Below are 107971 nucleotides of genomic sequence, written 5' to 3'. Positions count from 1 at the left end.
GAACATTCTCCAAGATAGACCATATAATAGAACCAAAAAAGAGTCCACATAGCCAAAGCAAAACTAAGTAAAACTAACAAATCTGAAGGCATCACATAAGGCCATAATCACCAAAACAGCATGGTACTGGTATAAAAATAGGCACATGGACCAAGGGAACAGAATAAAGAACCCAGAAATAAACCCAAATACTTATAGCCAACTGATCTTTGACATAGCAAATGAAAACATAAAATGGGGAAAGGACACTCTTTTCAACAAATGATGCTGGGATAATTGGCAAGTTATTGTCACTGTCTCAGCAAGAAAATAACATTTTATTTTTCATTGAGTCTAACAGGACTTTACCATGTATGAGAGTGGCTCAATCATTTGCCGAGTTAAAAAGCAGGCACACCACAATTCCTTAAAAGAAAAGTGTTCTCCAGGAAAGATAAAAAATGCTTGGATAATGCAAGTTATAGATAAATATAGCCTTGCCTGGAAATCTTTATCTCACCCTCCAGTCTTGAATGACTCCTGCCACAATTTTTATCTGAGCCTAATCTTTAATAAGTGAATTGGAGAAGTGGAAGACTTCAACCTCCACTGCTTCCTTCTTTCCTTCCTTCCTCTCTCCCTCTTTTCTTCTTCCTTCCTCTCTCTTTCTTTTCTTTCTTTTTCTTTCTTTTCTTTCGTCTTCTTTCTTTTTTGCCTTTTCCAAGATCTTTGCAAATACAAGCTCTCTATACTAGGGTAATAATTATTACCCTAGTATATAGGTTGTGATGGTGGAAGGACAGAAAAGGATGAGAAAACTGTTGTGTCACATATTTGATATGCAATATGGAATCATTGAAGGGTTTTAAACAGGGGAGTAAAAACTTTCTGATTTGTAGGTATTAAAACAAGATGATAGTTTGCAGATTACAGAATATTAATTTTTATATTATTGTGAGTTATTTCTAGATGTAAAGGTTAGCTTTCTTAAGGTGTCTTCTGAAGGCTGACCCCCAGAAAAGGAATTGAATTCTTTAAAAGTTCCATGTATACTACTATGGTCCAGTTTTTAAGGCAGTCAATTCTAGCCAACCACAAGCTTGAACTCCGGGCCTTAGGCATGCACAGGATGAGGCTGTGGCTTCCCAATTATGAACAATGATCAGGCAAATCCTGCAGCAAGCTTACTACATCACACAGCTGCAACTACCTAAGACCACAGCTTTCAGATTATGACAGAGGAAGAGCTGGCGTTACCCCCAAGTCAAAAAATTAAGCTGAAGTCAAGGTTTTGCAATGTCATATAGTCATTTTGTCCTGGTCCTTCATCAAGCCAGAACATGAGCAGCTGCTTCCCTAAACAGGCAGCTTAAGATATCCCCAACCCAAGGGGCAGGGTGTCTCTCCCAGCATATAACATCCAGCTCTGACAGGTGGCTGTGCCCTGCTCTAGGATGAATGGATAATGGGAAATTTTATGCTTGCTACTGATTCACTTTCTGTGCATTTTATTTAATGAGCACTGCTCTAGGAGGTCTCGTATAAATGACATTTGGCAATTTGCCTTTGCTTGCATGACTGTTTCATACAAACAACTACCTTAATGTACAAAAAGCTAATAAGGTGAATATATTTGCACCCACAACTTAGCTGAAGATTTAAACATTGCCAATACTATCAAAGTTCCCTGGCATTCCATTCCAGATGTATCCTCTCCTTATCTCTCAGGATTGTTCTCTGTACTGATCATTGTATTTACTCTTCTCCTAAAATCATGCTGCTTAGTTTAGTATGTGTTTGAACTTTATATGCCTAGAAATATACAGTAAATATATTTTTGCAATTTGCTTTTCACACAACATTGTGTTTCTGAGATTCATTCATATTTATGGAGAAGAGTAGTAGCAGATGTTTTCAAGAGCACAAGGTAAGGACAAGGCTAAAGTCTGATTCAGCCAGTTAAGATACAATGAGTTATTTTTAGGCTCAGGCAGTTTGTTATTTTCATAGAAAGTGAAATAAAGAGTAGCCAAAGATGCCAGGTAGATGCATCCCTGTCTTATGCATCCAAAATTATGATACTAAAACAAAAAGGGCTGAATGACTGCCCATAGGAGTTGCAAGATACTCCATTACTAAGATGCAATTCCAGACTGGAGCTAAGTGGTTTTGTAGCCTGATGCCATAACTTACAGAAAGCCTCATATCTCATCAGTATCTGGGAAGTGATAAGAAACTGTCCTATGCAAGACAAATGTACACTTATGTTTATTGCAGCACTGTTCACAATATCAAAGACTTGGAACCGACCCAAATGCCCATCAGTGATAGACTGGATAAAGAAAATGTGGCACATATACACCATGGAATACTATGCAGCCATAAAAAGGGGTGAGTTCATGTCCTTTGCAGGGACATGGATGAAGCTGGAAACCATCATTCTCAGCAAACTAACACAGGAACAGAAAACCAAACACCGCATGTTCTCACTCACAAGTGGGAGTTGAATCAATGAGAACACATGGACACAGGGAGAGGAACATCATATACTGAGGTCTGTCAGTGGGTAGGGGGCTAGGGGTGGGATAGCGCTAGGAGAAATACCTAATGTAGGTGACGGGTTGATGGGTGCAGCAAACCACAATGGCATGTGCATACCTATGTAACAAACCTGCACATTCTGCACATGTATCCCAGAACTTAAAGTAAAAAAAAAAAAAAAAAAAAAAAAGAGAGAGAGAGAGAGAAAACAAAAAGAAAAAGAAACTGTGCCATGCAAGTCTCTTAGGAAATACAGGAAAGTGAGTGGGAGATGGTTTCACAAACCACTCATCATCTTGTGTTTCAGGAGGATCACAAGGCATTCTGCCAAGACTCAGATTAGTTGTGGTTCAATCCTGTGTGGCACATGTGGATACCTGCAAGGATGCCAGTGCATAATAGCAGAACATTCCCCAATAGTCATTGCTGTGTTTGGTTTCTTACCGTATAAATATATGTTATTTGTCAATTTTGATGTTTTTGAACATCTGGGTTGCTATAGTGTTTTTGTTTGTTTATTTGGTATTGTAAAGAAAACTACTAAAAAAATTCTTAAACATATCTCCTGGTGCAGATGTGTAATAGTTACTTTAGAGTTTGTGCCTAAGAATGGAATTGTTTGATCAAGGATACGCACATCATTACCCCTACAAGATAATGTCAAATTGTTTTGCAAAATGTCTGTGTCCATTTTCACTAAAACATAGTTTATAATGATTTCTTCTGTTCCACATCCTCACCAAGCCTTAATTTTTGCAAATCTCACTCTGCATCTTGTTTTGATTAAAATTTGTATATTCTAGGTGATTAATGGGTTAACCTTTTTAAAAATGCTTCATTTGTATTTTTATTTACTTTTCTGTGAACTACCTGTTAATGTCTTTTCTAAAATTTTCTATAGAATTGTTTGTATTATTCTTACTGATTCATAGAAACTGTTCATATATTTGGTATACTAATTTCTGATTAATTATTGATGCTACAAGTATTTCTTACCATTTGTTCAATGGTTTCTTTTGATGAACAAAAATTCACCATTCTAATTTCAAAGTAGTCAAATTATTTATACTTTTTCTTAATGGTTTTTGCTTTTTACATCTTAAAAAAGTTATCCTTCTTTTACTCTGTTATCATAAAGATGTTTTCCCACAACATGTTCAAAGAATTTTAGAGGTTTGCTTTTCACATTTAAGTCCTCAATCTGCCTGGGTTAGGTTTATGCATGACGTGAAGTGGGGACCCAATTATGCCAACACCAGCGCCATTGTTGAAAATATCCTTTCTCTACTGCAATACTATCTCTGTCTTATGTCAACTTACCACATATGAATAGATTTGCTTTGGGGCTCTACGTGTATTCTGTTTTATTAATCTTTTTACTTATCCCTGTGCTAATAACACCCTGTATTAATTCCTTCTTCCTGAAGTAGATTTTTTTTTAAGTTGTGCTTCCAGTTAGCACCTATGAGTGGTAAATTCTCTCTTTGTCTGAAAATATCCTTATTTCATCCTCTATGCTGAATTTCCCTTTAAAGTATTATGATATTTTAATTTGATAGGCATTTTAATTTGAGTGATGTTCCCAAACATTTAGCTCATCGTACTACTGACTGAGTATCTTTTTACATGGCTTTTTTTCTTTCTTTGTTTTCCTTATATCTGACTCTCTCTTCATGATAATTTACTTTTTAACACTAGTTACCCCCTCCGTCCCCCACCAAGGGATCCCCTGTGAGAAGGAAAACCAAAATGGATGAATTCAGAGTTTCTACCTTCCCTTGCCGAAGTCATATTTCTTTCTTCTGCATTCATTGTTTTTCTTTCCCGCCTGGAAATTGATGACTGGTAGACTTGAGATCTATATCATAACCTTATTTACTCAGTATGAACATAGCCAAGAATGGTGTGAGGTGGTAGCAAACAGAGCATTGCAGCTGTGAGAGAAAAATTATTGGCATAAGGAAACAAACGCAGTGAGCCAGAAACTGGTTCAAGCTAAACCAGTATGAGAAACAGTCACAAAATCCAATGTGACCCACAGAGATAAACAAAATTTGACAAAGGCATTTTGTAGAAACCGATCAGTCTTTCACCCCACTGAAGAATTATGGGTATAAAATACAGAATCTTAGAACACTTAATAATCCTCATTCAAACATAAATAATTAATATTCATTTTATAGTGGAAGAAAATCAGTTCTGTAAAAACTGAGAAACTTGCTAATATCAATTGCCAAATAAGCAATGCTGAGTGCCTTGAGCCAGTGATTGCCAGTCTCTCTCCCAGCACCAAACATCCTGACCTTTTCAGCATAGGAGGGGTCATCAAAAGATCACTGAGATGGGGTTAAGAACCCACCTTCTGTTAAACATACTGACAATATAAGTAACAAAAGAGAATCCCTTCATGTTTTTCTTCTTTTACTTAATGTCTTTTACTACAGCAACAGAAAATTCCAAAGGACAGATGAATGAACTCTAACAGCACATTTCATTTGGATTTCTTTTCAATTCTTAAATGTATTAAGTACAAATAATCTGGACATGTGTTAGAAGTGCTTGAATATAACACAAGAAGAATCAGATAGACATCATGTATTTTGAGGACCTATAACTTACATTAGCTTACTCCAAAGGATTAAGATGATAATAGCTAACTGATGATAATAACTGAACATGTACTGTGTATTAGGCACTGTGGTATTTTACATGGATTATTTCATCTCATCCTCACAATAATCAAGTAAGGCATATACTATTATCATTTTTATATTAAAGAGGATGAAAGTGAGGCTCAGAGAGACTAAGAAATCAGTTAGTTGATGTAACCCCATATATAAGTGGTGGCAATGAATTCCTAACTCAGTCATATCTGCTTAATTCCAGGCAAGACCCTTCCTTCTTAATACCATGAAATAATTTCACTAGAAGTTTCTTTGGTCTGTTTGATGTCATCTACTCTATCTTCATGAAAATTCATTGAGTAAAAATGATTTAGGATGGTATTTGTATTAGACAAAACTCCGTGTTGCTAGTACAGAAAACCCAACTCAAGCTGGCATTAACAATAACAGACTTAGATAATGTGCCCACTCCCAAAGGAAAACTGGAACCAGGGTAACATTATGCACTGACTGGCTCAGGCATGGATGATGTACCCATCTGTGTACCACAAACTGTGACAGGGGCAAAATGGATAACTTGAACTGCAATCTGGGCAATTACTGAAGCCAGGGATGGAGACAATTCCACTAAAATTGAATGGCTGTCCCTTTACCTGGGGAGGGAGAAAATGGCAAAACAGAAGCACAAGAAGATGAGGGAAAATAATCAGAGTCAAATAAATGGAATCCTTACTTCCTCTCTCAGTAAAAGATTGACACACAAATAAGACTTAAAAAAAGATTATGACTACATTCTATATCTTCAAAAAATTCTGGCCAGGTTTAGTGGCTCATGCCTGTAATCCCAGCACTTTGGAAGACTGAGATGGGAAGATTGCTTGAGGCTAGGGGTTTGAGACAAGCCTGGACAACATGACAAGACCCTGTCTCTACAAAAAAAAAAAAAAAAAAAAAGAATAAAAGAAAAAAATCCAGATGTGCTAATGCATGCCCATTGTCCTAGCTACTCTGGAGAATGAGATGGGAGGATTGCTTGAGCCTTGGAGACCTGAGGCTGCAGTGAGCCATGATCACACCCCTGCACTCCAGCCTGGGTGACAGAGCGAGACCCTGTCTCAAAAAAAAAAAAAAAAAAAAATCATGGACAATGTATGAATTCATTATATCTCATGGCATTGTAACAAATAATCCCCAAATTTAGTTGCTTAACATAATAAACACATTTCTGTGGATTAGTAACCCGGGTATGACATAACTGACTTAGGGTCTCTCATCAAGTTGCAGCCAAACCGTTAACTGTGGAAGGATTTGCTTCCAAGCTCACTCACAGGGTTGTTAGTGGATTTCAGTGTCTTCTGGGTTGTTTGACCTAGGACTTCAGCTCCTTGACATGCGGGCCTCTCCACATGACCACTCACAACAGGCAGTAGTCTTCCCGCATGGCAAACAAGCAAGCGAGAGAAAGAAGACACCTAAGAAAATCTTTTAACAGCCTCTTCTTAGAATTGACATCTCATCACTTTCACCATATTTTATTCTTTAGCGGTGAGTCCTTAAGTCCAGCCTATACTCAAAGAAAGAGGATTACAGGAAGAGGTGAATACCAGGCAGAAAGAAGGTGGGTACTCTTATGGACTGCTGTGGACTAAAAATTGTTCCTTCACAATTTTTATGTTGAGATTCTGAGCCCTAATGTGTTGAGATTTGGAGATGGGGGCCTTTGGGAGATAATTAGGTCATAAGGGTGGAGTCCTTATGAAGGGGATTAGTGCCCTTATGAGAAAAGACATAAGAGCTTGATTTCACTCTCTGCCATGTGAGCACACAATGAGAAGAGGGCAATCTGCAAACCAGACAGAGGGCCCTTACTAGAGAGGGGATCTGCCAGCACCTTGATCTTTGAATTTACAGTTTCCAGAACTGTGAGAAATAAATGTTTGTTGTTTAAGCCACATAGTCTGTGGTAGTATGTTAGAGCAGTCTGAACTAAGACAGGGGTCACATTAGAAGCTGCCTACCATAATGTGTGCCTTTGTGTATATTAGCATGGGTATATGTATGGGCAGGGGGTCTGTGGGTGCACATGGCATAGGGCCAATAGTGTATTGAGATCTTACACATTTTCCTGTTAGGAACATAAGGGGAGGAAAACAGTAGTCATGGTCCCTGTAGGGAACAGATGGAATTCACAAATTGAGAATTTGAACTGGTTTAATAAAGGGACTATTTACAAATAGGTGGGCAAGGATAGGAAAATTACAAGGAATCGGGCTTGTCACCTGGTGCATCACTCCCCCTGGGCCTCAAGCAGTCAGGTGAAGGAGAAATAAACAGAACTAGGAGAGGATATTTGTATGAGAAGACCCCTGTCAGATGTATGACCTTTTGTTAAAGGATATGATCAGCTCATGGCATTTCCACAGAGAAGGTGCCAAGGAAATAAATACTTTGACCTCACTTTCCTCCAGTCTCCTCCTGGCACTATCCATTGGCTAAAGCCAACTAGAAGCCAGAAAGAAGTCAAAGGAGTTCACTGATATAGGTCAGCCTCCTAGGGAACACATAGTAATGTGTGAAGAGTGGAGAGTGGGTTTGGAGGGACAATCGAAAGATACCCAGGACAGAAAACAAATGTACTTAAGAGGAAAATCATATTCATAGTAGGCAGAGAGGAAGAAACAGGCTTACATGAATAGCTGTTGTTTACAGCAAGCTAGATGGAAGAATTTGCTGACAGAGAAAGATATTCAACATCAAAACAAGCTTTCAAATAATTGCATCTCTTGAAGATCCTTCAAAATAGGAAACACATACACATTTCTATGAACTTTTGTGGGAGAAATTGTACAGATGAAAGAAGCATGGGTGGCTAAGATGACTTTGAAGGGTCCTTGTAATTTGAGGATTCAATTTTCTAGGAGGAGTGATGCAAATCAGGTAACAAGATCTCCTGCAAAATATTCACAACTCTTTGAAATGGAAATTAGGCTATTCCAATTTAGAAATTAAATTAAGGCAAATATTCAGGGTGTTAGCAGGCTGTGCTCTTGCCTGTTTGAAGTAGTGGCTAAAGGAGAGAGGCGTACTTTTTCCTCGATGAAGCAGGATCTCTCTCAGCCAGTTTTCATCCTTACTTAGCACCTGCTGGTTTGGAGTGGTGTCACCCAAGCAATCAGACAGGGGGGATGTGCCAAGAGCCTGCCCTCCCCTCCCACTGTGTGCTGCCCCTCCTCCCTACACCCCATGACAGCCTGTCCTGATATAGATGGACAGGGGACTGGTTTAAAATGACAGTCTCAAGTTCGTTTAGAAAGAGAAGGCTAATTCAAAGAAACAACAAGGCAAGCTTCCTTTCTCTGTAGGAATCGTTATTATCCCCCTTCATCATGGCCCACCTGGGTGCCCATTTTGCCTTTAGATCCCGCTGGCAGAAGACCGACGATGAACTCTGTCGACATAGCATGTCTTTTATCCTTCACAAAGCCATTCGCAATGACTTCTTTCAGAGCTATCTCTACCTGCTGGAAAAAATTCCCCTGGGTAAGTGAGTCAGAGCTACTAGATAAGAAACAAGAAATGACTGAAGGGATTGCATGAGGTCATGGGGCTTCTAGAAGAGAATTTAAAACAAGGATACTTTTTAGATTAAAAAAAACCAACTCCACAACCAATGTCATTGGGCTGAAATGTTTCAATGGAATTCTTTTATGAAGAATACAAAGATTAAGTGCCTAAAATAGAGTCCGGACTTTATTTTGGGATTTCCATGCACCCTCAGGCATTGTGATTTGCTTCTCTGGGTGTCTGTTGCCTGAGTATCAGGCTTGTAGAAACTCAGACATGTTTAATATTTACAAAAAATTGTAATTGGGCAAATTTGATAATTCAAAGATGAGAGTATTAATGCATTAATACACTGAGTAAGAGTTAAAAAGAAAGACATAACAGATAAAAATGTGCTTGGGGTATGTATGTATGTTTATGTGTGTGTGCTTGTGTACACACTTATAATCCTCTCTGGTCTTCTTGAATCACAAGAATAGTCAGAGAGCCTTAAAGAAGCAGATTTTAGCTTGGTTTTTGAATATTAAGAAATCAGTAGTCTGTCTCCATTTTTGTTATTTCCTCTAGTTTTCAGAGACTTGGATAAGAGAGCAATAAAAAGCTTATGTGGTTTGCCTACTCTACTTTTTTCAGCCTCTGTGAAAGTAGTTACTTAAGGGTACCCTAAACAGCACTGAAGAGGAAATAACTTACCATTAAAGAGTAAAGTACCCTCCTCCCTTTGATTTATATTTTCCCCCAGTGAAAGCAAGAAGGCTGTGTATCAGCCTAGTCTGTTTTCTTAAGGTCGTCTGAAAGCCCCATTGTGCACTTGAGGTGGTCAGGGTTTCCAGCTGTGGAAGCAGCTACATAATTCTTTGTATTGCATTCAAGCAACTGAATGTTAGCAGCCTGCCAAAACCTATTTATGAGGGATCTTTAATTCTAAACATACAAATACCTTCATTTCATATTTATATAACTTCTTTCTAAAACTTTTTTTATCATCTATGACTTTATTTGATTCTCCTAGTCACACTATGGAATAGATGGGGTAGGTTATCATTATTTTTTTCTACCTACCTTCCCTCCTTCTTCCTTTCATTTTACTTTTTCAAAGGAGGGAAATAAAATTCAGAGATGGTGATATTTAATCTAGATAGAGTAATATCAAAGCAAAGACCAAAGTCCAGGGCTTTTTTTGGTAGATCGCACTGCCCATGAGTAATTCTTTTAGGACATATAATACATCTCATCTATATCCAAAAGGAAAAAATAATAGAGCAGTTTAAGTGGAAGGTGATGATGTTCTAGCCACTTCATATACTGCAGAGTATTGCTTTTCTGGAGACACTCTTCAGGCCATACCTCTATAAGAGTAGCTTTGTAGCTTTGGTTTTATTAGACTGGAGAAAGGTATCAATTACGACAGCTGAGAAGAGAGTCACTAACAGGCAGATGACCGCCAAACTTTACAAGTATTTACTAGAGAGAAAAAGAAGTCACCTTTGAAAGCAGCTGAAGATGAATGAAAAAGTAGAATACAATAGTCTCTTCTGAAAAGCAGATGAAAATTAATTTGGCACAAGTGGACAATAATTTATATTTGATCTCAATCCATTTTATTGTCCAATAAAATCATTGTGATTTTGTGTTTTTCTCCTTTGTAAATATGCTAATGGTTTACCAATTATTTTCAACCTTTTAAAAAAACATCATTATCAAAAGGCAAAGTTTTTGACAAAATATTCCATGGATGCCCAGTGTAAAATACAGGAAAAAGTGAAACTTTTCTGCAAAGGATTGGGGTCAAGACCCTTTCCTTGGTCTAGTCTCTTAGACTCAGACTTACCACTGTCTCCGGAGGCACTTTTTTTTTTTTTCTGGAGACGGAGTCTCGCTCTGTCGCCCAGGCTGGAATGCAGTGGTGCCATCTCAGCTCACTGAAAACTCCACCTCCTGGGTTCACGCCATTCTTCTGCCTCAGCCTCCCGAGTAGCTGGGACTACTGGCGACCGCTACCATGCCTGGCTAATTTTTCATATTTTTAGTAGAGACAGGGTGTCACCGTGTTAGCCAGGATTGTCTCAATCTCCTGACCTCGTGATCCGCCCATCCTGAGACTCTTCTATAATACCTGTGGGGTTCCATAAACACAGTTTGAAAACCATTAGTCTATTCCAAGCCAACATTGCCTTCATTTTACTTATTTGCAACTTTCCATAAATGGGCATTGCTTATTTTCTCTGACCTGATGATTTGACCTGGACATTAGTTTCAACTGAGAGTCACAGAACTAGCCTCATCCACAGTACCTCTTTGAAGATAGAAATCGAGGGCTACATTAGTCAATATGGACTGGGATATGCTGCAATAACAAATTAACTCTGGAATCTTGATAGCTGAACACATAAAAAATATTGTTTACTCTTGCTACATCATTTTCAATGTGCATTATTGGAGGTGGAGGGGAGGCTATATTCCACACAGGCAATCAGGGATCCAGGATGATAGAGGCTTTGCCAGCTGGAACATCACTAGTCACCAGGCAAGCAAATAGAGCAGCCAAAGTTTTGTCTACTAGCTCTTAAATACTTCAGCCCCAAAGGACATCGATTACATCTGTTTAGAATTCATTGTCCAGAACTTCAAGAATGCTGGGCAATATGAAGGGAGCACATGTATATTTGCTCACTAGCAAATGTTCCTGCCACAGGGAAAAATATTTTATTTTGGAGATTAAAATACCAGACAATTCTTATTTCTGATCAATTCAGTCATATTTAATGTAAGAGACATTTATGGAATTTCATTATTGTCAAAGTACTGTGCATTAGAAAGGATTCAAATATTAATAAGATAGTTTCCACTCTTCTTCAGGATTTTATAATGTGACAATGGATGCAAATCTACAAATAACTGTGTTAATCCCTTTAAACTAAGGGTACAGGGAAATCAGGCTACCAGTTCTGTGAATACTCAGATTTTTTGTGGCTTTGTCCTCTAATGGGAGAAGCCGAATGTTCAGAAAGGGATCTGCACGTAAGTCTTATCTGCCAGTGTGACTTTTATTCAATTAGAAGGTTTCCCTTAATCCTTGATTCACTCATTTAAACTTTGGTTTTTGTCCCAGGAGGTTATAACTTATATTTATGGAATGCAGTTGCGTGTATTAGTTCCCCTATTGGACTCTCATTCCCATGAGAGTGGAGACTTGCCTTTTTCTTCCTCTTCTGTATCTATTTAGCATTTACCATGGTTCCTGGCACATCAGAAAAACTCAAAAAATATTTGTTAAATGAATTAAATGGCCTCTAATAATTAATTGCGGATCAGCAAAGTTCTGAGTTCAAATGTTTGCACTGCTACTACTAGAAAACTAACCTCTGCGAGTTACTAAAGCCTCTGAGTATAATTTTTCTTAAAACTATAGCAGAGTTGATTGAAGGATGAAATGTTGGTATATATGTGAAATAGTCCTCCTCAGTAAATATTAGTTTCTTTATTTCCTTCCTCTGAGCCAGGCCTCTTTTAAAGTCACCATGTAGCTTTCTCTAGAACAGGCATTACCAAAGACAATACACTTAATTCAAATTATGAGAGTTTTCAGGCTGCAGTGAGTATTAATTATGTTTTTCAGTTTGGAAATAAAACTTAGCCAGAAGAGATGCTTCCTCTCCAGCTCCGCTGAGGTGTTTTACAGTCAGCTTCCTCTACTCTTGATAATTTCAAGACTTCATAGAAATGAAAATAAAGCCCTTCTTTCAAAAAGGCTAGGGAACTTCTCCTGTAGGGTCTGCACAGAGAGTTTGTTGTTTGGGGTAATTATATGGAAAGAACGGTGGCTAACCAGACTCTTTGATTCCTTCTTTCCTTCCTTTCTCCTTCCAACTGCCTAGATTAGAAAGCCAGTCTCACTCCAGCACACTATGTGGTGACATTCAGTCATGGGGAAATCTGCTGAAACATCCCTGGCAAGCTTCAGAGATTCATGGAATAGCAAAGACATACGTAGTAAAAATCTCCAATGGAAGGCTCAGCTATGCTGTTGAACATAATGGATCTTCAGGAAGAAGTGAGAACAAGCCTATCATTGTTCTCAATGTTTTGCATATAATTATCTCAGTTCATTTTCATAACATCTCTATTAGGTGTGCTGTTATTTTCGCCATATGATATTTGAGGAACTGATACCCAGATGAGTTAAGTAACTTGCCAAAGATCTTATGGTGGTGAGTGGAGTAGCAGGATTAGAACCCAGGTGATCTAACTCCATGATCTTTTTTAAAACAATGCATAATACAATGTAAATGAAAACTTAACTCACGGGGCAATATAAGTTTTACCATATTTAATGATTTAACAGGAATACAGAACAAACAGCCTATGAAGAACGTTGGCTTCCTGTTAAGATAATCAAGGTAGGCAGGTCAGTGAGTAGGTTTAAATAATCTAGGTACACCAACCAAAGTTCTGTTAGAAGCTTGGTGTGAACAAGTTTTCCAAAAGTGTCTATTCATGAACAAATAGGAAACAGAACAGGAAAACAAGTCAGTGGAAATCTCCAATGTGTATGCCAGTGCTCAAAGGGTTCCACTGGAGCTGCTGGGATAACATCTCCACGTTTAGTAACAATTATTGAGGAATAACTTCACACTCAATGATTCTTCTAGTGCTATCCACATTTTTGAACACATAGAAGTCAATGGACATTCATTAATTATATTATTGAGCAAAAGTCTATTACTCCTAGACATTGTTAAAGGCTTAGCCCAACTTCATGTGTAGAACAATGGTTCTGTGTGGTTTAACAGAAAGACCAGAAGCTTTGCATTTGAATAGGCACATGCCAGGACCTGGTTATGACATTTCTTTTCTATATGATATTAAGTTACCAAGTCTCTCAGATTCTGTTACTCATCTCTAAAATGATGATTATAATTCTAGTCTTATAGAATCATTGTGACAGTTAAAAGAGATAAAGTGAAGAGGTGACATGAAAGTACTCAGCATAATGCCTGGCATATAGGAGGTATCCTCTCTTGCATTGATCCCTTTTCAGAAGAATCAGTCTCTGAGGAGGAAATTAACTCTGGCTTTTAACTTTGATGGCAAAGACATAGATTGTTTAGCTACACCTTTGCCATCAAAATTAAAAGCTAGAGTTAATAACAACATCTCTTAAAAAGCACTTGGAACTTCCAGAATAAAACTCACCACACAGCTATTGGTATTTTAAAAATTTATTTCATTCCTGTGATAGGCATTGCTGCACAACTCAGCAATGTACAATGATACATTTTCAAATGTTTATCACTACCTGTGCAATACAAATGCTGTAACACCATTTTTCTCTTTCAAGCAATGAAGAAAATATAATTTTCCTTTTTATTTAGTGATATATTTTTAGGTACAGAGTATGAGAGGGATGATCTATAGGTTTTCTATTTAAATAGACATAGGTTCAAGTTCCAGATATACCACTCTCTAGCTACTTAATCTTGAGCAACTTAATCTCTTAATGCCTTGGTTTCTTCTTTTGTAAAATGGATATATAATGTTTATCTTACATATTCAGTTCGATATAAATGTTTTGCATATGTATTACATATAAACATGTTTGATCAATTATAGTTACTATTTTTTAATTATTTGAGTATGCCTAAGTGGAAGGACAGGTATTTCATAAATGATACCAAAGGTATGACTTATGTGTGCTTATGTCAGTTAATCCCTATCACCATTCAGCTCTTTGTTGAACCCATATATTATTCAAAGAACCAAAAGCTAGCTTTTATTCAACGAACATTCAAAGAAGGCTCATCAAGAAGCTAGCATAATGTTAAGTGCTAGGGTTATAAAAAAATAAGATATAGCCTTATCCTGAAGAGTTTAGTGTAGAAGAGAGACCTACACAAATAATTTTTTTAAATGTGCTCCTGAAATGCCTGACATGTGGAAGCTTCTGATACTTGAAAATGTGGAAGTGACTTTGGAACTGGGTAATGGGAAGAGGTTGGAAGAATTTGGAGGGCTCAGAAGACAAGATGATGAGGAAAATTTTGGAACTTCTTAGAGTTGTTAAATCACTATGACCAAAATGCTGATAGTGATATGGACAGTGAGACCAGGTTGCTGAGATCTCAGATGGAAATAAGAAACTTATTGGGAAGTGGAGCAAAGGTTACCCTTTTTATGCTTTAGCAAAGAGCTAAGTTGCATTGTATCCATGTCCTAGGGATCTCTGGAAGATTGAACTTAAGAGTGATGACTTAGCATATCTGGCGGAATAAATTTCTAAACAGCAAAACATACAAGATGTGGCCTTGCTTCTAACAGCCTAACCAAGATTTGGAAGCAAACAAATGACTTAAAGATGGAAGTTATATTTAAAGGGGAAGCACAGCATAAAAGCTGAAAATTTGCAGCCTAGCCATGTGGAAAGAAAACTTTTTCAGAGTAAGAATTCAAGCAGGTTGTGGAACAACCACTTGCTAGAGAGATTTGCATGACTAAAAGTGAGCCAGGTGCTAACAGCCAAGATGATGAGGAAGAGGTCTGGAAGGCATTTCAGAGATCTAAGAGACGGCCCCTCCCATCACAGACCCAGTAGTATAGGAAAACTGGTTTCAGGGGACCAGGCCCAGGGCCCTGCTACCCTGTGTAGCCTCAGGGCACTGTTCTCCATGTCCCACTCCAGCTCCAGCTGTGGCTCAAAGGGGCCCAGGGACAGCTCAGGCATCTGCTCTGAAGGGCAGAAGTTGTAAGCCTTGTTGGCTTCCACATGGTGTTAAGCCTGTGGGTGCACACAGTGCAAGAGTGGTGGAGGCTGCCAAGCCTCTAGATTTCAGAGGATGTATGGGCAGTCCTGGGCACCCAAGCAGAAGCCTGTTGCAAAGGTGGAGCCCCCACACCGAGATAACCTTTACTAGTGTGGAGAAGAAATGTGGGGTTAGAAGTCCCACACAGAGTCCCCACTGGGGGCACTGCCTACTGGAGCTATCAGAAGGGGGCCAAGTGCCTCTAGACCTGAGAATGGCAGACCCACCTGCAACTTACAACCTCAGTATGGTCCAGCCCAGGAGGGGAGCTGCCCAAGACCTTGGGAGCCCACACCTCACATCAGTGTGCCCAAAATGCGGGGCATGGACTCAAGGATTATTTTGGAGCTTTAAGATTTAATGACTGTCCTGCTGGCTGGGGTTCAAACTTGTGAGGGACCTGTAACCCCTTTCCTTTGGCCTATTTCTCCCTTTTGGAATGGGAATGTTTTCCTAATACCTGTATCTCCATTGTATCATGGAAGTAAATAACTTGTTTTGATTTTATGGGGTTGTAGGTGGAGGAACTCATCTCCAGATGAGATTTGTGACTTGAGACTTGGGACTTTTGAGTTAATGCTGGAATGAGTTAAGACTTTGGGGGACTATTGAGAAGGGAATTTGAAATGTGACAAGGACAAGAGATTTAGAGGTCCGGGGCAGAATAATATGGTTTAGATATTTGTCCCATCCAAATCTCATGTTAAAATCCCCAATGTTAGAAATGGGGCCTGGTGGGAGGTGTTTGGGTCATAGAGACAGGTCCCTCATGGCTTGGTGCTGTCCTCTTTGTGAGTTCTTATGAGATCTGGTTGTTTAAAAGTGTGTGACACCCCACCTCTCCCCTTGCTCCTGCTCTGCCATGTGACATGCCTGCTCTGGCTTCACTTTCTGCCATGAGTAGAAACTCCCTAAGACCTCCTCAGAAGCTTAGCAGATGCCAGCGCCATGCTTCTTGTACAGTCGGCAGAACTATAAGTCAAACACTTCTTTTCTTTATAAATTACTCAGTCTCAGGTGTTTCTTTAGAGCAACACAAGAACAGCCTAATGCAGGTATCATTACCTCTTTATAGAGGAAGAAGCTGAGGCTAACATGAGTTATGTAACCTATTCAAGGTCATAAAACTAATTTGCGTCAGAGCTGGCAAACAAATCCAGGGATGTCTTACTCCAACTTTTTCCTTCCTCTTTTTCCTTTTCTTTCTTCCTTCCCTCCCTTCCCTCCTCTCTTCCTTCCTTTTTTTCCTGTTTAATAATTACTTCTTTAATGGCTAAACTGAGAAGTACTCACCTGCAAATCTCTTTTATGGAAGGTCTTACCTTTCACAGGGGCATCTCCTAATTGGGCTTCTTTTTTTTTTCTTTCTGTTGCAAAGGTCTAACTTGATCAAATATTACCAGACTCAAATCATTTCAAAATTACTGTCTAAACCTAGCTTACAAATCTTCTGAAGAATTTTAGATCATGTTTAAATTGACAAACAGGTCTAATAGCTGGAATAGAGAGGTATTTTAAAATAGCTATATTCAACCACTTAAAAAAAGAAGAAAGAAAAGAGGATACTCAACACAGATAAGCACTTAGCTATCAACAAAATTTCTTGTTTCTCAGAAAGTCTTCATTTTATTGCCAACTTGGATAATATTGTCTTGACTTGTTGTCCCTATCTCTGATACTGGATCAATATTTCCTTTCATGTCTAGATTAAGATTTTGAGTGACTATTTTGTTTTTCTCCCAATTTTTATATTGAAAGACAGCAAAAGTCATCAAATGGCACATTGCCTCAAGGTAAACTTACTTCTTTGCATCTTAAGAGTCAGAAGATGAGACCATAAGACACAAAATTCTTTTGCTACCTGCAAAAGATTTTCTCAAGTAGGCATTTGAAAATTCTGAGTTTTATCCAGATAATTCATGCCATGTGACATTTCTTTCCTGCTCATTTTTTGATAACCCAAATAAAAAGTATCCTTCATGGTTAAAGTCTTATGGAGTCTTCTTGCTGCTACTTGCAGGCATCTGCTGCATGCCCAAGGCATTTTTTGGTACTATTCTTTGGGCATGCAGCCATGTGACTTAACTCCTCCATGCTAGGGTGTAATCTCCATGAGAGAGATTGAGCTTTATGTTTATATCCTGAATGTTGTATTGGGGCTTAATAACTGAATCATGAATGAATTGTCTTTCAATGTAAACTCTCCTGGATATTAACCTTTCCTAGAAATTTCATTTTTATTCTCCTTCAGAGTAAACCAACTCGTACTCTATTTTTCTTTTCACCACAAGTAAATAGTGGAAGCTCCTTGGGAATTCAACTCATAATGTAGGTCAAGAAATAAATAAATACTACATTAAATAAAAAACAAACAGTGTCTAGTTTTTGTCTTGAACTACCCCAGGTTTCACAGAGACATTGTAATTCTTTAATTAGCCAGTATATATATTTGTATAGTAAAAAGCCATGTGCTGGTGACTGATTGACTTATCTGAGTCAATATGCACAACTGCAGAAGCTTTCAGGAGGGGAGAACCTGGGGCCGAACATGACACCTCATTTATCTTTTTTTTAGTGAAATGCTGCTGTCAATTAGGTGAAAATGAGAACTCAAGTCCATAACCATAAAAGCCCACCTATTGAGTCTGACGCCTGCTGAGATTGGCATTCACTTGTGGTCTAAATGTTGCTGGCATAATGGACCATTCCTATTTCTAGATTAAGGATTTTAATAGACTGCACAAACCAGTTGACTTAAGCAGGTGATGATGAGTGTGGCCGCTTTGCTGCTTTGGTTGGATCAAGAGAGCCCTGGGCTATGGCTTGCCAATGATCCCAGAGCAGCATCCAACCCTGGGCAACCTCTGTGAGCTGTGAGTTCCTAGCCTGATTTTCTGAGACATCCAGAATAATTTGGAACAGTCATATTATTGGTGATGCCTGATTTTTGTCATCCCTGTTGAATTTATAAGCACTTATTAAGTCACTTGCTGTGTACACAACACTTTACCAAGTGCTAGGGAAGGGAGATTGGTGTAGGTCCATGGTTCTCAATGTTTTTGAACATAAGGACCATTCTTTTAATGTTGTAGTTTCTCAATCAGTAGCTAATTTGTGTATAAAATAGCAAAAAAAAAGCTTCTATGTATTTATTTAAACTTTTAAAACATTTGAATTTTAAAATAACAATCTATGTATAATAGTTAATACGTATGGAGGATATAAATAATATTGGTGGCCTCCAGAAAATGATGTATTACATGGAAACTGATTCTTGTTCTTGTTATCCCTTTCAGCAAATTCATGGTGATTCAGGGTACAAACATTGGCTCCAGTGTCTCCAAGTTGGAAAATGCTGATGCAACTCCATAGATGGAAACAGTCATAGTAATATAAGTGGTATTTTTTGGATTTTTAACTTTTAGAATCAAAATTTGGAACTATGTAATTGTTCAATTCTGAACACCATCCAACATCTCAGTCCTGGGATTATCTGAAGAAAAATGTTCTTAAAGTGAAATAGGTATTTTTCTCTTTGATTTCTTCTACCCAAATTTATGCCATATTTTGGCTTGCTTCATGCCCTGATCATAACATTTTTGAACCATTGTATATTTTTCTTGGAGCTTTCAATTATCTTTTATTTTTGGTGGTTTAGATTAAAAATATGTCTTCCTTAGAATATTTCTAATATCTCCTTGCTTCTTGCCTACTCTGTTGCCTTGGATCTAGCTTATTCTACTTAAAGATATTATTTTTGAAGTCTATGTTTTGTCTTGTAATATAAACTGATTTCTTTCCAGATCTGATACATATCTGTCATTTTGCAATTCCTTTTCATTGGATTCCTGGTTAATTACATCATCTTTCATCATGCATCTTCTCTTGATTGTAACCCTCATTGGGCTGGAATATAGCTTCAAGAAACTTCTGAAGAATGAATCTATAGGAGGTAAATATTCTTTGACAATTTGACTGGGTATTAAGTTTAGTTTCCAAAAATTTGATCTCAGAATATTGGTGGCACTGTGCCATTGTTTTCTAGTGTTTCTGATGAGATCTGTGATATAAGCCTGATTCTAGTCTTTTGAACATAGAGTTGCCAAATAAAATACATGATGCCAGCTAAGTTTAATTTTAACATAATCACCAAATAATTTTTAGTGTAAGTATTTACCCTGGAATGTGCAATATTTCAGGCATACTCAAACCAATAAATTATTCATTATTTGTCTGAAGTTCAAATCTGTGTGTTGTGTATTTTTTTTCCCCTAAATGTTGCAACCCTATTTGAAGGTCAGCCACTCTTCCTCCTCTAAATGACTTTTAGATCTTCTTACTACTCTTTCTGTTTTGAAATCTCTTAAAGATGTGCTTAAATGTGGCTTTAAAAAAAATCTATGCACCTCAGCACTTTGTTGGATCTTACAATCTCTTTCAGCACCAGGGAATTTTCTTCTATTACTTTCTTTAATAATTTTCTTCCCTTCATTTTATTAGTTTTCTGGAATTCTAATTAGCTTGATGTTGGGCCTTCTGAATTGCTTATATAAGTCTAGTCTTCTTATTTCTGTTTTGCATATCTATCTTTTTGTTTTATGTTCTGGAAATTTACCTAACTTTATATCTTAAAGTTTTTGGTTATCAAAACTTTAATTTCTAATAATTCTTTACTGCTCTTTTAATTATAATTTTCTTGGAATCTTATCTTTAATTTATGGATGTGCCTATTCTCATATGTCTTCAAAGATATATGAGTTTTTTTGTTTTGTTTTGGCTTAAATTCTCATCCATTTCCTGAATTATTTTTGTTTTCTTTGAGGTCAATTCTGACTATTTATCTCACTCTTTGTTTTTCAGGCTGCTACTTTACTCTCATGTGTTTGGAGATCATTTATCCACATTTAAGAATAAAAAACAAGGTAAATAATTCTAGGCAATGGATAAGGTTTCCTTTGTTTTGTACTTGTCCCCTAAATAGACAAGAAGCCCTACATGTGCAGGTAGATTTTACCAGACTCTGATGAATGGGTGTAAGTGACAGCACTTGGAGTCTTCTATATGTGAAAAATGAGTAGTATTCTAACATTTTAATGCTAACTGGTCTAGCTCTTCCTAGGCAACTGATCTACTACTTATTCTTTTAAAAGACAACAGACACATTTTCCCTTTCTAGGATTACAGCTGTGCTTTCTGCTGCTTTTAGGAGGGTGCACTTGTCCTCTTACCTGTTTGTTCTCTAGACAGAGTTTTGATTTATGCTGTTTTTTTGTTTGTTTGTTTCGTTTTTGTTTTTTTGACTTCCATTCTCATTCTTACACTTGCCTTCCTGTTGATTCTAAGTCCGGAATGTAATTTCCTCTTGCAAATATTTTGGCCTGCAAATTCTTTTGCTTTGTTCCATCTGCTTTTTATTGTCCAGAAATTTATTGTAATCATGAATCCATCAGTGATACCCTCTCATTTTCCTCACTATTATGGGTTTAGTGTTTTAAGATAGTTCTCAGGGAATACTGGGAGGGAGAGAAGACAAATGCATGTACTCAGCCTACAATCTTGAACCAGAAGTTCCATCCTTTAATCTACTGTCTATCGTTTTATTATGAATGTCTTATGATGAAAATATTTTATATCTGCATGGGTGAATTTTGGTTTGCAAAACACACTTATGTGTAGTCTCATTTATTCCTCAGAAGTTGGAACACATATTTTTCTTATACATTTTTGAAAATAATAAAATGACAAAGTGTATGTGAATGTGCCTGGCACACTACCTAGGACAGAATGGCTGCACAATAAATATTATGTCTCTTTTATTGTTTTGTTTTCACAATGTAGAATTCAGGCACATTTCTGTAATATTGGTATGAAGACATATTTGGATATGTATTGTTTGAAAAAGATATAAAACAGTTACCCCTACCTTACGATTAGAAGTAAAGTAATTTTTTCATTAAACTTTATTATAAGCTTAATGAGAAAATTCTCAGAAAACATTTGGAACTCAGGGATAAAACTCACCACAAAACTGATGACATTCTTTACATTATTGTAGCTAACACTGTTAAAAATTTTAATACACTGATATAGCTATGGGTTTATTCAACTATAGAGTTATTAAGTCATGAAAATGCCACATGATTGTAATCCATAGATGCGATCTCTGAAGATCAGAGGAGTTAAGACATTTTCCCAGCATTACATAGCATGTAAGTCACGGAGCCAAAACTCAAACCCAAATCTTTTGACTTCAAACTAGTGCTCTTTTCTCCACAGCACAGATTCACAGGCTTTTAAAAGGAAATGCAACGCATAAAGCTGAGCTTTTTTTCTTATAAATATTAATAACGTTTCATTTGCAGTGAAATTGTACGCTTTAACGAGCCAAGTCATCAATGGCGAGATGCAGTTCTATGCCAGAGCAAAACTCTTCTACCAGGAAGTACCAGCCACAGAAGAGGGTATGATGGGAAATTTCATTGAACTGTCCGGTCCAGACATCCAGGCCTCTCGGAAATTTCTTAGGAAATTTATTGGGGTGAGTTATTCAACTGCAGCTTGATGAGAAGGCAAAGTCATTGCAAACACTGAGCTCGCATGCCTCTGTGTTGTTACTTAAGTCACGACTAAGCCATATGACCCAGCCAAGAGTTCTGCCTGCAAGCCTGTTTTAAGATGTTCAGAAAGGATGAACCATTTATGATATGATAAATATAGTAACACTCGTTTATCCCACTTGGCATTTCACTCTCCTATCGCCAACTAATCTTACATGCTCCAGAGGAAGGTGAATTAGCGGTGTTGATATAAAATTTGGGAATGAAGAAGATATCTCTTTTAGAGTCTCATAAACATTTCATACCCAAATGATTGATGAGAGATCATGTCCTTTGGGATCTTGGGTTGACTTATTGACTCCCTGTAATAAAAATGAGATGTTGGAAGGAAATACATGATTATGCTCAGTTTAAAAACAATGAAAGTAGAATCCTTTTATACTATTTTATATATAGTTTTGATTTTACCTTGAAAGAATGTTATCCTTTTGTAGTCCTGCATTGAGTCAACCCCTACTTCCTTACTGTCATGTCATATGAATACAGACAGTATATTGTAGGGGTCAAAATTTTGGGCTTTAAGGCTATTGTGGTTCTTCTGCTTAATGTATAAGCAACTTTGAGCTTGTTACTTAAATGTACCAAGTGTCAGTTTTCTCTCTTGTGACTAGGGCATGACAATAGAAGCTACTTCACAGGATAATGTGGAGATCAAACGAAATAATACATGTCAGGTACCTGCTTTAGTGCACAAAATTAGTACCCAATCAAGCTAATTTATTACTATCACTACTAATAACAGGCTTTCATATAATGTATTCCTTCTATTTTAAGGAACTTCATTTAGTTGCTAGAAAAGACTTAACTCCCAAGAAAGACTGGGTGTGGTGGCTCACACCTGTAATCCTAGCACTTTGTGAGGCCAAGGTGGGTGAATCACGAGGTCAGAGTTCGAGACCAGCCTGGCCAATATGGTGAAACCCCGTCTCTACTAAAAATACAAAAATTAGCCAGGCGTGGCATTGCACGCCTGTAGTCCCAACTATTCGGGAGGCTGAGGCAGAAGAATCGCTTGAACCCGGGAGGCAGAGGTTGCAGTGAGCTGAGATCGTGCCACTGCATTCTAGCATGGGTGGCAGAGCAAGACTCCATCTCAAACAAACAAACAAACTAACAAAACAGAACAAAACAACAGCAGAAAAGACTTAACCCCCAAGATAAAGCTGCTGTTAGTTCTATCGAAGATGCAAAGTTCTAATTGGTAACAGGTTTTGTTCCAACACATTACAAAGTCATTGGTTTGAGATTTGGTGCCCATTTTATTCTGATAAAGGAAATATAAACATTAGGCCATCAACCAATTTAGTAGCAAAACATTAATATCTCTAGTGTTGAGGTGAGGTTCACTTCAAATCCAATCTCCCTGGAGCACCCAGTGTGTGAGTCCAGAGCCTGACAGTGGATAAAAATGTGATCAGGATGATGTATTTACTGGGGCCAAAGTGTCTGGACATTAGCTTCAGCCATAAAAGACTAGAGAGTCTAGGGATGAAGACCATGGATATTTACAGGTTAGGTTAACTTGGAGTATTTCTAAATCAGTGTTGCTGACTGGCTTCACTGAATGCTGGTTCTGCGAGAGTCAATCTGCTAAGCACTTTAGAAGCGTTGTCTCATTTACTCCCCATGCGAATTCTTGCAGTAAGTGCTATTATTAGTTCTGTTTTTTATAGTTGTGGAAACTGAGGCTTGAAGAGGTTAAATAAGTTGTCAAGATTACACAGCTGGTAAGAGACAGAATGGGGAATTAAGCCCAGCCAGGTCTGCCTGACATCAAACTCCCTGCTGTTAACCATGACATATTTTTTCCATTTGTCTCATGAAACTGAAAAATCCCTGCTTTATTTATTTATATATTTACTTTTTTGGTGGACCATAGACCTTGACTCTCCTCCGGCCTGGCTGAAAGCAATCCCTCCTGCTTTCCTCGTGGTGAGGCCAACTTTGATCCCAAAGCATTTCAGAAGCTTAGTTAGTAATCCAGCTGTCTTGTCACTCCGTGTGGAATGCCAAGCTACCACAGGGATGCTGGTCAGACAGAGCCCATAAGCACGCCCACAGACCTGGGAAAGGAAACAGCCTTGTGCTAGCATATTTATGTTGGAAAAGAGGCAGCCTGCTCCTTTGAAACAAATATAAGGAGTCCTTTTTAGTAGACAAGGCTCATTGTAAAACTGTGACTTCTAAGCACAAACACAGTCCTTTTTAAGGACTGATATTTTGGTACTTTGACCTTCATACTCTAATCTACTAGATTAGTATTCAGGTCAAGATACAAAGAGTTAGGGAATACGAGTATCTGACATGACTTACTCTCGCGTCAACTGCAAAAAGAAGATTGTTTAAAGTTTTGCTTTCCTTTCAGCACTTAATGACATGAGACAGTGGGAAAAGGTGTTTAAACTAGTTGCAAATGTATTTACTTTAGCAAATAAACAAATGACATCAAGATGATGTCAATGCCATAGTTGATAACTTTCCTGTTTTAGCTTTCTAGTGGGCAAAAGTAGTAATTCATAGAAAGTCATCAGTATTTATTTGATAGTATTTATTTTTTGACATTTCTCAGAGATTGGATAGCTAAAAAATCTGGGTCTACTAACTTGTTATATTTTATAGTTTTTATAGTGACATGAGGCCCTTTCATTTTAGTTTTTTAGCTCCACTGGATAAACCTAAAATAATGTTCTTCAAAACAAAATACATAGGCAGAATCAAAACTAAACTGAAATTCCTAATAATGTTTTACTAGTTTATATGGATTCATAAATATAAACATGGCATAATAAATGAAAATAAGGAAATGGGCTCACGTCTGTAATCCCATCACTTTGGGAGGCCGAGGTGGGTGGATCACCTGAGGCCAGGAGTTCCAGACCAGCCTGGCCAACATGGTAAAAACCCCATTTCTGCTAAAAATACAAAGATCAGTGGGGTGTAATAGCTAGCACACACCTGTAATCTGAGCTACTCGGGATACTGAGGCAGAAGAATCACTTGAACCCGGGAGGTGGAGGTTGCAGTGAGCTGAGATCCCGCCACTGCACTCCAGGCTGGGTGACAGAGTGAGACTCCATCTCAAAAAAAAAAAAAAAAAAAAAAAAAAAAAGACTGTCTTGTTTTGAAATCATACATTGCATGTAGTTCTAGTCATATGCATTCAAGGGCATCAGATTTCAATACAATCACAGTTTCAGGCAGCCATGGTGTCCAATAAAGTTCAGGGTGCTTTGTTGTTCCAGGATTCTACTTCTAAAACTGCTTTCTACACTAATGAGAGCAACGTGACCAATAGAGGCTTTTAAGGCCAAGTAATAATAAGAAAAATTTGAAATGAGAATCTCTTATTGAGCATACACATTTTTAGTAAAGTCATTTCTAATAATGACATAATTTCTCCATCTACTGCCCATCTTTTTGTTATGAATTTACTTAGAAGATGCTTCTTTCACAGCTTTCATACTTAGGCCTTTTTCTGAATTAGCTTAGTCTAAATTATATTTGAATGTGACATGTGGCACAGTATAAGTAAAAATGGCAAACATATGGCAGTATACTACCACTTCCCCTTCTCATGCTTGAGGCAGACATCACTAATCTATCATAGATCTCTTTTCTACTGTCTAAATGAAGCCTTGTAATTCTTTGTAACATAGCATTAGACAGATATTACCAAGAGAATCAGAGTTATCACTTGAGGTGACATCTCTAATGTAGAACTGGCTTTGGATTCAGACAGTTCCTGTTCTAATTCTAATTCTGACATTAGTTATGAAATATTAGAAATCGGAATTTTCTCATGTCCAAAATGAGGATAATAATCGATATTGTGGAGTTTTCTTATTATAATTATTATAGCTAAGAGCTTGCTATGTATAAATAATAATTGTGGCTATTATTATCCATTTTGAAAGAAGTTATAGTTCCTTCACTTTTTGTTCTTCATTGTACTTTTCTAGCATAACGAAGGCCATTTGGGTGGACTAGAAAGCTGGTTTTCTGATGTTTCCCTCTGTTTGTATTTCACCTTTGATCCTTAGCCAATTTTTTTTTTATTCTTAGTTCCTGAGAAATCAAGAGTAGGCTTTTCCCTTAAGATCTTGATTGGCAACTTCAAGTATCTTGTTACTGTAATTTCTAGCACAAAACTGCTTCAGCAGCCATCCCAATTATGACCAAATAATTTAGACCAGCTGAATCTTCATAAATCAGAAACGTTTTTTAAGTTTTATGGAAGCAAGTTTGAGAAAGTTTGTATTGGCTGATTTCTCCCTACCTCCACCATCTTCCCATCCCCTCACTCCCAGCTAAATTAATGCACAGACATACTTAAAAAAACTGTTTTTAGAATTTTTATGCCAAATAAATCATGTTGTTTCTGGTACCAAAAAAACCCAGAAAAAAATGTTTAGCATTAAAAGACACAAGGAAACTTTGCCGAAACTATCTTTTATCCATGTGAACTTGCTGTGTGCCATCAGGGCTGTATTTGAAATAAAATCCTGGCCAGGAATGGAAAAGTTACATTGTTCAGCTCAGGTTCCCAAACTTACCATCCACCCAAGAGGAGTAGATAATTCAGAGCCTTCAAAATTTGCCTAGAAAAGATAAAATTCAACTATTCCAAACTGAAATGTTTCCATTGAATGAGTCTTTAATTTTAAAACTCGGAAAGGTTCTCACTGTTTGGTTATTTTTTGCTTACACGGCAATAATCTATAGTGTAGAACCATTTACCTGTGGATTTGTCTCAAATTTAGTCATTAACGTTTAATCTTCATAGGGCTAGCAATGGCTCATTTTTTTTTGGAGAAAATTACCAAGTGTGTAAACCTAAGATACTATTTTTTAAAAATCTCATTTATAATTCTTTATTTGGATAAAGAAAGCAGGACTAGAAATATTTAGATTTTTTGAAAAGATAATTGAATGTATATCTTGATTGTGGTGGTAGGTGCATGACTATATACATTTGTCCAAAATCATCAAATTGTATACAAGAAATGGTACATTTTATTGCATAAAATTTACCTAATAAAGTTGATTTAAAGAGGTAACTAGGGTGTGCAATTTTCAAGGATGGGTCTCTGTACTTGAAATATCAAGGTGCCTTTCTGCAGGGGCCTGGGAGAGCTGGAACAGACTGCGCCTTGGACTGCGGCTCCGGGATAGGAAGGGTCAGCAAACACGTCTTATTGCCTGTTTTCAACAGTGTGGAGCTGGTGGATATGATGGAATCCTTTCTCCTTGAAGCCCAGAACTACCTGCAGGTCAAAGGTGACAAAGTAGAAAGCTACCACTGCTACAGCCTGCAGGAATTCACACCCCCGTTCAGGAGATATGATGTCATCTGGATTCAGTGGGTCTCTGGTTAGTCCTGCATGACTTTGGCTCTGCTATTCTCCCCTTTTCAGCCAGAGAAGACGGTGCTTGGGGCTAATGAGGGCACCAGGGAAGAGTTAGCTGTAGTACTTCGAGCAGTTAGCTCCCTTAGGTGTCATGTGAACTCCCACAAAACTCTGATCTTCCAGATTTCTCCCTTGACATTTTCTGTACAATAAATTTACATTTCTTTGAGGATTTACGTTGGTTCTCGAACCAACCTAAATGGAGCAAGTGCCTTTGGACCAACCTAAATCCTCAAAGAAATCTAATTACTTGAAAAAATTTCAAAAGTGCGGTCAAAAAGATTAATCCCCATTTATTGGCAGAACTAGACATTCTTAGATTTAAATTCCCAGGAAACGAGACAGCAGTGAATTCGATTTTGGGGTGTGTGTGTGTGACAAAAAGATATAGTAATAGAGGGGTTCTCCAGGGGACAGGGAGGGACTTGTGGGGGTAGACAATAATTTATCTCATGCCTATGAGGTCGACAGGCTAGGTAGGATAATATATTTTACAGACAGGGGACAGAGTCTTCTCTAAGAGGATATGTGTCCCCTTATCTAAATTTTCAAAGCCTCCTGTAACTAAACGAGGCTATTAAATAACTCATGAATGAGTGAACAAATGGTCTCCTGATTCTCAGCCGTGTTCTTCCCTACTCATCTTCCATCCTCCCTACCATATCATCCTGTTCCCCCATCCACTTGGTCCCCCTTGTAGGGCACCTGACTGATAAGGACCTTCTTGCATTTCTTTCCCGGTGCCGAGATGGCCTGAAAGAAAATGGCGTCATCATATTGAAGGACAATGTGGCCCGGGAGGGCTGTATCCTCGATCTCTCTGACAGCAGTGTGACTCGGGACATGGACATCTTCCGGAGCCTCATAAGGAAGAGTGGGCTGGTGGTGCTGGGCCAGGAGAAGCAGGAGGGCTTCCCAGAGCAGTGCATCCCCGTATGGATGTTCGCACTGCACAGCGACAGACACTCCTGAAAAAGCAGTGGGAATGAACACCCGGACTGGGCAGTGGTGCTTTGGGACAGGGCTGCTATCCTTCCAGGTGCCCCTTGTAATGCAGATAGGGAAGGTGAGAAAAGGGATACAATGTATGTCTGGAAATAATTTATGATATAATATGTACCTGTTTTCAGTGGTTATACAATGTACACACTCTGATGAGACGTGCAGAAATTCTGCGGATTTTCTGGAAAAAAAAAAAGTGACATATCAGGAAACATGCTTTAACTCTGTTTGTATGTGTCTAAACTGTACAAGCATGCATAAAATCAGAAGGCATAAAGGACAGCTGGCCTGCATCAATATTTGTAAAAATCGTCTTTAACAACATCCTTGGCAAAAAAGGTGTTTTTTGTTTTTTTTTTTTTTTTTTTTCATCACAAGATCAAATCAGCATTCTGTGGGTCAAGGAAAACAATTTAGCTTTGGGGGTTGTTCAAATAAAGCATTTGTTTACTCAAACACACACAAAAAAGGAAAAGAAACAATGCCCACATATTCCAAACTATCTTGTTCCCTGATAATTACTATTATAGAGTATTCTGGTAGGGGCAGGGGTGGGAGAAAATCTAGACTCCTTTCCCCACTTTCATGTCAGTTACATTATATTTCCTTCCTCTTTGGTACTACTACTTCTCTTGAACAAACATCTCCCTCTAATTAAGAAGACACTAGTCAAAATAATCTTGTGAACACAAATCCATTATTTAATTTTGTCTTTAGCCTTTCTCTTGGCAGAAAAGGTATTTGGTTTCACTTTCTATTTTGGGTCAGTTTTACTACCCAGTGATGTAATATGGATGTAATTTGGTAACAGAGGTCTGCATTACAGTGATGGGAAGTATCTCCTTTCAGGAGAAAATGTTGTGCCCTGAAATTTCAGCCTTTAACATATAAGTAAATGTCATTGATAATCTAATTTTAGTCTTTGGTTTTCAACATTGCTTGGTTCATTGCAGCTGCTCCTGGGGTCTTGATTGATATGAATATATATTGGAAAGAGAAGCAGCAAAACAAATGGACAAGGAAATGATAAACCTGAAAACTGAACTAGCTAGACATTGGTTTAATTAAAAATAATCTAAAATTATTCAAAAAATGTAATTCAATTTTTATTAGCAGAATGCTAAATATAACTGCTGTTGTCTTTAAAACACTTCAACATCTTCACATGGAAGCACATTTGTGCTTGATATGTATTGAGTCTTCATGCAATGAAAATAATCAATTTAAGTAAAGAAGATAGACTACATGGATATGCTATCATCATAAAATAGTATTTTCAGGTCACAGCTGTAATTTAAGAGGAAAACAATTATGATAAAACATTTGATACTTTGTTGTAGCTTTACCTCGGTAGTTTCATTTACTGTGCTGGAAAATTACTTCACCTATTCTGCTCTTGGCATCTTACAGCTGTGGTATGTTACTTGCCATGCTCTAGGGTAGCATGCCACTGATTCCATGACAAGCAAGCCAGGGACCAGAACTAAATCGAATGGTAAACCATTACCAAACAGCCTAAGTGCAGCAAAACAATGGTACTCATGTTTTAGGCCTCTGTAATTCTTAGAGCACATTAGCAGAATCTTCTTTTTAGGCTCATCCTGGGAATTTTCTATTTCTTTCACCAGTATCCTTAATTCTCTTAACCCTTGACTTTCTGCTTTGCCAATATTCACAAGCTGATTAACACAGTTGTCAATATTCTCTGCTATGGGTTTCTGAGCTTATGGAAGGAATGACATAATTTTCCTGCCGATACTGATACCAGATTTTCAACTCAGTTGGGTCATTGAGGTTGACCATCATTCCCTTTTCTCATCCTAAATCACATATTATTCTCCTTAGAAATTTTTCAGATTTTTATTGCTCTGTCCAATTTCCCAATTCCGTATCTATGCTTAACTTAATTGAGAAAGTAGACATTGGGAGTAAACAGTATCAACACCCCTTCTCCCCTGACCCGGCTTTATATTGTTAATAACGGGTACAAAGTAAAGGGTGGCTTGAGAGAAACTGGAGCCAGATCATGTACACTATAGGTCATGTTAAGGTTTGGACATGTTATTCAAAGAACAAGTGGAAGTTCTTGAAGGATGCAAGTAAAGGACTGATTTTTCTGCCTTTGGTAGTAGAGTCACAGAAACTGTGGAAAGAAGACATTTAGCATGCGACCTACTCCAATCCTCTTCAATCTAATTAAGTAAGCGAAACACACTGCTCAAGCTTATCAACACATCTGAAAACTAGTGATACAAATGACAACCTATATTATTTCCTAAATACTGGTCCATAGTCCAGCTGCCTCAGAATCACTTGAGGGAGACTTATAGAGATTCTCAAACTTGATCCCCATGATATATGGTTTTGTTAAGTTGGTCACTGATTCTGATCACTAGTTTTGTTTGAGGACATTGATGGGAAAGAGGTGTGGAGCTGAGCTCTTCAGAACCACAGAAAGGTAAGGCAAGAGAAGCAAAAGTATGGACCAGGTTCAAGGGAAATCGCTGGATGATGAAATCCATTGTCCGCATTGATGCCAGTCCTTCTAAAATATGAATCTGATCATGCCATGTATAAACTTCCTTTTCCAAAAGTTTTATTTTAGGTTTGGGGTACATGTGAAGGTTGCTTACATAGGTAAACACATGTCACAGGGGTTTGTTGTACATGTTGTTTCATCACTCAGGTATTAAGCCCAGTACCCAACAGTTACTTTTTCTGCTTCCCTCCCTCTTCCACCCTCGCTGCTAAGTAGACCCCAGTGACTGTTGTTTCCTTCTTTGTGTTGATACATTTTTATCATTTAGCTCCCACTTAAAAGTGAGAACATGCAGTATTTGGTTTTCTGTTCCTGAATTAGTTTGGTAAGGATAATAGCCTCCAGCTCCATCCATGTTCCTGGAAAATACATGATTTCATTCTTTTTTTATGGCTGCATAGTATTCCATGGTGTGTATGTACCACATTTTCTTTATCCAATCTGTCATTGATGGGCATTTATGTTGATTCCATGTCTTTGCTATTGTGAATAGTGCTGCAATGAACATTTACATGCGTGTTTCTTTATGGTACAGTGATTTATATTTCTCTGGGTAAGTACCCAGTAATGGGATTGCTGAGGGGTGGAATGGTAGTTCTGCTTTTAGCTCTTTGAGGAATTGCCATACTGCTTTCCACAATGGTTGAATTAATTTACACTCTCATTAACAGTATATAAATGTTACTTTTTCTTTGCAACCTCGCCAGCATCTGTTATTTTTTGGCTTTTAAATAATGCCATTCTGACTGGTGTGAGATGGTATCTCATTGTGGTTTTGATTTGCATTTCTCTAATAATCAGTGATATCGAGCTTTTTTTCATGTGGTTCTTGGCCACATGTCTTCTTTTAAGAAGTGTCTGTTCATATCCTTTTGCCCATTTTTTTAATGGGGTTGTTTTTCTCTTGCAAATTTAAGTTCGTTAGAGATGCCAGATATCAGATGTTTGTCAGATGCATTGTTTGTATTTTCTCCCATTCCATAGGTTGTCTGTTTACTCTGTTGATAGTTTCTTTTGCTGTGCAGAAGCTCTTAAGTTTAATTAGATCCCACTTGTCAATTTTTACTTTGTTGTGATTGCTTTTGGTGTGCTTTTCATGAAATCTTTGCTTGTTTCTATGCCCAGAATGGTATTCCCTCGGTTGTCTTCCAGGGTTTTTATAGTTTTGGGTTTTACATTTAAGTCTTTAATTCCTCTTAAGTTCATTTTTGTATATGGTATAAGAAAGGGGTCCAGCTTCAATTTTCTGCAAATGGCTAACCAGTTATCCCAGCACCATTTATTAAATAGGGAGTCTTTTCCCCATTGCTCATTTTTTGTTAGCTTTATCGAAGATCAGATGGTCGCAGATATGTGGCCTTATTTCTTGTCTCTCTATTCTGTTTCATTGGTCTATGTGCCTGTTTTTGTACCGGTAACATGCTGTTTTGGTTACTCTAGCCTTGTTGAAGTAGGGTAACATGATACCTCCAGCTTTGTTCTTTTTGCTTAGGATTGCCTTGGCAATTCAGACTCTTTTTTGGTTCCATATGAATTTTAAAATAGTTTCTTCTAGTTCTGTGAAGAATGTCTTTGGTAGTTTGATAGGAATAGCATTGAATCTGTTAATCATTTTGGGCAGTAAAACCATTTTAATGATACTGATTTTTTCTTTCCATGAGCATGGAGTGTTTTCCATTTGTTTGTGTCTTCTCTGATTTCTTTGAACAGTATTTTGTAATTCTCATTGTAGAGATCATTTACCTCCCTTGTTAGCTGTATTCCTATGTATTTTATTCTTTTTGTTACATTTTTGAGTAGGATTGCCTTCTGATTTGGATCTTGGTTTGACTGTTGTTGGTGTATAGGAATGCTAATGTTTTTTATACATTGATTTTATATCCTGAAACTTTGATGAAGTTATTTATCAGCTGAAGGAGCTTTTAGGCTGAGACTATGGGGTTTTCTAGATACAGGAAATTCATAGAAATTCTAATTACAGACAAAACAGATTTCAAACCAACAATGATAAAAAAAAGATGAAGAAGGGAATTACATAAAGGTAAAGGGTCCAATTCAGCAAAAATACCTAACTATCCTAAATATATATGCACCCAACACAGGAGCACCCAGATTCATAAAGCGAGTTCTTAGAGACCCACAAAGAGAAATAGATTCCCACAGAATAATAGTGGGAGACTTCAACACTCCACTGACAATGTTAGATCATGAAGGCTGAAAATTAACAAAGATATTCAGGACCTAAACTCAATATTAGGTCAAATGGGTTTGATAGACCTTTACAGAACTCTCCACCCAAAACCAACAGAATATACATTCTTCTGATTGCCATATGGCACATACTCTAAAATCAACCACATAATTGGACATAGAACAATTCTCAACAAATGTAAAAGAACTGAAATCATACCAAACACACTCTCAGACCACAGCACAATAAAAATAGAAGACTGAAAATTGCTCAAAACCATGCAATTACATGGAAATTAAACAATATGCTTCTGAATGAATATTGGGTAAATAATGAAATTAAGACAGAAATCAAGACGTTCTTTGAAAATAATGAGAACAAAGATACAATATGTCAGAATCTCTGGGACACAGCTAAGGCAATATTAAGAGGGAAATTCATAGCACTAAATGCCCACATCAGAAAGTTAGAAAGATCTAAAATTAACACACTAACTTCACAATGGAAAGAACTGGAGAAGCAAGAAAAAATCAACCCCAGTGGTAACAGAAGATGAGAAATAACAACAACAACAAAAAAGCTGAAATGAAGGAAACTGAAACACGAAAAAACATTCAAAAGATCAATGAATCCAAAAGTTGTTTTTTTGTTTTGTTCTTTTTTGGAAAAAAAACAAGAAAGGCCAGGCACTGTGGCTCATGCCTGTAATCCCAGCACTTTGGGAGGCTAGGACGGGTGGATCACGAGGTCAGGAGATCGAGACCATCCTGGCTAACATGGTGAAACCCCGTCTCTAGTAAAAATACAAAAAATTAGCTGGGCGTGGTGGCAGGCGCCTGTAGTCCCAGCTACTCAGGAGGCTAAGGCAGGAGAATGGCGTGAATCCGGAAGGCGAAGCTTGCAGTGAGTAGAGATGGTGCCACTGCACTCCAGCCTGGTGACAGAGCGAGACTCAAAAAAAAAAAAAAAAAAAAAAAAAGAAAACTGATAGACCACTAGCTAGACTAATAAAGAAGAAAAGAGAAAAGACCCAAATAAACGCAATTAGAAATAATAAAGGAAATGTTACTACTGACCTCACAGATAAAAAAACAACCATCAGAGACTACTATGACCACATCTACACACACAGACTAGAAAACCTAAAAGAGATGAATAAATTCCTGGACACATACACCCACCCAAGACTGAGCAAGGAAGAAGTTGATTCCCTGAATAGACCAATAATGAGCTCTGAAATGGAATCAGTAATAGCCTACCAACCAACAAAAGGCCAGGACCTGATGGATTCACAGCTGAATTCTACTAGATGTACAAAGAAGAGCTGGTACCATTCCTACAGAAACTATTCTAAAAAACTGAGGAGAAAGGACTCCTTCCCAACTCCTCCTATGAGGCTAGCATCATCTTGATGCTAAACTTTCAATGACTCTCCACCACCAAGAGGATGAATTTCTGTCTCCTTAGAATGGCATATAAAGCCTTTTGTGATTTGGCCCTGGCTTCCCTCTCCACTCCTGCACCTATACTTAACTACTTGTAGGTCCCTTAGGGAGCCATAATTTGTGGCATTTTTACATGTTACTTCCTTGGCATATATATTTTATTTTAAATTTTTGTCAGGCCCAGACCACTTAGATGTTGCTGACTCCAGGAAAGCTTCCCTTACTCCCTGGGTGCTGGGCTAAGCACCCCTATTCTGGGTTCCCCTCTGCTTACCATATCACAGCACTTCCGTGACTTCATAATCGTCTGTTTACTTGCCATCTCCTCTATTAAATTCTGAGCTCCCTGATGGAGTATTCACGGTTAGAGTCTCAGTCTTTATTACCGTTCCTACTACACTTCAGGAACTCAAAAGCTTTGCTGAAATAATGCAAGGTGATAATAAAAGTAGAAGGACTTGGGATATTCTTGGTTTCTGAAGGCATCAAACAGGAATCAACAAAGCAGCAGGAAAAACGACGGGCTTTTTAAGTTTCACGAAAACTACGGTGTGCAGGACTGGTCAAAACAGTAATCAAACAATGCAAGTGGCAAGAATCAGGAAGTGCACAGAAACGAGAAGCTCGGTGCACACTGGGATCGGGCAAGCGTCTGGGAGAAGATTGTAGCAAGACTGGATCCTGAGGTAAAATCCTGCCTAGTTAGGAAATCTCTCTGTCTTTCTCTCTCTCTCTCTTTTTTTTTTTTTTTTTTTGAGACGGAGTTTCACTCTTGTTGCCCAGGCTGGAGTGCAATGACGCGATCTTGGCTCACTGCAACCTCCGCCTCCTGGGTTTAAGCGATTCTCCTGCCTCAGCTTCCCGAGTAGCTGGGATTACAGGCATGTGCCACCATGCCTGGCTAATTTTGTATTTTTAGTAGAGACGGGGTTTCTCCATGTTGGTCAGACTGGTCTTGAACTCCCAATCTAGGGTGATCTGCCCACCTCGGCCTCCCAAAGTGCTGGAATTACAGGCCTGAGCCACCGCGCCCAGCCCTCCCTTTTTTTTTTTTTTTTTTTTTTTTTTTTTTAAGAGGAGACAGTCCGAGGATATGAGCAATCTGAAGTCCATAGTTTAATTAGGTGAGTGTGTACACTTGATAAGAGAGATAGATATGTTGCAATTGTGAGTAGGTTATATTAATAACAAAATCCTTACTCATTTCCTGCTATGCAAGAGGTCAGAAGAAACTAACTAGGTTATAGATGACGTTAATCCTTCTGTGAATGTTGATTAGAAGGTGCTCACCTGATGTCACAGATGAGCTAATTGCAAACATGCCCGCAATCCTAGATGAACTTTGGAGGACCTCTTGATTTATATAGTGATTCATGAATGGGTGCACTCTTCATCTACTTCCTTTTTTGAGAACCTGAGCCACCAATCCTAAGCACTGGCATAGAAGCATGCAAAGTCTTAAAGCATCAGCAGTTTTATAGATTTGGGCCCATCATAAAAATATAAAACAAAGTGAATAAGGTCATCCACGTGAAAGATGATCTGCTTTGTATTATGGACACATTTTGGCCCCATCTTGATTTTTTTTTCTCTCTACCATTTCCTGTAACTGGCCTGTTTTGAGTGATGTATTGGAGAGAAGGCCTGTGTCAGATATCTTCAGCTGCCTGTCATGAGTAATTAAAACCAGTTGTGTTATTGCTTTCCTTAGTTCCAGCTGACTCTTTGATGCTTTGGTGTCCATGCCAAAAAACTACCTCTTATAATCATCAGAGGCCAGTGTTTTTGTAGAGGTCACTGCAAGCTAATTAAGCAAATATGTGAAAAATAGTTTTAAATTATCTCTATTAGTGGAGTGTGTGTATACATGTATTTAGAGTGGGGGTTGAGGAGAGACTTTTAAAACAATAGCTGACTTCCAGAGCTAGTAATTTGGTGTCAGAGAACTACGTATATATGGCACTGTTGTACATTCATTAAGTTGGCACAATTTGATCTTTTGTTGCATGACAGACACTGTATTAGTTTCAGCAAATAAACATGGGTCAGTAATGGTACAGATAGATACATAAATGATAGTAATAATTCAGTATAAAATGGACTAAATGAGTGGTATATACAAAAAGTTAAAATAATATAGGTAAAAGAATAACTCACTCCATCTCTGGGATTTGAGGGAGGTTACAGAGATTCATTCATTGAACACATTTTTTGGTTTTGTTTTGTTCTGTTTTTTGGAGACAGAGTCTTGCTGTTTCGCCCAGGCTGCAGCGCAGTGACATGATCTTGGCTCACTGCAACCTCCGCCTACCACGTGCAAGTGATTCTGGTGCCCCAGCCTCCCAAGTAGCTGGGATTATGGGCGTGTGGCTAATTTTTTGTATTTTTAGTAGAGACGGGGTTTTGCCATGTTGCCCAGGCTGATCTCGAACTCCTGAGCTCAAGTAATGCACCTACCTCGGCCTCCCAAAGTGCTGGGATTACAGGCATGAGCCATCGTGCCCGGCCTCAACACATTTTTTAATGCGTACTATGTGCCAGGCACTGCTCAAGGATCTCAGGCTACATCCAGGAATAAAACCAAGGTTCCTGGCCTTATAGAGCTTATATTCTAGGAGAGGTGGAGAGGTCATAAATATAAATAAGTGAATTGTTTTTATGTTAGAAAGTGGTGGGGAAAGGAATAGAATAGAAAAGGGGATTGGAATTCACAGGGGATGTTTGTAACTTCCAAGAGTGGTCGGTATGGGCTTCATTGAAGAGGTGGCATTTGAGAAAAGAAATGCAAAGATGAGGGCATAAGCCATGTTGATCTGGGGGAAAAGGGAATAGCTAGTGCAATGCCCTAAGTCTTGAGCATACGTGGCCCATTTGAGAGATAGCAAGAGGTCAGTGCAGCTGTAGCAGTGAATGAAGGAGAGAGTGTAGTCATATATGAGGTTCAGGAATATGACTGGGGCAAGATTATGTCGGATCTTGTAGGTCATTGAAAGGACTTTCACTTTTATTCTGAGTGAGAAGCGGAGCATTGCAGAGAAGTGACATATGACTTGTGTCTTAAAAAGATTCCTTGCTTCTGTGTCAAGAAATGATAACTGGGGTAAGAATGGAAGCAAGGAGACCAGTTAGCCCAGGACTTGGTAAACTATGGTTCATGATCCAAATCTGGCTTATTGCTTTTTGTAAATAAACTTTTATTGGGACATAGCCAGGCCCATTTGCATTACCATAATAGAGGTGAGTGGTTGCCACAATGACTGTATGGCCCATGAAACAAAGAAATACTTACTATATTATTCCCTATGTAAAACGTTGCTGTCCCCTATGTTAGAATATTGCTGCATTTCAGGAGAGAGGTGATGGTGGCTCAGACCAGGGTGTAGCACTGAAAGTAGTGAGAAGCGTTTGGGTTCTGCATATACACAAAACTAAAACCAACTAGATTTGCTGAATGGTTGGGTGAGAGGGTGTAATAAAGGAAAAGTCAAAGGTGAGTGTCAAATGTTTGGCCTGAACTACCAGGAGAACATAGTTTCTATCATTTGAGATAGGGAAAGTTGGTGGTAAAACAGTTTTCATGGTGAAAGAAGATCAGGAATTAGAGCAGCTCAAACTCAACATTGGTGAGTGTTGGTATGACACCAAGTGAAAGTGTTGAGGAGCCAATTGAATATGCAAATCTAAGTTCAGGAGAGACTACTAGGCTGGAGATGGAATATTGGGAGCCATCAGCATAGAGATACTGTTTAAGGTCATGATTCTGGATGAGATTACCAAAGGAATGAGTAAAAACAGAGAAAAGAACAAAGGATGAATCCTAGAATGCATAATCATTAAGTTTGGGAAGAAAAGGAAAAACCATTAAAGGATACGAAGGAGGACTGACCAATAAAATAGACCAGTAAATTAAATCAAGAGTAGGGTGTTCTGGAAGCCAAATGAAGAAAGTTTATCCAGGAGGGCAGAGGAATCGAATATATCAAATAATTCTAATAAGTCAGATAAGAAGAGAACTGATAATTGACTGTTGCAATTTTGGTAGACTAGGTAGGACCAAAAATTGGATTGGAATAGATACAATTAAGTTTGGAAAGAGAAGAATTAGAGAGAAGGAGTACAGAAAACTCTTTCAAGGAGTTTTTGCTGGAAAGAGAGACAAATTTGCAAGCGAGTAAGGCAATGTCAGGCAAGAGAAGTAGGATTAAGAGAAAGATTCTTGTTTATAAGATGGAAGAAATCATTTTTCATATAATTTCAACTTTTGTTTTAGATTCAGGGGTATATGTGCAGGTTTGTTACATGGATATATTGTGTGATGCTGATGTTTGGGGTATGATTGATTCTGTCACCAGGTAGTGAGCATAGTACCCAATAGTTTTTCAACCCTTGCCTACCTCTCTTCCTTCCCCCTCTAGGAGTCCCCAGTGTCTACTGTTGCCATCTTTACGTCTGTGAGTACCCAATGCATAGCTTTCACTTACAAGTGAGAACATGTGGTATTTGTTTTTCTGTTCCTGAATTAATTCACTTAGGATAATGGTCTCCAGCTGCATCCATGTTGCAGCAAAGGACATAAGTTCATTCTTTTTTATGACCATGTATTATTCGATGGTGTATATGTACCACATTTTCTTTATCTAATCCACTATTGATGGACACCTAGGTTGATTCCATGTCTTTGCTATTGTGAATATTGCTGCAGTGAACATACACATGCATGTGTCTTTTTGGTAGAATGATTTATTTTCCTTTGGGAATATAGCCAGTAATGGGATTACTGGGTGGAACAGTTGTTTCATTTTAAGTTCTTTGAGAAATTTCCAAACTTCTTTCCACAGTGGCTGAACTAATTTACGTTATTTCCAGCAGTGTATAAGCATTCCTTTTTCTCTGCAGCCTCGTTAGTATCTGCTGTTTTTTGACTTTTTAATAATAGCCATTCTGTCTGGTGTCAGATGGTATCTTATTGTGGTATTGACTTGCAATTTCTCTGATGATTAGTGATGTTGAACATTTTTTTCATGTTTGTTGGCTGCTTGGATGTTTTCTTTTGAGAAGCGTCTGTTCATGTCTTTTGCCCACTTTTTAATGAGGTTATTTGTTTTTTGCTTACTGAATTGTTTAAGTTCCTTATAGATCCTGGATATTAGAACTTTATCATATGCATATTGTGAATGTTTTCTCTCATTCTGTAGGTTGTCTGTTTATTTTGTTAATGGTTTCTTTGGCTGTGCAGAAGCTCTTTGGTTTAATTAGGTCCCATTTGTCAAATTCTATTTTTGTTGCAATGCTTTTGAGGATTTAGTCATAAATTATTTCCAAGGCCAATGTCCAGAATGGTGATTCCTAGGTTTTCTTCTAGGATTCTTATAGTTTGAGCTGAAGGTGGAAGAAATAATTTTATTGTGTATATGTATATTGATGGGGAAGATTTGATAGAGATGGAAAAATTAATGATTTAAGAGAGGAATTGCTAGCATAATGTCATTGAGTAGTTAAGACAAGATAGAATCTGCTTTGCAAATGGGAGGATTGAATTTTAAATAGGAACATGATAAATAAATCCTCCCTAGAAGCAGGTGGGAGTTTATGTGTGCAGATTCTGGAGGGGGTGGTGAGAGTCTATGGAAATCTTTTTTTACTTGCTTTAATTTTCTAAGTGAAGTAGAAAAAAAAAGATCATTATCTGAGAGTAAAGATTGAGGTGGTGTATTGTGGGTTTGAGAAGAGAGGAGAAAACAAAATAGCCATCAAGTATATGGTAGAATGAATGCATTGGAACAGTGTAGTATGATCATCAAACAGCAGACAGGCTAACTTAAGGTTCATAATCTTGGGCATTTGTCTTCAACTCATTCTTTTGCATGGTTGTAGGCACAATGATAAATTTAAACAGGGTTGTGATTTTTTTCAAGTGAGTATAGCATGGACAAGGAAGTGAGAGTGTATACAAATAACTGAATATGCTAATTAACCTTAAGATGAGTAAGTATGAAAGAGAGGATATTAATAAGGTTACAGACAGTGAAAAGATAGGAAGAGGAATGGATTGCAGATCCTGGTGAAGTTGGAATTGAGGAATTAGAGAGAATAAAGTGATAGATGGAGAATGGGATAAACTAAATTGAGATTATACAGGGATTATTGGTGATGAGAAGGTCTAGGGTTATGAACATATAACTGAATAACTGAGGTAGTATGAGGGTCAGATCACTGAAAAAGAGGAGTTTAAGAAACTGAGACGCTAGAGTGTTAGATCGAATCTCTAATGGGTGTATTGCAGTCGTCCAAGAATTAAGACATAAGTCGTATTGGATAGGGTGAAAGTGAACCAAGAACTAAAATCAGTGGGAAATAAAGGGGCATTACCTGGGGGCTGGTTGGTGACATAAACAATGAGGGATAATGGGTAATATGATTTATGTAAGATTAACCCCTAGAGTACCTACTGAGGAGAGAAAGAAAGAGAATAGTTTGGAAATAGTGATGAGGAGCAAATGTGAATCCATTGCACATATGATTTAAATTTTTACATGGGAAAAATTTTAAATTTTTTCTTGAGGCAGTGAGGTAGAGTCTGGGCAGGCATAGGGAAATCATTGGGCATTTAATTGCATGTGAAAAAACATGTAATTTAAGATATGGTGACTATATCCACATGGCTCAGTTATCAAGTGGGGGCATGGTGGCTACAGATGTAGAGATATCAGGACATAGTAAAAGAAGATGGAAGAAAACAAAGTTGCTGAGACTTGCTAGGTTGGGGCAGATTGTGCAAAGAGACCACCTAAGGTTTTTAGTCAGGGCACTTATCTCATCAGATTATTTCACAAAAATAAATCTTGCTACACCTTAGAAAGAGAGTTAGAGGCAAAGAAGGCAACTAAAAATCTACAGCAATAATGAAAACTACAGATAGAAGGGCTTGAACTTAGGCAGTTCAAGGTATAGATGAAACATTGGGAAGGGAAAATCAATAGGAGCTGGTGATCGTTTGGTGATCGTGGTTAGTGCGGCAAAGAAAGGAATCAAGGAAGATTTAAAGGTATTTGACTATAGCCACTGGGTAAAATATATTACCTTTTACTAGTTTAGGGAATAAAGCAGAACAACTAAGATTGATTGATAGAGTATATATCTTTTAATAGGCAATAACATTGCAGAGTCCTAAGGCATACACCTTATTCTCTAGATAGATGCTTATTTATTTAATGCAACTCAGCATTTCTTAAAGTATCTTCAACACTGGTGAGGATTCCAAGAGACCAATCATATTCTCTCATCTAAACGATTTAGTCAATTTATAAATAGACTTGAGGACCAAGGATCACATATTAGTTTACTATATATAAAGCGAAGTTGGAGAATGCATCTTGGATCTGCATTCCAAACCTTCCTCCCATGTCCTACCTCTTCCTGCCTCACAAGTCTAGATCTTGGGATATGATTACCCCTGCCTGTCCACTGCACCCCATCCCCTCCCCAAAACAAAATAGTCTAGTGTGATGGGTTAATATTTGCCAAGACAGATACAAAGAGATCTACAATCTCCCTTAATCCAGGGAGAATGGACAGCCCTGACAGGAAAGGAGAAAAGGATTGACACATCTCTATGCTTTCTTTCCACAGTGAAACAGGAGCAAGCGAAAAGACCACAGCTTGCTTTGTGAGTCTAATCACTTTTCCAAATCCTTATGAGAGGAGCACTACTTTGACTGTGAGAAGGAATGAGTAAGATATAGAAAAGGGACAGAAATGTCCCCTGTTCCCTTACTGATCTCTCCTGGAAGTGGAATGGAAATCTTTGCCTCTCTATGGAAATTGAGGAATGGGGTAATAAGCACTTCCCTAGAGAGGAAAGAGTCCATGTTAGATGTAAGCAAACTGGCAATATAAGTGCAGGTAAGGTAATCTAGTCATATGTGGCCCCTAAGTAAGAAAGCATACCTCCCTATGTACAAAATGTAGGGCCAGAGCACTCTAAGGGAAACAGAAGACAGAGAACTCAGGTAATACGTTCAGAACAACAACAACAAAAAAATCAAGGTGCTGGGAAAAGATGACTGAAGCTCAGTATATCAGTTACATCAATGATTGGATCGCAGGTTGAGCTAGGTGAAAAGAGGAATGTTTAGTATATGGATGCAAAGTTGATATAAAACTCAATGGCAAGAATGCAGCCAAGACCTTGGGATGCGACCAGAGATGAGAAAGCCGCCAGAAACCAGGAAATAGACTCTTTCTATTCAAGCTTTGCTTTGCTCTGAACATATGCTTGAGTTTTCTCTTTCCTTGTGGGTGGAATTCTCTGCTCCCTAGTCCACATAACAGAAAACACGGGCAACCTCAGCTTCCCAGTTTGCATGTTCTGGTTTCAGCCATGGAACAAATGATGGAGTGATGGACTATCTCTGTCTCGGTAGCCCTTGCCCTTGCTTTCAATTCTCATTTCACCGAAAATGGTCACCAATTGTTCTGGCAGAGTCTCACTTCTTGTCCTATCAATCAACTGTGACCATGGAGTAAGGTCACATTGTGCAGTATGGCTGTGTCTCTCTCTTTCTGACCACCCCCAACTCTCAGAGGCCTTTGAACCAAAGCAACTCCATCTTGAATAGGAGCTGGGCAAAATAATGCTGAGACCTACTGGGCTGCATTCCCAAGCAGTTAAGGCATTCCCAGTCACAGGATGAAATAGGAGGTCAGCACAAAATACAGGTCATAAAGACGTTGCTGATAAAACAGGCTGCAGTAAGGAAGCTGGCTAAAACCCACCATAAACCAAGATGGCAATGAGAGTGACCTCTGGTTTTCCTCACTGCTACGCTCCCACCAGCACCATGACAGTTTACAAATGCCATGGCAGTGTCAAGAAGCCACCCTCTATGGTCTAAAAAGGGGTTGCATTAAAAATCTACCCCTTATTTAGCATATAATCAAGAAATAATCATAAAAATGGGCAACCAGCAGCCCTTGGGGGCTGCTCTGCCTATGGAATAGCCATGCTTTATTCCTTTGCTTTTAAAATAAACTTGTTTTCAATTTACTCTATGGACTCTGCTCGAATTCTTTTGTGTGTGTGTGAGATCCAAGAACCCTCTGTTGGGGTCTGGATTGAGACCCCTTTCTGGTAACACAACTATGAGCTATAGGTGAGGAGCACAGTTAAAGGAGGAGGCAAGCTGGGAAGGTACTCCAAAATTGTCTTCAGTGCCTGAGTGTCTTCAGGGTCTTCGTTGTCTTCAGTGACTAAGATCAGAAAACAATAAGAAAATTTAAATTCATGTAATATGTCTGTGCTGTGCCCTAGAGATACAATTAAGCAGTCTCTTGACAGGAATTCTTTAAAACAGTTTCTTGGGAAGTCAGCTCACACCTGCATTTGGAACCTTAGCAAGAATAAGAAGGCTACAATTTTCCTGCACCATTGGATTAAATACATGTACAGAAACGATTTGGGTTATTTCAAGAAGAACAAAAGGATGTCCTGGAAGAATGTCTGATTCTCACCCCTCTAGGAATATTTGTCAAGAAGGAAAAAGTAATGTGGCAGACAGGCCCTCTGTGTCTACCAGATGTTCTTTGACAATATGTATTGTTAAAACATAAATTACATTATGAGAATCAGGCCCATCAAACAATGAAATACCTAGTGACGTTTTGAGTCCTATTCATTAGGCCTTTCTGAGTATTGCTCTGAGTCTAGCCACCATTTCTTTCTTTTTAAAAATCATATGAGTTAAGGTGTACATCATGCTATTTTGGTATACATACTGAAATTATTACAATGAGTGAGCAAATTAACATATCCGTTTCTTGAAAGGAAATGCAAGTTTATCTCTGAGATGCGAACTGTTTGGCCTTTCCTTGGATCAGAAAGTACATGAGAAGAAATTTTCTGTCTCTTCCTCACTTCAGCCCTCTGGAATTTCCTTTCAAGTGGTGGGAAAATACTAATAATAAACACTCAGTGAATGCTAAGTTCTTTACATCTATGATTTTGCTTAATTCTTTCAACAGCCCTGTGAGATAGGTGTTTGCACTTTATAAGTATAGAAATTGAGCCTTAGAGAGTTTAAGAAAATAGCCCAAGGTCATGTGACTGGTTAAAGGACCAATCACAGATTGGATCCCAGTGCTGCTGATATAAAAGTCTGTACTCTCAAAATAAACACCACCAGTATGGTGATGTCTAGGAAACATGAAAAGATTATAATAATTTATTCGTATGACTCTGTTATTAGAAGAAATGGATTCAAACATTTGATTGTACATGAGAAAACCTTGGAAGTAGATTAGCAAGTAGAGCTTCATAAACTTGATGTAGTAATTTTCCTGAGTAATTACCTGAGGGTAATTTTCCATTACCCTCAGATGAGTGAGAGGAATGGCTTTCCCCTTTCACTCCCAACAAGATTCCTGTCCCACTCATGTATAATGTCAGAAGATTCTTCAGATTATTTTTTCTTTTCTTAAATTTTGATTATCTTTTATTAATACATAATATTTGTACATGTTTATGGGGTATATGTGATATTTTGTTACATGTATACAATGTGTAATGATCAAATAATGGTATTTGATATCCATCACCTCTATCATTTATCATTTCTTTATGTTGGGAACATTTTAAATCTTTCACTCTAGTTATTTTGAAATATACAATATATTGTCTATTAACTATAGTCACTGATGTGCTATTGAACACTAGAATTTATTCCTTCCATCTAACTTTATGTTTGTACTTATTAACCAACCTCCCTTCATCACTCCCTCCCCACTGTCTTCCCAGCCTCTGGTAACTCTCATTCCACTCTCTACGCTATGAGATGAACTTTTTTTTTTTTCTCCATATACAGGTGAGAATGTGCAATATATGTCTTTCTGTACTTATGTCATTTAACATAATGACCTCCAGTTCCATACATGTTGCTGCAGATTACAGGATTTCATTCTTTTACATGGATAAATAGTATTCCATTGTATATATACCACATTTTCTTTAACCATATATTCACTGATGGACTATTAGGTTGATTACATATCTTGGCTATTGTTAATAATGCTGCAAAAAACATAGGGGTACAGATATCCCTTTGATATATTGCTTTTCTTTCCTTTGGATAAATACATAGCAGCTGGAGTGCTGGATCTTATGGTATTTGTATTTTTAGATTTTTTTTTTTTTTTTTTAGTTCAGAGGTACATGTGCAGGATGTGCAGGTTTGTTACCTAGGTAAACGTGTGCCATGATGGTTTGCTGCACCTAGGTGGTGTCCCATCACCTAGGTATTAAGTCCAGCATCCATTAGTTATTCTTCCTTATGCCCTCCCTCCTGGCTTCTCACCCTCTGACAGGCCCTAGTGTGTGTTGTTCCCTGCCATGTGTCCATGTGTTCTCATCATTCAGCTTCCACTTATAAGTGAGAACATGCAGTATTTGGTTTTCTGTTCCTGAATTAGTTTGCTGGGAATAATGGCCTCTAGCCCATCCACGTCCCTGCAAAGGACATGATCTTGTTTATTTTTATGGCTGTATAGTATTCCATGGTGTACATGTACCACATTTTCTTTATCCAGTCTATTATTCATGGACACTTAGGTTGATTCCGTATCTTTGCTATTGTGAATAGTGATGTAAGGAAGGGGTCCTGTTTTAATTTTCTGCATATGGTATGCAATGAACATACATGTGCATATATCTTTATAGTAGAATGATTTATATTCCTTTGGGTATATTGCCAGTAATGGGATTGATGGGTTAAATAGTATTTCTGCCTGTAGGTCTTTGAGGAGTCATCACACTGTCTTCTATAATGGTTGAACTAGTTTACACTCCCACCAACAATGTATAATTATTCTGTTTTTTCTGCAACCTCACCACCAGCATCTGTTGCTTTTTGACTTTTTTTTCTTTTTTTTTTTTGAGACAGGGTCTCACTCTGTCACTCAGCCTGGGGTGGAGTGGCATGGTCTCGGCTCACTGCAACCTCTGCCCCCTGATCTCAAGTGATCCTCCTGCCTCAGCCTCCCGAGTAGCTGGGACCACAGATGTATGCCACCATCTCTGACTAATTTTTGTATTTTTTGCAGAGACAGGGTTTCATCATGTTGCCCAGGCTGGTCTTGAACTCCTGAGCTCAAGCATTCTGCTCACCTCAGCCTCCCAAAGTGCTGGGACTATAGGTGTGAGACACTGCACCCAGCCTTGACTTTTTGATAATAGACTTTATGACTGGAATGAGATGGTATCTCATTTTGGTTTTGATTTGCATTTCTCTAATGATCAGTGATGTTGAGCTTTTTTTGTGTGTTTCCTGGCACCATGTATGTCTTCTTTTGAGAAGTGTTTGTCCATGTCCTTTGCCCACTTTTTAGTGGGGTTGTTTGTTATTTTCTCATACATTTGTTTAAGTTCCTTGTAGATGCTGGATATTAGACCTTTGTCAGACGGATAGACTGCAAAAATTTTCTTCCATTCTGTAGGTTGTCTATTCACCCTGATGATAGTTTCTTTTGCTGTGCAGAAGCTCTTTAGTTTAATTAGATTCCATTTGTCAATTTTTGCTTTTGTTGCAATTGTTTTTGGCATTTTCATCATGAAATCTTTTACTGTGCCTGTGTCCTAAATGGCATTGCCTAGATTTTCTTCTAGGATTTTTATAGTTTTGGGTTTTACCTTTAAGTCTTTCATCCATCTTGAGTTGATTTTTGTATATGATATAAGGAAGGGGTCCTGTTTTAATTTTCTGCATATGGCTAGTCAGTTCTCTCAGCACCATTTATTAAATAGGAAATCCTTTCCCCATTGCTTGTTTTTGTCAGGTTTAAGATCAGATGGTTGCAGCTGTGCAGTCTCATTTTTGTGTTCTCTATTTTGTTCCAGTGGTCTATGTGTCTGTTCTTATAGCAGTACCATGCTGTTTTGGTTACTGTAGTCTTGTAGTATAGTTTGAAGCCAGGTAGTGTGATGCCTCCAGATTTGTTGTTTTTGCTTAGGATTGTCTTGGCTATTTGAGCTCTTTTTTTAGTTCCATATGAATTTTAAAATAGTTTTTCCTAATTCTGTGAAGAATGTCAATAGTAGTTTAATGGGAATAACATTGAATCCATAAATTGCTTTGGGCAATATGGATATTTTCACAATATTGATTCTTCTGAACCATGAGCATGGAATCTTTCTCCATTTGTTTGCGTCATCTCTGATTTCTTTGAGCAGTGGTTTGTAGTTCTCCTTGAAGAGGTCCTTCACTTCCCTTATTATTGTTATTCCTAGGTATCTTATTCTTTTTGTGGCAATTGTGAATGGGAGTTCATTCATGATTTGGCACTCTGCTTGCCTGTTGTTGGTGTATAGCAATTCTTGTGATTTCTGCACATTGATTTTGTATCCTGAGACTTTGCTGAAGTTGCTTTCTTTGGTCTGTAGCTATTACTGCCTCAATTTCAGAACTCATTATTTGTCTATTTGGGTAATCAGTTTCTTCTTGGCTCAGTTTTGGGAGGGTGTATGTGTTCAGGAATTTATCCATTTCTTCTAGATTTTCTAGTTTATGTGCATAGAGGTGTTTATAGTATTCTCTTGTAGTTGTTTGTATTTCTGTGGTGTCAGTAGTGATGTCCCTTTTATCATTTCTGATTGTGTTTATTTGAATCTTCTCTTTTTTTTTTTTATTAGTCTAGCTAGCAGTATATCCATTTTATTATTCTTTTCAAAAAGTCAGTTCCTGGATTTATTGATTTTTTGAAGGTTTTTTTTGTGTGTGTGTGTTTCTGTATCCTTCAGTTCAGCTCTGATATTGGTTATTTCTTGTCTTCTGCTAGCTTTGGGGTTTATTTGTTCTTAGTTCTCTAGTTCTTTTAGTTGTATGGTTAGGTTGTTAACTTGATATCATTCTAGCTTTTTGATATGGGCATTTAGTGCTATAAATTTCCCTCTTAACACTGCTTTAGCTGTATCCCGGAGATTCTGGTACATTGTATTTTTTGTCCTCAGTGGTTTCAATGAACTTCTAGATATTTGCCTTGATTTGATTATTTACTGAAGAGTCATTCACGAGCAGTTTGTTCAGTTTCCATGTAATTGTGTGGTTTTGAGTGAATTTCTTAATTTTGAGTTCTAATTTGATTGTGCTGTGATCTGAGAGACTGTTTATTATGATTTCCATGTTTTTGCGCTTGCTGAGAGGTGTTTTACTTCCAAATATGTGATCAGTTTTAGAGTGAGTGCTGTGTGGCAATGAGAAGAAGGTATATTTTGTTGTTTTTGGATGGCAAGTTCTATATATATCGGTCAGGTCCACTTGATCCAGAGCTGAGTTCAAGTCCTGAATGTCTTTGCTAATTTTCTTTCTCAATGATCTGTCTAATATTGTCATTGGGATGTGGGATGTTAAAGTCTCCCACTATTACTGTGGTGGGCGTCTAAGTTACTTTGAAAATATCTAAGAACTTGCTTTACAAATCTGGGTGCTCCTGTATCGGGTTCATATATATTTAGGATAATTGGCTCTTCTTATTGAATTGAACCCTTTACCATTATGTAGTATCCTTTGTTTTTGATCTTTGTTGGTTTAAAGTCTGTTCTGCCAGAAACTAGGATTGCAACCCCTGCTTTTTTCTGTTTTCCATTTGCTTGGTAAATTTTTCTCCATCCCTTCATTTTGAGCCTGTGAGTGTCATTACATGTGAGATGGATCTCTTGATGACAGCATACTGATTGTCTTCGTTCTTCATCCAACTTACCACTCTGTGTCTCTTATCTGAGGCCTTTAGCCCATTTACATTTAAGGTTAGTGTTGTTATGTGTGGATTTGATCCTGTCATCATGTTGCTAGCTGGTTATTTTGCAGGCTTGTTTATGTTGTTGCTTCATAGTGTCACTGGTCTGTGTACTTCGGTGTGTTTTTTTATTGGCTCATAATGATTTTTCCTTTCCATATTTAGTGCTTCCTTCAGGAGCTCTTGCAAGGCAGCTCTATTGTTAACAAATTCTCTCCACATTTGCTTGTTTGAAAATAATCTTATTTCCCCTGTGCTTATGAAGCTCAGTTTGGCTGGATATGAAATTCTGAGTTGGAAATTCTTTTCTTCAAGAATGTTGAATTCTTAAAGAATTGACCCCCCCATCTCTTCTAGCTGGTAGGATTTCTGTGGGGAGGTCCACTGTTAATCTGATAGGCTTCCCTTTGTAGGTGATGTGGGCTTTCTCTTTGGCTGCCTTTAACATTTTTTCTTTCATTTCAACCTTGGAGAATCTGATGATTCTGTCTCTTGGGCATAATATTCTCATGAGGTATCTTACTGTTGTTCTTTGCATTTCCTGAATTTTAATGTTGGCCTGTCTTGCTAGGTTGGGGAAGTTCTCCTGGATGATATCCTTAAGTATGTTTTCCCACTTGGTTCCATTCTTTCCGTCTCTTTCAGGTACCCCAATCAGTCATAGATTTGGTCTCTTTACATAATCCCATATTTCTCAGAGGTTTGTTCATTCCTTTTCATTTTATTTCTCTATTCTTGTCTGTGTATCTTATTTCAGAATGATAGTCTTCAAGTTCTGATTTTTTTTTCCCTGCACTTGGTCTATTCTGCTATTAATACTTGTGATTGCATTGTGAAGTTCTTGTAGTGTGTTTTTCAGCTCTAACAGGTTGGTTATGTTCCTTTTTAAACTGAATGTTTTGGCTGTCAGCTCCTGTGTTGTTTTATCATGATTCTTAGCTTCTTTACATTGTGTTACAACATGTTCCTTTAGCTCAGCAAAGTTCATTATTACCCACCTTCCGAAGCCGACTTATGTCATTTTAGCCATCTCAGCCTTAGCCTTTGTTAGAGAGGTGTTGCAAGCATTTGGAGGAAAATGGGCACTCTGGCTTTTTGAGTTTTCAACATTTTTGTGTTGATTCTTTCTTATCTTGCTGGGCTTATCTACCTTCGATCTTTGAGGTTGCTGACCTTTGGATAGGATTTTTGTGGGGTGTTGTTGTTTTCTCTGTTTGTTTGTTTTTCTTTTAACAGCCTGGTGACTCTTCCAAATATGGACAAAAAATATTAAGTTATGTACAAAGGACTCCTGTATAAATCTTTTGGAGTGATGGATGGCTGCTTGGTAGTGACAGTGTAATAATGGCTTCCCTGAGTCATCGTGCTATGCCTGAGGGAGGTGAGAAGTCAGAGACAACTGGTCTCAGAGAAGGAACAGTTTTTCAGCTCAACTTCGTATGGGTCAGGTTCTTCATTCCCCATGACAGGGGTTAGATTTCAGTGGTCGCTAATCTGAGGACATGATCCAGACAGAGATTAATGAGAAACCCTAAGCCTCTCTGGAATGTGGGCAGAGCTTGTGACTGCAGAGCATGGCTCCAGAAAAACTGGTTTAAGAAGCCAGAAGCCCAAATTGTCTAAAGTAGGATATTAGATCCTTGGCTAAGGAAAGATGAGCACCCTGAACACAGGCCCTGGTCTGGGGCTTGGTGTGCAATGCTCAGATCATGCTCTTACCTTTTAAGTTCCACCCTGTGATGATTGGCAAGAAGGTGACTCAGTGTACAAACAGGCATATTTAAATGTTAAGTTTCCCTGAGACATTAGGATTATTTAAAATCTAAAGCATGATGATCATGGCCCCTCCTTCAGAGAAGCGTGTAAGAAGATTAATTTCAATTTTTGGTGTCCTCCTTCAAGCTGATAATAGGAATGACTTGATTCATTTGTTCAATTGTTCATTCAACTACTAAACTGACAAGTATTTTTTTGGTACCTGATATATGCCAGGTGTTATGCTAGGCACTGGGGACACAAGTAACAACGTGATTTAAGTAACTTGAAAATTTGGTGAAGAGTGGACATAAAATAAACATGCACTCAAATAAATGTATAATTTTATGTATTTATGTATTTATTTATTTAAATTTATTTATTTTGAGATGGAGTCTCTCTCTGTTGCCCAGACTGGAGTGCAGTGACACAATCTCAGCTCATTGCAACCTCTGACTCCCAGGTTCAAGCAATTCTGCCTCAGCCTCCCGAGTAGCTGGGACTAAAGCATGTGCCACCATGCCTGGCTAATTTTTGTATTTTTAGTAGAGACGGGCTTTCACCATATTGGCCAGGCTGATCTCAGACTCCTGACCTTGTGATTCGCCTGCCTCGGCCTCCCAAAGTGCTGGGATTACAGGGGTGAGCCACTGCACCTGGCCCATAAATGTATAATTTTAATTGTGTTAAATGCCGAGAAAGATAATAATGGGAGTAGGAGCATCTAATTTATGTTTGAGGCTCTAAGAAGATCTTTCTCCTTAGTAAATCTTGAATTCTTTGGGGATCCCACTTACGGAAGGTTTATGAAATGAGGACTGCAGTAAGATTCTCTGATGGGATCTCCATAAAAAATCAGAGGATATAAGTGGATTTGGAAGCAGAATAAATTTCCTTTCTGGTCTGCACATTCTCTCACACCATACATTAGCCAGATATGTGTTATTCCCAGTTTCATTCCCAGCACCTAGACACAATGGCTAGCATGTAGTAGGTATTCATTAACGTTAATTGAATGTATGAATAACTTAAAAGCTGACATTTTAATACTTACCTGTTTTTGTTTAAGTTGTTCAGAGCAGAGCTGAAAGTAGGAGATGGAATCAGAATATGTGAAAAGCTTGTGAACAATACCAGACAGAAAAAGATAGCGAAGTCAAAGACCAGTTGGAAGGAAAAGGAATTATCTCATATTGAGACTTACAGGTCAGGATGAGGCAACAGGTTCCTGCCAGTAAAGCTTTTCATTCCAGCCTTAGTGACTATCATCTAGGCCTTCATGCCAGGATGGCAGAGAAATGCTGTCTCTGCTCTTCACTGCCCTCCCACAGACTTTCAGTTATGAGATGAGCAAGTTCTGGGGATCTGATATACTGCATGGGTGGTGAGGGATGTATTAATGAATTTGGTCGTGGTGATACAAATATCAAGTCATCATGTTCTACATTTTGAATATATACAATCTATTTGTCACTTAAATATTTTTATCAAGAAATAAAGAAAATGAGAAGAAACCTCTTCAACTCTGGGGACACCAATAAGTCAGGTAATGGCAGAATGAGGAGGAAGGAGAAGTATGGAGAGTTCGAAATAGAGAACAATGAATCAAATGTATTTTCCTTTTTTTTGTCCATCATAACAAACTTTCTAAGATATGGAAAGTTTATTTTGGTTTAACTTTAGGTAACCCTATTGATATGGCCAAGTTTCCACACTAATGTCAACAGTGGAATTGTGCAGGCTCTGAAATGAGGGATAATGTAGAAATGATCACTGGCTGGGATAGGACATTGTAATACTTGCCTAGTCTTCCATCTAAAAGTAGTTACCTTACTTAGCTTCAGTGGGCAAAGAATACATCTGGTGACCCACTTAAAATAGGCCACACTTAAAGCTGTCCTGTGTTAAAGGAGACTCTCTTAAATGGACCACCCCGAATGTTACATGAGATGGTGTCTTTCTGCCAATAAGCTTAGCAGTGTTTTATAAATAAAAAGACGATGTTAGGGAGAAGGGTTCTTCCCCCCCTTTCTCTTTGTCTCTGCCTCTGTACGTCTGTCTTTTAATTCACATAGAGAATTTTATTATATAAATCTTCTGCTAATCTGTGCAATGACAAAGCAATTTCAACCCAGGAAAAATGATTCTACTCCCTTGCCTCTTACGTGAGATAAGACTGTTTCAGTTTTGTGAAAAACTAGGGCAGACTACATTCTACAGAAGCAACTTTTCTAAGTGACAGTAGATCCTCTAATCACTTCTTGGTTCCTACAGGACTTCTGCTGGGTCCCTGAAAGAAACCTCACATTCAGGGCGGAAAACGAAACATAGGCTAGTTGACAGCTGCTTCAAGAATGCAGTTGCTGGCTATCTCCTGACAGGGGGTTCTGTTGTGCTTTGAAGAATAATATGAAAATTCAAGCTCAGAATAAGCTTCTGTAATTTGAAAATTAAAACTCCACCCTAAACCTTCACCAGCATGTGAAGCCAAATCCTTTTAGATGTGCAAGAGGGATCTGTTTACTTTGTATGGAAAATCATTTTCTTTTTATTAGCAAGCTCCAGGGTTTCCTGATGATCTGAAGGGCTCCTGCCTTTCTGAGGGCAGTCCTGGGGCACTCTTGGCACAAATAGAGGCCAGAGAGATTGGAAATATTATTTTGCAACATTTTCTGCCTGGTTTTAAAGTCAAGGAAGACAAATGGTTCAGATAATTTCAGCAATACCTTTGAATGTGAATTGCCTCGTCCTGAGCTGACCTAGTGAGGTTAAAATCAAACCAAACCCAAACAAACAAAAAAATAAAAATAAAAACTGAAACCAACATACCATGAACAACTCTTCCCTTCCTCAGCCAGCCTGTTTGACCCAGAAAAAGGTAGCTATCTTTTTCTTATTATCAAAACCAACAGAAGAATCTGCTCATTGCTTTTTGCACTCATGATGGGGAAGGGCGGGGTGGGGTGGGTAGCAGGGGGTTCAGTAATTGTCTTAGTATTTCTTTTTCTTTTTCTTTTTTTTTTCTGCTATAACAGAATATCACAGAGTGGGCAACTTATAAACAATAGTAGTTTATTTGGCTCACAGTTCTGGAGGCTGAGAAGTCCAAGATCAAGGGACCATATCTAGTGAGGGCCTTCTTGCTGCATTACAACATAGCAGAAGGCATCACATGGTGAGAGAACATGACATTTAACATAAGATTGAATTCACAGCCTCAAGTCCTTTTATAATTGGCATTTATCCATTTATGAGGGCAGGAGTCCTCATGGGAGTCCTCATGATTTAAACACATCCCATTAGGCCCCACCTCCCACCACTGTTGCACTTGGGATTAAGTTTCCAACATATGCCTTTTGGGGGACACATTTAAACCATTACAGTTGTCATTAAATCTTTTTCTTGATGTCACCATGCTCACTTTTATCTTCTTCCTGTTGTTGAATTGTTCACCTCTAACAAGCAAGCCATCCTGATTTGTTCTCATCTCACCTTAAATTCCACTAAGAGACCTCCTTTATCAGATTTATCTTGAACATTCTAGCCCACAGTTATCTCCCCATCTCTCACCTATAGCAGAAATATTATTCAGGTCCCCAAGCAGTCTACTGCTGGAATCCAGGTATTTTTTTCCACTCCCTTGCCTCTTATGTGAAATAAGACTGTTTCTAGCAGTCTTCTAACTTTTGTGAGCTACAAGATCATCCCTGGATTTCCTACCCAGAGACTAAAACCCTTGAATTTCAGTAGACTTTAGACTTCTTGGTTCAACCACAGCTCCACCAGTGACTCCACTGTCAGCTCCCTCTGCCAGCTCCCTCTGCCTTTTAAATGCTGTGCAACCCACACTCCCCTTTTCTCTCTACTTTAACATCCATTCACCGACCTAAGATCTGCTCTTTGTTCATGTTTCCCAGCCTCCAGCTTTTCTAGTGCCAATGTGCTCCATTTTTGGAGTAATCCTGTCTGTCAACTGTGGTTCATTGTAAAATGAGCATGCCCTAACCTGCACTTCCAGGTGGCTTCATGATATTATTGTAATTACATTCCCTGACTACCGTAGGCAAAATGAAACACATGCTATGAAAGTAGGTATGTGTTATGCTGGTTCACAAGGCAAACTTGAAAAGAAAATGAGTGAGGTCTCCTTAGGACCTTTTCCACTGATTGGCCCCTTCTTCGAATGGGGGTTCATAATAGTCACTGCTTCTCTACCAATAGCATGAAATGCTTGCTTCTGGATCTTGTTTTTAAGTCTTTAGAACAGAGAGGTGATGATAAGTGGGTATTGTAATAAAGCTTCACTAGTGTACTTGATAAACCTCTATTTTTTTTTTTTTTTTTTAGTTGGAGTCTCGCTCTGTTGCCCAGGCTGGAGTGCAGTGGTGTGATCTTGGCTCACTGCAACCTCCATCTCCCAGGTTCAAGCGATTCTCCTGTCTCAGCCTCCCAAGTAGCTGGGATTACAGGCACACACTACCCCCTCTTGGCTAGCTTTTTGTATTTTTAGTAGAGACGGGGTTTCAGCATGTTGGCCAGCCTGGTCTCGAACTCCTGACCTTAGGTGATCCACTTGCCTTCGCCTCCCAAAGTGCTGGGACTACAAGCCTGAGCCACTGCGCCCAGCCTAGTGTACTTGATAATCTTATGTGCACTGTGAAGTTTGAGAAAAGATAAGAGTGGGGTAATGGGTAGAGATGGTTTCACTAAAGAACAACCTTGGGCCTGGTGCTAAATAGTTACTTTGTGTATGTTCCTTATTTAAATGTGGCAAGAAACTTTCATTTCAGACTTATCAATGGATGAGACTTTTTAGGGTTTATTTCCTAGCTGCTAATTTTCTGGATTTGTTATTTAGAGCATGAACTTAAGAAGCTGAGAAATACGAGTTCAAATCATTCTTGTTTTCTGTGGGTAAGCATTTTAGTGCTTTAAAATAGGATTATCAATTTCTCGTCTGTAAAATATGGGAGTGACAACGCCTACTTAATGGGATTGATGTGACAAATAACTGAGATATTTTAATCAAGGTGTGAATTACAGTGACTGTTCTACAGTAGATACTCAGTAAGTGAGAGCAGTGGTTATAACCTAGAAATATGCTTCTGGCCAGGGAGGAGACACCCAGAATCAATCCTGTTGGTATTAAAATTTTTTCTTTAAGGTTTTGCAGATAAAAAGTAAGGCCATGGTTCATAAAGATTCTGAGCTCAGAGTGATGGACTCTTGGGTTCTCACAGAGCTAGTGAGGAAAAAATGAAAGGGAAAGTCAGCATACACACACACACACACACACATGTGCACACACACCCCACCCCTCAGTCTTTCAGATAGGGTCTTTAACAGTAAACCAAGGTTCACTTACAGAGTTCCCATAACAAATGAGCATATGGTGAGCATTTGACAGCGAGAAATACATATCCTTTAAGGAAGCTCTTAAGTTCTCGCAAATTCAATAAGAATAGAAGAATGTCTTAAAAATCAGAAGACATCGGAAACATAGGGAAACTCTCAGTAGTTTATTCTTTGTTAAAACTTGCAACATAGAGGTGTCTGTCTACATGTAGCCCTCTGAGTTAGGATGCATTCCTCCACACTACAGCCTGGAGAAAACAGATCTGCGTGTCCTTTAATCCCTGACCATTGTAGATCAAGTTACTTCTTTGAAAGAACTTTTCTTTCTCTAGCCAACTAAATGAATAGAAAATGATGTACTTAATTGTTTTCTAAATTGCAATTTTTCTCCCACAGATGTTTTTTATCAGTGTTGAGCCCAGTGGACTCTGTCAGTCACATGGGGAGATGAAGTCATGTGGTAATAAAAGAGACGGGGTTGGGGGAGGAAGGGAAATACCATACAGTATATTGTCTAATTGAAAAATGTGCCACATAAATGCTGAACTTGAAATCTCTCCCTCCCCAAGGGCTACTCGTGACAAACAATGCACACATCTTCTGCACTGGAAAGATTAGACTTCTCCCCTTTCTCCATTATTAATTCAGGTCAATGCAAGAGTTTCCTTTTTTTTTCCCCCCCTTTTTTGGGTTAAGTCATTCTACTGGAATTGTGCTGCAAGGTAAGATTCCAAAGTGAAATCTTAAATGCAAAGGTGATGGCATCTGATCTAAAGGGTGAAGGTTACAGTGATGATGATAAGGGATAGCGTTAGATTAAACTCTAACTTTGTAGAAGGAAGATGAGAACTAACAACAATATCCATGGACGTGTCTGAGAAATGATTGCTAATGATAATGCAACCTAAAATGTTGGGGAGGCTGGGAGAATTACAGCACTTGGAAAATTCAGAAAGGCTCAGGCTTCAATGCCTGTTAATGAAAGCTGGAACCATAAGTACAGTGGAGCAGGAAGGACAGAGAGAAGGGAAGGCTGCATGTGTTTTTCATAGCAAGAAGGAGAATGCTACAGATGTAGGACCCATGTCAGCATCAGAGAGATTAGAAAACAAAGAGAGGCTGATGTTCACAAGCAAACCTAAAGAAGTAAAAGGTTTTAACTTCCCCCTCCGCCAATAGCCCATTATGGAAAGCAAATGAGAATTGACTGCGGTACAAAAGTGTTGGCCTAGAAGGTCCTCTGAGAGCTCATTCTAGTTCTCCACCTATCTTCATTTGCACTGCCTTTTACCCTCGCTTGACTGTGCTTTAAATTTTCTGTAGGAAGTGACTTGTAACCAGTGAGATGGTAACTAAGGGGCTTTTATCAGCCCTCACTGTTAAGAAGACCTCTCTCTTATGTTGGGAAAAAAAGGCTCTTTCCTCTTCTTCTGCCATTATTGAAGAAGGAGAGCATCTGGTCATTATATAAGAAACTCAATGAATCACTTATTTTATTTTTTGCTCATTTAATTTAGCTGTGTCTCATATTTGACTAAAACTAACTCCAGGGATTTCTCCAGGTTCTTTGATTGCACTGGAATCTTAATGAGTCATCCATTTCTTTGAAATATGAGGATTATTACCCAAGTTTTATAATCCTTTAACTAAACAGTAATTTTTTTGTAGTAATATTTGGAATAGCTGGATTCAAACTGCATATAAGAGAGTCACCATGTATAATACCAAAGCTTTATGGGGAAAAATCATATTGCATTAAGTTGCAGATGATTAGGGATTTGTCTGGGCTTTAAAACATACTTCAACCTTTCTGTTTCTCAGTGTTCATCTCTGTGTTAAAATAAACATCCTCCTCCTCATCATGATTGTCATTGTCATCGTCATCAGCATCATCACTTTTCCTCTTACCTTCTTGTTCTTCTTCCTCTTCTTTTCCCTATTCTGCCCTGTCCTTTGTTTCTGTCCCCTACCTCCTTCTCCTCCTTCTTCTTTTTCCTGTCTCTTCTTGCATTTCTTTTCCCTTTTTTCTTTTGCCTATCCTTCTCCTTCTCTTCATGTTTTCTTTTTTTCTCTATCACTTTTTTCTTCCCCTCCCTCACTTCCTTCTTTCCATTTTCTCTATATATTTTTGACTTTTCACTCTGTGTCAAGGTTTAGTGAAGCCTCTTACTTATGTCATCTCATCACATCTTGGTAATGGGCCTAAATATTATTTTAAGAAAGGCAAATGAAGTATCAGAAAGGAATAATTAATTTATTTATTTACATGGCTAGTAAATATGACTTTGGGTATCTCTAACTCCAAATCCATGCTTTTAGCCAAAACCTCTCTAGGAGACATGAAAAATATTGCGGGAGAAAGGTTGAAATAATCAGTGTTGTAATTAAACTTTAAATTTATAATTTAAGAGTATAAAACTTAACTTTAGACTTGTGAAAATTTGGAAGTTAATTGAAATAAGGTAATTAAAATGCTTATATGATTATATGGTTTGGCTGCGTCCCCATCCAAATCTCATCTTAAATTGTGGTTCCCATAATCCCCACATGTGGTGGGAGGGACCTGGTGGGAGATAATTGAATCATGGGGGTGGTTTCTCCCATGCTGTCCTTGTGATAGTGAGGAAGTTCTCACAAGATCTGATGGCTTTATTAGGGGCTTCCCCCTTCGCTGAATTCTCATTCTTCTCCTTCCTGCCACTTTGTGAAGAAGGATGTCTTTGCTTCCCCTTCTGCCATGTTTGTAAGTTTTCTGAGACCTCCTCAGCCATGCTGAACTATGAGTCAATTAAGCATCTTTCCTTTGTATAATAAATTACCCAGTCTCAGGTATCTCCTTATAGCAGCATGAGAATGTCCTAATACAGTAAATTGGTACTGCACAGAGCAGGGTACTGCTATAAAAATACCTGAAAATGTAGAAGCAATTTTGGAACTGGGTAACAGGCAAAGGTTGGAATGTTTGGAGGGCTCACAATAAGACAGGAAAATGTGGGAAAGTTTGAAACTTCCTAGAGACTTGGAGGTCTCAGAAGACAGGAAGATGTGGGAAAGTTTGGAATGTCCTAGAGACTTGTTGAATGGCTTTGACAAAAATGCTAATAGTGATATGGACAATGAAGTCCAGGCTGAGGTGGTCTCAGATGGAGATGAGGAACCTATTGGGAACTAGAGTAAAGTTCATTCTTGCTGTGCAAAGAGACTGGCAGTATTTTGCTCCTACCTAAAGATTGGTGGGCTTTGAACTTGAGAGAGATGATTTAGGGTATCTGGTGGAAGAAATTTCTAAGTGGCAAGACATTCAAGAGGAAGCAGAGCATTAAAATTTGGGAAATTTGTAGCCTCGCAATGCAATAGAAAAGGAAACCTCATTTTCTGGGGAGAAATTGAAGCTGGCTCTAGAAATTTGCATAAGTTATGAGGAGCCAAATGTTAATTACCAAGACAATGGGGAAAATGTCTCCAGGGCATGTCAGAGACCTTCATGGCAGCTCCTCCCATCACAGGCCCAGAGGTCTAGGAGGAAAAAATGGTTTTGTGGGCTGGGCCCAGGGCCCACCTGCTCTATGCAGCCTCAGGACTTGGTGCCCAGTGTTCCAGCTGCTTCAGCTCCAGCTGTGGCTAAAAGGGGCCAACCTACAGCTCAGGCCATTGCTTCAGAGGGTGTAAGCCCCAAGCCTTGGCAGTTTACATGTGGTGTTGGCCTGCAGGTGCATAGAAATCAAGAATTGAGGTTTGGGAGCCTCTGTCTATATTTCAGAGGATGTTTGGAAATGCCTGGGTGTTCATGCAGAAGTTTGCTGCGGGGGTAGAGCTCTCGTAAAGAACCTCTGCTAGAGCAGTGTGGAAGGAAACTGTTAGGTCAGATCCCCCACACAGAGTCCCCACTGGGGCACTGTCTAGTGGGGCTGTGAGAAGAAGGCCACCAGCCTCCAGACCCCAAAATGGTAGATCCACTGACAGCTCGTACCATGCACCTGGAAAAGCTGCTGGCACTCAATGTCAGCCCATGAAAGCAGCCAGGAGGAAGGCTGTACCCTGCAAAGCTACAGAGGTGGAGCTGCCCAAGGCTGTGGGAACCCACCTCTTGCATCAGCATGACCTGGATTCGAGACATGGTTTCAAAGGAGATCATTTTGGAACTTTAAGGTATAATGACTGCCTCGTTGGATTTTGGACTTGCATAGGGCCTATAAACCTCTTCTTTTGGCCAATTTCTCCCACTTGGAATGGGTGTATTTACTCAATGCCTGTACCCCCATTGTATCTAAGAAGCAACTAAGTTGCTTTTGATTTTATAGGCTCATAGGCAGAAGGGACTTGCCTTGTCCCAGATGAGACATTGGACTTGGACTTTTGGGTTAATGCTAGAATGAGCTAAGATTTTGGGGGACTGTTGGAAAGTCATGAATGTGTTTTGAAATGTGAAGACATGAAATTTGGGAGGGTCCAGGGTGGAATTATATGGCTGTGTCCCCATGCAAATCTCATCTTGAATTATAGTTCCCATAATCCCCACATGTAGTGGGAGGGACCCAGTGGGAGTTAATTGAATTATGGGAGTGGTTTCCCTCGTGCTGTTCTTGTGATAGTGAGGAAGTTCTCACAAGATCTGATGGTTTTATAAGCGGCTTCCCCCTTCACTTGATTCTCATTCTTCTCCTTCCTGCCATGTGAAAAAGGATGTGTTCACTTCTCCTTCTGCCACGATGGTAAGTTTCCCAAGGCCTCCCCAGACATGCTGAACTGTGAGTCAATTAAACCTCTTTCCTTTATAAATTACCCAGTCTTGGGTATGTCTTTATAGCAGCATTAAAACAGACAAACACATATAATAAATCTTTCTTTTTTTTAGACAGTGTCTTGCTCTGTTGCCAGGCTGGAGTATAGTGGTGTGATTGGCTCACTGCAACCTCCATCTCCTGGGTTCAAGCAATTCTGCCTCAGCCTCCCAAGTAGCTGGGACTCTTAAGTGTGTGCCACCACACCTGGCTAATTTTTGTATTTTTCTTTTAGTAGAGATGAGGTTTCATCATGTTGGCCAGGCTGGTCTTGAACTCCTGACCTGAAGTAATTTGCCCACCTTGGCCTCCTAAAGTGCTGGGATTACAGGCATGAGCCACTGCACTTGGCCAGTAGTTTTTAATAGTATAATCTATAAAGAAGAAATGAAATAGGAATGTGATAGTACTTTGAAATATAGAAAGGTCTTTATATTAAATAATTATTTATTAAATGTATTTATTAAAACTCACAGGGGATGCTCAAGGATGAATGCATGTGTTATTACAAAGGACTCAACAGTCCTTGGAAAATGCACATTTGTATTTGTTAGAATCAACTATCAAGTAACAGAGACCAAATTACCATAGCTTTACACTTTACAAAAAGAAGTCTGGAGATGGACTCTTTCAAGGCAGTCACAGTGGCTCATTGATGTCTTCCAGGTCCTCCATTCTTTGTTTCTTTTTATACTACCATTTTGAGTATGTTGGCTTGTGTTCCTTAGATTTGTACCTCATTATGCTAAGAGATCTGTCATAGCTCCTAGGATCATATCTCACCTAATTACATTATTACATTTAGAGACAGAGGGAAAAAGTTTTTCTTCTTTTGAGGATCTTTTTTTTTTTTTTTTTTTTCGTTTTTGTTTTTTAAGGAAAGGAAATAGTTTCCAGAAACTGCTTCCACTCAACTCCCTAGCACACTTTCTCTTATGTGTCATTAGCCAGGTCTGGGTTACATGCCCACTTCTGATCGCTGGCAGAGGAAATGGAATGGCAAGTGGGGCCAGAGAAGGAGCTAAACTTCTTCAAAAATACAAGATGTCTGCTTGCTACCTGAATATGTTTGGAGTTTAATTAGCAAGTAAGAGGGCAAAATGGATGTTGCATAAACAGTGAACACTGTCTGCTATACCACCTTATCCATTTCACAGGGAAAAAATATCTTCCTTAATTTCCCTCAACTGAGAGCAAACCTGTATGGAATATTTTGCCTTGAGGAAGCAAAGATGGGGAAGAAGACAGCATCCTATGGAAAGTTACAGTTGGTTTGCCTCTTTCTTTCAAACTTTTGTATATTCTGTTAGTATTCTAATCTAAATACCAGGAGAATTGTGAGCAGAAAAGTAGAGGAGAATGACTAAAAACTAAAGAACAAGACAAGCTTTATTTTTTTGAGAGGAGATATAGACAAGTGAGGGATAGGCATGTAAATAAGTAAATATGTCACTGAAGATGGATGGAACATTACATGTGGCACAGCACAAGGAGAAACAGAGTTCACTGCAGTCATGACAAAGGGGTGAGACAGGGACTCTGGAAATGTCTGAAAGATTCAAAAGTAAGTTTATCACCCTTTTTAAGAACACAGCACAGTGTGTCAATGGCCATAAGAATAGTCTAATATTCCAGATTGCTAATTGATGATGATGATGATGATGACGACGAGGATGTCAATATATAGTGTTTACAACATGTCAGCTGCTGTTCTTAGGACTTTCTCCATGGTCATTTAACTGTTGTGACCACACTACAAAGTAGGGTCTGTTATCATCCCATTTTTTTCCATGAGGAAACTGACACAGACAGGTGAAGAACTTCCCCAAACTTAACACAGCTAGTAAATGGCAGATCTATGATTTTTTTTTCTTTTGTTGGTTTCTTACATTTTCCCAATAATGCTATTTATGCACAATGGTTGGCCCTTTCAAATAATCATACTGAAATTTTTAATAGCATCTCTTTCATTACAAATTGATTTGGGAAAATTGGAATATTTATATACTTCACTCTTAAACATAAGCACTTTTTGGAAATCGTTAGCAATTCATCAAGAAGCCATCTTAGCAACAGTTACATAATTCACAATAAATATTAAGGCTGTATAAGGAAGTTGAAAAAACCAAAGAACTCTGAACAAGTAATGTATGTATTTAAGTTGTATTAGAGCAACAATTTGAACAGCAAAGTATTGTGCATATCCATAGCTCTTTAATTATAGCATAAGGAATTTTTTAACATTTAAGGTGATTACACTGAGAGTAGGTAAACAACTGACTTGATCCAATGGAAGTTTATCTATTGGCTTATTTCTTCTGTGCCTCTTCTTTTTTAGAATTCGTTTTCAGTTTGCAGTCTATTAGGGCCATTGTGATTGCATCTTCAGTTAGCATGGAGCAGTGCAGCTTCATGGGAGAAAGGCATAGTTCCTTGTCAATATCTCTGCTTTTGATGATCATGGCTTCTTCAACCACTTTTTCTTAACCTATTCAATGGCTAATAATCTTGGATCAATTTTAGAACCACAGCCAAACATTTAAAACCTGGCAGCCTTAAGTTTTTCCTTTTCATTCACTTGAAACTTAATTTCATTAAATTACTACCAGCTAGAGCCTTCACCAATTTAGCTCGTTTTTGATATTTTATCAAGGAGCCTTTCATTGTTTGAATTCTCTAAATGATCAACAACCTTCTTGTGATAGAGCAGGGCCTGGTGCAACAGCTCCTGGGTGGGGACATACAGGCTCATGAGCAGCAGGTTCAAAGCTACTGGCCACCAATGATCTACTCTAGCTGCCATATTGTCAAGGCCAGAACTGGAATTCGACCCAGATATTCTGGCTCCACAGTTCATGTTCTTAACCCCTGGACTATATTATCTCTCTAGTGTCTGTGTTTTACCTAGCGTCTTAGAGTACTGAGGCCATAGCAAGGTTATAAATGGTAAAAATACAGCTAATAAAGAAGACCAATCAACACTGTGTTATAAGGTTGAGGAGAAAAGGACACATGTGGCAATGATAAATTGCAATGTTTGGGGAAATAAATGAGAATCAGTTATATTTTGAATGGAAACATGTTGGAGGAGAAGAAATTTGCAAAGTAATAATCAGACATGTTTCAGGTTGACTAATAACCAACTGAGTTCTTAGGTCATCACCTCTGAGAGTAGCATGGGTTGATGGGCACTGCTGTCCTGGCAGTTCTTTTTTTCTGTTTCTCACCATGTCACTGGCCTTTCTGGTGCACCTGGACCATAATAGCACTACTAGGCTGCTCTACCAGAGTACATTGTCTTTCACTGACATAGAAGAAATACCTTCTGATATTCCAGACACCTGCAATGGGATGGAGAATGGGAAGAGGGGCCTTCATTTTGGTGGCATTTCTTGTCTAAGCAGGGATGTGTCACTCAGTGGCAAGCTCTGCCTCTCAGATAATGAATGGGGCACTGGGTCATCCATTCCAAGGTCTTGGGGCAATATCAGGATACCTCTGAGGCTTAGTTTATAATGTAGCAGTTTCTTCTGTTTGTCATATGGCAAGGCAGAATGGACTTTGAGAATCTTGTTTTTGTGGTCTAGTGGTGAAGTCTTACCTTTGGGACAGCAGCCCAATTGTTCATAATTATTGAAGAAGTAAGTCAGAAGGTAGTTTCATATATGCATCTGCCTAAAGGTCAGATGGAACTGTGGAACTCCATGACAAGCTCACAGAATGTTCCATTCTCCATCTGCACGCAGCCTGATAACTGTATTTTCATAGAATTAGAGATTTATAATATTTAAGGTATTTTAAGGTAATGTATCTCATTCAAATCTCTCTCTTTACAGATGAGGAAACTGAAGCCCAGAGAGATGAAATGATTTTCCATGTTAATACAGAGACAGCTGGTACTGGACAGTATGTTATTTTACCTAGTAGTCAATGCTCTTTCCTATACACCTCCCTGGCTTGGATAAATAACATTGTCTGGAAATGGGAAAGATAATTATAACTGGGACAATAGTAGAGAGAAGAAACTTTAGAAACTCTGACTAGAGCAGAAGGGCAAGCAAACCAGTTTGACTCAGCACTTTGTTTGAAACTGAGGCTTATTGGATGTTAAATTATAGGAGCCTCTATCCCATTGACTGAATTTTTTTTTGTGGGGGGAGTAATCTTCTCACCCACATGAAAGTAAGGAATTCTTCCATAAGCATTTAAGTACTACTATTAAGGGAACTCAAAGAGGTCATTTACAAAATAGCTCATTTACCCTTCCCACCAAGAATTTGTTGCTTTAATTGAAGGGAGTGGTTTTTTGAGAATTGGCTGGCCCGGCATTAAGCTTAAATCATTTGCTTTCCATCTTACTCCTCCTTTCCCTTGACCTTATCTGGGATTTTACTTTATTAATTAACTTGAAAAGTGCTTTCTATAGGTAGCATGAGTTTTTGGTTAAAAAACAGTTCGAAAAACACCCCCCAAGATGTAGTGAGAAGAAAATCATTTGAATTCCTATCCCCCCCAGGCTTCTAGTTCTCTTTTCTAAAGACAGACTCTCAAACAAGCTTTTTCTGTTTTCCTAAGCTATGTCTAATTAAGTATGTGTTACTATATAGCTGCCTCTTTTTATACACACGGCACCATATTATTCTGTGTCGTACCATTTCTTTTTCACTTAATATTTCTTAAAGATGATTGCCTATCTGTGTAGAGATTTACTTCATTCCATTTACATTTTACAATATTGATAAAATGTATTCTATTTTATCTCTTTCTAGTGCCTGACGTGTGGCCAGATCCCAGAAGATGAGTTTCTCTAAGAAGATCACATGAACCATCCCGAAAGGCCTGTTGCTTCGAAGCTCAGGAATCCAGGGACCCCTTCCTATTATGCGAACTTCCTGGGTGAGTGTTTTATAGTGAAATCATATGTCAGATTGTGATTCTCAGACAACCTTCCCAGTCTGGCTTAAGAGGAGAGGGTTGTCGGGGGAGGTCCTGGGAAAGCCGACTTGCCTTAAGATTGTCTTCTTGGCTGCTGGGTGAAGCTGCACTCCTACTCTGAGATTTCTCTGAGGAGACATTGGGTTTTCCTGGCAGGCAGAGCTTCAGGCTACTCAGCGGAATGTCTATGGTTCTGTAGCTTCAAGAGGAGCCAGGAAGATGAGCTTCCAAGCCAAGGGAAACACTGCTTCAGACTCAAGACCACGATTTGGCAGAGACCACGGGGCCTGCTGAATTTAGGAGAGGACTCATACCCCTTCCTTACTCAAACCACTCTTTCCCACTAAAAGAGGATGGAGGTGACCTAAGAAATCTGCTTTATTCACCAGCACACAGCAGTTGCTTGGGTGAAATGGACTCCGGTCCCATTTTGGTACAATAGGAAAGGCAAGTGCCTCCCTCTCTATCTGGGAAGAAAGGAGAAGGAAGCCAGAGTGGAAATCAGACATCTGAAGTCTCAACAGCAGTCTTGGTCTGTGCTTAGACAAATAATCTCAAGGCGACCCAAATCCCCCTGTTCGTTCTGAAAACAGACAGTGCCAGAGTGAAACAGAATTAAATTGTTTCTCTTTCATGGCAGCTGAAGTGTAAAAACCATTCTATTCCGACCTTGTGGTCAGAATATCCTGACACCTCATAAATTATCTTAAGGGGTCAGGGCTCAGGGAGGTTTGGGAAGGCTGCGAGTCCACACTGCAGCCAACGGTCTGCGCCGCACGGCAGCAGCGGGAGCGCCTCCTTCCTGGTCTTTCCGATAGGCAGGCACCAATGTGTAGGATGTGGAGGAATGTAGTGTCCTCAGAGCCAGTTTTTATGAATTGGGACAAGCATTTGCCCTCCTTCTATGCTTGTAGGATTTGTATGGCCACAGCAACTACCTTCATGAAAGTTTTTAAGTAAGTGAGAAAAGCACAGTGATAGCTTCCATGTCGGACAGAAATTCTAGGGTGGATTTGTCTTAGCAGAAAAAAAGACAGGGGAGGGATGGAGACAATAGAGACATATATTTACACAATACGAAGAACTAGAGAGAAAAAAATGAATCAAGGAGAAGAGAAAGGAAGGTGGGAAGGGGAAACGTGGGTGACAGAAAAGTTTTCTTGATTCAGATATACACCCCCAAGCACACGCGCGCACACACACACACTGTTTCTAACACACACACTCTCACAACACTCTCTCTCACACACACACACTGTTTCTAACACACACTCTGTCTCACAACACATTCTCTCACACACACACACACTGTTTCTAACACACACACTCTCTCTCACAACACTCTCTCACACACACCACTGTTTCTAACACACACTCTGTCTCACAACACATTCTCTCACACACACACACACTGTTTCTAACACACACACTCTCTCTCACAACACTCTCTCTCACACACACACACTTTCTAACACTCTCTCTCACAACACATTCTCTCACACACACACACACACACACACTGTTTCTAACACACACACTCTCTCACAACACATTCTCACACACACACACACATACACACACACACACACACACGCCTCCTCAGCAGAGTGGAACTCTTGGACTTCTCTGCCTCCTGGTGAGTTTCTTTTAGCCCCCACATTCATCTGTGCCTTACACACAGTAGGTGCTCCATAAATGTTTGCCTATTGGTAACATCCACAGATTGGTCTCCAGAGAGGGAAACAGATTTATTTTGGGAAATTCCAAGTATGTAAAGCAAAGTCATTTGTAGCAAACAGTATTCTGATAGCTTGAACCACCATAAGGTTGAAAGAATCTGGGTATTTGTGGGTGTGTCTGGACATATTGTGTGTGGGAGTGTGAGTGGGTGGTCTGGATGGGTGGGTAATAAGTGACAGGGGGGCCCTTGAAAATATAAAGGGCTCCATAACTACTGTAAAAATAAAACTGGGAATAGCATGCCCAGACCTCCAGTCATGCGGTGACCAAACCTGACCTTGGCAGAGATGAATACATTTTGGAGATGGATTCAAAAATTATTAGTCAATGTTTTTGGTCCCCATGGGCTTTTTTTTTTCTTTTTTAAAGAGCAGCTGGGCGGGTTTTTGGCAAGGCAAATGACTGCCACAGCCTGTAGAGTTCCAGAGCCCTTCCAAGCTTTTTCTAGACTCTTTTGTATTAATGCTTTTTTATTTCTGGTTCATTGTTTTCCTAATGGGATATGTCTTCTGCCTCCCCCCTTGGACAAAGGATATGATTTCTCACTGTCTCTGCTCTTAATTTCTTCCTTTATGGAAATTTTGTCTTGAGGACATAATTATGATCAGAAATACATTAGAAGTGTATTGTTTTTCCTAATTGTGTCATCCCATTCCTGATATCAGCATCTCTTAAACATCACTGGCTAGTAAATAGATGGAAGTTAGTAAAACAAGCCACGTCGTGGATGGACGATCCTTCTCCCAATTCCTCTGGCCTGGAGAAACAAAAGAAGATCCAAGGCAGAAGACAGTTAAAACCCTGTTCACATCAGGCTTCTAAATAGGTTGCAGTATATGATTTTCTGCAGCTGTCCCAGTGCATAAACATGCTCATTGGAATGTTTGTTGTAATGGTGAAGGGAGGCAGGACAAAAGGAAGTATTGATGGAATGTGGAGGGAAATCCTATACTATCCACAACTGTGGATACCTGACAAGTCTGAGTTGGTATATGTATGTCTTCATACATATATCGACTAATATACCATAGCAAGCTCTGTGATATGTAATTTAGATTTTTTTTAATTAGAGAAATAGTTCACAAGGTTAGTAACACATCTTTAAACTTTGTGGTTATTTGGAGTATTAGGTGGTAAGTCTTAGAAATAAACTTTCTTAGATGCTGGAGATTACATGCTATAGGTTTAGACATTAAGGAGTGTCATAAAACTAAAATTTTCTCTAAAAGTACATTGATAAGAACCTTCATACTACATCTCTATTTCCTTTACACATCTTTTGAGGTTTACCTAACCATTCCCCAACTAATCAGCCTAATTGTTGATTTCATGCAACCACCTCCTTCCTGTAATTGCTGTGTACATTTGTGTGTATTTGTGTTGATTTTGTATATTTTATTTCTTTCTCATTAGACCATAATCTCATTGGGGATAGGAATCAGTACTTATCAGTACTTTTTTTTTTTGGCCCAGGGTCTCACTCTATTACTCTGGGCTGGAGTGCAGCATCAGGATCTCGGCTCACTGCAGCCTTGCCCTCCGGGGCTCAGGTGGGAATCAGTAATATTTATTCTGTATCCCCAAGTGCCTGGGATTATTTTGTAAATCCTATGCATAGTCAATCAATGAAGAACATATTCTACTCTCAGAGGAGCAATTTAATGCTAGGTTGGCTTGTTTTACTAACTTCCATCTCTTTTCTAGTCAGTGATGCTCAAGAAATGCTGACATCAGCGATGGGATATCACAATTAAGAAAAAAATACACTTTTAAAGTTATATAATACTCTTCCAAGTCAAGAGTAAATTGCCTATTAATTTTCCATGGCTTTGTAGGTCGCAAAATGGCATTTAAACTGTAGGTGTACATTTCTGATCATAAGCAATTATCCATCTTTTAATCAAATATAAACTATCTAGTTACTAAATATTTTGAAGTCAGTTTTTCTTGAGGTATTCTGTTTAATTCTTCTTGGAGCATTCTACTGGACCCCCCACTGTCATCATCTCCTAAATTTTAAGCTTGGTCCTATAGTCCAAAGAATCACACAGGGACAATCAACTGAATACATTTGACCTATTTCTGAACAAGGTTCTATGTCCTCCGACACCATTAACCAAAACAACTGACACTAAGTTCTAGTCCTTATAAAATGCAAAATCGCTGCCCTAGCTCATTACTTCAATCCTCTCCTCAAAATCTTTTGCTGGATTGCAGACTGATTCATGCTTCAGCTCCTTTTCTCCCACTGTAATATTTGGCTATGTGGGTCCTAGACACATTGCAAATGCATTCTACAGCTTTCCTCCTCTTCTTTCTGGAGATCCAGCATGTCTCCCTTGGTATATCACCAAACTGCTTCTGTGTGCTCTTCTGCCTGTCTGCATTAATACCACCCATCCTGAGCTTAGTTCTCTTATGAGACTCCCTTTATTCAGCTGTCTTTATGGGAAGAACTACTGAACAAATTTAGAATGAATTGCCAATTAATTGGTAATGATGTATTTTGGAAAAATGTGCTCCTCGTTCTATCTCTTGGAATATAAAATCTTCATCCCAGTGCTTCAAATTCATCCATCTATCCATTAGCCTGGGAGAAAACTTTAATTTGTTTTATAAGGAATTCAACCAGGTAGATAGGAATTAGTCAGATGCTAACATACAAGATAGATTTTGAACAAAACAATAGGCTTGAGAGGCAGCCAGGCATTGTTGAGAAAGTTTGTTCCAAATAACTTCTTTGCTCCTTTGCCATATGAACAACTTAGCTTGAAGTGCTCATTCTCTGAGAACACCCCTCTAGCCTAGAGAAGATGACTCTTCTGCTACAATCCCCAGGTGAGCTCCATGGCAGCAGAAGGGTAGTAAAAGAAAAGCCCGCCCCTCTTTTGGCTCTAGGGATTGTGAATAAAGGGAGTGGGAGAGTAAATCAGTGAAGCAATCGAACATCTCTCTCCCCATTTACTATAAGGTAAATAGTAAGCTCCAAGAAGCAGGTTAGGACTTGGGAGGTGGCCACCTTACAGGCTGCCTTAAACTAAGCTGGGTCATAGTCAAACCAACCAGAGAATGTAGTGAGCTCAGGCAGAAGAAACTCTGAGGTCATCCTTTCCTGAGGCATGCTTGGTTCCCTTGTGCACAGACAAATTCCAGAAAGAACTGGAAATCTGGTTAGGAAACTTGGCAAAGTGGGTGTCACTGTATTGGGGAGGGTGAAACGGTTCTGTAGCAGAAGTTGCAAGGCAGACCCCTCGAACTAGGGCCCAGTGATAGTCACAGCCAAACCTCATAAGGGTCTCTAACACCAATAAGAGTTGAGTTGAGGCAGAGTCAGCCAAGGGTCACTGCTGAGCCCGCCAAGCCCAAGCTAAGACCTACTAGATGGAAAGTTAAACTGACCACAGACCTCAGCTGTTGGATGCCAGTGAGGCAAGGAGCACCTGTGTTGACAAGGATGGTACCCCAGAGACAGAGGGAGGGGACGTTGCTCCTGAGACCCTGACTCTTCCTTTATGGACTTTGAGGTCCCACCAGTCATACTCCTCTTCCTCATTCATTCGTGTATCCCTGCCTTTAACCTAGGGCTGGAAGCCTTTCAAAGAAATTAGAATTTTTTTTTTTTTTAACAAAAATGATGTTAAATACTTCTTAAAATAGACTGTTTATGTTATGGATCAAATGGAATTCCTAAGTTTAACTACATTTTTGGTAATTTTTGTCTCACCTACCTTTTGAGAAACCAGATGGTTTACTGATAAAATACTAAACCTTATATTTTTTGGTCTTTTCATTTGCTCTTCTCATTTAGTGGCTCACACCACATGATGACTAGCTGTAGCTGAATAGTTAGCCTTTCCTAGGATATGAATATTTTAATAGGTCATTCTGAGGGGTCCAACTTTGTATACTGAAGGACTTAATTTTAAGGTTTAGAAAAGTTGTTGGCAAACTATAGCCCACAGGCGAAATCCAGCCTACCGTCTGTTTTTGTAAATAAAGTTTTTTGTAACAGCCACGATCATTTGTTTACATATTGTCTGTGACTGCTTCAGGGTTATCATGATGGAGTTGAGTAGTTACATTAGAGACCATATGTAAGTATAGCTCGCACAGCTAAAAGTGTTTATTATCTGGCTTTTTATAGGATGTTTGTCAACCCCTGATATAGAATAATGTGTGGTTTTATTGAGCATCTTGTCCAGTACCCTTTCTGGACAGATGAGGCCACTGAGGCCTGAGAATTTAAGGTACACATCCAAGATCACACAAAATGTAAGGGGAGAGATCAGGATAACAAACAGTGGAGTTTTAAACATGGTGAAAGGCAAGTGGGGGAAATCTGTACAGAGTTGAGGTCTTTTGAACAGTCTCATCTTAAATAATTCTTCGAAGATTGCACGATTATTATGAAAAATCATACTAACAAACCCAAGAGGAAAATAAAAATAATAAATGAAAATCCCCTTCAACCTGTGAAATCACCTGGATTTTATGACAGTGGAAAAGACTCAGTTCAATTAGTGGCTCTGTGCCCCCAATACTCATAAAACCTGCATTTTGGAACATTCATATGTTCTTGTTATATATTAGATAAATGAGTCCCCAAAGAGGCCCTAGTGTATCAAGTTACTCAGTTTAGAGATTTGGAAAAGAACCTAAAAAATTGATTACTAGACTCCCAAATGAGATTCCAACAACTGGGGGCTGGGGGTTGTCTGTAACCCTGATCTGTTCTAAAAGGCTGTCAGAGAAGCAAGGGCTACGTGATTTAGTGTCACCTCCCAGGCTGTTGGAGAAACACTGAGGAACAGAACATAGACCGGTTGCCACATTGCTACCTCTGTCTTTCATTACACTGAAGAGTCCTCTCTACCTGCTTTCATTTTACTTGCTAACTTTATGTTCACTTTTTATCTCTTGTAGTTAGGAGCTAGCCCTGCCACTCCATTGAAATAGGGAGGGTGTTTCAGCCCTCACCTCATTTGACCCCTCTGAGATAGCTGACATTTTTGCCCACACCCTTTTGAATAATGTTCTTTCCTCCCTTGGCGTCTCTAATGCCCTGTTCATGTGATTCTCCTGACTTGTTGCGTCTCACCAGGCTCATCTTTCATCTGTCCTCCATTCTCAGAGGTGGGCTATTCCTCAGGGTTACGATATCTGTCTTCTTTCTGTCTCTTACATATTCACCTAGGAAATTTACTTATGGTCAGAGCTTTAACTACCAGCTAACTGGGGTTGTCTCCCAAATCTCTTTCCAGTTCACGTGTCTCTTCTGAACGACAGCATTTATTTCCATGTGTCCACAGAACACCTGTAGTCAATGTACCTCAAGTATCTCAAACTCGTAAAGTCCAAAGCTGAAACTATAATCTTTCCCCATACACGTGATACCTTCTCTGGTATTCTAAATTTACTAACCATCTACTCAGCTCTCTCCAGTGACTCCCGGGATCTCTAAAGAATGAAGTTTCTAAATTCCACAAAACCTTCTATGACCTGGCTCAGGCTAGCCTCCTTGTATACTTGGCCTCCATTCTGCAGACCCTTGCAGTTCCTTGCTTTCCTCATTACTATATTTCTATTCATTTGTTCTCATTGGACTCACTTCCCTGTTAGTTCAATAAGCATCTATTTAACTTCCAAGATTCAGCTCAAGCACTGCCTTCTCTGTAATCACCCAACATGACATCGGCCACTAGAAAAGGAAGGCCAGAATCCTTACTTCCTCACCTTTGCACTTTGAAGAGCTCTGGAATTCATCATCCTGACAGAGCAACTATGTGGCAGCAACCTGCTCCTTTTGGGCAAGGCTCTAGCTGACTGCACAGTTTGTTGTGGAATTTTCCAGTTCTCCCACCCATCTGGGATTATCTTACTAGCCTTGCTTTAAAAACTGTGGGCCAAGTGAGTGGTAATTCTTGGAGTAATTTAGTCAGAGTGTTGTCAGTGAACATTCTTCTGGAGAAAACAATACAATAACTGGAATGGGGCAGTCTGGTTAGGAGCGGAGTGTAGCACATTATTCAGCATTTAGTACGTTACAAAGAGGTAGCATAGTGGGGTTAAAGAGCATGGAGTCTGGAGTCCGAAGGCCTGACTTTGAATTCTGGCTCAGCTACTTACTAGCTTTGTGACTCTGGACAAGTTTGTTAGCCTCTCAGTGCCTCAGTTTCTTCATCTGTAAAATAGAGATTGTGATAATAGTACCCCCCAGATAGGATTGTGGTGAAGGGTATGTGTCTGTGTGTGTGTGTGTGAATATGTATATATATATGTGCATACACATATGTTACTTAGAATAATGCTTACTATTTAATGTGTTACCTGTTACTATTTTTAGCTTGTTAGATGACGAAGGGGAAAACCAAATTCAGTAGCCTTGAGAAAGATCATTTTCAACCAGAGGGTTGAGTAGTCTCCCTCTTTTACTCCAGTAAAAACAACCAAACTCTCAACTCTCCAATTAAACTGCACACTGAATAACAAGCTTATATACCTTGTGTTTGTTTAGTCCTTTATACTAGGCAAATAACTTTCACTTACTTTTATATTAGGTTACAGTAAAAGCAAGAAAAGAATAAACAGACTTTTGAACATACAATTCTTTATTTTATGTGCAAATACTTTGATGAACATCTCCTTAAATAGTTTGAGAAGCAATTATAGAAACTTCAAACACTTGGGAGTTTCAAACACTATTAACATGAACCACTGTGGACCTCGGTACACATGATCTCTGTGGCATTTGCTCTTCACAACCACCAAATCCCAAGAGGCAGCATATGTAGGTTTATTGCCCCTCATTTTCAGTATAAGAAAACAATAAAAAATTAACATACAAGTTCTATTTTCTGACTCCCTGTCTGATGTGCATTCCATTGTTCTTTTAAAAATTTTTAACTTTGTTTTATATGTATAATATTTTTTTAAAAGTTGGGCTGTGCTGAATCAATTCATACCCTAGAGATTCTATCTAGAGGCCCTCAGTGCCCTTTTGATAACTTTTTCCAAATTTGAGAAATTTTTATCATAATTTTTATATCTTCATTGTTACTGATGGTGACCAAAAGAAACTAAGGAGAGCTAGGGGATAACAAGAAGTAGAAAATAGTGCAACAAAGAAAACAGATGTATTATCTATTTGCCTGTTGCTACTTAGCCAATGCTTTGTTGCGTGGTGTTACTATGTCTGTCTATATATCTACTTCTCTCTATTTCTAGCACCACCAACTACTCTGTTCCATGCTACCATGATGTCTTGCCTGAATTGCCATGATCTCTTCCCAACTGATCTCCCTAAAACCACTCTGACATACTTCTAATATTTTCTCCAGTTTGTTGCCAGAGTTACCTTTTCAAAATACAAATCTGATCGTGCCACTTTTCTTTATTTAAATCTCTTCAGTGGATTTCTTTTGGTCTTGAATAAAAGCAAAATTCCTCACTGGGGGCTATAAGACGCTGCATCATCTGACTCCACCTGCTTATGGTAGAGATTGCAAGCCGTTCAGTAATGCCTATTCCTCTTGTTCCTGTGACAGATGGTTTACAGTTTCCAGATTCCCTTACTGTTAGGACCTAGCCCATAAATACCTTCAGTGTGCATTACTCATGATCTTGCCAGGTGACTTCGATGGCAATACTCATGATGATTTTTTTTTTTTTTTTTTTGAGACGGAGTCTCGCTCTGTCGCCCAGGCTGGAGTGCAGTGGCCGGATCTCAGCTCACTGCAAGCTCCGCCTCCCGGGTTTACGCCATTCTCCTGCCTCAGCCTCCCGAGTAGCTGGGACTACAGGCGCCCGCCACCTCGCCCGGCTAGTTTTTTTGTATTTTTAGTAGAGACGGGGTTTCACCATGTTAGCCAGGATGGTCTCGATCTCCTGACCTTGTGATCCACCCGTCTCGGCCTCCCAAAGTGCTGGGATTACAGGCTTGAGCCACCGCGCCCGGCCTACTCATGATGATTTTGAAAGCCACATCTTGAAGATAAAGAGTAGTATCCGCATGAATCTCTGAAGTAGATCCCCAAGGATCTTTCATTACCATCCTAGATCTGTGATTTCTTGGAAGGCTATATGAGAAAGAAATACACGTTTATTATAACCTATTATGGGGTCTATTTGTTTCTGCAAGCAAGTCTACTATAATTAATATGTCATATCTTCTGTCTCATCTATCCACAATACTACCCATGCCTCATTTCTCCACATCAGCTGAATACATCTTTCAGTTCCTCATCCTTGCCATGCTCCTTTATCCCAGGGGATCTTAGCATATGCTATTAACCTTTCCATTAATACTTTCTGGTTAAATCCTCCTCATCTTTCAGGTCTCAGCTCAGGTATAACCACTTCCTGGAAGCCCTCTCTGAATTCAAGTCCCACTATTAGTTAGGCTCATCTCTTCATGTGCTTTTCCATGGATCTTATGATGGTTGTGACTGTGCATTTGTGTTTGTGCTTGTTTAATTATCTTATGCTCCTTCACTAGGGTGTAAATCCACGAAGGCAAGGACAGTGTTTGTTTGGCTTATTTAGCATCTATGTAGTGCCTTGACATAGAGACAATCAGTGATATTTATTGAATGAGTGAGTCAGATTGTTGATTTTTATCACTGAGAAAAAAATTTTAAAAATATTTTAAAGTAAAATTTATAGCTGTAAGTTGTGATCCAAAAATGTTTTTTTCTCAACATATAATATTGTTTGGATGCTTTGTGTTTAAAGGCTTTTAATAATTGCTGACATGTCCTAAGATCATAGTTTCAGGAAAACAAAGAGATTTGAGGTGACGGTTCTTGATGTGGCAGCCCTTTAGCCAGCCTCAGTGGTTTAGCTTACTTGCCATCAGCATGTTACTTTCCCTGATAGTTGATAACCAAATGCAATTTATGAACAATATATTTCTTCCTGAAGAAACGTCTTGTTTGGGAAAATTTACTAGGTCTATTAGTCCATTTTCACACTGCTGATAAAGACATCCCCAAGACTGGGTAATTTATAAAGAAAAGAGGTTTAATGGACTCACAGTTCCACATGGTTGGGGAGGCCTCACAATCATGGTGGAAGGCAAAAGGCACATCTTAAATGGCAGCAGGCAAGAGAGAATGAGAGCCAAGAAAAAGGGGAAACCCCTTATAAAACCATTACATCTTGTGAGACTTATTCACTACCACGAGAACAGTATGGGGGAAACCGTCCCCATGATTCAGTTATCATCCATCAGGTTCTTTCCACAACACGTGGGAATTATGGAAGATATTATTCAAAATGAGACTTGGGTGGAGACACAGCCAAACCATATCACTAAAGAAAACAATATACAAAGAATAAGTTGTATTCTGGCTATAGTTTAGTGCAGTGAGGGTAGAAAGAGCATAGGCTTTGGATGAAATAGATCTGGGATCTTGGTCTCTGGTTAGGGTTGTAAGATATGTAACTCTATCCCTTGCAACAATTCAGACATGCTTATTCTAAAGAAATATTTATTGTTTGAAATACATATTTAACTAGCTATCCTGTATTTTTATTTGCTGAATCTGGCAACCCTATTTCTTGTTCTCCACTTACCAGAGTTTGGATAGGAATTTTACCTTGAGAGGATTAAGGAGGATACACTATTTGAAATGCTTAGCATAGTGTCAGACACTATGTGCTGACACTTAGTGTTCCAAAAATATTTATTCTTTTTTAGATTCCACATGTAAGTGAGCTCATGTAGTATTTGTTTTTCTGTGTCTGGCTTATTTCACTTAGCATAATGTCCTCCAGGTTCATCCATGTTGTCACAAAAAAGTCAAACTCAAAGAAAGAGTAGAATGGTGGTTACCAGAGGCTGGTGGGGACGGGAGGGGTGATGGAGAAAGGGGAGATGTAGGTCAAAGGCTATAAAGTTTGAATTAGACAGAAGGAATAAGTTTTAGTAACCTATTGTACAGCACAGTGACTATAGTTTGCATATTGCAAAACTGCAAAAAGAGTAGATTTTAAATGTTCGTACCACACAAAAATGTTGAGTACATGTGGTAATGGATATGCTAAATAAGTAGATTTAGTCACTCTACAATGCATGTATATATGAAAACATCACATTGGACCTCATATTTATATACAGTTGTCAATTAAAAATGAAATGAAATAAAAATATTTCAAATGAAAGAATAAAAAGCAGAATTAACAGTATTTAAAAATTTTATACTTATTATTAAAATATGTTAAAATGAAAGTTACTTTTGTTACAATACTAGATTCCATTATTTGTAAACATAGGAGCTACCATTGTGTGCCATATTATATACCATGTGTTGTTCTAAGAAGCCCTTCATATGTATTATTTTATTCATTTTTTTTCAATGATCCCATAAAATAGATATGACATTGTCTCCACCGTGCAGATGAGACACAAAGAGTTTGGGTCACTGCCGACATCACACCGCTCACGGTGGTGCAGCCTCAGATCCCACTGTCAGACTCCGGAGTCTGCTTCTTCACCACCAAGCCATAATTTCTGTCTGTGACAAGCAAGGTCGGGTCCATTATGGATGAGCATCCTTTCATATTTGACAGGACCACTTCCCTTTAGCCTCTTTGTAACCCTGGGGCATTGGTGATGCTGTCCACCTGGTAAATCAACCACCCCTTTTGTACCCAGAGATGATTTTATAGAAATCTAAATATACTTTACTAGGTTTACATGTTAACACTAAAAGAAAAAGAATGTTCTCTGTTTGCCTTTTAGTTGAGGCAACCCTTTGGTTTTATAGGCTTGTTTCAGTAAGTAATTATTCCGGTAATGCCAAGGCCTCCTTTATTGAGTCATAAATGCATCCTGGACAACTCAAAATAACAAGCAGGCCTTTTCCTTTGGGCCTAGCAGGCACACTGTTTGGCTAGATGTGAGTTGGCTTGCCTGCCTCTGCAGGTTTCTCTTTCTCTCTGGAAAGCTCCTATGAAACCATGTGAAGGGGGGGAAAGAGGATCAGATAATTGGGATCTTTAAGATGGTTATTATGAAAAATGTTCTGGAACCAATTCAAATACCAATCAGAAACCACATTGTTCTACTAAATCACTTTCAGATGCTATATAAGACACAAAATACAATTATTTCCAGTTTAAAAATATAATGTTCCTTTAAAAAAACACAGCATTTTATTTTATTATTTAAAAAAAAAATCTGCCTTGGCTGGATTTCAGGCCCGTCACAGATGATGTACAGACAGGCTTTGTGCCTTTCCCTTTGGATTCAGGGCCTGTAGACCTCACTGTAATGTATTTTAAAGTTCCTTAAAATGGATGTGACAGCTGTTTTCTTTGTGTATTACTGAAATATACAGAGTTCAGAGGCTCCATGGCTACACTTTGGGCATGTGTGTCATTACAGGAATGAAAAAAAGATGATGGCCAAATGCTGTATTAAAATCCCATTAGAAACGCCGGGAGAAATTTATGGCCCCAATGTCTTTTATCTGACAGGTATCAGTTCGGTGAGTTTTCTTTCTTGCCCTTTTTTCTCCCTCCCTCCCTCCCTCCCACCCTCCCACCCTTCCTTCCTTCCTTCTCTCCTTCCTTCCTTCTCTCCTTCCCTCCCTTCCTCTCTCCTACCCTCCCTCTCTCCTTCCCTCCAATCCTTCTTCCCTTCTTCCCTCTTTTATTACCCTCCAATTCCCTACTTGATCACAGAACATCTGAGTGTTGTCTTTACTACTGTAAAGGCAGTATTACCAGATTTCTGTCAATATTTGCTCCTCTTCCTTGTTTTGTACATTAGACACCTTGAGGTTCCTTTCCCAGATATTTTTTCTCCAGCTGAGGATTCATTGAGCCCATGATGGTTTGTCTGAGCCATCATTACTGTGATGAAGAATAAGGAGTTAACACACCATGTGATTTCAGGAATGATTTCTGTTACAGCAGTTCCCATGTGATCCATCAGGCTCTGAGCATGAATTTTAATGGGCTCAGAACCACTTCTCTTCCCTGAGGTCACTTGCTTTCAGAGTGAATCTTCCACAAACTGATTGGAACCTGAAGAATTTGCTCTGTCAAGAGAGGTATGGATTTTTGCCTTCAGACCTCTAGGGCATGCTGTCACCCTCTGTGATACAGTAGGGAAATATCAAATCATTACTTCGTTAAGTATAGAGTTACTTACGGATTAACATGGAAAAACTCAGCCCATAAAGCTGCTACAAGGTCTGACAGTAGGAACAATAGGAACCTGGAGGTCTCATTCTGGTCTGGCTTTGCCACTTACAAGCCGTGTGGTCATGGGCAAGTTGCTTTATCTCTGTAGGTTCAGTTCATTTAATGGTAAAAGGAGGACTGGCTTTGAAGTCTCTGATTTTGTGGAACTAACCCAATGGGAGCAGATGGGAAGATGAAATATTGCTGTGAGATAGTGTCACCAAGGATACACAACAGGTTTTTTCCCCAAATGTTATTGGGGAAAAAAGAATAAATAACTCTATACTTCAGGGAACTCAGAGTCACTGATAACACCTCTATTCACTTATCTAATATTTTGTTCATCTCTATTTACCAGCCTAAAAGCCATTTAAGGCCAAGGATGGTGCCACTCACCTCTGTATCCTCACCTCTGTGCCTGTTTGTCACGTGTAGGAAGAAAAGCATAAACCTTAGGTGGTATGGAAAATGAGGAAAGGGGAGGAGAAGGAGAAATCCAAAAGATAGATGGAAAACCATGGGAGCAAATCAAGGCAGGAAATCAGAGAAATCAAAGCCAGAGAGCATCTCAGGAAGAGCTGATGGCTACCAGCATTGAATACCACAGGTAGGCAAAAACATGCTGCAGAAGGGCTGAGCAAAAGGCCCTGCAGCTTGGGAATATCAGTGGTCAGGCTATGGTGACTAGAATAGTTCCTGTATTGTTACTTCACCTTGCAACTTAAAAAAATATATATACAGGCTGGGCACAGTGGCTCACACCTATAATCCCAACACTTTGGGAGGCTGAAGCAGGAAGACTGTTTGGGCCCAGGAGCTTGAGACCAGCCTAGACAACATGGTAAAACCCTGTCTCTACAAGAAATATAAAAAAATTAGCTGGGGGTGCTGGAGCATGCCTGTATTCCCAGCTATTAGCGGAACTGAAGTGGGAGAATCACCTGAGTCTGGGAGGTCAAAGCTATAGTGAGCCTTGATCACACCACTGCACTGCAGCCTGGGTAACAGAGTGAGACCCTGTTTCAAAAAACGTAATCTACGTATATGTACAGAAATAGGCTTTTATGTTTTCATTTTTATAAATTGGGAAATTTTATACATATATTTCTCTATATCTTGCTTTTTTACTTTTCAAATGCTGTGAAATTCCTCCAGATCATTTAGGAGAGATCTAAACTCTCTAAGTCTGTATTTTCTAAAGCAGTATTTGACAAAATTTGTATATATTCAAGATGTATAACATGATAATGCGTTATACATAAACATTGTGTAATGATTACCACAATCAAAGAGCACATCCATCATCACCCAAAGTTATCATTGGGGTGTGTGTGTGTGTGTGTGTGTGTGTGTGGTGTGCATAATAAGGACACTTAAAATCTGATCTTTTATTGAATTTCAAATAAATAATCAAAAAGTAAAAGCATTATTATCTCTAGAAAACAGGAAGACAGCACTGTCACTTAAGGTTGAATAAACGAAATATTGAAGAAGTTAATTTCACCAAACATTACACAGTAATAGAAGGTAAGTGTCATGAACCCAAAATATCTGAGAGAGGTCTCATTCAATTTAGAAAGTTTATTTTGCCAAGGTTAAGGATGCACCAGTGACAAGATTTCCGGAGGTCCTGACAACATGTGCCCAGGATGGTTGGGGTACAGCTTGCTTTTATACATTTTAGGGAGACATGAGACATCAGTCAATATGTGTAAGATTGGTTCGGTTGGGTAAGGCAGGACAACTTGAGGTGGGGGCTTCCAGGTCATAAATAGGTAAGAGACAAAGGTAGCATTCTTTTGAGTCCTTAATCAGCCTTCCACCGAATACACAGTTGAGTCTGGCTCTGTGAATCTGCATTTTTACATAAACAATAGGGCAGAGGAAGTAATCAGATATGTATTTGTCTCAGGTGAGCCTCAGAGGGATGACTTTGATTTCTTTCTGACCTTTGTCCACAAGGAATTTCCTTGCTGGCAAATTGTGAGGGAAATATGTAGCTTTTTATCTTTGTAGCTATCTTATTAGAAATAAAAAGGGAGGCAGGTTTGCCTGACATATTTCCTAGCTTGACTTTTCCCCTGGCTTAGTGACTTTGGGGTCTTGAGATTTATTTTCCTTTCACAGTGTCAAATCTATACTTCTGATGCATCTTTTAGTTCCTACTCCCTTTAGACTATATTACACACTTCTTACTGACATGAACGGGGCTGTTCAGTGAACAGGGGCAGAATGGTCCAGTAACTGGCTAAGAGTACATCAAGATCCAGCAGACTGATGTACACACCACCATAGGCTTACTTCCCACGACATCCTTGAATGAAATAAAAGGAAGCATTCAAACTACTTGGTAATAAAGAATTGGAAAAAACAGCAGAAGACTAGAATAAGTAGTAAATGACAAATGGGAAATATGAATACTTGATGACCATTATGTTCAAATGACTATCTCAGCAGAACATTCTGTATCTACAGAAAGGATTGGCTTAAGTAAAGCTATTATGATGGGATTAAATGCTAACTTCAAATTAGAGACCAACTCCAAAACAGAAAAAGAAAATGTTTTTAAGCAGTACCCTTTATATAATCTGGTATCAGTTTTGAGGAATAACAGAGTACATTCTGAGAAAAAAAAAAAATTGGAAACACCTAAAGGGTAAGGAAATCATGAACCAGAAGTATGGGTTTCTGCATTAAAAATTGTATCAGATTCTTTTTTTGGATAATAGTTTATAACACTAGTGAGAAAAAAGTAGAGTAGATGTTATTTATTAGAGTTTTTATGGAGTATGTGGTTCAGAAATTGCAAAATTATATTTTTAATTTATTTTGAGCATTAATTCCAGTTGGCAGAGATTAAAATATGTTGCAAAGACTGCTTGTAGAAGAACCAAGAAAGGAAGAAGCCAAGGTGTTACAGTTTAGGAAGCAATATGTTTTACATCTCTTTCTTATAAATATTTTCATTGCTTCTCTGAAAGAAAAATAAATTGGAACATTAATGAAATTGGCATGTAAGTCCTTAGTTTGAGAATGTTAGTGAACGCTAAAAAATTGGCAGAATTGAGAGATGAAATTATTTCTCTTCTTTCTCTGGATTTTTGGAGAGATGAGAAGAAGAAAAATTATTTATTTGTTTATTCATTCAGACATTTATTTCTCCATGGTCACATTGGTGCCATAATAAATGTGACACAAAGATGTATAAAGAAAATAGCTATTCTTCATTATTTAAATTATCTTCATCTTAATTTTCTTATCTGTAAAATGGAGATTATAACCACAAATCCTGAGAGTTATTGTGAGCATTAGATGTGATGATCTGTGTAAAACAGCACAATGCTTAGTGTATAGGTATGATGTTAATAACAACAATTATTGAGCACTTACTATGTGCTAGGTACTCTGTTAAATTTTTTGTATACATTAATTCATCTGATGCTGATAACAAGCTTATCGTGGATGGAATCATCTTAATCCCATTTTATGGGTGAAGAAACTGTTGTTTAGAGAGTTTAAGTAACTTGTCCAAGTTTGTAAGGAGTTTGGCTGAGGTTCAAACTCAGCCTGAGAGTCTGACTCCATTGGTCATACCTGGGAGCTATTATGGTTATTACTTTAACTACTAGGCTAAGCTGAAATTGCAGCAATAGGAATTTAAATTCAGACATAACGTTCTTAACTATAGAGATTATGGGAAAAATGGAATGGAAGTTTTTAAAATATGAAAATCCTGAGAGACTTTTAAGCATATCCCAGACGTCAGCTGGGGTCCTACTATCCCTTGGAGACGTAGGTCAATTTGGTTTAAAATTTCAATTTGGTACCAATACAAGTTTAGAGCTACTTCTACGATTTCTGTGAATTCTCAATGGTGTCCTTCTTCAAGTTTTCTTTGTCTTAGATTCATCCTGCATCATCCAGACACAAATTCTACTTTCCCCAAATATGTCATTAGTTTAGTGGTTTTACTGAAGATCTGAGAGGTTATGGGAAAAGTAACATCACACACAATATTACTAATTTCATGGCCTTATCTTCATTCTTCCTCGTTTTACACAAGTGGAAATATGCTTGATAAACTTGCTGATTTCAACCACCTTGTAACCAGGACCCCAGGCAGGATTCTTCCTATTGGCAGATGGGCTCATCATGCCACTGCAGGTGAGGAGACAAACCTCTTCTTCATCATCTAGGTATTCTTCTTAAACCTTGAATTTTCTTTCCATTAACAAAAGAAAAATAAAACCAGAATCATCAAAGCTAATGTAAGTCAATCCTTCGCCTAAAATCCTCTTGAAAGGCCAAGAGGCCAAAACTAGAAACAGTAAGATTACGTTAAAAGTTAGAAATGTTAGTCGGTCTTGGCAGCGAACCTGTAATCCCAGCTACCTGGAGGCTGAGGAAGAGAATTGCATGGACCCAGGAGGTGGAGGTTGCAGTGAACCAAGATCGTGACACTGCACTCCAGCCTGGGCAACAAGAGCAAGACTCCATCTCAAAAAAAAAAAAAAAAAAAAAAAAAAGTCAGAAATGTTTCCAAAGCATTCATTTGTATGGACCACATGGAGGGGGGATTCCTTGCCATCTGATTTCCAGTTGGGTTGGGCCAAAGGGAATCCTTGGCAGGAGATTGGAAAGAGGGAAGAGAACGAGGTCAAGTTGTTTATTTACCTTGGTCTCCTTTTTGGACACTAAGGGATCATGAGGCCAGAAGGCCAGTCAGTCAACTCCAGGGAGAAAATTGGCAGAAGAGAGATCTTTGCAATGCTTTATGCTCCTGTGGATACATAAGCACATGTCAGTATAGCCAACTAAATACATAGCTTCCCTTAGTCTTGACACATGCAAAACTTTTTTTTTTTTTTTTTTAATTCATGTTGAAAGGAATTTTAGAAACTAGTTTCTTCTTTACAAGGGCATTGTCTTTATAATAGGTCCTCTTGCCTGCAGGCGATCTGTATAAAAGCAGTTTGGTACAGAGAGATCTGGGTTCCAATTCAGGCTTGGTATCTACTAATTTAATGAAAGGAAGGTTTACAATAGTCAAATCATGTATTTACCAGTGCAATTCATCATTTAACATATAATTATTGGGTATCTAGTTGTATCAGGCCCTGTGCTAGGCACTGAGAAAACAGCAGTGAACGACAAACTCCCTGCTTTCAGGGTGCTTACATGTCAGTGGGAACAAAAAAATCTGTAATATTCTAAGAGAAAATATAAGGCAGGGCAAGAGGACAAAGCATTATAGGGGAGGGGCCCCGAGATAAGGTGACATGTGAACAGAGATCTAAATAGAATAAGGGAGGGAGCTGTGGAAATTTACAGGAAGAGTGTCTTAGGCAGAGGGAGCCGCCAGTTCAAAAGCTTTGAGACTGGAGTGTGCTTGGTGTGTTTCAGGAACACAGCAGAATCCAGAATGGTGGCTGGAGCTGACTGAGACAGAAATGGGTCAAAGATGAGATCAGAGAAGTAACCTTACTTCCCTTTTCTAGCAAATTCACCTAATTTTCCTTTCTCTACTGGATTGTTTTGAAGTCTTAAAAGTTTGAGGGCAGTGTTTATAAAGTGACTAATAGAATATTCCTCCTGTGATAAGTCCTGATAATTCTGACATGGGGTAGGGTTCACACCTTGTTTCTACATTTCTCTAGATTCCTTTCCCATCCTTGTAATAGGCCCAGCAAAAATTCATGTTGTTCAAAAAGACAAAGGAATACTTTATTTTTAAGTCATAGCCTGATTTCTAATTAAATGAATTTTTTTTTTTTGGCATGATTAGAAGTGAATTTCTTCAGCTCCAAATTAGTTTCCAGCCTTTCTTTGTTTATTCCATTATGATTTATGTGGCCACGCATGCTTTCTGTAACCTTCCATTATTTCTCTCGATCCATGTTTTGGCTAGGGCAGTCAGTCCTACCCACCATAATATAAAGAACTCTTACAGATTTTTAAGGAAGTTTTTCACTTATAGAAAGTACCTTTTCAGATTATTTAAATGGATCATAAAACAGCCTCATTTACTGAGCCTACATTTCCTTATGTCCCAAATAACCAAGAGAGGGTGTATGGTCTAGGGCACTAAAGCATTTATACACACTGGTGGTCTGAAAGGTTTAATGTCTCTTCCTGGAGTGATTAATTTAAAGCAGGGCAAGACTGGCTCAGCATTATTATTTCATCTTAAGTGCATCTGGAAATCCAGAGTGAGCCATTGTTTAACTCTGTTGAAGAAAAAGAAATGCATGTTCATAATTCTTACCTGTTACTAAAGCAATTCCTCAACTGCTCCTCATACCTAGGAGGCAAAGCTCCTATCACCTTGAACAGGAGATAGGAAGTGGCAGAGTCATTTCTGTCTATTGATGAGGTAGGGACTTAGGGAGCAGAGTAATTGGAGTTTAGTGAGGCCTGAGGCTTCTATAATTTTATGAATTGAGCAAAAAACTGAGAATTTATTTATAAAAAAAAAAATTCCAAGAATTAACAACTAAAACAGTTCGCCAATTTTATAAACATCACAAAATCAAGAAAAATAGCATAATATTTTTAATTGATTAACTCCCTAACTTACTACTATACATTCTTTTTACATTTTTGACTGCATACTCTTTGATGAGACTTTCTTACTAATAAGATTCTGTAATATTTTATACAGAGAGTATATAAAGATATCTTAGTCTTTCTTTTAGCACAGTTGATTGAAATTTACTTTTTATTACTCATAGTTTAGATGACCATAACTATGGCTTACTACAGAGACATATTTGCTGTTTTTTGTACTGCTCCCGTTTGTGGTCTATCAATATAGGAATTTTGACGGTCCTAGTATTTCTTAGCAGTGGTTTAGGTTCAGAAACATGCTGAGAAAATGAGTTCTCGATTGCATGTATCGATAGAGAAAAACCTGGGATAGGAAAACCTGGGATAGTTCTTGATTGTATGTATTGATAGAGAAAAACCTGGGATAGGAAAACCTGGGATAGTTCTTGACTGTATGTATTGATGAAGCAAAATCTGGGTAGATTAGGGTACTGAGTTTCAGGGCATGCTGTACTTTCAGGAATCCTTCACTCTAAAGATTAACGTAGGTAAGCAGTACAGGGGAAAAAGTGCCCCTGACACACACACACACACACACACACCATGTGCACACACAGCTGGGTCTGAGTCCCTTCCTTCCATAAGTAACCTTTCAATGACATTCTGTATTTTTTTTTCACCTATTCAAGCCTGTCTGTGATGTATATTTTAACTTGATCTCATTTAGATAGGATGTTGGCACCCTGTGCTTATGTGTAGTATTTGGTTGACTACTGGCACTTGGTTGAACATATGGCAAGCACAAGGTTAATTCACTCACTTGGAAATAGTGGCAACTCTTCTTGACGTAACTATATCCTATAGAGTCCACTTATATTTTGCTGCGATTTTAGAAATTTGGCTCTACTTAGACCAGAAACGAAATAGTCCACGTCAAACTTTTTTTTTTTTTCTTCAGTGAGAGCTTCCAATTGAAATGGAGAAGGAAGAACAGGACATATTTTCTGTAAGAACAAAAATTCCACACGGTGCTTACCCTACCTGTCTGATTTCTCTGTTAGGAATATCAACTTCACAAGGCAGAGAGTATTTTTCTTATCAGGTATCTTCTTTGTTGCTCTCATGCCCCTTAAGAGAATTTTTACAGACTTTGTTCCCCCTTCCACATTTTTAAGTTGACAACTAAAATGTTTAATCATAAGTTTATACAGTTTCAAAGGATATAATTTCTCGAACATTTAAATGGGAATTTTTAAAATAAAACTGTCACCTGACTTTTAAATGAGCACTTTTTACAGAAATATCCACTATCATCTATTTTAAAAGCGTATAAATATCTTCTTTAAAAATTAGACATTTTTGTAATTCTTTTTTCTCTTTGATATTTTATTTCTATTCCACTTCCTGTTAGACTCTTACACCAATGCAATATATTTTTAAAATTGAATATCTGTTTCTGATTACCCTTTTATATGCCTATACAACCAAAATTTTAAAATTTCCATTCTCTGTTTTTTTCACTATCTCCATAGTCAGAACTTTATGTCTAAATTTAGATTCCTTTTGCTACATTTTTAGCTCTGCCTACTAGTTGTAATAAAAATTTTCTATGGTCCTAGAGTTTGAAGACCTACAATTTTCCTCTGTATTATCATAACAGTTATTTTTCATATGCAAGTGATCAAAAATATACACAAATCATATTTTTTAAATATCAAAAATAAAATTGTATTGGAGATGCTTTTCTTAGTATGAGACGTGGTCAGGATATATGGTGCTTTGATTAAATGAGGTGACACAAATATTTCAAATTGTTCCTTTGTTTGACATCTCAGAGATTATTACATCGCAAGACAATGCATACCTCCAACAGGGATGATAAAGTGAATGGGAAGGAAAGGGTTATGAAGAGTTCATGGGAGGCACCTAGGCAGACTACTTTTAGGAAAGAGTGGATGTGGAAGCTAAGTATCTGGAATTTGATTTCCTTAGAACGGTTTGTGTTTGCATGTCTTCTGAAAGGTTTTATGTGCTCCCAGGAGTAAGTATACCTGTTTGAAGAAGCTGCTCAATATAGTTCTTAAAATAATCTAGAAACATTTTGCCCCAGCATAGTAAGAAATGAGAGTACAGCCAGAAATGAGAGTGGGAATGATTAGAGAGACCTCTTTGAGGCCTTGGTAGTGGGTAGGAGCACAGTGGGAGGGGCTCTTTTTAGATGTACTTTAATCATCAGGAATTCTGATACAATTATATTTTGACTATGATATATAAACTTCATTTGATTACTTTTGTCAAATATTTTTTGCTCTTCACAAAGTAAATGTCTTTTTTAAAACTTTTTAACTGGCAAATAATAATTGCATCTATTTAGGGGGTACATTGTGATGTTTTGATACATGTTTACATTGTGGAACAATTTAGTCAATATACTGAAATTTAGTGAAAACAACTTAAGCTATTAATCTCAGCTTTGGTGGCCTCTCCTAATTTATGCTTACACAGGAGGCCGTATTCATTGTGAAATGTCACAGACTCTCACAAACAAGAGAAGAAAATATGGAGAAGCCCCTCAAACAAAATGCACTAGGTTAATTCATACTGACAAATGTGACACACTTAAAATCGTTCCTAACATCAGTTCATGATTTACTTCAAAAGTTCTTAATATTTGAAAATGCTCAATAATTTTAAATTATTTCAATGTATATAGCAATTAAACCCTGCTATTAAAACAAAAGAATCAGGTTCATTTCAGAAGGGTGAAAAATAGCAAGATCTTACTGTAAATCAACTGTTTGTTTTCAGTTATTTGGCATGAGATCTTACATATTTTTAACCCATGTTTTAATTATCTTAGATACCCTGTTGCAAAAGTTCTGAAACATTGTGAGAAAATGTTCTTGTAGCACTTTGGCAATGGGAGCCTCACTTCACTCTGTTACGTGATGTCCCATCCAGGTTTCAGTTAAACCTGGAAACACCTTTGTCCTGAGGTGAAGCAGTAAGTCTTGCTTAAGCAAAGCTAGTGAAATCAGAGCCTGGTCCAAGGCTCAGAAGTGTTTGTGGGGAAAAGCGAACACTTTATGTGGGAGAAGGAACCAAAGGAGAAGAGTGGAGGAGGAAGAAATTGAAAAAGAAGGGGAAGAGAAGAGGAAAAGAGAAAGAGATATTGAGAGAAAGAAAAACAGAGAGCTGTGTGTGATTGGATGCCATGACTCCTCAGTCCTAGTGCTAATGCTGTTGTTACCTAACTCTATTTAGGGAACTTTCCAAAACGCAGAGAAGCTTTGTGGGCCTGGCTTTCAGAACTTATGCAACAATTGTTTTGGGAGCAGACTGAAAATTTTACAAGAGGACTGAGTTCTCAAGAAACTGACAATGTGACTAAAAGATCAAAGGTTTGGTGCAGTGGGACGAAGTTTCAGGAAGCCTTTCCAATTGTGAAGATTTTCTTTCCTGTTATGGCAGTTAAGACATGTGAAAATAGTAGTTGGAGACACCTATAAGCAGCTTTCTTCTTAGTTCACATGTTCCATGAATGTCAGTGCCCTCCAAACCCATGAGAACAAAGCAGGCAACCAGGATGATTACTGCCAAATCATTGATAAAAGGAGAGAGAAGTACAGAGATACACAGTGATTGTGGGTTGCCAAAAAGTTGCACGGTCAGTTTGACAACTGTTATTGCCTTCAGGTTGACAAACTGCAAAAGCAGCATTGCTGTGTGTGGGTGGGGAGGGAGGAGGAATTGCATGAGTAAGAATGAGATGAGCAATAGTTAGGTGGGGTGGAACTATAATCTTAACAGTTATTGGAGGTTCTGATGTATTTATCAAACCAAAAGATGATCTAAAAGCCATACACTCAGACTTACATTAGGGCAGTCTGTGATAAGCCAAAGTTAATAAAGTTAATATAGTGTGTTGTTTTTGAAAATATAGCATGATAATTAATAGCAACTCCTTTTTTTATACTTGCTTGGTTAACAGGAGGAAATGTAGATAAAGTAAATATTTTTGAACAATCTTTAATAACCAGGAGATGCTTAATATTTATTTAGAAATCTCCAACATTTTATAAATCATTGTTTTGGCTGCTGGGACAAACTCAGAATATGGAACCCACAGAAACCTGTCAGTTACACCAAGACTTTCCAGTTAATTGCTACGGCACTGAAGAGCAGTCTTCACAACTATACCTAGAACTTATTAGGCCAGGAAGGCAAGGCGTTGGTATGTGTTTTTATTATAGTTAAACTTATCTGGATTTAAAAGGCATTAACTATCTTCTGATTTCTTCCTTTTTCTTCAATTGTACAAGAGTGTTTCAATTGGATATTGCAACTGAAGACATTCACTCTGCATTGATCACCTATGGAGTGATCAACTTTCAACTCTTTGACGTTTCCTAAATGTAAGCCTTCTTCTTAAATATCCTTAAAGCAGCATTTTTAAGCCTGTAAAGATCCATGAGCCCAAGAATCCCTGCCTGAAGTACTTTTGGCTTCAGTCATCCAGTTTCACTCTTCCCATTGTTCAGTTACCCAGATAACAATTAACCAGATCCTGGTTTTTCTCTCATGCCTTGCGGCTAAAGTCATGTTTACCCAAATTGATAAAAATGAAAATGAAAATTGTTTATGCAGAAATTCATTCTGCTACTACAACTCTCCTTTCCATCACAGTTTTAGAAGCTTGACCATGATACGCAAAGTGCATTCTGAGGATGACTAACTAGTCATAGTTGAAGGGTTTGGATAACAAAATAGCAGAATAGGACGGGGCCAGATAATAGTCCTCATCTAAATTTGACTCCAAGGAACACCAGCACTATTATCAACTACCACTGTGGTTAAATTAAGATGCTTTTTCCAGAAGGAGTGAACATTCAGACATAGTAAATTTATAGGATCAGCTTCCAAAAGTGACATGTGTTTCTCCTGGATTATTCTACTCAGAATTCTAATTAGAAACAATGCTGATGAACCCCAGAACACAGTTTCTGGGAGAATCTTCTATTATCCTGACTAATTTCATGAACTAAGAGAAAACAGAAGAAGCTTATAATTAATTACGGCCAATTATGCAAAGCTAAACCTCTGACGAGCTGTATCTATAAAAAGATATGAGACTGACTTTATTTTTTCTTTTCTGGAAAGAAAGAGGCACTCTGAATTCAAAGGCTGTTTGAATGAACTGACTGCTTCAGCACTCCTTGTAGATATAGTCCATTCAAATAAAAGACAATATATATCTGACTGAATTTTGTCAGCACATTAAGACATTTATTATAAAAAGATTTAAGAAGAAAATAATGACCATAGTTCTTCAGACAACATGCATACGAATGTGACAAAACACTGTGGTGTTGCAAACTCAAGATAAAATGGAGTGAATGAGAAAACAAATTTCCCCACAGTTAAGTTGTATCACAATGTTTATTTATCTTGAATTCACCCATCTTTATCCCATTTCTACCAGTGCTGCTCTGGCCAAGACACCTTGCTGAAATCTCCATTTCCACTTGTGCACCCTGCCAAGCCACTCTCTACACAGCTGCCAGAGTGATTACAAAAATAACGTGGGATTATGCTACCCTTGCTTATCTAAAATTTGTTGAAATGCCCATTGCACTTTGAATAAAATACAGATTCCTCTCAGATCTCATTTCTTATCATGTCTTTGTCAGTCATTATGTTCCAGCCTCACTGACCTTCTTTCTGTTCCTGTAAAATATTCCTGCCTCAAGGCCATAGGTCTACGACCTGAAGTTCTCTTTTTCCTATATGTGACCAAGCTCTCTCTTAGCCATCAGGGCTCATTTAAGCTCTTTCCGTTCTTTCTAGGCATCTTATCAAAATCAACCTGTGTATTATTCATTTATCACATAATCTTGTTTTATTTTCCTCATAGCACTCTCACTTTCTGAAATTATCTTTGTTTATCTGTTTAATGCCCTTCTTTTCCACTAGAATAGAAGAAACTCAAAGATCAAGAAACTTGTCTGGCCTTTTCACTGTTAAATTGCCAGGATTTTGAACAGTGCCTAACATACAGTAAGGGCTCAACAAATAAATAAATGTTCAGCTCCCTTGGCTGTTACTGCAGTGATCAAGAATATTTTGGTGTCTCTCAAAAGAAGTATATGCTTATAGTAGTCTTTGTAGTTCTTGGGTTTCAGTTGTGGAATTACGTGTAGGTGAAACAAAATTATAATGAAAACCTTTGTTTTTAAACCCTTTTGAGTAGAGTCTCATAGAACTTCATTTTATAGACAAGTAGGGTCAGGGATTTGGGAAATGGGGAATTAAATTAGTATTTTTGAATGCTTATTATGTTTTAGACACTGTGATAGGCATTTGATATATGTAAAGGCAATGTTCAGTCTTCTAAATTGAATTCCATATGACTTAGACTATTCAGGGGGATGGGCTTGTGATCAAGACTGTATGAAGTCAGGGGTAGCTAGATAGAATTAGGGATAGCAAAGGGACAGATGGTAAGATTATGGGGGTATGATATTGTAGGATATTGTAGAAAAAGTGTGAGCTTCAAATCAGGTCTGAGCTCAAATCCTAATCTGCCACTTTTACTAGTTGTGTGACCTTGCGTAAGGTACTTACAACTTTAGTGTGGCTCATTTTTCTTATTTATAAGAATAGAGAGCAAACAGCATTTACAAATGATTAATTCACAGTGTTGTGAAGATTTAATGACATAATATTTAAATATGTAAAATAACTAGGCCTATTGCCTTTCACATAATAGATGCTTAATAAGTGACAAGTTATTATGACATACATTATTAATTATCTACCCAATAGCTATACTTCCTTTTTTCTTGACAATGGAGCCTTAATTTTGTTCAGAGTAGTAATATCTAGTCCAAATGATGGGTCATGTTTGATGTAAGACAATCATAAGCAATCTGTTTCCCACTTTCCCTGCCTCCTTTGCAACTATAGGTGGTCACGTGATCCAATGATCCAATTTCAGATGACAAAACTAATAGGAAATCCACTGTGTGTGTGTGTGTGTGTGTGTGTGTGTGTACGTTCATGTGTGTGCATGCACCTAAGTGAGGGGAGAGGAGCGTCTGGAGAAGTTTTTCTTTTCTTAAAAAGAAAAATATTTTAATAATACAATTTAGCACTTGAGCTACATTTGTTTTTGAATGGTCTTTAAATTAATATTATTATTTCGAGACTGGATTTTCTTCTGACACCCATCTGTAGTGCAGAGGCATGATCACGGTTCACTGCAGCCTCCATCTTCCTGGCTCAAGTGATGTTCCCAGCTCAGCCCCTCCCAAGTAGCTGGGACTGCAGGCATGCACCACCATGCCTGGCTACTTTTTCTATTTTTTGTAGAGATGGGGTCTCACTATGTTGCCCAGGCTGGTCTTGAACTCCTGGGCTCAAGCAATCCTCCCTCCTTGGCCTCCCAGTGTTGGGATTGCAGGCATGAGACACCACACCCAGAAAATTATTATTTTTAATTGACTAGTAACAATTGTACATATTTAGGAGTACAGAGTGATATTTTGATACATGTGTACAATGTGTAGTGAACAAATCAGGGTAATTAGCATATCTATTATCTCAAACATTTATCATTTTTGTTTTGTATTGGGAACATTCAAGATCTTCTCTTCTAGCTATTTGAAAATATACAATAAATATTGTTAACTATAGTTATCCTACAGGGCTATGGAACACTAGAACTTATTCCTCCCATCTAGCTGTAATTTTGTATCCATTAACTGTCCTCTTCCTGTCCTCCACTCCCCACTACCTTGCCAGTCTTTTAGTAACCACAATTCTACTCTTCTATGAACTCAAGGTTTTTAGCTCCCACATATGAGTGAGAACATGTGGTATATGTATTTCCGTACATGACTTATTTCACTTAACATAATGTCTGGGTTTATCCGTGTTGCCACAAATGACAGGATCAGGATTTCTTTCTTTTTTTTTTTTTTTGGTGGCTGAATAGTATTCCATTTTGTATATACCACATTTTCTGTATCCATTTATCTGTTGATGGATGCGTGTTGATTCCATACTTTGGCTGTTGTGAACAGTGCTGCCATAAATACAAGGTATCTCTTTAATGTATTCATTTCTTTTCCTTTGGATAAATACCAGTAGTGGGATTGCTGGATCCTATGGTAGCTCTGTTTTCAGTTTTTTGAGGAACCGCCATACTGTTTTCCATAATGGCTATACTAATTTACATTCTCACCAACAGTGTATGAGCATTCTCCTTTCTTCCCATCCTTGTCAGCAAGACTGTTTGTCTTTTTCATAATAGCTATTCTGACTTCTGGGGAAGCTTTTGTATTTCTGATATTAAGACAGAAGTTGGTGATCCTGTTTATTATCCCTTTCCTGCTGACATGAATGTGGAAGCAATGGTTTGTGATCAAGGAGTCATCTTGCAACCTTGAGAGAAAGCTTTGCAATTTTTGAGCCACTGAAGCAATGCCAGGAGAAGCCACTTATTTGTAGACATCCCATGTTTACTTAAGCACTGTTAGGTTGCTGGCTACTGAAAGCATTTCTAACTGATGTAGGTGTGTGTTTATTTGTTTGAATGTGTGTGTGCTCACACATATGTAGGTGGGTAGAGCATTTAAATATAATGGCAGTGAGATATACATTACTTGCACCAAAATTACCTGGTTCAGTGTCACCTAAATTTTTACCAAGTAAAAGCAGGGATAAGTGCCACTTTATTTAAGGTCACTTCACACATGACAGAGGTTAAGGATCTGGATTTTGAATTTCATGAATTAAATCTGATGCTCAGGATACCAGTCCTTCCAACATATTTGCTATATTTTATTGTGGAAAGGAATAGCATTTGTATTTATCAAAAGCCAAGTTTAAAAAGAAATTTGCTTTTCATTTTTGAAATGCAAAAACGAAATATATTCTATACATATTTTTGGACATTGAGTAAAAAGCAAACAACATAAAAAAAGCCATGTTAAAAAATCTTATTTTAGACTTTTACAATTTAAAGTGTATATGAGAAAATGGCTTAAAATAAAACATACTTCAATTAAAATGTTTTACTCTGTCATGTAATATATAAAACATATTATGATATATAAAACATATTCTTAGAAGCCAGAATTCTAAAATAATACTATAATCAAATAGTTTTTGAAAGTTTATATGGAACCACAGAAGACCCTGAATAGAAAAGCAGTTTTGAACAAAAAGAACAAACCTGGAGGCATCACATGTCCTGACTCGAAAATATACTGACAAGCCATAGTAACCAAAACAGAAAGATTCTGGCATAAAAACAGATACACAGACTAATGAAATTGAATGAAGGACCCAGATATAAAATCACACATTTATAGCCACTGATTTTCAACAAAGGTGCCGAGAACACACAATGGGGAAAGGACAGTCTCTTCAAAAAATGGTGCTGGGAAATCTGGATATCCACATGTAGAAGAATGAAATTACACCTCTCTCTCTCACCATATAAAAAATCAACTCAAAATAGATTAAAGACTTAAACGTAAGACCTGAAACTGTGAAACTATTAGGAGAAAACATAGGGGAAAAGGTCTATGGCATTGGCCTGGGCAATTATCTTTTTTGGATATGACCCCCAAAACACTGACAACAAAAGTAAAAATAGACAAATGAGGTTACCTCAAACTAAAAAGCTTCTGCACAGTAATGAAAACAGTCAATGGACTGAAGAAACAGCCTACAGAATAGAATAAAATACTTGCAGACTATACATCCAATAAGGGGTTAATGACTAAAATATGTAAGGAACTGAAGTTACTTATGAAGCAAGAAAATGAATAATCTGATTTAAAAATGGGCAAAGGACCTGAATAGACACTTCTCAAAATAAGACATACAAATAGCTGTCAGATATATGAACAAACGCTCAACATCACTAATCATCAGGGAAATGCAAATTTAAACACAATAAGATATCACTTCACCCTTGTGAGAATGGCTATTAAAATGAATAAAGATAACAAGTGTTTTCAAGGATGTAGAGAAAAGAGAACACTCACATATCATTGGTGGGAATGTATGAAAAATGGTATAGAGGTTCCTCGAAAGAAAAGAAAAAAGAACTACCATATGATCTAGCAATCCCACTACTGAATACGCATCTAAAGGAAATGAAATCAGCTTATTCACAATAGCCAAAACATAGGATCAATCTGAGTGTCCATCAACAGATAAATGGATAAAGAAAATGTGGTATATATTCACAAATGGAATACAACTCAGCCATAAAAAATGAATTCCTATCATTTGCAACAAGATAGAAGGACCTGAAGGATGCTATGTTAAGTGAAATAAGCCAGGCACAGAAAGATAAATACCACATAATCTCACTCATATGGAATCTAAAAAAGGAACTCATAAAAGTAGAGAGTAGAATGGTAGTTACCAGGGGCAGGGGTGGTTGGAGGGTGGTAGGAAAATGTTGGTCAAAGGATACAGAATTTAAGTTAGGTAGGAGAAATAAGTTTAAGAGATATATTGTACAACAAGGTGACTATAGTTAACAATATGTTGTTTTCTTGAAAAATGCTACAAGAGTGGATATAAAATGTTCTCACCACAAACACAATAGCTGTGTGAGGTAATGTATATGTTAATTAGCTAAACTTAGTCATTCCACTATGTATATATAGTTCAAAAGTCATGTTGTACATGATAAATACAGTCATGTTCCACATAATGATGTTTCAGCCAATGGCAGACCACGTAGATGATGGTCCCATAAGATTATAATACTTTACCTTTTCCATGTTTAGATATGTTTAGATACACAAATACCATTGTGTTATAATTGCCTACAGTATTCAGTTCAGTAACATGCTGTTCAGGTTTGTAGCCTAGGAGCAATAGGCTACCCCCAATAGCTCAGGTGTGTAGTAGGCTCTACCATTTAGGTTTGTGTAAGTACACGCTATGATGTTGACACAATCACAAAATTGCCTAAAAACACATTTCTTAGACCTGTTAAGTGACACATGACTGTACATAAAGTTTTATCTGTCAATTAAAACAAAACTAATTTCAGGTGCTTAGTTAATTTGCATAATAATAAATGACATTTACATAGTATTGCCATGTGCCAGATATTGTTCTAAAATCTTAAGTCATTTAGTCTTATTAACTCTATGAGTTTGGCGTTATTATTACTGTCGTCTCCACTTTATGACTGTGGGTCCTGATTTACAGAGACATTGAATAATAAGCTCCAGGAGAGGTAAAATTTGAACCAACAGCTTCTGACTCCAGCATCTGCCCTCTCATTCACTGTGGTCTGTGGCCTCCCAAGTTATATCACTCATTATATTTCATGTGAGTTACAGTACTTGTATAATGTGTGGCGAGCTACATTTCTTAACACATTTACTGTTTGTTCTTTCATCTGAGTATTTGAAGATATCTTTCTGCTTATTATCCCATACAGGTTGGAATAAATGGGCTTACCAACCACCCTTACCCTCTTCCTCCCAGTAAGCTAACAAATTGGGAGATTGATCACTAGTACCATGTGCACTCAAACAACAATTAGAGCAAAACTCCCTCTGAAGCAAATCCCAAACCAAAATTCTTACCTGCCTCAAGAATCAAGAGTCAAGACTAATAACCTCCATTTTGTAAATGGAACAAAAGTTTCATAAAAGATATGGAACAGAGTACTCCTTTATTTGTGCCATGATTAGGCCAACTCTGAGGTGAAGAAAAGGAATAGAGAAAAGCAAAAGTTAGAAATATTTAATGAAAGCAAGCAGAGAAGTATGAGAATAAAATGTGGAAGAGGAGCAGGAGATTCAGAGATGAACAAAAAGTTGAGGAGCTTGGGTCTGGTGGGTGGAACAGGTATTTGAAGAGTGCTGGAAAATTAAAAAGTGTGCTTTGACCAGTCTGTCATAGAAACTACAGTTTTAAAGGAAGCTGCCCAGAACTGCCTCTCTGCTTGGATGCTCCTTAGGCATCTAGGAAATAAACAATTAAGCCCAGCTCTGGCCACATCCTTTTTCTCCTGGCATTTGCAGCCTCCTTCCATTCTCCAAACCTTTGATATTATTCCTTAAGTTAATCACTTGTTTTCTCTGTGCAGTGTCCCATCCCTGCCTCTGTAATTCTCTCTGTTGTGAACAGCTCTCCATTATGCATTTATCCTGGACCAGACCATACCCAGGAAGCCACTTTTCCAGTATAGGGAAACCACAAGAAAGCTCCAAAAATGGAAGTCCCAGCTTGCTCTCCACAATTATGTCATTTTTCTCTCCCTCTTACTTTCAAGTTTTTCTTTTAGTTTTGTATGTGGAATTGGGCTAACAGGAGAACCAGATTGCTAGTGCTAACTTTGGGGAAAGCTCCGTAAAGGAGTTTCTGTGAAATCTCACTCTCCCATTATGTAGCCTGACTATTGCCACTTCATCTTCTTTTCACTCCTTAGTGTCTCACAGATTGGCGTCTTCCCCCACTACTGTACTAAATCTGATCCCACAAAAGTTTCTAATAACCTCCCAGTTCATGACTCAAATAGAAGCTATTCAGTCCTTTTTTAAAAATGAATGCTGTTTGACAACATTTTTTTGACATTTTTTCTTCCATCTGCAAACCCTTGATGCATGTCTCCCTCTCTGATTGTTCCTTCTCATTTTTTCCCAGTGGTCCCTTTTTCTCTGTCTCATCCTTACATTATGGCATCCCCAGAGTTTTGGTTCTGTCCACTCCTTCCCTTTCTTATCCTCCCCTTTTTTTATTGGTTGATTGTGTCGTCCCTCTATCTCCCTACACCCACCACCCAAAATGTTGAAGGCCTAATCCCTGGTACCTCACAATATGACCCTGTTTGGAAATAGGGTCACTGCAGCTGTAATTAGCTAAGTTAACATGAGGTCATACTGGAGTAAGGTGAGCCCTAAATCCGATATGACTGGTGTGCTTAAAAGACAAGGAAAATGTAGACGTAGACACATACAGAGAGAGGTCAGCCATGTGAAGACAGAGACAGACACTGGAGTTATGCTACCACACACCAAGGAACACCTGGGGCTACCAGAAGCTGGAAGAGGCAAGGAGATTTTCTCTACTAGAGGCTTTGGAGGGACCATGGCCCTACCAACACCTTGTTTTCAGACTTCTAGGCTCCAGAACTGTGAAACAATATATTTCTGTTGTTTTAATCCCAGTTTGTGGTACTTTGTTTTAGCAGCACTAGGAAACTTACAGGCCTCTCCTCCCTTCCCCTCATTCCTTCCCCTTCCCTCTCCACTCCTTCCCTCCCTTGATTTTCCTTCTCTTCCCTTCTGGTCCTTTTCTCTTTCCTTCTCTATTCTCTAGATAACCATAACATCTACTCCCATGACTTCCGTTACCATAGATACCCCGATAGCTCTCAAATCTCCTAAACTCCAAAGCCAAATTTATTGTTTTTCATTTATCTTCTTTATCTGAGTGTCCCACCAGCATTTGAAATACAACACATCCAAAGCAGAACTCAAACTTGCTTTTCCATCTGTGTGCTCTGGCAGATTATGTTTTCCTCTGATGACTGCCACAATATATATAGCTCATCCTTTTTGTAGTGTGCCCTTGTAACTCCTCCCACTGAGAGCTAGGGGTATGTGTCCTCTCCGTGGACCTGGTTGGACCTTTGTGACTATCCTGACCACAAAGTAGCTGGAGTCACAAATGAATTCATGTAACTTCCAAGCTTAGGTCATAAAATTTCCATTCACTTCCACCTGGTTCTCTTGGCACACTTGCTATTGTAATCCAGCCACCATGCTATGAGAAAGCCTAGACCACAAAGAGAAGCCACATGTAGGTGCAATGGTCATCAGTTCTAGGTAAAGCCCCAGTTGAAAGCCAATATGAACGTCCAGGCATATGAGTGAGGAAGCCTGGAGATGCCTCCAGCTTCAGCCACCATGTGATTGCAACACATGAGAGATTCCAAGCAAGACGCATGTAGCTAAGCACAATCAACTTTCAAACCATAAGAAATGATAATAAAATGATTGTGTTATTTTAAGTCACTAAGTTTTGGGGTAAATCATTATGCAGCAATAAATAACTGGAGCTGCCTTCTATTTTGGTTAATGAAACATTTACCAAGTCACATATGTTTGTATTCTTAGTCATCTGTGACTCTTCCTTCGTACTCCACAAATTCAATCAATTCTCAAATTCCTACCAATTCTATCTCATAATTTTATGTTGAATATATCCCTTTCTTATATTCTGTTTCCCTGCCTTTTGGAAACCATTAAGATATGCATATAAAAGAGGATAAGAAATTAAACCGACTGTCCAGGCTTCAATCTCTTCCTGCTCGAATCCATCCTCATGCTTATGTGAGAGTGATCTTTTAAAAATACACATCTGAACTGTGCTCCTTCCCTGCCTGCCACCTTCTGTGTTAAAGATAATAATGTATGAAAAGATACTCTTCATATGAGGTCCTCCATAATCTAGTTCCCCAAACTACTTTTCCAGCTTTGTCACTCTGCTTATACCCCATGCCCCCTCCTCATTTTGTCCCAGGTAAGTACCTTCCAGGCTCCTCTCCTTTTGCTGGTGTTCTTTGTCTTCATAAAATGCATTTATCGGCCGGGCGCGGTGGCTCACGCCTGTAATCCCAGCACTTTGGGAGGCCGAGGCGGGCAGATCACGAAGTCAGGAGATCGAGACCATCCTGGCAAACATGGTGAAACCCCGTCTCTACTAAAAATACAAAAAATTAGGTGGGCGCAGTGGCGGGCGCCTGTAGTCCCAGCTACTCGGGAGGCTGAGGCAGGAGAATGGCGTGATCCTGGGAGGCGGAGCTTGCAGTGAGCCCAGTTTGTGCCACTGCACTCCAGACTGGGCGACAGAGCAAGACTCTGTCTGAAAATAAATAAATAAATAAATAAATAAATAAATAAAGCATTTATCCGCATTTGCTGTCCAATAAGCTCTTACATATTCTTCAGGACCTATATTACATATCACTGCTTTGAAGAACTTTCTCGGATGATTCCCTTGCTCCCCAGAAGTTACCTTTTTTTCTCTCCTATAATAAAACCTTGCAATACTTCTCTCATTTTATTAGAATTTTTCTGTCTAGGCATCTTTCCTAGACTGAGAACTTTACAGCACTAGGACCACTGAATCTAGATCCAGTGCTCAATATTGGTAATTTTAAGAAGAACAATTTACAATGAAAGTCACCATCATCCATCCATTATCTATCTATCCACCCATTCATTGTTCTATCCTTCTATACATTCAGCTATTTATTCATTCATTTATTTCCCTATCAAATATTACCTACCACTGGGACTTTACTCTGAGGAAAGAGTGAACATATCATCTTATTTTGGTTTAGAGAGTCTGAAAAGTAAAGCCTTGCCTTTGCCTAGACATAGGAAATTTTGTGAACAGCTTTTTTTTTTTTTTTTTTTTTTTTGAGACGGAGTCTCACTCTTTCGCCCAGGCTGGAGTGCAGTGCCGCTGTCTGGGATCACTGCAAGCTCTGCCTCCCGGGTTCACACCATTCTCCTGCCTCAGCCTCCCGAGTAGCTGGTACTACAGGCACCCACCACCGTGCCCGGCTAAGTTTATGTAGTTTAAGTAGAGATGGGTTTCACCGTGTTAGCCGGGATGGTCTTGATCTCCTGACCTCGTGATCCACCTGCCTCGGCCTCCCAAAGTGCTGGGATTACAGGCGTGAGCCACCGTGCCTGGCCGTGAACAGCTTTAATAACAAAAAGCAAACATGTTTATGAAGCTAAACACTGCAAGAGCCACATTATGTATATCTTTACATTTAAGTCTGACAAGAATACTGGAAAGTAGATTTTATTGTTCTGTAAATCGATACTCAGAGATTAAATATAACTTGCCCAAGTTTACAGTTAGTAAACGGCATTGCTAGATTTGAATCTGAATCTGTTTGATTTTAAAGTTCATTTTCTTTCCACAGTAGGTCACACTTTATTTCTCTGTTTAGTGTCAGTGATCATCTCCTTAGTAACTACTGCATTGTCACTATTTCCAGATCATCCAGATGTTCGTCTACTGGAAATCTCAGTGGGGCACTTATTAGTCCTGACAGCCCTTCCACCTAGCTTCCCAAAGTTTAGTTTCCCCAGCTGCCTAGTGAGCAGTGTCTTACTTCTCTTTCACTCAGTTATTTTGAGCACTTCAGGAATTGAGTTTTCATGATGCTGCATAGACAGCAATTAGTCAATTACTTCAATTAGTCAAAGATGGATTTGGGAAATTCTAATTAGAGACAGTTTTGTGTTCAAATAAGGCACGTAGGGGAAAGTCATAGCTGAGTAAATAAGGGTTGTGGGTGTGGCTGTGGCATCTGTATATGGGTCTTTGTGTCTGTGTGGGTGTGAGAATGCAAGCACATGTGGTGTCTGCAGAATGAGGCATCTGTAGCTTCGGTGGTTCTGCTGCAATTGGGCGTTTTTATTGTCTGCCTGTCCATGTGTTCTTAGGTGCACATGTGGCTTCTCTATGGGTGTGCCATCATGTCTGGATATGGGTTTCTCTGTGTGCATGTGGGAGTGCTGGAGGAAGAGCTAACATCTAAATAGCTTTTCCAGACTTCCATCCAGGACCCAAGACTCTAAGCAAAAATGATGCCAGAAGCCTAAGTGAAATTTGTTGCTGATACCTTAAATGGGAGGCATGAAAGAGCCAGAATATGAAATGAAGAATCCATTATATACCCCTTTCCTCTTCTCTTCTTAGTCTTAAAAAACTTCTCCCCATTTCTACCTCATTTCTTATCTGTCCAGGTGAATTATTTTTCACTCAGCCTTTGTGTCATCAAACTAAATGATTATTTCTGTGTTTCCGCCTCTAAACACATCTGTGTCTCTGCCACTGACAAGGAGGGAGCGCTGTGAGACCTGGAGAAGATTGGCAGGAAGTGTCCAGCCAGAGGGCACAGGAAGCCAATGATTATCCCGCCATATTGAATAATCAGGTTGACTACATGCCAGATGTGTTCTAACACAGTCCCAACCCTCCTCCAAAATGCTCAAGTGATAGGCTAACACTGTGAGAGAAGGGATAAAAAGTAAAATCGCAGCTGGAATTATTATAGAGCATGAAACAAGTCAATCAGTTGTGTGAATTGTGAAACATGAATTCTATTTGTGCTGCGCCAAAGTAATATTTGCAAAATAAGGGGAAAATCTATGAAAGCATCTAGTAGAGAGCTCCAACTAATACCCAAATCAGACTTTGGCCCTCTCCAAACATTTTAACTAGTATCTGCTTTGACTGGTGACCGTGATACATACAAATGAAAAGTTCTTTATTTTTGCATTTCCATGACTTTCAAGTAACGAGAAGCGTAGATTTGAAACAAATTGAGAGGAGGGGGGGGTGATTGATTCAACATGCCTGAGAGATATTAATAGATTTTTGTTCTGTTGAATGGCAGCAATGCAATGGGGACAGCAGTGAGATGCTTCCTCTTACATTGGAAATGGGGGAAGTTCGCCATCTGTGGGAGTAAGTATGGAGACTGTAAATATGTGGCTGAAGTGTTTGGGAACATACAAAACTCCAGTTAAGGTCACCTGGGTGTAATTTCAAGCAGGCAGTTCCAGAATGTGATTTTAATTTAGTAATTGAAACCCAATTGTATTGTACTTTACATGGAGAAAAAGTTGACACGGAAGACAGTCAGTCTGGATAAATAGAAGAGGGAACTACGGTTGAGCAGCCTGGAGACTGGGAAGTAGGGCACACACAGACTCCACTCAATTCAGGGTATTGTGGGGCAGTGATCCTTCACCCACAGCACCACCTGTAGCATAAATATGAAACTTTGCTTAAGATCATATGTATTTCCATTTGTTTTTATTCTCTGCTTGCCAAATGGCATTTTTTTTTCTTTTCTGTTTTTTCTTTCTTTTCTTCTTTCTTTCTTTCTTTCTTTTTTTTTTTTTTTTTTTGAGACGGTGTCTGGCTTGGTCGCCCAGGCTGTGGCATGATCTCGGCTCATTGAAAGCTCCGCCTCCTGAGTTTACGCCATTCTCCTGCCTCAGCCTCCGAGTAGCTGGGACTACAGGCGCCTGCCACCACGCCCAGCTAATTTTTTGTATTTTTAGTAGAGACAGGGTTTCACCATGTTGGCCGGGATGGTCTTGATCTTTTTTTTTTTTTTTTTTTTTTTTTTTTTTTTTGAGGCGGAGTCTTACTCTGTCGCCCAGGCTGGAGTGCAGTGGCGCGATCTCGGTTCTCTGCAAGCTCCGCCTCCCGGGTTCACGCCATTCTCCTGCCTCAAGTCTCCCGAGTAGCTGGGACTACAGGCGCCCGCCACCACGCCCAGCTAATTTTTTGTATTTTTAGTAGAGACGGGGTTTCACCGTGTTAGCTTGGATGGTCTCGATCTCCTGACCTCGTGATCCGCCCTCCTTGACCTCCCAAAGAACTGGGATTACAGGCGTGAGCCACCACGCCTGGCCGCCAAATAGCAATTTTTTAAAAAAGGACTCACTCTGTCACCTGGGCTGGAGTACAGCAGCATGATCATAGCTCACTGCAGCCTCAAACACCCGGGTCAGGCAATCCTTCCACCTCAGCCACCCGAATACCTAGGACTACAGTTACATGCCACCATACCTGGCTTATTTATTTAAAAAATTTTTTGTAGAGACAGAATTTTGCTATGTTGCCCAGGCTGGTCTCAAACTCCAATCCTCTCTCTTTGGCCTACCAGTGTGCTGGGATTATAGGCATGAGCCACTGTGCCCGGCCAGTCAGTAGCATTTTTATTATGAACTGTTCTGCTAGTGAGAAAGTGGTACCCTGAATGGGGAAACATCATTATTCTATACTCTGGAAGGAATATCTCTCAAGATGGGTGGGAGGAGAAGCAGTCTAATTGAATTGTTAAACTTCAATCTCCTGTGAGTTTGAGACAGACTTCTCAGGACAGATGATGGTGGAGATACATTGACAAGGTAAAGACCAAATTTAGAATTGTATCACCTGTGAGGCCTGTTGGTGGACAGGAAGCTGGATCTCTTTTGGAAAGCACTTTTCTATGAACCACTTTGAATGCTTAATGGTGCTGGGACATTATTTAGAAATAATGCATACAGAATGAGATTTTTGTCCCTAACACTAAAAAGGACTCAAGCTTGGCTGACTTCTGGCTATTTCTTTTCCCCACTCTACAACTATAGTCCTGATTTGCTTGAATAATTTTTGGGATTTTGTGATGGAGGGTTGAGAAAAAAGTGGTAGGTGGGGTGCTGTGGGGAGGTGGTGTGGGGGGAAACAAGAGGTACAAGATAAAAACTGGATGAATTTTTTAGGGATGTTTAAGGAGATTGGCTGTAGTCTGTGAGAAATATGGATTGGGTCCAGAAATAAGTAACTATTCTTAAAGGAATATGTGTCAACTTCATGGAATTTTTGAAAACACAAGTAAAATACTTGTCATTCTGAAATTATTGTGGTTGGATGAAATGCATTCTTTTAAATTCAGCACCTGTATGGATCAAAACTACATGGAACATAGCTCTAGGAAGGTTCTGCATATGTTTTATTGCTTACTATTCTAAATTACTTGCCCTAGAAGTTTTAAAATTGATATTTTGCTTGTCTGGCTCAGAGAACCTTCAGCCATTAACTATTAACCCAACCTTTCCCGTTGGTTAGGATATCACATGTTACATCAGATTGTTCTCCAGAGCCCCAGAGAATATACCCAGCTATTAATGTGTCATTTTTCTTGTGGATGTTCCTTCAGCATTTCAGACTCACATGTTCTTAGCATTGTACTTTCCAACCCTTTCTCTCCTTTAGTGTTCCCAATCTCAGTGAATGGTACTATTTTATGCTCAGATTTCTAAATCAAAACCATGGTGACTTCTTAACACTTCCTTCTCTGATATCGACCTCCCAATTTGTCTAAATATTTCTAAAATCTGCCCACTTATCTCTATCCCACTGCCATGACCTTGGATCAGACCACCATTACCTCTCAATTGGATAACTGATATAGCTTCATAACTGGCCTCCCTGTCTCCAGATCTTCCCTGATCCATACCTCCAGGTGAAAATCATGCCTCTATTTGGTTGCATTTTTTTTTTCTTTTCTTTTTTTCTTTTTTTTTTTTTTGAGACGGAGTCTTGCTCTGTCGCCCAGGCTGGAGTGCAGTGGCACGATCTTGGCTCACTGCAAGCTCTGCCTCCTGGGTTCACGCCATTCTCCTGCCTCAGCCTCCTGAAGAGCTGGGACTACAGGCGCCCGCCACCACGCCTGGCTAATTTTTTGTATGTGGAGTAGAGACGGGGTTTCACCATGCTAGCCAGGGTGGTCTCGATCTCCTGACCTCGTGATCCGCCCCCCTTGGCCTCCCAAAGTGCTGGGATTACAGGCATGAGCCACCGCGCCTGGCCTTGGTTGCATTTCTATTTGGATTATGCCTTTCTTATATAGTTCTCATTTAACACTTATTTTGAAGTTTCTTATTTGCTTTGTATGTATGTGTTTTATATTGTTCATAGTCTTAGTCATAGTTCATAGTCTTAGTTTTCTGAGACTTACATTTTAATATTTATTCTATTTAATTTTCCTCACCCTTTAAAAAAAAACAAAAAAACAAAAACAGCTATCAATCAATGCTTCTTACTACCCGCCATCCCGCTCTTTGACCAGAGACCTTCCCCAGGGAATTCTTGCCTAATTGGCTGGACTAGTTACATTGCTATCTCACAGGGGTCCATGTTATGTCTTCCTGCATTGGACACACAATTGGTTGGATCCCATGTCTTCCTCTTTCTTGGTTTATTCCAGTAAGTGACGGTCTAGGAAAGGGTGAATGTGAGATCCAATTTTGGAGTCTTTTCCTTTCTTAAAATATATTTATTCTGCTCCTCATACTGATAGATAATTTGGCTAGCTATGAGATTCTAGATTTAAAAATCGGATCCTTGAACTCAAAGAGCTTGTTCTCTAGTACTATATAGTTTTACTGACAAGATGTCTGCATTTCTCTCTGGAGACTTTTATGATCGGCTTTTTATTTTTTATGTTTTAAATTTTTATAATGATTTTCCTAAGTTTGGGTCTTTGTTCATTTATATTACTTTCATTTTATAGAACCATCCATTTTGTATTTGTTCTTTGG

General features: G+C 38.6%; 1 protein-coding gene and 2 long non-coding RNA genes across 3 annotated transcripts; 2 read left to right on the top strand and 1 right to left on the bottom strand.

Moving 5' to 3' along the window:
- The first annotated feature begins 8384 nt into the window (after positions 1-8384).
- NTMT2 (N-terminal Xaa-Pro-Lys N-methyltransferase 2) lies at positions 8385-29621 on the top strand. The gene is made up of 4 exons (XM_050784058.1): positions 8385-8684; positions 21871-22046; positions 27246-27495; positions 28234-29621. The coding sequence occupies exons 1-4, from the start codon at positions 8531-8533 to the stop codon at positions 28503-28505; spliced, it is 852 nt and encodes a 283-aa protein (XP_050640015.1). The 5' UTR covers positions 8385-8530; the 3' UTR covers positions 28506-29621.
- On the bottom strand, positions 27165-35069 carry LOC126950510 (uncharacterized). The gene is made up of 3 exons (XR_007724184.1): positions 34985-35069; positions 28654-28716; positions 27165-27389 (listed from the first exon to the last, which is right to left on the bottom strand). It is a non-coding gene; the product is annotated as an uncharacterized LOC126950510 (long non-coding RNA).
- A 158-nt stretch (positions 35070-35227) lies between these two features.
- LOC126950504 (uncharacterized) lies at positions 35228-67007 on the top strand. Its single transcript, XR_007724183.1, has 4 exons — positions 35228-35396; positions 65219-65278; positions 66152-66278; positions 66474-67007. It is a non-coding gene; the product is annotated as an uncharacterized LOC126950504 (long non-coding RNA).
- The last annotated feature ends 40964 nt before the right edge of the window (positions 67008-107971 follow it).

Source organism: Macaca thibetana, chromosome 1, assembly GCF_024542745.1.
Source record: "Macaca thibetana thibetana isolate TM-01 chromosome 1, ASM2454274v1, whole genome shotgun sequence".
Classification (NCBI taxonomy): Eukaryota; Metazoa; Chordata; class Mammalia; order Primates; family Cercopithecidae; genus Macaca; species Macaca thibetana.
The sequence above is the reverse complement of the archived record's forward strand: the minus strand, read 5'-3'. Positions and strand labels throughout refer to the sequence as shown.

Excerpts from the sequence above, each read along its gene's own strand:
- NTMT2 (XM_050784058.1), top strand. The coding sequence starts at position 8,531 with ATGGCCCACCTGGGTGCCCATTTTGCCTTTAGATCCCGCTGGCAGAAG. Across the intron at positions 8,685-21,870 it reads GCTGGAAAAAATTCCCCTGG|TGAAATTGTACGCTTTAACG; the intron begins GTAAGTGAGTCA and ends TTTCATTTGCAG. Across the intron at positions 22,047-27,245 it reads TTCTTAGGAAATTTATTGGG|GGGCCTGGGAGAGCTGGAAC; the intron begins GTGAGTTATTCA and ends GCCTTTCTGCAG.